Genomic DNA, 144,179 nt, shown 5'->3' with positions numbered 1-144,179 from the left:
GTCAGTAACAAAGGGCAAGGGAAACGAAGGCTGGATAGGAGAAAGCAGACTGAAGGTAGAAGAGGAGGTTTTTGTCCTCTCACCTTCAACACCCGATCTGTTTTCTCCTTTCCCACCTTCGTTTTCCTCGCTCTTTGATCTTGATTTATCACTGAGTGTATGTCAGTCTGGTTAGTGCACGCACATTGTAAAATTCAGTAGCTAAAATTGAAAGAATGAAAGCACGAAAGATGTATACAGACAGCTGAGAGCTGTCAGTTAGCAACATTTAATTCTGGATGGAAAATTTTGTGCAGTGCCCGAAACAACCAACAGTGGTTCAGCCTTGAGCGAGCCTCCCCTCTGAGCAACATGGAACTGTCCGAATCATGTACTGCGCCCCTTTCGGCCACAGCCTCGGCCATGCGCTCCGAGTGGGTATTTCATATTGCTGCAGACTGTACCACATCAGTTAGAATTGCTTGTCCTTGAAACCTTGAGAGCCAGTCCCCTAGTTATCCTAGTTACACGTACACTTTCAACTATCGTTGAGTCTACGACATTTATCGGCCTCAACTTTGACTGAACTCAACTCAACTCTCTAGAACCCAGTTAAAGCTAGCACGAAACTGGTTATTGTGCCGTGTGATCAGTCTAATTTTTATAGTAATTTACTCGGAGAGACACGTTTTATTTATTTTAAGTAGATCATACTATATGTTTGATACCTTGTTGCTTTTTAGCGGCGTTTACACGAGTACCAAAGCAGATTCAGGGCTAGGTTGCACATATTTTAGGCTAGGTGGTGCAAGCTACTGCCCGCTATGATGGGTGCCCCACTACTATTTGTCTATTTATGCAGCAGGTTCCTCCGCCATTTTTGCTCGTTTGGAATTTCGCCGGCTAGCCGAGATGCTATTATTGGCAGCTCGGACGCCTAAATTTATTCCTTCCCGGGAATTTTGCTGCTACGATTCTTTCTAGACGCCTCCCCCTGCATTTCGAAACAGTAAGTGCCTCACAAACAATGGTTGCTGGCAGCGGTCCCGCGAACAGGTGCCAATTTACCTCCGTTGGGGAAGTCCGTTCGGTTGAACTGAGGTGGGAGAGCTCAGTCGAACTCAACTGTCATTAGCGGCTCAATGACGGTTGGCGCTGCCGTGTAACTTTGGCTTATCGCGATGGACTCGACTGTCGTTGGACTCAATGGCAGCTGAGAGCGCCCGTGTAACTAGGGTACTAGTGCACTAGCTTTCCAACGAAGCTTCCAGACAAAAATGTCCCCAGCCTGCGACCAGGGTAGTTTTCTCAGCCATGAAGTGAACAGGTGTTGACCATGGGGTCCCCAAGAAATGCCAGTAGTCTATAATGCGTTGTTGGTGGTCTTTGATTTCTGACTTTGTTGGGCTCAATCTTTCATACTTTCAAATATTATATGCATAATCTATTTTCACTTACGTGGTACAATCAACACGGCGAGGACTCGAATCCAATCACGAAGCCTGTGATTGGATCCGAGTCCTCGGCGAACTCTGACAGAGCGCTCATTTGCAATATGACCTAAGTTCACGCCGAACGCTGACGCAACTGCCGTGTCCATTACATGATCAGAGTATGTGAGCAAGCAATGGTGGCCGGGTGTTGGTACAAACTTTTGAAAAGGCTCTAAAAACAAATTTATGAAAGCTTTTATTTCAGACGACCATGCAATTGAGCTTTTTGTTCGCTGTTCTAGATAGCTTGGAAAATGGCACTCTGAAATAAGAAATAAAAAAAGTGCCTTAGTTGTTCACCATACCTCTAACACAAGAACATTTGGGAACATGGTGCTTAGATATGCTCTAGCTTTGGGTTAAGCAATATGGCCTATTCTAGGCTCTAGGTGTGAGGCCACAGATGTGGCCTCAATCCAAACATTTTTGTCATCAGAGTTGTGCATTCTTGCGGTAGTATATTACAAAAGCAGTTTGCATGAATTGAGCGTCAGTCCTGCATTCCTTTTAATGGATTGCCAGAGAAGTGTCAGAAATGTGGGTAAGAGTTCAAAAGTCCTACCTTTGTTTCAGGGAACCATTGCAAAGGCTACACTGCAAAAAGCACTGCTTACATACCTATAGATTTTGTAGCATTGTTTTCTGTATCTACAAAACAGTTTCACTCTTTCTGATTCGGTCTAAGCATCTCTTTTTTTGTCGTGTTTGAATGTCTTCTACTTCAGTTTCAGTCCTGCCAGCTTATCATGTATCAGGTCAGTTCGGGCTCATTATGAAATATCTCAAGCCAATATAGCTGGTCCCACTTTCAGAACACATTCAATTTTGCTCTTGGTGTTATCTCTTGTGCACTCCTGCTTACTTGAGGCCGTCTTTTTTCTCTGCTCCCTACAGGGATGAAGAGAGCCGCGTCTACCACAACCTGGATGCAGGGAACTTCTCCGAAGGGGTGAGAACATTTATGACATCTTGGATTGTTAAAGAGCACGTAAACAGAGGATCGGGATTGGCTGAAGTGTGATGTCGTTGCTTGCTTTTTAATAATTTCTGCAACTCTGCATGCACCACCAAAGATAGGTAATTTTGTAATTTCACGGCATTCAGTCCACAGATAGCAGTCGATGCGGAATGCCAGCCGTGGCTAGCTACTAGTTCAAACTTTTCTTGGAGGAAGCAACATTAGTAACCTCATATTAATGCCTTGCAATTTCAGCAGGATGCCCATGGTGCTATCGTTTTATCTATGCATGGTTGATAAACAACTTTTTCATCAGTGCACATTTTATCAACACTCGTTACGCAACCATTACTGTTGCGATGTTTGATTGGCACCGTGACAGCAAGCTACAATTCCAAACAGGCCGCGCTTTGTGCAGTCACCCCTTGCTTTGCAAGGGGAACATAAATATATTCTTTGGCTTGATCTTGCAGTGAGCCTTTTTAGAAAGCTATGCTAGCAATCAAAAGGGCGGATATGGGGCGCTGTTGGCCGAGCTTTGATCCTAAAGAGGTCTAGCGATATTCATGTTAACAAAAATCAATTTCAAGGCTGTCATGAAAAGGAAGCTATCTATGAAATGTGGCAAGATGTGTTGCTGAAACAGACAGTCTTCATCGACAAAGCAATTTGTCGGTGAGACATTCTTTGATGAACTGATTGCCACCAGGGGGTCTGGACAACATCTGAAATCTCAAGGCCTGCATGCTTCAAATTCGACAGCGCATAGGTAGGCCAGTGCAGTGCACAAATTGAACACGAGTGCCGCATCTGCATTCGGCAGGGTCCTTGGTAGAGTTAGAAAGGGTTGCAAAGTGAACAACTTTCGAACATTGCCGTGGTTTGAATTTACAAAGTTGCGTTCGATGTTGATAAAAGTGAAGTTCAACAGTTTCCTCTTTCTTTTTTGCAATTTTGTTTCGAAAAATATTTGAAGATTTGAGATTTCTTGGTTTCAGTTAGAATCATTCGAAGATTAAGAATTTTGTTCCAAGTATAAGTTTGTAAAGTTAGAAGTCTTCAAATCGCACGAGGGTCCCAGTTTCAGTTTCGAGTGATTTCTTAATTTTCTGATGTGTGAGCTCTGTTTAACTGAGTTTAAACAAAACTTGCGGAAAACAGAGATGGGTACAGCTGTTGCAACCACCAGATAGCTTGCTGCATTTGCTGGGCAGGTCGGCACTCGGCCACTTAGCTTGCCTCTTTGAGCTGTGAGTCAGTCTCCTGCGACAGCAATCGTTATCTGCACAGTTCAAGCGTGGTTCAAGCGTTGAAGCAGTTGCTATGTGTTCTGAACATGTAGGTACCGATTGAATCCTGTTTCGTTAGAAGTTCCTCAGATCAAAAGTTTAAGCTTCGTCAAACTTTTGGAATTCACGGGTTCGAAGTTCGACAAATCTGTAGAGAAATAATGACTAAAATAGTCGAATTTTTTGACATGATAGGTTCAGTGTTATATTTTTTAGTGCCAAAGATAGAAAGGCTTAACATCTTTGAACTCTTCAGACCTCAGGTTTGGAAAATGTTTGCTTCATCTCTAGTTCTTGGTCTGATCAGTGAGAACACGAGCCCCAGCCGAATGCTGATGCAGCACTCGTGGTCTGTCTGCTTTGTGCTGGCCTATGTGTCAGCATATTGGAAGCAGGTCAAAATGCGTTAGGGCGGGGGGGAATAAGAGAGGAGGTGCCTGCAAAACTAGAATTTCTGAGTGAGTAATGACCTGGCAACTACTTAGTAACCAGTTTTCTGCATCTTATTCCCACAAGTGAAAAGCTAAGACTAATTGGTGTGTGGTAGAGTAGAACCGGATTGATACAGTCTTAATTGGGTTTTCCCTGAGCATACATTTCGTTTACCGCAGTCCCCTGAAAGACGCATTACTCATGTTCTTCTGTGCTGACCTGTAGACGATTGCAAGCAGGGTAAATCGCCGCCATTATTTCTTCGCTCCTACCAGCAAGCACGTGCAATTGCAAACCTGCCAAAGTCACCTTCATGTGTGTGGTGCTCGTGCTGGTGCCCTCTGCATGTGCAAGGGGCACCAGCCGGGTGCCATGCCACCATCTTGTATACATGCTTTCTTGGCGGAGGAAAATAACATTGTTTTCAAATGCTTTCTACCACACCATTATTGTGGGATATTTTGCACTTGTCCTTGGCTTATATGAAAAGCCACCAAATTTTACCTGTTTTAAAGCTGCCAAATGCAAGTGAACATCATTCCCTTCTGCCAAATAAGTGCATGTGTAAAAATGGTGGCATGTTTGTGGGCTCCACTTTAGTAATGCAATTGATTGATAACTATTTCTTTTTTTTACATCTTGGCAACTCAGTTGAGAAGTCAAAAGTAGCATTCCTTTGTGTTTGGAAACAGTGCAAGAAGCTATAAAAGGAAGGGAGATCAAATAGAACAGAGCCCTCTGTTCTATCCGGTCTGTCTCTTCCTTTTATATCTTCTTGCACTGTTTTATTTTATCATGCATAACCAAAATATATCCACATTTCTTTAAAATTTCACAGCCCTTAATATTTCTGACAAATTTATGCTAGTCCCATTCTATCAGCATGACTTTCAGAGCCTCGCCCCACTGTTAAGTGGCTTTGAAGATCGAGTTTCAGAAGTAACATCACACATTGCATGGTCATTGAACAGTATAAAAGTTAATACTGTATTGAACTCAGTCAAGGGTAGGCTCTTCTGAACGAGAGAGTTAATTTTCAGAAATCTAGAAATGATCAGAAATGTTCATTGACAGAGTTTCTTGCAGTTGATAATAACTGCAGATTTTGTTCAATTCTGGCTAACGAAATTGGGGTTGCGTATTAAATTTTTAATACAAGTGTTTAGAATTGTAATGCACGCCTATGAATGGTCACATGAACATTGCACATAACAATGGTCACCATTTCATTTTTTTACTTGCAATATATATCCAGCAAAGCGAAGCAACTTTAGCCTGTTTTTGTATCACATGATTGTCCATGACATTGTCTCTCACTACAGTCAAACTCGATTATATCAAACCCAGTTAATTCGAACTATCAGTTGTATCAAACTATTTCTGAACAGACTCGTAGCTGCAATGAAAATGCATAGCGAGAAATGCGGTTACATCGGGCGAAAATTGCGGTGTCTCCCAATACATGGGTTGCACTGACGTCACGTCGCATATTTTTGGCCTCCATGTATGAGAAGGAAAGGGAAGCTCTTTTTGTAAGAATCTTGAGTGACGGGCTAATCTTCTATAATCTTCTGGGGGGAGAATAGGAACGACTGGGCAAATTTGGGAGGCACAAAAGGGGGCCCTGATAAGAGGCGAGCTTCTTGTTGCCCTCCTCCCTGGTGGTCATCGTAGCGCTTTTTGAATGACGTCGCGTGCTACCCATGTGTAGATTGAACTACCCAGAGCGCCGTTTTGCTCTGCAAGCTGGCTTTCACTCAATGCAGAGAAGCCCTTCAGGAAAAGCCAGCTTGCAGAGCTGGCTTTCCCCCAGTGCGCCTGCTCGCAACGAGGCCGCTTGAAATAAAAAAAAGCCAGCTTGTAGAGCAAGCTGGCTTTTCTCTTTCAAGAGGCCGTGTCGACCACCCGGAAGAGAGGAAAAAATTCTCTTCTGTAAAGGGTGTGGCGAGAGGGTGAGCGGGTGAGACCTTGAAAAATGAAGAAACGGTCACTGACTATCCGCGTGACGCGTCCCTCATGACATACAGACGCTCCTTTGAGAGTAAACAACTTTCCTCAATGTGGCGTTCTTGTTTGTTGTCAAAATCATTAGAACTTTTATAGACACACATGTCTCCCTGACATCACGCAGCTGCGGTGGCGCTGTGGACGGCACTGCGCATGCGCAGGAGCCTCAGTTCACTCGAATTTGGTTGCTGCGCGTGCGCAGTGCCCACACCTGGTGTGGGCAAACGCGGGCTTGTTAGTAAACATCGTGTCGGTCTATATCGAATTACTGAGTATGTCAGACTGGTAGAGAGTTTTTGCGAGTTCAATAAACGTTGTTGACTGTAATTTTATGTCTAAACTCAATGCTTTTTATTTTCTCAGCTGCCAGCAAGGCGAAGTATACGGACTTGAGCTAGGCGACGGTTGAAGATATCGCAAAGAGATGGCTGTGGTCATTTGTCGACCGTGATGGTGGGCGAAGCAAGAAGCAGGATGAAGAAATGGAAAAGGTTAAATAAAAATAGTCCCTAAAATCCTCAGCCTTTTTTGTTTTAACAATACAAACCAGTTCTCAGTGAGTTTGTGCATCCCGACATTTGATCTCAAGTGGTTGATCGTAACTGATACAGCATCCACAGCTACCGCAAAGTGTCCAGGCAGAATGTCAGGCACAGGCTCATGTTCTGCAGTGCGTCCATGAGGTAATTGCAAGGCTAACACCTAAGTGCAAGTCGCTCACTAATGTGCGACCTCGGCTGTAGGGCCAGCACCCAATCGCAAAGGTACGGCCTATGATTAGTTGCGAGGGATCGGCCTGTGTCCAGCTGCATGTCATCGGCCTGTGCCCGGTCAAACTTCTTCGCCTAGCACCTGACATCTAATGTACGGCTAATGCCCCAGTTGCTTAACTCCGGCCAGCCTCTGATCACAGGACACCGGCCGATGCCCTGTTGCTAAGCTTCGGCTTGCTTTCGGCCACACGGCATTGGCCAGTGCCCAGATGCTAACCTTCAGCCTGTGTCCTGACACAAGTCTTCGGCCGGCCTCCATTTGCTAAACTCCGGCCAGCTTTCAATCGCAGGTGATTGGCCAATGTCCTGTTGCGCAACTTCGGCTTGCTTTCGGCTACATGGCATTAGCCAGTGCACGGATGCTAATTTTTGGCCTCTGTCCATACCAAAGTCTTTGGCCGGTCTTTATTTGCTAGCCTTCGGCTTGTGTCCTGCTACAGGTCATCGGCCAGCCTCCAACAGTCAGTCCCCTCAAGTCTTTGGCCAAGGCCCACAGCCATGTTCGGGCATAGTAGTTTGACCGGCCTTAGGCCGGAGGAAATGTGCATAGTAGGCATAGTAGTTTGACCGGCCCGGCCGTTCATTTTGTGCTTCCTGGGAAGTCACCGCGAGGTGACCTGAGAGCGTCGTGTTGATTACAGAGGAGAATCACCTCTCTCTGCTGTATCTTAGGGCACCGAGCTTTCAAGGTTTGTCTTGCTTAGTTTCAGTACGGCGGTCTCAGGACAGCCTGGATAGCACGGAGGGGAATTTAGTTGTCTTACTTCCAACACCTGCTGTTGCATACTTGGACGACCGGCAACACATATTTAATTATAATCTGTCAGACAAGGCAAGCATTTATATATTTACTTGGCAAATTTTAAGTACCGAAAGTTCGAATTATTATTTTTTGTACACATATGTTTATCTCGGTCGATGATGCTATTTCCAAGGAATGATTTAGTTATTTCTAATTACTGTTCTTTAGTATATTTGCTTGTTAAAAAAAGAAGCAACTTGTCAAAAACATTGGTATAATACAAACCCCTTTCTAAAATAAATGATACGGTTGATTTTAGCTCATCGATAGCGCGATATATATTTTGATAATCGTCTCCTTATTCCCCTAGCTTAACCGACATGGTCCCTCAAATACATGAAGACATAAATAACTAGAACGTTTGCTGCCATTGACAAAAAACAAAAGATTCACTACTTTTTTTTCCTTTCTGAAATTAGCAAAGAAGCCCCCTTGCGTGAAACGTGGAAACACATTGCACAATTCCGTTTGTCGATTGAATCAGAGAAAATAGTTTCTTTATTAGTGACGCTTTTGGGCGTATATTAAAAATGCAGGTCGAAAAGTATTACTATGGGCTGTAAAACAATGTATTTTTAGTAATTTCAAATATATTGTCTTCGATAAAAAACCTTTGCATGTTTTTTCTTAGTAATGGACGCGCATGGGCATAACATGAAGGCCCTTACGTGCAAGATAACTTCTCATATAAACATTGAAATTATAAAATAAAAGGAAAATTAGAAACCTCGCTAGTAGGCTGCTACATCGTGTGGGTGGGCTTCAATCACTCTTGTGCGTTTCGTAGCAGATATGTGTGAGTGAGCGTATCACTAATGTATCGACCAAATGTGTCTGGTCTTTTATCTTGTAACTGGCAGGGGAGTAGCCGTCAGTAGAGCATGCATAGCAAAAATGTATAATGAAGCACTGATACATCTCAAACAACGTCGACACTTTGCAATATTAACTCAAAATGAACTTACTGTACAAAATTTATACTTGTGAATATATTCTATTTTCAGGTGTTCAATGCTAGACGCTACGTATGCCAAACTCAATGACTTAATTAGTTTGTCAGTGACGCGTTACCTGCAGTCCGTTCATCTTTTGATTCGCCGTCTTCTCAGTCAAATGAAGATCGACAGGACGCCATAGCACCCATGACTCTCATGTCAGGTAGAGATGGGTTTACATGGGATGACACGTGCACGTTGCCACTCAAGTAGCACTTTTAATCTGCGGTGTGTATAGCTTAGTAAGAGACCGATAGCTAAGTGATGCATAATGAGAACCAGAGTGTTTGAGATCTCGCGCGCTCCTCGCCTTATCCCGGTCTCCCGTGCAAGAAGCGAGCATTTGAGTACAAGTTGCCAGGAGTCTCCCAATGCGGAGATCCCCTGCAGACTCCAAATCTCCCTCGGGCAACAGTCACCGAGTCCCTAAGACACTAATTTCTCTCCAGCCACGAATATTCAGGTTTAGACTTTGTTTTTTTTTATGTATATTTGGCCATCGGAGGATAGAGATGAGGCGCCAGAATAAATGCCGGGATACACGCTGATCGCTAGTATTTCGGTAAATATTTACTTAAGCCACTTTTGCAGTTCCTCGTTGAAGCAAATCGATGCTTCCTTAACAAACCTTATTAATTCATCTATGGCATCGATTTTATTTGTTGCTTCATCTACATTTGTTGCTTTCGGACAGTTTTGTTTGGGAAAAAAACGTTAAAATACCAAAAGAAAGTATTTTGAAATAGTTTGTATTGTTTCGTTTCTGGGACTGTGTTTAGTTTGTGCCTTGAATATATTTTTATAAGGTCTCGAATCTACGTTGGATGGCATTGAAAGAAGGCCCTTTATTCCTGTGACCAAGCATAGAATATAATTTGATTCGAAACATCTCGGAGCTCACTTTTGTTACTAATAATACTGTGAAATCAAAATTAAGTCTACATAAAGATTTGTCCAACACCACGCCAGATTTGCTTTCATAATATGCAAGTTTATTATAACCTACCGATTATTAAACTTTTAGATTTCAAATAGATTTATAGATTCCTTAACAACGTCTATTATTTTAATATTTTGTAGAATAGAAATGCTTCGTAAAGGTCACTACAATTTTAATGAAGATTCCATAAACAAGGGAAGTAATCATTGGGTGCCCCAATATTCGAATATCATAAATTTATTCTCAAGAAGTCCAGGCTCATAAGTGTAACTACAAACAACACACGGGATTGCGCACATTTCCTGGATAGACTGATCGAACTCCTGGTTAGGTTGGTAATGTTGAAACGCTATAAAAACTGTGTCTTCTAGCGCGTAGAAATCGCCTCGACCCAGCATAACAAAACATCGAAGTGTAAATGTCATCTCCACAGCTGCGAGTGAAAACATTACAAACTGTAAATGAACCATGTTTGAGACTTAAAAGAATATATTTTTCAATCTTTGTAGTTTTACATTCGCCTTGCAATTTTACGCTGATAATTTAAATCTGGTGAAAGTCGCTGCCAATATAAGCGGTCTTTCATTAGCATTTACTCGAAACTTCTGAAACACAATTACCAAAAAGGCACACGTTTAATTTCTTGAAGTAAACAAAAAACAACGTAAAAGCGTAAAAGGATAAAGGAAGAAACATTCTGTGTGCAAATGATTACAAAAAAGGACTGAGCTCGACTGTAATAAGGAAGGGTCAAACGTATTTTCTAGAGTGAACGTAACCGGCCTAACAGAAGAAGCGCTTCGTAGTTTTGTTATGCTCTTCACAGCTTGAGCTGTGCTATGTTTTTTCTTTCCTTTTTTGCCCGGATAATTAACAAAGAACACGCTCAGTGCGTGTTTTGTATTTGTTACCTTTTTATCAACTTAAAATATTGTAGTCTCCTCTATTACAACAATTCTACTTCAATTCTTTTGCAAGATGACGATTTTTCACTGCTGGTTGAGCTACTTCTGTAATAACGTCTATTACTTCTTCTTGGCATTCATTTTGTTATCTAGTATCGCGATTTAATGCCTTCATCTTCTTCACTCATACCTGTTTTCACAGTAAAAATTAAAAAAAAGACAAAAAAAGACACATCTTTTTTTTTTTTTTTTAAGAACAATGCGAATGAGAAAACTTCAAGTTCAGGTGAAGGCGCACCCCGTGTCAAAAAGGGCCACGTTAATTAAATGAAGTACGCAACTAACGCCGCAGCGCGTTGTCGCTGGAGCGCTCCGCGGCGTCAAGTGCCGGCCCCCGAAGCACTCGGTCGGTCATCTGCACATAAAGGTGCGTTCACGAGTCCGAGCGAAGAGCGCGTCCGGAACTTTTCTAATTAGCCTCGGTACGGTCGGACGAGGGCAGCCACCCCCGGCATTCCCTCGGCCCCGAGCGAAAGCGCGCGCTGAATCGAGCCAGAGAGGACGCCGACATTCTGCCGAGCGGGGATCGAGCCTGTAAATGGCGCTCCAGAGGCTCGATTAGGCTTCCGGCGGTTTCAACTGGGCAGCCGGTGTCGACACCGACACGGCCACCTTCGCTCCTGCACGACCTTCCGTTCCGTCGAGTTTTTGGAATTCATTTATCGGATTATAATGAGGTCTGTTGAGCCCATTTGGTTTAGCCCCCGTGGCTTAATATCGCACTTGTATTCACTCTTGCTTCTCTAATTGGCTCTTTGTATATATATATTCATATTCTCATGAGCGTAATTTTGCCTTATGTTGTTTATTTTGATTGTTTTTTTTAGCTACAAGTGCCAAACTTCCCGCTGGTTGTAAGTTTCCACCCTGTTATGTTATTTGCAACAACGTTCAATTCATTTACATTTGTTGACATCAAGAGACAACAGTAAAGGAAAACAAAAATAAAAATAGTTCTAGCCGCTAACTATTTTTCACTTGTGTGTGGCGGATTCGTCCACATGACTATCAAAATATATTTGTACAATTGCATAATTTCTAGATTTATGCAGTTTTTATGTTAATTGTAAAATGCATTCGTTCTTTCTATAGCGCCTTTTATTTTTACATCAGTTCTTTCTGATATTTTTGGACTATACAAATCTATTCGAGTGAAGGCATTTGCAGTAAATCCAGCATTATATTGCCGCGCGCGCAGCTGGCCAAGTAGGCAGCGCGCGCGTGGCCTGACGGTTATCGCGCTTGCTTTCCACGCTGAAAGCAAGGGTTCGATTCCTGGCCGCGGAGACGCATTTTTGTTGACACTGTAATGTGATGTCCTCGTGAATTCGAGAACCGTCTTGCTGATTCGAGGTTAGAATGTTCCACACGCCGAACCTTCCACGCCCAACGATCCAGAAAGCCACGAGGGTACATAAGGGATTCCGCAGGGTGAGCGGAGTCAGTTTCGCCCCAGCGTTCGACTCTGCTGCCACGCCGACTTCGACGCCCGTGACGCTCTATTATTATCTTTCGTACACTTTTATTTTTGGCACAAGTTCGCCACATTAAACATTTATTTCTTCCTGTTTATTTGTTATTTTTGGTCACCACCCGTGGCATTTTGGTGGAGGTGCGGGGTAACGCATGTCCCTGCAGCGTACCCCTCCCAGGGCCTGCAGTGCAAGTCCGAGAGCAAGCCCCCGAAGACCCGACGAAGACACTACCAAGACTCGATTAGGTCGCCGCATTCAAGGCCTACACCCGGAATTTGGACCTTTGCCACCCAGGACCGTGCAGTCAAACAGGACGACGATGAACAACCAATCGCCGCAGACCTCGACCGCTTCATCCGTCGTCTTCATGCCCGTCGCCCCACGCAACCCGACGCCGTTCCATGGTGAGGCCCATGAGGATGTGGAGGATTGGCTGCAGCATTACGAACGAGTGGCCCGCCATAACCAGTGGAATCCAGAGCAGTGCCTTCAGAACGTCTACTTCGCTCTGGAAGGTACGGCGCGCACCTGGTTCGGGAACCACAAAGCGTCGATTTCGACGTAGGAAGAGTTCCAGGCCGAGCTGCGACGCACCTTTGCCAACCAGCAGCGACGACAGCGTGCCGAAGAACTCCTCCAAGCAAGACACCAAGGACCAAAAGAGAGCCTCACAAGCTTCGTCGAAGACGTTCTCCGCCTGATGAACCGCGCCGACCCAAACCCTCCCGAAGAAAAAACGTTGCAGCTCCTAATGCGCGGCGTGAAAAAAAGCATCTTCGGGGGCCTCGTGCGGAGCCCGCCTACGACTGTCCAAGGTTTCATTACTGAGGCCACCATCATCGAACGTGCCCTTCACGCACGGGCCTCACACTACCAGAGACTTCCCGGCTTCGCTGCCCTCTCGCCGTCCAGCGGCAGCATCCCGGACATCCGCGACATGATCCGGGACGTCGTCCGGGAAGAACTCAGGAAGCTACTGCCTGCTGCCAACCAGCCGGCTTCGCTGTCAATAGCCGAAGTGGTACGCGAAGAAGTTCAGCGGGCAATTCAACCGGAGACTCCTGACAGCGTGGCCGCAGCCGATGAGCCGACGCTGACCTACGCCGCAGTGGCCCGACGACCGCCGCCAACTGTTCAACAATACCCGGTGGCGCCACGACGATACCCACCAACGCAGGCGTACCCCCGACGCAACGACGAAGTACGTCAGTACGACCGCCGAGAACAGCCGGCGGCAAGGAAAACCGACGTGTGGAGGACAGCGGATCGACGACCCATCTGCTACCGCTGCGGGGGGGCCGGCCATATCTACCGCCGTTGTCCCTACCGGCAAATGGGCCTGCGTGGGTTCCACCCGAACGACCCACGCCCGAGGTACGGTGAACGCCCTAGACATCGAGGAATACCTCCGACGCTCGCCCTCCCCAGTATCGTCTCTCCGCCGTGAAGCCCGCTCCCCATCGCCACGACGTTCAGCGTCGCCAGTGTCACGACCCCGCCGAGAAAGCGTGTCTCCCCTGCGTCGCCGGGAAAACTAAGTGCGGCAACGCCTGGAGGTGGCGTTGCCGAAGAGGACCGTAGTAAAGAGCCTCCAAGAACGACTGAGCGCTCCCACTCTTTCGACGCTACGGATCACAACGACGTCCCTGCATCGGTGTCCAACAACCTAAACGTTATAATCGACGGCCACGACGCATCGGCACTTGTGGACACCGGAACAGACTACTCAGTCTTGAGTGGAAGGCTCTCTCGCCGCCTGCGAAGCGTCATGACGCCGTGGGACGGACCCCAAATACGAACCGCCAGAGGCCATCTGATCACGCCAGTCGGGAGATGCACTGCTCGCGTCGAGATCCACGGTGAAGCGTGCCCTGTGAAGTTCGTCGTTCTGCAAGACTGTTGGAGGGACGTTATCCTCGGAATGGACTTTCTCTGCGAGTATGGCGCCGTCATTGACCTCGGGGCAAACCAGTTGACGCTGCGAAAACCAGTTTTACCGCCGGTGGAGACCAACACGACGTCAACCGCGATCCGAGTTATCGCCGACCATGTGAACCTACCGCCGCCGTCGAGTGTTTTCGTCACCGTTATAACCGACGCAGCCATGCACGGTGAAGCTCTTCTGGAAGGCAGCTTCAACTGCTCCTCGAAAAAGGAATTGGTGTCGCAAGACGCGTAACGGATCTCCAAAAAAGACGTACAACCGTTCTTGTGACGAACCTTCGAGAGGAGCCGCAGCACCTAACGAAGGGCACCACCGTGGGCCACGTCGAAAAGCTTCAGGCGCCAGCCGTGGTCACCGCAATCTCGGAGGAAACCTCGTCGCCACAGCAGAAGAGCACGACGCCGCCGCCGCTCGACATCGACCCCGAGCTGCTAGCTACGAAGCGCCGGCAACTGGTTGATCTCCTTGCCGAATACAGTGACTGTTTCACCACGACATCGAAGATTCGCCAAACACCAATGGCGAAACATCGGATTGTTACCGACGAAGACGCACTTCCTGTCCACCAGTCGCCGTATCGAGTCTCTTTAAAGGTAACAAAAGTGATTGAAGATCAAGTCCAGGAGATGCTCGACGACGACATCAGTCAACCCTCAAGAAGCCCATGGGCGTCCCAGTCGTCCTTGTAAAGAAGAAGGACGGAACCCTGCGGTTCTGCGTGGACTATCGTCGACTGAACGCGGTGACGAAGAAGGACGTCTATCCGCTCCCCCGCATTGACGATACGTTAGACCGACTGCGCCACTCTCGATATTTTTCGTCGATGGACCTGAAGAGCGGTTAACGGCAGATTGAAGTCGACGAAAGTGACCGGGAGAAAACTGCCTTCGTCACTCCCGACGGACTGTACGAATTCAATGTGATGCCGTTCGGACTTTGTACAGCACCAGCCACCTTCCAGCGCGTCATGGACACCGTGCTGGCAGGTCTGAAATGGCAGAGCTGCCTCGTCTACCTGGACGATGTCGTGGTATTCTCACGAGATTTCGACGAACACCTCAGACAACTTTCAGCCGTACTTCAAGCCATCATGACCGCCGGCCTGTCACTCAAGCCAACAAAGTGTCGGTTCGCCTATTGGGAACTAAAGTTCCTTGGCCACGTCGTGAACAACAAGGGTGTTCTACCTGACCCCGAGAAGACCCGCGCCGTTGCTGCATTTACGCCGCCGTCTGACAAGAAGGCCGTGAGAAGATTTCTCGGACTCTGTGCCTACTACAGGCGCTTTGTTCGACACTTCGCCAAGCAATCCGCACCGCTGACACACCTCACGAAGGACGCCGTAAAGTTCGAGTGGACAAAAGAACACCAGAGGTCATTCGACGAGCTAAAAAAAAGACTCCAGACGCCCCCAATTCTTGGCCATTTCGACCAGTTTGCTGAAACCGAGATCCACACCGACGCCAGTAACACCGGACTGGGTGCGGTACTAGTCCAAGTGCAGGACGGAGCAGAGCGAATTATCGCATACGCAAGTCGGACGCTGTCTAACGCGGAGAGGAACTATACAACGACTGAAAAGGAGTGCCTCGCTGTCGTATGGGCAATAACTAAGTTTCGCCCATATTTGTAGGGAAGTTCTTTTCGCGTGGTCACAGACCACCACTCGCTCTGCTGGCTGGCGAATCTGAAGGACCCCTCCGGACGCCTCGCTCGGTGGAGCCTACGACTGCAGGAGTTCGACATGACCGTGGTGTACAAGTCCGGACGGAAGCATAATGACGCCGACTGCCTGTCAAGGGCCCCAGTCGAGGCCGGTCCTGCCTGCACCAATGAGGACGACGATGAGTATTTCCTCGGCGCTCTGGATGTCAGCGACATTGCAGCACTCCAACGAGACGACCCTGAGCTGCGAGCACTCATCGAGCACCTAGAAGGACAATATCAAATAAAAGTCTTTCGTTACCGATGCATAAAAGAATACTACATGCAAGAAAGGTGCAAAATACAAAGTTAGAAAAGCTAACTTCTATTAAATTGAGCATGTTATACCTCACAAAAAAGCAACAAGAAATTTAATTTCCATCCGGATTTATTCTAGAAATTTCCGGGCATTTTGTTTTAGATATGACAGTCGGAATACGTCAACTATGAGGTCACCCTCGATGGTATTCCCTATTTCGACATGCCTAAGTCATCCACTAAAAAAGAACGCCAAAATTTGATGACGAAGCAAAAGGCCTGGACTATATAAGCCACACTTTAGATTTCTGAGGCAGCCAGTGACCCTGAAATAAACTAGGTATTCTCATTGCAATATAATTTTCCCTAAAACGTCAACATTCTACAACGACGCGAACTCGACGATTGGGACAAATTCTGCGCCAGACGTCCGGAGACCACCCATTCTATGCCCGTGCATGGTCCTCCCATGATGGCGTCGTAGCTTGTGGGCAGAATATTCTCTAGCATTAGGTGGTTTTCGTCGAGCAACTTTATCTTGATCACTATTTTATGCCTTTTTTTTTTACTCGGGGAATATTGCCATAGACACTTCATAAATTCTGAAACAGAATTACAATTGGTGCGCAGATATACTGCTTGCTTATAGCAATGCGGCGAAAAATTCACATATCTTCAAACCACAATGTAATTGAAAATTCTATTCACCAAAATAAAACTTGGAAGTATTCATATTGTATTGAGAAATTCCGCACTGTCCATGAGTGAAACAATTTATACCCTGCTGCATGCTAAGAAGAGCTGAGCAAGCCCCTCCTTCACACTTTCCACGTTTCGTGAGAGAAACGTGGAAACGTGGAAACTCCATTCCTCACTCTGCTAAGGTGGAAAATTAAGAACTAGCTTGTCTTTGTTTTTTTATGTGTGACAAGGTATAGAAAGTCCCCTGATGCATTTGTAATAACCATTAACCCTTGTTTCGTCAACAAATCCAAGAACACACAGATACGAAGCCTTTCATTACGCACAAATAGCCGAGGCTTTGAGGTGAATCACATTATTAAATGTAAACTTCGTAGTTATTCGCCACGTGTCCAGGAGACTAGCCGAATGCTCTATCACGCTCCGTTTCACATATTTGCATAACGCGTTAGAACAATGCACGCGGTATTTAAGCAACAGTAAAGCACGGATGTTAATAATGCTGGAAAAATTATTGGTGCCTGATATATTACTCTCAGTTTTAGTGGCTAATTTTTGCATAGAGTTACTTCTGTCACTCCGGTTTTGTTTCGTTCTTGTCTGTCAGCCAATGAACCGAGCAAGCTATGCCGTGCTTTCACTGCACTATTTATTTATGGTTAGTGGCGCTTTCACAGGAAGCTGTCCTCATGGGGCTATGCGACGTGATTCTGAGGGAGAAAACGAGACCGAAGCGCGCGGAGACGCTCTGACTGGAATGATTACTGGTTAGACGTAAACCTATTTTCCTTATCTCTATACAGTGTACGAAAGCGTTCAAACGCGAATGAGAAACGCCGGACGCTGGAATTGCTATTGTCGAGCGCGTTCGTAGAGTCAGTGAAGAGAAAGGCTGCTAGCTGTGCGCCCACCCGCTAATCATTGCAACCAGAGCTTGGCGTTCTGACGTCCCCACGCGCTTTGCTATCATAGTCTTCCTCAGTATGTTGTCACATTGGTAGCTGGAAGCGATAACCCCGGCTCTTTTTATGAGCCGGGCAATTATTGACTTTTTGTAACGCACAGTCGCCTTTTCATTGATATGTTCTAGCACGGATTAAAAGTGCTACAAACACGTAAGGTTTCTAAGAAAAGTGAGTTCGTATTGGAGGTCTCTCTAGGTGTAGTTTAGGAGTGAACGGAGTTTCCTGGAAGTTTAATATTGAGGTCTCAACAATTTTAGTTTTAGAGCGCAGCTCTTAGGGGCCCGTTCCCGACTTGAGCGGCGTCGGCGTCACCAAGGTCACCCCAAGGTCACGCGGCCCCCCAAGGTCATCACAAGGTCACCCCAAGGTCACGTGACCCCCAGAGGTCACGTGACCCCTCCCCCAGGGTCACGTGACCCCCAAGGTCGCGTGACACCCAAAGTCACGTGACCCCACCCCCCGAGGTCACGTGACCCCCCGAAGTCACGTGACACCACCGAGGTCACGTGACCACGCCCCAGGGTCACGTGACCCCCCGCCGAGGTCACGTGACCTCCCCGATTACGTCATCGTCACTGATGACGTCACCGGCATCCGCATCGTCATCGTCATCATCACTGATGACGTCATCAGTGACGTCACTGATGACCTCACCGGCATCCGCATCGTCATCATCACTAATGACGTCATCAGTGACGTCACTGATGACGTCACCGGCATCCGCAACGTCATCGTCATCATCGCGGATGACGTCATCAGTGATGTCACTGATGACGTTACGAACATCCGCATCGTCCTCAATGCGGCCAAATGCAACTTTGGCGTCGCCGAATTGGATTTTTTGGGACATCATGTGGACAAGCACGGCATCCGTCCCCTGCTGGAGAAGGTGAACATCATTCAACAGTTTCCCCAACCACAAACAACAAAGAAACTACGTCAGTTTTTAGGGCTCATAAACTTTTATCGACGATTCCTTCCAAACTGCTCTAGAACTCTCCAGCCACTCAACCGTTTTCTCACTGGAGATCCCAAGCAATCCATCCCACTCGAGTGGAACGAACCTGCACTCAACGCCTTCGAGACAATCAAGAAACAACTTGCCGAAGTCACAACATTGGCCCATCAGAAACCTAACACACCACTCTCCCTTGTGACCGATGCCTCCGATGGAGCGGTTGGTGCCGTACTTTAACAGTTTACTGACTCCGGGTGGCAACCACTTTCCTTTTTCTCAAAGCAAATGACACCCACCGAAACCCGGTATAGTACATTCGGGCGTGATTTTCTAGCAATCTACCTGGGCGTTAAACACTTCCGCCATTTTCTGGAAGGACGTCAATTTGTTATCCTGACATATCACAAACCCCTAACATATGCCCTAACATCAAACAGCGCCTCTTACACAGCAAGGGAAGTCCGACAGATGGCTTACATCTCGGAATACACCAGCGACATCCGTTTTATCAACGGCAAAGAAAACACCGTCGCAGACGCGCTATCCCGGATCGGTGTCAACACCTTTACAACTGAACAGACAGCTATCAATTTCCAGGAATTGGCCGCCGCGCAACAGCTCGACGAAGAACTTCAGCACCTTCGCTCTTCGTCAACAGCGCTGGTCCTCGAAGACACTGCAATTCCTGAGTGCAACAAAACACTTCTCTGCGACACTTCTACTGGCCATCCTCGACCGTATACGTGCCAACACCGTTTCGACGAGTCGTCTTTGACACCCTTCACTCACTCTCTCACCCAGGGATACGGGCTTCACAAAGCCTCATCTCAGCTCGATTCGTTTGGCCAAGGATGAAGTCAGACATTAGAAACTTCGCACGGGCATGCCAACAGTGCCAGCGAGCCAAAAATCCATCGCCACACAGTGACACCGGTAGGCACATTCCAACTTCCTGGTGCCCGATTCAACAACGTACACCTAGATATTGTGGGACCGCTGCCGCCGTCTCACGACTATCGTTACCTGCTGACGTGCGTGGACAGGTTCACTCGCTGGCCAGAGGCAATGCCTATGAAAGACATGACCGCGGAGACTGTCGCCCACACATTTATTACTATGTGGACCAGCCGTTTTGGTGTGCCGGCGACAATAACAACCGATAGAGGCAGACAGTTCGAAAGTCTTCTCTTCCATAAACTGTCAACTCTTCTCGGTGCACACCACATCCGAACAACAGCATACCATCCCTCCTCCAACGGGCTCGTGGAAAGGTTTCACCGACAGATGAAAGCGGCACTCAGAGCGCACACGTCAATAAACCCATGGACCGAAGTCCTACCAATGGTGCTGCTGGGCATCCGCACTGCCGTGCGAGACGAGCTTAAGTGCTCCTCCGCCGAAATGGTCTACGGCACTACCCTCCGACTACACGGTGAATTTTTTCAGACAACTGAAAAGAGCATTGACATTGACTGCGAGAACTACGCCAGCCGATTACGCTCGGTTCTCCAAAACATTCAACCAATCCAAACCAGGACTCAGTCACGCAAGGTCTTCATAAGTCCCGACCTTCACCACTGCAGTCACGTGTTTGTGCGAAACGACACGGTGCGACGTCCACTACAGTGTCCCTATGACGGACCCTATGCAGTGCTGCAACGAACTGGCAAAACATTCACGCTTTCAGTCAACCGCCGAGCAGAAGTAATTTCAATTGACCGCATTAAGCCTGCACATCTCACAAACAATGAGCTACAAGAAATTGATGCAACTTCGTTCACAAGCACATCGCACACATCGCTCGCATTACACACAACCTCGCTAGGGGTGGAACCATGTAGCGGCTCCCAGCAAAGCGCGAAAGAAGAGAAAGAAGTGCCCGCGCGATCACGGCCTCTCTCGGCGCTCGAGATAGCACAGACATCGAGGAACAACGGCACCCGCAAGATCGGCACGTCACGTCTCAGATTTAACCTAATGTAAATAGTGTAAATAAATTAGTTGAAGCTCAGTACGCTTCACAGCTATCGAACTTTTCCATTCACTTGACTGCAACATTGGTGTTCCCTCCAGAGAAACACATCATCTGTTCAGTCCACTGTTCTACATCCCCATAAAGAAACCAATTATCAGTTACAAAGTTGTCGTCAACTTGATTGTGATTCAAGGCAGATAAGAAATCAAAACGTTTTTTCGTGATACCTCCCCATCCGAAAAATCGAAAGCACGCGACCGTGTGTTGTAGTGTAAACGAGCTTTTAAATGAATGATGGAAGAAAACAATCTACTGGGAGGCTTCACCATCCCAGTAGATTGTTTTCACCCTCAGTAGAACAAATTACATTGCTCGCCACCGCGCCGACAATACGTGTCCGCAAAATCCACCAGAGACGCCGAGGGGCGCAAAGCGAACTGTTCTGGCTGGTTCGCGGTTATCTCGCTTCGTGGCGTCCGTTTTGCTTCAGTCGCGAATAGAGCTTATACCGCATTTGATTCGAACTACAAAATGTAGGCAACTATTTACCGGTTTTAATGAGAACAAATCTTTCATCGAATAATAATTAGCTTAATGTATTTTTCGTTGTTGAAGCCTTAAATAAAACCTTTTGTTTTCTTTTTTCACGTGTTTCCTTGTGTTACCTGAAATCATTCAACATTTTGTGGATTCTGGAGCAGCATATACCTCGAAACATTTTTTTTAGACAAATAAGTAATCATAAAATTCTCTTACTGTTACACTTAAAAAAACTTTAAACATCAACTAAAAATATCCCAAAGATGCATGCAGGCATCATAAGAATTCCTCATGGCTTTCAAAACAACGCTACCTACAAATTAATTTTCCCTTTTTTTTCAACCTAGGATTAAAATCTATGTTAAATTCGTAAGCAATTCATAGCTCAAGTCAGCCAGGTTGAATTAAGTTATTTCAATTCCGTTCATTATTTTCTCGCTCTCGGCTTTCACAGCTGGGATTCGTATTTTTATCAACATTATACAACGAAACGCGATGTCATCTACGGTAACTTGAAACAAGCGATTTTAAACTGGCTAAGTTTTTTTTTGGGAGGGAAGCGCAGTAAGCAATATTTCCTGGGCATGTTCTCTAATCTCCAGGGCCCTTCTATTTTTGGATCAATTTATTAACTACGATGCCCTATTTCGGTGTTCACAAAAACTTGATCTTCTGATGATTGATATCCGTCATATCGCTATATTTCAATCGTACCCCGTTTTGTTGAGCTTAATACAAATCCACTGAACTTAGAATTGCTATATGCAAAATTGCTCCGTCTTTTTCCCGTTACTATGAATGTTTTTAATTGCCTCCACGTGTCAGTGATTTTCAAAGGCATGTTGTGGCCCTAAGTTGAAGTGTAGATATCACTATGCTGAACTACTATTGCAGATTTTCTCTAAATATTGAACCGAGTGCGATGGCCCTAAAAAGGAGAGGAAGTGCACTCCACGCATTGTACACCACCATATATGATAAGGAAAAGCTACGCGAATGCCTATCTTGACAAAATTCATTGTTTAAGTAGCATTCATTCTGTGAATACCAGTGCTGGTAGCTTCTGTCCAAGCAAGATACGAGTTGAGGAATACTAAAGAAGCAAATGCAATTTAAAAATAATCTTTCCATCACCACAAAATATCTTGAATATTTAGAAAGAGTTAAACGCCTTCTTGATTTCACTTTACAAGGCAACCCAAGTAAAAAAAAAAAAAGCGCTATTTAGTTAAATCTAGAATAATATCACTCTGAATACAGGCGCTTAAAAAAGGTGAAAGACGTTCACAACTCCCTGTAACGCTGAATTAGAGCGCATCTCTTGAGAGGAGGAGAGGAAGGTACGGAGAGAGGCAACACCTCCTAGAAAATAAGGCCGTAGCGCTCTTCTCGTGACGTCGTAAAGGAAGGCCATCGTTGGCGCCCGTCGATGCGAAGGCAACGCGCGTGGATCGACTTTCGTAACGCCCTTTTAGTCGCATACGCGCGTCTTATTAGCTAAAATGAAAGCTGCACATAGCAAAGGGTCTAAGAAACGCTTTATTACACGTCCAAAATATTACAGCGCTAAATAAACGGTACGAAATGGTACGAGGTAGGCGTATGATAGAAAATATTGAGTCACGAAATGGTTGCTGTAGGAATGCATACTTTACACAGAAATACTTCTACAAAATGACGAGACACGCAGTGATTGGACACATCAAAACAGATCACAAGTAAAAATAAGGTAGACGTAGTCAACGCGGACACGGCTAGATAAGTGTCACTAACGATCGTGTAAGCGATGTTATCGCGTGCAGTCCCTGAATTCTTGCATGACACGCCAGCCACAGGGCAATACTAATGTAATTTTGCGCGACTGACATTATGGGGTTGACAAATCAGCTTGCGACGCTCGTATAATCACTCAAGACCGCGAGCTAATTAAGTCCCATATCATTTAATGAAAATATATTAGTTTTTCCTTGTGGCAGGGGTACTAAACTTACCATTTACAGTCAACTAATTTACTTTTCCCTATGGGCTAAAGCTGCCTCAGAACAGAATATCTTATTTTGTATAAAAATAATACTTTTACCTTAATACAGTTAAGATTCAATTATAAAAGCGATAAAGGCAATAAAATAACATTAGTATAAATAAATACATAAGCACAAACAACGCATTTTGTATAGTCACACAAACTTGTTTTTCACTTCCCAGTGAAATCTAGAATATTACCACGCATATTTGGACAAGTTGACGCAGCTGCACACGGATAACGACGAAAAAGATGCCATTCTATCACGAAAAAAAAAACAAAAAAAACGATTGCACACTTTATTCGCGTCCCACATGACCAAGAAATCTCGTAAATAAGTTGTTTTTGACCTGTCAATCGTATCCATATGTCCCAGAATATCCTTGACGAAAACATTTGGACACGAGCTTTAAGACTCTCTCTGTCGAAAGAGAGGTCTATCGATAATGAGCAGTGTCATCGTTGACTAGTTGCCACACATGTGACTCAAACCGTAGCAGGACTTGTTCCGCGAATCCACGTAAAGGCCGTAGTATCAAACGAACACACACACGCAAAAAAAAGAAAAACTACCCGAGAGCGGTGAGGACCAAGAAACGACGGCAAGGATCAAAATAATTACAAACATACACACGAGAGCGGCGGCAGCAGTGGGGAGGCTTAACGTCGTCGACCCATCTCTTGCTCGCGTGCGCTCCTTGCAGCAATGACTGTATTTTTTTCGGTTCCCTTCCCTTCTGAAAGTCTCAGCGTTCCTTTTTAGACAGTCAGCAGCTCACACATAACGGAAGTTAACCAGAATCGGAGGCCCTACGAGGAAAGAAAACGTCGAAGCGGACCGGTTCATCCGAAAAGTGTGGGGATCTGCGGAATTGCACGTAGTGCCGCGGTTACGGGGATAATCATAAATATAAAATTGGTACCTTCAACCTTGGTAGCGCGTTGTATATTATGTTTATATTATATGCATATGTATTAAATTGTAGAGTACTGCGCTTTTAAAACATATATTAATGTCGGACAAACGCTCACGACCACCCCGCCCCGCGTGCTGCTCGACAAAAAACGTTTTTTTCTTTTTTTTTCGTCTTACGTCGATGCCAGAAAAGTTTTCTCACGTAGTTGCGCTATGGACTTCCTTCTCCGACACTGTGACGTAGCCACTAGGAGTGCTACGGCCTTCTCTTCAAGGAGATATTGAGAGAGGGCTATGCCTCGCCTCCCCTCCTGCTCGGCCCCATTTAGGGAAAAATTTTCCGCTAAATCTGGAGAAAAACAATTTCCCGCCAAATTGCGTGCGTAAATTTTTCCGCTAAATTTGTGCGTGGAAATTTTACCGCTAGATTTAGCGGGAAAAATGTTCCGATAGATGGAGTGGGGATTTTTTTCTGCTAAATTTAGCGGGGAAAATTTTCCGCTACATTTAACGAAGAAAATGATACGCTAGATTTTGCGGGGAAAATTTTCCGCTAAATCTAGGGGATTTTTTTCAGCTAAATTTAGCCGGGAAAATTGTCTGCTAAATTTAGCGGAGAAAATCTTCCGCTAGATTTAGCGAGGAAACTTTTCCGCTAAATCTAGGGGGATTTTTTTGCTAAATTTAGTGGGAACAATTTTCCGCTAAAGTTAGTGGGAAAAGATTTCCGCTAAGCTTAGCGTAAAAAATATTCCGCTAAACTTAGCGGAAAATAAATTTCCGCTAGATATAGCGGGGAAAATTTTCCGCTAAATCTAGCGGTAGAGTGTTTTTGCTAAATTGAGTGGAGAAATTATTCCGCTAAAGTTAGCTGGGTTTCCGCTAAATTTGCCGCGGAAAATTTGCCGCTAAATTTAAGGGGGAAGTTTGCCGCTAAATTTAGCGGGGAAACTTGCCCATCATGCAGCGTGAGGTTACGCCGACGGCGACGCCGACGCCGCTCAAGCCGGAAACGGGCGCCTAAGAGCTGCGCTCTAAAAGAGAGCAGCTATTGAGGAGGAAGGGTGGTTACATAGGAGAGGGATGCCCCCCTCCTCGGTGCCATCTCTTCCTACCATCCTCTTCGTCCTTCTCCTCTTACCTCGTCCTCCATACACGCCCCTCCTGCCACAGTTTCCCTGCTAACTTTAGCTGAAAAGGCGACGCAACGGGATCCCAATATCAATTCAGATTACCCGCTGAATTTACCGGGCAAAATGATGTTACATGATTTGGTGTCAGGTCACCTAGTCACAAATTCACTTTTGGCGCTAGATTTAGCGGGAAAGTTAACGTCAGTGACCTCCAACACCAATTCAATTCCCTACTAAATTTAGCAGTTAATGGATTTTTGTTGAGGTCACGTGAGGTCAGTTTTCCGGCAAAATCTAGCAATCTGAATTGGTATGTTAAATCTAGCGGATAAACTGCATTTACCCTCTAAATTTAGCAGTTAGTTTAGTTGGAGTTAAGTCCACCTGATGTCAGTTTTCCCGCTCAATTTAGCGTGCTTAAACCGACGGCGACACCGACGGCAACCCCCGAAACACTGAAACCGGCGCCTAAGAGCTGGGCTCCGAAAATTAAATGCATTTTTAACAGAACCCCCAATTCCCAACGTTGTCTGCCAGTCCGTTCGTCCGTCCGTGCACTTCACCGCTAAATTTAGTGGTGAAACCGAATTGGTGTTTGAATCATCTTACGCTAATTGATAAAATTTGACTTTATATCACGTGTTCGTTACACCAATTAAGTTGCCCTTAGGATATTGAATTCTGAGGATATTGAATTCGTGTTAACTGACGTCGCGTGACTTATGCACCAATTTTGTTTTTTCGCTAAATCTAGCGTGAAAGTTTACGTAATATGACTAAATATTTGATGTCACGTTATCTGATGTCGGAAGACCTATACACCAATTTAATTTCCACGCTACATTTAGTGGAAAATGATCTTCGCGTGACACTCACACCAACGCTGTTTCCCCACTAAATTTGGCAAAGAAACCAATGTTAAGTCACCTAAACTGATTCAGGGTCCCCGTTCAATTTAGAAAGGAAATTGACTCCAGGCAACCTGATTCCCCTTAGCACATACATCAATCAAATTTCTCCCTCACTCTCGAAGGAAAACTGACGTAACCTGACCTATACACCAATTAAGCGTCCCCGTTAAACTTAGCGGGAAAATATATATCACGTGACCTATGCAAGAAGCTTCCGAGCTCAATGCAGCGGGAAAATTGGTAAAACAATAGAGGTTCTTCTTCACTAGCCGAAATGACGGTTTAATGTGTCTTAAATACTACTAAACAATCGCACCATAAATACAGCATTTCACGGAATATAGTACTTGTGAGCTAAAATTCGGTGCCGACTTTAATTTATAAAAAAAGCGCGTTAATCCAACGGATAAATTCAAATTTAGGAGGCATGCGTTATAGGTTTGGCGCATATACTATATGTGTGTTTGCGTTTTTGTTCCTTACATGTGTAAGTTTGTCAGCAAATACTCACGAACGCATGTGAGAGTTGAGCAATAAATTGTATTTTATAATCGCAATGATCATGTTGGAAGAGTATACTTGAAAACATAAATATAAAACATAAAGAGGACGACAAAGACGCATAATTCTTGCTAAGTCTATAGGTATAGTCGTGTCTTGCTTTTCCATAAGATAATGCATCAAAAGCCGGAACGAGTCGTGCACTTCTATAAAATATAAAAAAAGCAAAACTAAACACTAACATTCTTTTCCACGTTGCCAATGACCATTACTGGAGGCACACCGGTACGCATGGGAACTAGTGGGAAATTGCAGAAGACCGTTTCCGCAGCCCGCTAAGCACCCGGATAGCGCTCCGTAATCCGCCACAACACCTTGAACTATGCAGACAAGGCTGGCGGCGCGCATGCGCAGCTGCGGCGTTTTCTTTGGGGGTACCGTAGCGTAGGAGAAAAGCGGTCGGCTACATTTCCTTATTATGACGGGGAATAGAGTCCAGGAGCTGAGATTGAGACGCAATCACGAATGAGACGCACGGGCAATCATGCTGGGCCGAAATAATAACAAATACACTTATTTAGACTTGCAAAATATGCGAAGCACACGCGGACACTAATCGCCGAATTCAGAAACCTCACTCGAACTACACTCAAACTGAAGGGCCCCTCCACTTCCTCGAGGAAGGCGCGAGGGCCGGCGCTGGCCAATCGCGAGGACGGATCCGCCGTCGCGATTGGCCAGCGCGGACCCTCGCGCCTTGCTCGAGGAAGTGGAGGGGCCCTTCAGTTTGAGTGAGGTTTGAGTGAGGTTTCTGAATTCGGCGGTAAGCGTCATGAGCTCAGCTCAAAAAAAAAAAAAATATTTGGTGCAGCAGTCCTGCGGGAACGGATCTTTCCTCAGCCACTCGCTCTTCCCTGCGGCTCCCGCGACGCTGTTCAAACGAAACATGGTATGGGTGCAAGGAAATTGGCTCGGTGGCTGTGAGGGCCGCAGCGGTTGATGACATCCCCGCTGATGGATTGGCATTCTGACCGGCTGCGGCCGATAGTGGCGGGGAGGTCAACTTTCGTGTCAACAGAGCGTCGCCCGGAATTGTGACGACGTCGGGTGAAGTGCCTCGCGTCCGGGGTGGTGACAGGATCTGATTTTGAATCTCTTTTTGTTTTCCTAGAACGAGAATAACAGATGCGTCGCCTTACTGAGCTTGAATTAGCCGTTTTGGGCAGGTAGACACTTTATATATCTTATAATGTATTCTTATTGTCAGGGCTTGATGAACGCTAGATTCAGATGAGCCTGGGAAAATCGATTGAAAAGACAATAAATATTCATCCGTATAACTAATAGGGTTTATCTGTTTGTGACAAATGTACAAACTGTATGTGATTTAATTAACGATAGAACAAGCATGGTGCGTAAAAACCAATGACACAATGTATACGAACAAGGAACAATATAAATATGGGAAAGGAGATATTTAGTTTTTCTTTACGCGCGATATTCTGGCATGCTTTCGCAGTATTAATCGTCCGTATGAAAAAAATGAAAGACGTTTACAACTCCCTGTAATGCCAAATTAGAGCGCAATAAGAGAAGGAGGGGAAGGTACGAAAAAAAAGGTATACCCCTCATCCTCCTCCGTACCCTATCTTCCTCTCCTCCCTCCTCCTCTCCTCCACCCTCTTCCCTTCATCCACCCTCCTCCTCCCCTCCTCTTCTTTTTGCTCCGCTCCTCCTCCCCGCCCCTCCCTCCCGTCCCTCCCTCCTCCCTCGTGACGTCACTCGTGACCCTTGTAACGTCACACGTGAGGTCACGTGCGACGTTATTATGGGAAACGTTCCATAATGCAACGCGCGGTTACGCCGACGGAGACGGCGACAGCGACGCCGTTGAAGTCAGAAACGGGCGCCCATCATAGCTGCGCTCTAAAAAGAAAAAAAAAGAAAAAGATTAATAGATATATTCTTAAATTTGGATTTTATTGAAGTGTATTCATGCCATTTAAGAGCATCCAAATGTTTTTCGAGGCGCTGCTCTGGAAGAAAGCATAATTAGTTCCAGTTATATTACTTATTCACTTATCATAAGTGCAATTCGAATACGAAATTTTCGTTGACATCCAACTTTATGTATCTTTGCAGCAAACCCACCCTTCTGTGAGGAAGAACATGTTGTTTTAAAGAAGCGTTTGGTACACTATTTTTCAATAATTTTTAATGGGTCGAAATTGTGTGCAAAATTGTATCCTTCGAAGCAGGGTTGGGCAGTATCGCGATACAAATGTATCGCGATAGTATTTCAGAAATACATTTTGTATCAGTATTTCTGTATCGCGATACCTTTTTTTTTCACCAGTATCTGTATTTCTGTATCGAAATACATTTTGAATGTTTCTTTGTATCGCGACACAATCAGGGTGAAATGTATTTCGTTACATTTCTTGGGAAATACCACCCCCCCTCCCAAAAAAAAAAAAAAGCAGTGCAAATCCAAAAGAATTTTTTTTTTTTTTTTACTTCTGAGGACATAAGGGTTAAGGAGATGCTGGGCATTGTTACCACGCTGACCAAGGTTCCTTCCGATTCTCCAAACTATTTTTCTATGAGTCCTCTTCTGTCTTCTGAGAAGTGTTGTCGGGGGCTCAAACCAGGTGGCGTGCCAGGAGTGGAGTCAGAGCATCTTCTGCCGCAGGTCCTTAGGTAGGGGTTTTTGAGTCATTGTTTGCTGGCATCCAAAGCCCGCTGCTAGCCGTCTCTCTCGCCTTAGCGTACACAGTACACCCAGCCGGCAAAGGTGATTCACAGTCCGTTGTAGCGCGAGCCTGGCGGTGGTTGACTTGAAATAGTAGGGTGACTCACGTAGTGAATTTCAACACATATTCGAATGCGTCTGCGGCTGCGCCCGTAATATTCCACGGCTCAAGGGTACGTCATCAGCTGACGTGAAAGTGACCCGCTGCTCTGGTGATCCGAAACTCAGGACTGAGGTCACACGTGGCCTCGCTATGCCGACCCAGACTTCGTACACCTGCGACTCGTCTCGAGCGCGCTGTTTCTCGGACAGCTCGTACCTGCGCCGGCAATATCAGGTCGCAATCCACGATATCTCTATCTGGAGTATGCAAGACGAAACTTGAGGATTGCAATTCATGCGTCGGTGGCGGAGGTTCCGTAGAAAGGACCTTCACAACAGGGATGCCACCGTATCGTTTGTCAACCGTAACAGAAGTAAATTGGGTTACAAAAATGAATACAAAGAAAAAATACTGCAGGCCTACTAAAGCCCACTATTTGTTTTTTTGTGTTGTAAGTCTACCCTACAGAGAAAAAAAAGACTTTCCAAGTTCTATATCAGCAAATCTGTGCGCTTTCTGGAGAATATTAGGAGGGCTTTCCTTACTACACGTACGTTCCTTGTGTAATCGCGATTAATTTTCAGGTATATTACAACATTAAAGATAACACACAAAAACAACTTCAAAAGTTGGGAATAGGAATCGCGTTACAGATAGCAACCTTCCACTCAACTGAGGCGCTATGTGGCACGCCGAAATCCGATCAATTCGATCGATGAAAATAGCATAATGCACGAGTAATTTCGTTTAAAGATGTAGTTCCAGAGGCCGATAGCAGAGATCGAACTCCCTGTGGGGTCAATTAAATAAAAACGACCCTTTCTGCCTTTTGTCACGCAAGATTGTCGTCAATTTGAACCGCACTGCACCGCGTGTGGGAAAGATTATTATACTATCACATGTTTATTAAATTATATATCAGACTCCATTTAGGTTCAAAAGGCAGGTGATGTCGAATGAATTCTGTTTCCCTATGAAGGCGATAATCCAACTTCCCCATAAAAAAGCCGTAAATTCAGAAAGAGCATATTTGTTTTTCCACTGCGAACAACCCAATGAGCTCCCTTGTAGGCATGTGACAAATAACTTATGGTATTTTAGAAACTTTGTTTCGTTCCTTGTACAGCTAAAATATGGTTAAGCATTATATTTATTTCAGTTTTACACTCAAGGTAATATCAATTATATATGCCGCGGGATGGAACTAATTTATTTTCTCTCTTTCTGAGTTAGATCTGAGTATTTTAAGAGTATTTTCTTAACTTTCTGCGTTAGATCTGTTTTTTTTGGCAATACAGCAACACATATCCAACAATACTTATACAAATTAAACTCAACACCACGCAGCCTTGTCGTTATATATTTAATACAACTTAAAACATTTTATACAACTTAAAAATTACGGCGGAAACGTGATTTCCGGCGAAGATTGGGCTATGACTTTCAACGAATGTTTGATCAGTGTCTTTAGTGATCTCTTAAGTGCCATCCATACCATACTACCATCTTCAGATTTTTCGCCCATGTTACCAATTATGTTTGATCCACCCGGTATTGTTAAAATTATTGAAAAGCTCAAGCTGTCGTCGGCATCAGGTGTCGACGAGATAAATGCGAAATTTCTAAAAAATACCAAAATGTACTCCCCTATCATCTTGTCACCTTCGTTTCAACAATCACTTGATCATAGCGTCTTACCTGAGGACTGGAAAGTAGGGAAGGTTGTTCCATTTCACAAAGCTGGTGACCGTTTCTCCCCTTTAAAATACAGGCCAATATCTCTTACTAGCGTACCCTGCAAAATTATGGAGCACACAATTCCTTCATAGCTCTCGCGTTTCCTGGAATACTCCTTCTTTAGCCCTTTTCAACATGGATTCCGCAAATCTTTCACGTGCGATACTCAGCTCTTGGTTTTCGCCCACAACCTCCACTCGACTCCAAACCGTGGAACTCAGACTGACTGCATCTTTCTGGACTTTGCAAAGGCTTTCGATAAGGTAACGCATAATCAACTACTATACAAACTTGGCGTACTCAGTACTGATTCATATAACTTATCTTGGTTAGTGTGTTTCCTCACTAACAGATCGCGATTTGTAGCTCTCAATAACAAAAACTCGTCGTCGTCCATCGTTGAGTCCGGTGTACCACAGGGTTCCGTCCTAGGCCCCCTCTTATTCTTAGTATATATAAATGACCTACCTACTAGCATTTCCTCTTCCATAAGCGTATTTGCGGATGATTGCGTTGTTTACCGTGAAATTACTAATGGCTCTGACGTACGCATAATTCAATTTTATTTTAATGCAATTTCTTCCTGGTGTGATGCTTGGCAGATGAAACTAAACATTTTGAAATGTAAGATAATGAGGATTTCCCGCAAAGAAGCACTCTGTCCTAACTACTTCCTATCCAATAACCTCCTTGAAAACGTATCAACTTAGAAATATTTAGGTGTTCATATCTCTTCTGACCTATCACGGAAAACTCACACCGAATATATCGTTAATAACAGTAATCGCATGCTTGGACATTTAAGACATAACTTTTTTCTAGCTCCATCATCATTAAAATTAACACTGGTGTGACCAAAACTTGAATATGCATGCGCGGTCTGGGATGCCGGTGCAGAAAGTCACATATCAGCGCTTGAAGCCATCCGAAACAGGTCCAGCACGTTTTATATTGTCAAACTACCATCGTGCATCAAGCGTCACATCCATGAAAGCTAGCTAGTTCTCTCATTGCCCCTTCTTTCCACTCGTCGCACTATCTCCCGTCTCTGTTTATTTCATAAAATTTACTACGCCAATTCAATCTTGAAAGAGCAACTAATCAGTGCCCCCATCTACGTATCCTCTCGCCTCGATCACTGCTGCAAAGTTGGTGTACCCACTTCCCTCTCAAAATCTTTTTTCAAATCTTTCATCCCTAAAACATCTCGTGAATGGAACGGCCTTCCCTCACCAATTGCAACCATTGGCGATTATGTTCTCTTTAAAGAAGCACTAACAAGTTACTATTCATGATCTGTGCCTGACTAACCATTTCCAGCGTTTTTGTACTTCTGTTGCCCAACCCCTCTGTAATGCTTCGGCCCTGACGGTATAATAAATAAACAAATAAATAAATAAATATGTGTATATACATAAGTATCTATTAATTTCCTTTTCCCTTGTGACTTGGTTATCAATTATAAAATAATAGATTGATAGAGCTATGTAGAAGGAGTACACGATACTCCCTCCACGGTAAATGTGTTTTCAATGTTAAGAATTGTAGACGAGAAACTCGGCATGAAGGACAGTAATGCGAAGTGCACACTCTGAAAATCGCACTAACTTTGCAAGTGCGGCGGAGGTATAAGGAACTGGAGTCTCGGCTTAATATCAGCTGCCTCCGGTTATTGCTGATGAGCAAGGTCGGTTCTTAAACCATGCGGACTTAGTTATAAACATCACCTTTAGTCCTCACTGACGAAAGGTGCCATCAAATAAGAAATGTATTTTAGGAAAAGATGTTCCTGAAAGGGTTTCCCTATTGAAATGCAAATGAGCGCAAGAGGGGGAAGAGAATCTCATTCTGCAATACTTGTAATATATAACGCCGTATTTATTTGAACTTAACTATTATTAACTTAATTATTAAAGCTTAAACAAAAACGGGACTTCGCCCTCTCTTGTGAGAAACACCTTTAACACTTGTGTAAAAGCCTTCGCTTGGCGAAAAAGAAAAACCCCGCAAGAACAGAGCGTACGTTTCACCATTTAACACGTTCAAAATCAAGGTCATTTCAGGAGCGTCCGATATCTAGTGGAACACAAAGCATTACTGGCTTTTTATCGGATTTTATGTGCCAGTCGCTGTTCAATATTTTTCTCTTGTTGCCTTCTTTACATGTTTTTTGGAACAATATCTTGCAGTTTTGATCCAAAGACGTTCTGTTCTTTTCTGCGGTTGCTGCGCACCTAGATTTTTAGCGAAAGACAAGAAATGTCTTCGCTATCTTTTATTTTTTATCTAACCATTCACTTTTACATTGAGCGAAGCTGGCGTTGTCTGCAGCAGCGAAACGGCACTAAATTCCCATTAGATGTGGCGCGTCATGTGGCTCCATAGCAACGGCGTCATAGTTGCTAAGGGGCCAGCCGAACTGTTGGTGGCGCAGCGGGAAGTGGGTGGAGGGGGGATGGGGAGCGCGTATGCGCTGGCCTGACGTTAACCCTTACCTCACGCTTATCGTTCCGCTTTGAGGTATAACGTCGTCGACCGGTACGCGCAGCTGTTTGACGTAAGGCGGACACGGGTATGCGCTGACCAGACGTTAGGCCTAACGTTAGTTTTAAAGTTACGCTTTGTGGTTTAACGTCGTCAACCGGTACACGCGGCTCGGGCGATGATGATGAGAGGACACGTAATTTCAGCATGCGCAGCACAGAGTTTCACGCTCCCGCCGCTGCCTCACCCAGCGGAACAGCAGTCACCCGCGAGCCAGGGCGGTTTGTGCGGCGCACCGCCGCACTCCCTGCCGGCGCTGCGGCCGCTTCTGCTCCTCTCGGCGCCGAGAATGCTTTCGCATTTGCAACTCATAAGGAGTGCAAAGGTGTCCTCTCTTTTGTTCGCGTTGGTCAAAGCTTTTATAGTAACACTTAAAGAATCTGACCACGCTGGCTTTTAGCTTTCAATGCGCAAGGCTGTAATTTTGCTCCTATTTTGGAATGAAACAGTTGATCTGTATTAAAGGGATACTTCAACGAAATTTGAAATATTCCCGTCATGTTTAAACATGTTCCACAATATCCATAAATGACAATCGCACGTTTGTATTTTGAGCCTGGTGGCTGTATTTTTCGTTATAAACGGCCCACTCTGGCAAGCGCTCGGAGAAGGCCCAGCTGAGACCACGTGACATCTAACGCAATCGTGACGTAGGTCGTCTCAAGACGAGCAACGCTACGGCGAGGCTGGCGTCGAGAGGATGGCCTAGTCGTTCCAGCCACCAAAGCGGCTGCTTTTGTATGAATTTTGAGTGACGGGTTAATCTTCTGTAATCTTGTAGGGGGACAATAGCGACTTCTGCGACACACAAAAGGCATTCTCGAGAAGAGGGGAGTTCCTCCTGCCCCTCTTCTCTCGTCGTGGCCGGATTTGAGACAACCTCCGTCACTAGCTGTCAAGGTTCCTAGACGGGTATTAAAAACGAGGCGTTAGCGACATCCACCAGGTGCTCTTTGCTAATCGTTTATTTCGTTTTAAATTTCCTTTTCGAGACTTTTTAAACAAGATATTGGTATGTTCGATGTGATACTGCTCCTTTGAACACATATAGACCAAAAAATGAGCGCCGAAATTTCGTTGTAGTATCCCTTTAAAGGACCCATGAAACGAATTTTGGGCTGGAGTAAATCAATTTATATTGGGATTTTACTAATAGCACATCGTTCAGTGGGCCAAAAGAACAAAGGTAGAAAGTCAGAAGTCTGACTTTCGCTACGAAAATTTGCAAAACATAGCGGACTATTTCGTACCTCGTTCCCTTCGTAAACTCTCCGCCTTTTCACTGTGATACATCTGCGGGCCCCGCAGCGCGTCACCGGGCTACTAGCCACCATAACCGGGCCCCCGCAGCGCGTCACCAGGGCCCAAGCGCACGTCACACGACACCGGACCTCACTTAATCCCTTTACCCTGTCATGGATGAAGAAAGAATAAACAATTAAAACAGGGACAACACAACTACATCTTTCAACTAGCAACAGACGAGTAAATATTCAACAGCGAGCAGCCGACTATACCCAGTAGGAGTAGGGGAGAGAAGGAAAGATAAAACACGCGAAGTGCAAGTCAGGGTGGTAGGGTTATCTCGGATTTTAAAAATTCAACCTCAGTTTTCGTCAGCAGGAGGGAAGGGTTTGACACGTTGTTTTTTGCTGTGGTCATGGCGAATGATTCTATGATTTCCCTGCCGAATCTGCTGTCATGCCCCCCAAGGATTTTTGTGCCATCAAAGAGGGGGTGACAACGCAAACACGAACGGGCATGTATGACTATGGGATGATAAGAATCTGGAGAGGCCTTGGAAACTTCGTTGTGATGTTCGCGGAGTCTGTGATTGGTGCATCTGCCGGTCTGTCCTATGTATTGATGGCCACAGCTCAAGGGGATGGAGTAAACTTTCTTCTCTTTGCATGGAATGAATTTCTTTTCGTGCTTGACAGTGCATCCAATCGGAATCTGGTTGTTGTTTACCCGTTGACAGAGTTGTTTAAGACGCATGCGGCACGAGAAGACAACATTCGTGTCAAACTTTGAGGCAATGGTGTAGTTGTGTTGTCCCTGTTTTAATTGTTTATTCTTTCTTCATCCATGACTTCAACCAACACGCTCTTCTACCAAGCATACCCTTTACCCCTAAGCTGACATTGCGGTGGAAGCTACGCGCTTGCCGGACCAATCAGCCGTCTCCCTTTCATCACCTGACCTTATTCTCTGCGGGTCGGTATGCGCGAGAGGGCATGATCACGTGGAAATAGTGTGGCGGGCCCAAGGAGCACGTAGCTTCCACAGCACTGTCAGCTTCAGGGTGAACGGGGTGGGGAAAGCATTTAGTCGGAATTTTGAGCGACGGGCTAATCTTCTAGGGGGACAATGGCTGTGTCCGCCTATACAAGCCAGATTCCGAGCAAGAGGGGACTCCCCCTTTACCGACTTCTTGAACTGCTTGGCACAATGCGCGATTTATGAGTTGAGGAGGAAAGCTAAACAGAAAAAAGTTGAAAAAGCGTTTCATGACTCCTTTAAAGGGGCACTGACACATCAAAATCATATTTTTTTTTATTATCCGAAACGATTGAAAACGATGCCGGGACATTACCCTCAAAATTTGAGATTTGGGAATTCAGTATTCGTGAAGTAAAAAAACAATTTCCAAATGCCGAATTCGAAGTTCCCGCGCGATCGGCGCCGGTGCCTTGACGTCAAAAATTGAGGAGACCTGAGAGTCCACTTTCCTGTCACCACTCCCTGCTGTTGCCATGGCGACCCAAAGCGAGGAGGATAGGAGCGAGCGCCGGCTGGCGCCGGCGTTGCGGCGGACCGGTTTTGAGCGGTGTCGCCTGTTTTCCGTTGGAGGATACAAATCCAGGAGACGGCACAACAACGAACTCCCGATTTTAAGGTATTTCAAAAAGAAGGGCCGTAGTGCGTTCGCAATTGCGTTAAAAAAGATGTTTTAAGATTGCCGTAATTAAATGTTATAGAGATGTCGCCTACAAAGCTTCTAAATTTCCTGATTTTTGACGTCACCGATCAAAAGAAGCGAGGAGGCGAGAGGCGGGAAAATCAAACGCCAAAAATAAAAAGGCGCGCGCGCGCGCGGGAAAATTTTTTTTCGCGATGCGTTTTTTTTGCGTGTCTATGACTACAACTTGCATCGTTTTAGACAATAAAAATAAATACGACCTTTGGGGTGTCAGTGCCCCTTTAAGCAACAATACAGTGACTTTAACATAGTCAAAGCACATGATTATGGTAATGAGATATTGTGTAAAATAAGAAGCAAAAACAAACGATGAAGTAAGTGAAATAAAAAGTGAGACCTTTTTGTGTCGTACTTGAAAGAGAAGGACCGCGGACAGCGATACGAACTTCGATTTAAAATAGGGGAGAGAGAGATAGAGAGGATATACAAAGATCTGTTGCTCGGAAAATTTCAGCAGTAGGGTGTCAGACATATCGAACAAAAAGTTGAGGAAATTTTTAAATAACATATTGGTTTCTGCGAGGCACACAAGAATATAGTATCACTGAGTTAACTCAGAGCAATAAAACGCACAGAAAACTAAATTCCACACCATCGCGAATGAAAAAAAGGAAACAAAATAAGTGATAAAGCAGACGGTTTTCTTGTAGGATATATGAAGACGGCCATGCACACGATATAGCTGTAAAAAATCTACGTGTCTTGAATTATAAATGGATAGTCAAGGCGTGTGGACTACAAAGGCTTTGGAAGGCGCTGCCACATGTTTATTTATAGACGTACGGCTCCAGTGTGAACCTAAAGAAATAAGCCGCTCGGTGCATCTTGTCATTCGTGAGTTGCTCGCGCTGGTCGTTGACACCACCGGCAGCTTTATTAAAATATACGACATGCGCGACTGTGGATACAAACACCGGATTTGAAAGGTTCGCCCGGAATTTGGGACAGCTTGTGGCCCACGGGTCGTCTTCGGCGCTGTCCAGACTTCATTCCCGAGAATTTAGAAGAATAGTCAGGTCGAGGCAGCACTCCAAATGGACAAGGTCCCTGCTGCAATGTCGGTGCCTTCGGAGGCTTATGCGTGAAATGGTACTTAAGATGTGGTTATCGTCTAACTAACGCATTTTACGGCTCTCAGGTGGAACTGACCAGGAGAAGTATGTGTGAGACCGTGGAAGTTTTCAGCGGTGTTTGCTTTGGTAATTTGAATTAATAAAAAAATAAACGTTTAAGGACAAAGTAATCTTATGGAGACATCGAGCACGACCGCGACGGCCTAAATTTAAAACTAAAGATCCTCCACACCACCTAGACTCGGGAATGACGGAATTCCAATAACAGATCAGAACATCCGTGGAGTTTCCTCCACACCTATTGGACGGAGCTCGCAACTGCATCAGAAAAAGCTTGGGCACTCGAAAAAGTAGCCGAAACTTTCTTTGCTTTTTCGAGGAGGAGCTTACGCATTGCATAGGCATGCTCAATGAGGTTTTGGGTAGGCAGAAGTTGAGCCGGCAGCTATCCAGGCAGGCACAATCGACTTCGACAAAAGCAACAACGTTCGTCCTTAGCCGATTTCTACGCCCACCGCCGCTGGTGCCGCTTTATACGTGAAACATCAACAAAAAAATCGCCCAATCCCCCCAGACTATTTCGGCACTAGTGTTGTGAAGGACATCTACTTAAGGAAATGCCACACCGAATATTTGTCTAAATCAGGCAGAGGTGCGGACTTCTTTTACTGTATTGATTTTATCATAATTAAAAATATAATTGTGAAGCCCGCAGAATATATGTAACACTTTGTGAGCAAAAAGAGGTAGAGTAGACAGTTGGGCGAGTTGGTAGTTATTGAGTTACGCATTGCGTGTGGGTAATTTTAACAGTACTCCTCGAGCCCTCGGGCCTCTGGTCCCTCGTGCCTGTGTGGCCAACGCTCGAGCGGATTCCGCGTTCTGTACCACTTTCTTTTCTTCTTTCGTTAATACATGAGTTGTGAGTGTGCGCTTGTCTGTCGTCTACGTGTTCCTCTTCTCTGTCCTTGTCCCTGTGTGCGCAACTTTCACTATGTTCAAAAAGAGGTAGTTCACAAGGCTCCACAGGAATGCGCATTTCTTTCTTTCACTTCTTTTTTTTTTTTAGCAAGATTGATTTTAAGGGACTAACTATAGAATTAATTCCACAAAGTTTGTTTCTCTTTTTATATGCATTTTTAATGAAAAAACTGAACCGTCATCAAGAAGTTCCTTTGCACTCCATAAATTATAGTATAAAAGAGGGCCAAATTCACAGCTGCCGCTACGCTGATTCCCGAAGGAGTATGTGAGCACTTCAATCAGCGGTTATATATTACAAATAAGCGCGAATGTAGCCTCCCAGCACTATTACGCGGGTGAACATTTCCGAAACTCCTCTTATCTCTAATGCAAGCAGATCAGGTCACTTAGATTGTGCATGAATCAGGTAGAACGTGCGCTTGATACACAGAAAACGACAGTGCGATTTCGTTGTTGTGCTTACATGTTGTGCATACTGAGGTGGCGACACCGCGCGCTTACTGCTCGGTGACATGGTAGGACGACTGGGCGTCAAGAACGGCGTCGAAGGCCGAAGAACGGAACCGCAGCCCGAGTGCGTCCACAAATTTCCGAATCCGGAGGCAGCAGCTTCTGATGGCGTCCAAGGCGCGCACCAGCACGCCGGGCGCTTATTTCGGGAGGCTACGCAATTGAACTCATAGAAACGGCGGCCGCACAAGACTGGATACTTATAGAGAGCAACAGCGTGACGAAACACTCAGCGACCGAGGTGTAGTGGGAGACAGCGTGGCTAGGGCGTACTTGGGCACTCTTGAGCCGCCGGCGGGATACCGCAGTGTGTACGGGTTGGTCAAGGTGGGTTAATATTTTGTAATGAGCCATCCGAAGATTGTCGACGCGAATTGGCATGAATGGTGGCGTCAAGGTGTATTGACACACGGCCGAGTGATAAACCCACCGTCTCCCATTGTGCAGCGCCGAAACTGGCGAAGGGGGACGTCACCGGTGATTTTCGGTTGCACGGTGTTACCAAAGGGCGTCTGTCCCTATAACCGGCCAGTCCAGTGCGGCCTCCGTTACTACGCGTTCTATCACCTAGCCTCTCGAAATATGCACCCCGTGACTATATGTTGGCTTTTGCAGTAGGTGTTTTGTAACCAGTTCCCATAACCAGTGGTGCTGTGGCGCTATCCACTGGCGAGGTTGCGAACTTTGAATACTCCACATGTTCCAAGCCGTCCAAGGTCAGCGTATGTACCAGGGCGCTAAGGCTAACGCATTAAAATTCTGTTTGGCTTTTAAAGTTATGGCAGTGTGTGACGCGACTTTGCTTCAACCACGTGACCATTACATAACGTACCGCCGCCATTTGGGCTCGCGAGGACCATTGCGGGCATCGCTTTTTTGTAATGCTTTTGACGCCCTTTGGTACCTCAGCTTAGATTTGAAGCTTAGATTTGCCACCAAATTATGAGATGGAGAATTAGAACACAATTAAATTGTCCTAACTGATATAATTGATATTGCATGTTTTAACCGATGACGTGCTGTGTTGTACAAAAGGGAACGAAAGTTCGTTCCTTGTTCCTCCAGATTTTCGGAACGCGTCCCCGTTACAAGTTTCATATGTGAGAAAGGAACTCGTTCCCGTTGCAGTTTAAAAATAGAACGTATCGTCACATATGAGTTACACTTGTATTTTCCTGATTGCCATATTTAGTTAGATAGCGCAAGTTTTTTTGGCCTTCTTGAAATTTATCTCATCAAATGGCAACATACGAATTTGAATGCCGTGATGGAAGGGCACCAGTAGAAGATAGCAAGCGAAACAGGGTTTCATTTGTTGATATATTCACCTTTAAAATATTAGCCTGTAAGCATATTTATGTTTGTGGTGGGAGAATTTAGACGAGCAAAATATACTTTTACCAGAGCTTGCACGAGCGTTTTACAACAACCTAACGCGTTTTAATCTAACAAAGTTCCTATTTTGAACTTAACAACAGTTGCTTCTTGATGTTGCTGTCAGCAAAACGATCAAGTGAAGAAGAGGGTAGCACTTTTGAAAGGTCTGTCTTGAAAACTACAAGTCATTTTTCATGGAGGTTGGATTAGTTGTTCAGTATGAAGGTGGGGAACTAGGGGAAAAGGAATAAAGGTCAATTTTTCTGCATCTTCTAAGTGACCAATGTTCGAGATACGAGGGTGCGTTCGATGTCTGGTAACGAGTTCTTTTGTTGTAACTCTAGGTCTCTTTGAAAGTTCAGTAATGGCTGTAGTCGGCCTTATATTTCTAGGTTATGAGGATTCGTGGAAGCAAAGGAATTAGCCGAGTTTGAAACGTCCCTCTATCTGTGTCCTTTTCCTTTCACTAAGAGTTTTGCTTTGTGTACCGCAGTCCCGGGCACTGTAAAAAAAATCATTGTCCACTAGCTTTCCTACACCCGACTGTTACTAAAGGAGGACCACACAAAAAAAAAAAAAAACCTTAAGACAATTAACCATTACGTTAACGAGATTCTGCTCTTCGTAAAGGTATTCTTTTTATACTTTTAAGAGTTGCCTCGTATAAATGAAAAAAAGAACACTGGACGAAAAAGTGGGACAGCGTTCTTTTTTCCGTTCTAATAAAAATGTAACGAGTTCCCGTTTCACTTTCACTGATGCAAAATCAAACGACAGTGTTCCTTGCTTTCTTCTAAAAAGAACGTGTTCCAGGAACTTTGTTCCTTGGAACGCCGTTCCCCACAACGCTGGTTGTAACAACAGATAGCAAACCCCCTAATCAGTCCTGTAAGCTAACAAGGTGTCGACCTGCGCAGTTGGTTGACGCTATTTATTACGGGGAAAGCAGCTAAAAAAACACGGACTACGAAAAAGAAAAAAAAACAACAACAGAGCATTGTCCTGTGTTGTTTATTCGTCTCCGTAGTTCGTGTTTTCTGAGCTGTTTCCCCATCATGTAGAGCTAACAGGTGTTTCTAAAAATAAGTTAGTGGAGTATATCAGCCATTTAATTAATAGTAACTATACTATGGCGGCACTTGGACGTCCGGCATTAGCTATGACGCATTTCCCAAATCAATCATGCATTTCTAGATAGGGTTTTATTTTCCTAAAATTCTTTCCCACTTATTGTAGACAGCCCATACTCCGAAAAGCATCTTAGTGGCTGGGATAGGCGAACGGTTTATTGACCAAGCTTAACTCGTTTTCAATCAACACATACGCCTTTCTCACGCTTAAGTTTAAAACCAAGCGTAAGAAAAACAATTAAGATGAAGTAAACGATTCGTATGAAAATACGTCCTTCAGTTTTTAGAGCGCAGCTCTTAGGCACCGTTTCCGGCTTGAGCGGCGTCGCCGTCGGTGTCGACGTATCCGGGCGGTGCATCATTGGACGCTTCCATGATGACGTCACACGTGACGTTATGTATTGGCGTCACGAGATTTACCACTGACGTCATAGATGGCGTCACCACGTGTTGCATTATGAGTAAATTTTCCAGCTAAATTTATCGTAAAAAGTTTTCCGCTAAATTTAGCCGAACATTTTCCTGATAAACTTATCGGGTTAGTTTTTCCGCTAAATTTAGCGAACAAATTTCGCCGCGAAATTTAGCGGAAAACATTTCCAGCTAAATTTCGCGAAAAACCTCCCCCGTTAAATTTAGCGGAAAATATTTCCCCTCTATATTTAGTGGGAAGATTTTCCCGCTAAATTTAGCTTAAAACTTTTCCCTAAATTTAGCGGGAAAAAGTTGCCCTTATATTTAGCGGAAATTTCCCCCGCTACATTTAGCGGAAAAATGATCCACTAAATGGAAGGCGAGCAAGAGAGGAGGTGGGGGAGGGTACGGATGAAGAGGAAAGGCATTATCTCCTCTCCTTAATCTCCGCCCCTCCTCCTCAAAAACTGCGCTTTAATTCGGCGTTATAGGGGACTGTAAACGTCTTTCATTTTTTTTACTCTATTTTTTGTCAAAGCAAGCTCAATCCTATGCTTTGAGGGCGATGCCGTTATTTGCGTGAATGTCGAAGCACTGTTCTCAGACACACCTATCGAATGTGGGAAGATAATCCAACACTAAATTTCTGCGCCAGTATAACTTACAGAGGGCAGGACAAGTACTCCTGTAAATTGCTTCAGCCTCCGACTGCTCTATCTAAGAAGATACACTGCAAAGCGAACATGGAAGAATGTCCCGTGAGTAGAAGGAACATCAGGCACCTTTAATATTTACTGTATTGGGGCTGTGCGGCACATCACAATAGTTATTTTCTCCTGGTAAAAAATGTAAAACAATATTTTTAATTTGCGAAGAAAACTATGTCTTAAGATATGCTAAATTATTCACATAATTATACTCGGCGTTTATTCCTTAATAAATGCGCCTGCGACTTTTCGTCTAAAATGTGGTGTTCACAGAACCAATTCAATAAAAGACTAAGTCACGAAAACGAATGAAACTGATGCCTCGTTTCTTGCTGATAGAATGCCGCCAGTGTTTATAACAAATAAGCACTCTGTTATTAAATGCACAGAGACTTATCTGTGCTACATTGGTACATAGATTTTGGTGAAGCATAGAAGATCGGCGGGACAGTTCACCGAAAAGTGGGGAGATAAAAAGAACCGAAATATTTCAGCTTTTCACGCTATGGCAAAGGAGCGGCTGCTAGCAGAACCAAACCTTTTTTTTTTTTTTCTTCTTCTAGTCACATTTCTCATGTGCCCTTTCATAACGTAACCGTCAGATAAATTCAAGTTTTGTTCATTCCCCTCAGTTGTACATTTCCCGGCGGTAGATTTTGTTTTAGAAAATGCATGCTCTCGCGGCATGCTTGAAAAGGGCACGACCCTCATTGACTGTATGACCCTTTTGTGTCTTCTAAGTTGCCAAATATTTTTTTTTTCTCTAAAGGCAAGGTTTTATATATTCTTCACATATAGGAGACTATGATTTGGCTCTTTTCGTCATCACAGCAACTAGGCGCATTTTCTAACCTCAATGTTCGCAGAGGCATTTCTTAGAGCTGAGCCCAATGAAGTCCGCAACGCAGTCATTGGGTGCCATCTACGAGTCAGATTTGATTATCGCCACCCCGGGATAATTACCACGGCTACATCAACGCAATAATAAGGAGGACTATGCTAGCAAGTTTTGAAACACAACATGATGAAGCATCGGGTTGATTTTCTTATTGTGTATATTCCTGCGAGGCACCTGTGTGAGTTAGGTGCATTGAAACGCGTAGCAACCGAGGCGGAACCCAGTATACTTTACTTTCGTATTAAAGAAGCTATAAAGATATATTAAATTCAAAGTTGTTTTTTTCAACAACATATGGTTTAATTTGGCAAAATAAAATTATCACGAGAGTGCGGAAAGCCAAATATATCTATTTTTCTACTAATATTTCAAGACCCTTAGTGGCTCCGAGGCAAAGCACCGGCCTACGGTGGCGGATTCGAATCTCCGCCGAGGTTCTCACAATCTCACGGAGGCTTATTGCGGAGACGCCGCCATGTAACCGAGATTTCGGTTTCACGTCAAACGATCTCCAGCTCGGCGAAAATAATCCTCAGTCTTTAAGTACTTTTCGATAACAATAAACTGTGCACTAATATTCTGGTTCATGTTCGCGGTCAACTAGCGCAGGGAAACAAACAACTGCCCTATATCTATGTCAGTTCAGATAACGTGTTCTAAGCATCGCCAACACCAGGCGCGTGACTTCGACGAACACTGGTGACACGAGCCGGTGAAAGATATATGTGCAGTTTGTTCTTACAACTCGCCAGTAGAGAGGTCGGCAAATCGCTTCTTGGCACCAAACTGTCACATCACCACGTGACCGCTCGTTTTGTTAGCAACACGCGAAGAAAAGTCGACTCAGGTTTCTTTTACTTTTGTGTGCCTCTTTATTAATGAACTGAACCGAAGAACAAATTTCTGTTTTGGATTCCATCAATGTGCAGGATTTATTACGACTACTGCACATACAACGTTAAAAACAATTCGGAAATCCCTGACGTATAAAATAAAATTCGCAAAAGACGAGCAATCATGTTTCCCCGTACCTAAGAGGGGGAAAGAAACTTGGTAGATAAATTAGAAGGAATAGCAGAATAAAGGTGACAGGCAAGCGTCTCAAACTCAACTGACCGAATTGATTTTTACGACGCTTTAATATACCTCTCTAAAGGTGATTCATAACGTAAAAAAAAGACACAAACAAAAAAAGGCTAATTTGTTTCTAAGCCAGCTGTTGCTAAAACTTCCCTTTCGAACAAACATTTGAGCAAGCTGTCACTATATCCTGGATGGAGCTGCGCGCCTCGCTTGATTCAGTGCGGTATGTAATGCGAGTATAATTCTGTTTTGATGGGGCGTCCACGAATAGAGGACACTATTCAAAAGAGTGCATCTTTTTACGTTCACCCGCTTAGATGAGAGTTTGATAGTCTTGATGAAAAAACAACGACTTCTCCACTGATGGTTTTTCGAGTGTTATGCAGATCGAATTCAGCTTTAAACATTTTCTAAAGTTTGAAATAGACACGTACGTCACGGTAGTCGTGATATTTTTGTTTAGATGCTTGTGCTGACACGCGCGAAAGAGGGGAGGCGTGTCCGTGACCGAACGGTTATCGTGCTTGGTTCTCGCGTAAAGCACCGCAGGTCTATTCCTGGAAGCGGAAGTAGCATTGTGCTATTCCTGTAAGTCGCGTTCTGGTACATTCGAGAACCGTCTTGCTTACTTGATGTCAGAATGTTCTACGCGCCGAACCATCTATGCCAAGTGTTCCATAGGCACTCGCGTGTACAAAGGGGGCTCCGCGTAGCCAGACGCACTACGTCTCGCCCCAGCGCTCGATCCTGCTTTTTCCCCGACATTGACGCCTGCAACGCTAAGCTTATTTTATTTTGTTTGCGCACAAGTTCGCCCCATTAAACTTCTAGTTTCTCCAGTTGTTCGCCGCCTCAAAATGTGTCATTGGTAACATTTTGGTGGTGGTGCGGTGTAACGCATGTCCGTGCAGCAAATCCGTCCTTGGGCCCGCAGTACAAGTACGACCCCAAGCCTAAATGGATCCGGCGAACACACTACTGAGCCCGATTAAGTCGCCGCACCCAAGCCCTACACCCGAAATTCGAACTTTTGCCACAAAGACAAAGCAGCCAACGAGGCCGACGATAGACAACCAGCCGTCGTAGACCTCGGCCACAGCCGCCGTCATATACCAGAACGTCACACCCAGGGCTCCACCGCCTTTTCACCTGTTTTGCCTCCAAAGAAACCCAAAAAAACGTCAGTCGCCATCCAAGTCCTCGCCGACCATGCAAGTCTGCCGCCACGATTGTCTGTTTTGTACCCGTCGGGGCCGATGAAGCTCCCTGCCTCGAAGTTCTACTTCAGGGCCAGCGTCCCGTTGCTTCTAGGACAAGGAATCAGCGTCGCAAGAGGTATCCCCGAGTAAAAAAGGCATCAGGCCGAGGGCTGGTGTGACATCAGTCATATATATATATATATGTATATATATATATATATATATATATATATATATATATATATATATATATATATATACAGGGTGTCACAAAAGAAAATTCACACGGTCTTTTTTACCGCAAAAATAAACTAGGCATCGCCGAACGCTCATTCTCCGTCCAAAGGTAGAGCTAGAGGTCACAACCAGATGCCAAAGTTTCAGCCCAATCCGATAACTTAATCAAAAGTTATTAGTGATTTTCTGAAAATTTCAATGGGAAAATGGTGGCCGACGGAGTGTTCAAACACATGGGGCTCTAAGGCACCAGAAACCGAAAACGGGCAAAAATGGGCTCCATTTTCCCATTGAAATTTTCAGAAAATAACTTATAACTTTTGATTAACTTATCGGATCGGGCTGAAAGTTTGGCATCTGGTTGTGACCTCTAGCTCTACCTTTGGGCGAAGAATGAGCGTTCGGCGATGCCTAGTTTATTTTTGCGGTAAAAAAGACCGTGTAAAATTTCTTTTGTGACACCATATATATATATATATATATATATATATATATATATGTATATATATATATATATATATATATATATATATATATATATATATATATATATATATATATATATATATATATATAGATATATACATTCTGCGAACATTGACGTTTTTTCTTTTTCTGACTCGCTCGAGAGCCCGCTTCCTTTCTCGTCTTCTTGTCTTGCTTACTGCTACACTCGGCCTCCCCGTCCCCTAGTAAACTGAGGGTATTGTCACGGGTCGAGCGTTTGTGTCTGAAATTCCGATGAACGAGGAATGCAGTGCGTAAGGTGGACACGATGCACCGTGAATGTGGCCTTTGCACGATTAGAACTGCGACTGCAGTCTCGTACACGAAATGTCACAGGACCCAGTTGCTGAAGGACTTCACAAGGCCCTATAAAGTGTGGTAAAAACTTCTCTGCGCGACCTTTCTTTCTAAGCCGTCGGCGCACCCAGTCTACAGACTGTATACGAGTTGGTGGGGAGGCTGGGACAGTGCGTTCTTGAGTTTGATGCTGAGCCGGCAACAATGCGTCTCGGGCTTGCCTTCTCACGTCTCGCAAATCGTGCTCAGAGCTGCTCGAGAATTCTTCGGCTCTCAGCCGCCAAGCAGCATCGAAACCAGCTTCGCCTGGAAGAATTGGTGTGCGTCTGTACACCATTTTAAAAGGAGTGAACGCGCTCGTTGACTGCTCCGCAGTGTTCATGGCAAAGGCAGCGCCAGGCACAAGTTGGTCCCAGTTATTGCGTTGGTTGTTGACGTAGCATGAAAGTATGCCGCTGATAGTGCAGTTGGCACGTTCAACGAGACCATTTGTTTGCGGATGACACGAAGCTGCCCGAGCGTGATGGCTATACTGTGAAGTTCTGTTTCCTTCACAAATTGACGAGAAGGAAGCACGATGCGCGCTCGCTTGCGAGGACCCGAGGAACTCCGTGTCGAAGAATAACTTGTTGTCGCAGGAATCGCACAACATTGTCGACAGCGGTATTTGGAACTGGTCGTAACTCTACCCATTTGCTAAGTTAGTCAATGGCGACCAGAACGTATGCGGAGGGCAAGTTCGTCTGCTTTTTGCGCAGGGGGTAGCGGTGACGTCAGAACGCCGAGCCCTGATTGGCTGATCCCGACCCCCCTATCTGAGCGTCGTCTGCTCCTTTGCAACGTCGTCTGCGTCTGTCTTACCTTTCCTGCGACTTTCGGAAGTGCAGAGGCCAGATTCACGAAACGATCTTACGGCAAAAATGTGCGTAAGACAAAACTTAAGAACAAATTCGTATTCACGAAACGAAATTTTCGTATGTTTTGCGCAGGTTACGCCGAAATCTTACGACAGCTCCGAAGCTGTCTTATGCACTTCTTACGATCAAATCAGCATGACCGACAGCGTCGCGGTCGAGACGACCCACGGACGTTTATTTTTCTACGTGCGCTTCTCACGCGTCTCGACTTCAAGCAGCAAGAAAAAAGTAAAAAGTACTTGAAACAGACCACGGCGAACAAGAACGCTGAATCCACAAACACCCGGCAAAAGCCCCAACGGCCACGATTCTACCAAACGCGACCAAGCGAACACGGCAGTTAGGCCTAGCAGGCACCCCGCGACTCGGCGACCGTCTGCCCACGACCGGCTGGCGTGCTGGATGGAATATGCCCGCGCGACCCTTGTGAACCCTTCCCGTATTATACTTTGATCGCTGAGCTCAATTTTAGATTAAAAGGTCAATTTCTTCCTCTTGTTATCCCCTTGTTTCCCGAGGCAACGGTGAATCTCGCCGGTGAAAAAGCGGTGAATCATCGACAAACGCAGGAAGGGTAAAGCCATTGCTTTGACTAGCAGACGTAAAGCAGACGACGTTAACTGCGCCAACCCGCCGACGCCGTTAAAGAATGAGGGGTCTCGCCACACACGAGAGGAGGGAAAAAGTATTTGGGAGGGAACTTGCGGACACTAACTAGCTCACGCTCGGTTCTTAGCAAACAAACCTCGGCGCCTCGGGACACCTCGTCAGTGAGTTCTTTGACTTCCCTCCTTGATGCGCGTCTGCTAGTTGTTAGACAAAAACAACGTAACGCTCGAGTTATTTCATCTGCCCTCTCTGAAAGGCGAAGTCGAGCTCGCTTGTAAAGACCTGCACTTCCGAAAGTCGCAGGAAAGCTAAGACAGACGCAGACGACGTTGCGAGCAGACGACGTTGCAAAGGAGCAGACGACGCTCAGATAAGAGGTCGCGATCAGCCAATCAGGGCTCGGCGTTCTGACGTCACCGCTACTTCCTTTCTCATGCGCAGAAGACGAAAACGAGCCCACTTGCGAGGCGTATTTGTTGCCATCTGGCGAACAAGGTAATGGACCCAGGTGGTCAATGCCAATAACTTCGAATGGTGTTTCGGGAAGTGGCACAGTCTGGAAGCCACAGTTGATGTTGGGGTACGTAGTTTTTCGAGACTGACATTTGACGCAGGACGTGGTGCACTTGGTGACGTCCGTGCAAACTCTTGGCCACCAGCAACGCTCTAAGATCTTCTTAGCAGTTTTATCTCTTCCAAGGCGTCCAGCGGTCAGGTCGTTGTGACAAAGCGGGACGTAATTTTACGGGTACAAAGGGCACTTAACCTTAAGATCCACGATGGAACAGTAGACCGTGGTGGATACGATAGGCACGGTGTAGTCGTCGCTCTGGTGTATGCGATGAAGGTGACCTAAGTCGCGACACAATTCCTTAAACTTTTGAGTTTTGTCTTTGGCTTTCGGTAAGGTTAAACACAGGAGTGAAAAGTTGAACATCTTCTTTGTTTACCTCTTCGGCCGGGGCTACTGGGTTACGAGAAAGTAAATCGGCATCTGTGTGGTCCTTCCTGCTACAGTGACGGATTTCGAACTGATATTCTTGAAGTAGTGGAGCCCAGCGAGCGAGTTTAGGAGTATGGTCACGTTTCCTTTGAAGCCACAGTAACGCTGAATTATCTGTAATGGCCGTGAAATGATGACAATATAAATAAGGCCGAAAGTGTTGGACAGCCCATATGATGCAAGGCATCCCAGTTCTGACGAATGATACCGTTGTTCCGTACCTGTGAGACGACGACTGGCGTACGCGATGACTCGCTGAGTTGTTGTCGAGGAGGGCTCTAAGTAGCACAGCTCCCAGACCATTTCCGCTAGCGTCAATATGCAGGAAAATGGTACTTCCGGATCAAAATGGGCGAAGATTGGTGCCTGAAGAAGACTTTCTTTGAGATCGTTGAAAGGTCGTTCCTCACTTATGGTCCATTGTCAAGGGCAATTTTTACTAGGAAGACGTGTAAGGGGTGCTGCGCGACTAGCGAATTCTGGAATGAACCGCCGAAAGTAAGACGCAAAGCCGAAGAAGGTTTTTCCTTCGGAGAGGCGGGTCGGCTTTGGGTACTTTGATACCGCTTGTAGCTTCACGGGGTCGGGTTTGATGCCGTCTTTGCTGATGACATGACCAACGTAAAAAAACCTCTTCAAATTAAAACAAAAAAAAAAACACTTCGAAGGTTTTATCTGCAAGTTCGCTTGATGGAGTGCGTCGAGAACAAGTTCAAGCCTCCGGTTGTGTTCTCGGAGCGTTCTCCCACAGACAATAATGTCGTCAAGGTAAACTAAAACTAGTGCCATGGTCCATTTGAGGTGACCTAAAACCTTATCCATAGGCCGTTGGAATTTAGCTGGAGCGTTACAAAGGCCGAATGGCAATCGTGTGCATTGATAAAGTCCAGCGGGAGTTACAAATACAGACTTTTCTGCATCCTCTGGGTTTAACGAAACTGGCCAGTACCTGGATAGCAGGTCAAGAGTCGTAAAGTATCTGGCGCCTTGTAATCTGTCGAGCGAATCATCAAGACGGGGTAAAGGGTACTCGCCTTGTTTTGTGATACTGCTGATCTTTCTATAATCAACACGAAAACGGATAGATCCATCTTTTTTTTCGCGCCAGGACAACCTGTGACGACCAGGGGCGGTTGGATGGTGTGACAACCCCTTGACTAAGCATGTCAGTGACTTGTGTTCGAATAACTTCGTATTCGATGGGAGTCACTCGGCATAAGGGCTAGTGAATAGGGCGTATTCACTAGACGCCACATTTGTGGGTGCTGTTTAGACCGCATGCTGAGAACGAGCTCAGATGAATAGGCCGCTAAGACCGGCACTTTTGATGGCGCGGAATGCACGTTGCAAAATAACTGTGGAAGCTCGCCATCAGCACGTGCTCCATATTCGCACACACAGCTATGGCCGCCAGTGAATACTCCCTATAGGAGCATGCTCACCAGTGTCAATGTTGTGTTGCACAAGATGCGTGCATCCCAGTTCGTCGGGAGTAAGGGCCACACATGTGCAGTAAGTCGTATTGAGTCTCCTGAGTAAGTCAACCTGATGTTTGTCGAGGGATGACCAAAAATTGAACACCTCCCAAGGTCCTGGTCACTCTGATTTGAGCTGGTGCTGGTGGTCCTGCTTGAGCGACCGTTGCTGTCAAAGATTCTGCCGAACGAAAGAGAAGCGACTCGCCGACGCGGTGTCCTTGTTTAAGCATGGCAGGGGTACGCCCGTGATTCATCATCAGGATGCTGAAACAACCATCAGTACACGTAGTCAACATTCCAGGTGCTGCAACTTCGCAATCAGGCCTCTAAAGCCGCGATGCCTCATAGACAATGTCTCCGTTAAGATGAGTTGAGTTTGCGCTCACATTGACCCATATGGCTGTTTCTGTCTGTATCACCGTCGTAGCAGCAATGCGTACATCCCGAGCCTCTTTTTCAAGGCCCGAAGTAGATTGTTGAAAGACATGCAGTAAGCTTTTTATTCTATCTTCCGCACAAGACGTACATGACCTCCAAAGGTTCATGGGGTTGCGACAAATCCGCCTAAGAGAAAAAAAATGCCCAAAGGCTTATAAAATAATTCTAAAACAAGCGAAATGGCGCAAAGCTATGACAGGCACCATGAGCATGAGGTTCCCAAGTCGTAAGCGGGCTCTCCTGAATACCGGCAGAATCGTTTAAAGATAACAAGCCGGCTTTAGCACACCAACCGTACCCAAGAATCACGGGAAAGACACAATTTGGGATTACGACAAACTCTTCAACGGATGTGCGACGGAATACTGTGATGCTCAATCGAACTTTTCCCGCAGTTGGTATGGTAGTACCAAGGGCAGTGAATAGTGCTGGGCAGTCAGAAGAGAACTCAACGTTTGAAGGAAGTAAAGACTTATCGACAGTATTGACAGCTGCCCCAGTGTCAAAAAGTGCGTTCACAATCCCCAAGTGCTCGCCCAGTACAGGATGCAAAGGAACTTATGTTAGATGGCGTGCAACTGACACAATGGGTCTTTGAGCATTTACATCAGGCCGTGCCCCAGGGGACCGGGCGTGCCGTTTCCCGACGAGGTAGAAGCAGTAGCGCATTCGGATGCAAAAGGGCCGCGACTTCCGCATCGGTAGCACGACCCATTGGCATTTCACCGTGAATGGGCAGACACAGCATGCGGGCGTGTCCCTTCTGGGATTGACCATGCTTGTACTTTGATTCCATGGGGTGTTGACGGCTGCGTGCAATTGGTGGCCCACTGAGCAGCACTCATTTCCATGGCGTGGCCGAGAGCTACGCGTATTGTGTCCGGTCTTGCCAGGCGAACAAGCTTTTGAATCTCGGGGTCACTTTAGCATCCACGAACGCGGACGTGCCGACACGGGTATCGGGCGTTGCTCCCGGAAATGATTTGTAGGTTAGGCGTTGTTCACCTGACGCAAGTTCCGGTAAACTCTCACTTGATTGTTGACGTCGTGACCGGAGCTCTGCGTAGTATGCTTGTTGTAGGTGGTCATCACCAAAACGATCACGTAGGGTTGCGACTAATGCTGTGTACGTGAGCCGGGTGCCTTGAAGTGCATGAAGTACGTATAGTGCTGGACCATCAAGTTGGGTGATGACAGCGCGTGCCTTGTCATATTCGGCAAATTGGTTTTCATCGGCAATTATGTCGACCTGTTCTAGGTAAAGACCGAAGGGGGTTTCCCCATCGAACGGCTTCAACTTGAAACGGTGCTGTGCAGATAGGGGAATGACAGTCTGGTTTGGGGAAGGAGTCTGCTTAATAGCGGCGACTGTTGGTTGTGGTGGTTGCCCAAGTGCTTCCAGAGCAGCTACTCGTTGACAGATGTCGGCACATTTTTCAATCAAATCGTCTGACCGTTGCTGCGTAGCAGCCATGATTGCTTAGGTTTGTCGCTCCAGTAGTCCTTCCAGAACCCCGAGTGTCAAAACTGTCGTCTGAGTATCTATTGGTGCTACACTCGACTGCGAATCGGTGTCATCTCGTAGCTGGCTCGAGGGAGACAGGCTCGCCGGAAAGTTCTCCTTTTGACGGCAGAAGTGCTTGACGTTGTTTCAGTCGGCATCCCACCACTGCCACCAACTTGTAACGGTTTATTCTGCGACCGATCGACGTTTTTTTCTTTTTCTGACTCTCTCGAGAGCCCGCTTCCATTCTCCTCTTCTTCTTGTCTTGTATACTGCTACAATATATATATATATATATATATATATATATATATATATATATATATATATAAACACACAAACTCACCCTGCGCCCCCTCTCAACGAGCTACAACCGTCAACTCGCCGTCCTTGAAACTTGGCCCCGACCGTCAAGCTTCTTCACCCCGATAAGAACTGCACCACGCTTCTCTCTCACGAAAGCTCCAACCGGCAACTCGCCGAAATTTGGACTCGACCGTAGCATTGTATAAGTACCACCCGCGTTTATCTGTAAACGTTCTTCCTGACGAAGGCCGGACTCCGCCCAAGCGTCGAAGACTAAATCGTCCGTTGCTGTTTTCACTAAGGGTTTTTCTTCTCGGTTATATACATATATATACTGGCTTTCGAGTCACGTGTGAAGTTATTTGAGCACGGGAAACAGATTGCTTCCTGCTGGTGTCTGGAACACGCTCGCGAACACCCTACCGATGGTCCTAAGTTTGCGCCTTGGATATAATACCTTTTTAGTCTACGGTTCTATAACGCAAAAATGCTCCAATCGGTTGGTATCTCTCATTGCCGTACCGGTATCCGATTTCAGACGAGCGAAATAATAACAAAAAAAGTAAGGCTTAGAAGGTGTTTTCGTCATTTCGCTAAGAAAGCAGAAAAAAGGAGATGATTTTGTTTACCTGGGTAAATGGCTCCATAGACGCTCCAGCTGATACTTATGTTCGCTACGATAAATGGGTTTTGACACATATGTTCATTTTTATGTGCCGTGGCTTAAAAGGTGGGCTTAAAACTGAATATCTTTTTATTTATTTTAGAATACCGCCGGCCAACTTTTGACGGCCAAGGCATGGTGGTGGAAAGGTAACGTAAGGGCATGCTAGTGCGCGTACATACAGGCATGTAAATAAAAGAAACAGGTAACTTATTCATTGGCAACAAAAAAAAAAAAAAAGATCCTTGATCGCACTAGCAAACGAAGCAGCAGAAACAATAGCTGTCACGCCCTGTGGGGCAACGCATTCCACTCTCACACGGTTTGAGGAAAAAATGAATATTTAAAAACATCTTTCTTGCAACGGAATTCATTGAGTAGTTTTTCATATTTCTGCCTTGTATCACGGCTATCATTATACTACAGATACTTATCAAACTTCAAACCAACTTTATCATATATTTTTTTTATGTAAAAATTTCAAACGTTTTAATTTCCTTCTACGTGATAACTCGGCTAGGCCGGATGCTGCATACAACGGTGTCACATGTGAATCTTTGCCGTATGAATTATAAAAAAATCTAAGAGATTTGTCTTTAATGCTTTCTAACTCATCAACATTAGGTTGTAAATAAGGGTCCCATAATATATCACCATATTCCAACAGAGGCCGGATTAGAGATTTGTACGCCGTGAGCTTCGTCTCAGAAATACACTGGGTCATAGTCCTTCGTAGCGACCACAATTTACTAGACGCTTTTGTAATAACCTGCCCAATGCGATGAGCCCAACTAAAGTTTGAAGTGATTGTAACACCTAGGTACTTATACTCCTTAACCACTTCTAAAGCGTTTGAGGAAAAGAAAAGGGGAACCTTTTTCAGCGTTATAGGCATTTGCACACACTTCTTAACGTTCAAATTCATTTGCCACTTCTGACACCATGAAAAAAATATTTTAACGCTGTCATCTAAACATTTTTGATCGGACACGCTAGATATCTGGGAAAATAATACGCAATCATCAGCGAAAAAGCGACACTGTATAGAGGGCTTACCTACTCGCAGGTCGTTTGCAAAAACCAAAAACAGCAGTGGACCGAGCACCGAGCCTTGAGGCACTCCAGAAAGAACAGGTATCTCCGTGGATTCAGCATTGCCAACACAAACAAACTGTTTACAGTTTGTGAGGTAAGAATCCAGCCACTTCAGGAGACATTCATTGCGAAGTACTTGCTTCAGCTTATGTAATCACTCCCTATACTAAACTCTGTCAAACGCCTTAGCGAAATGTAGAAAAATATTGCCATCTGACCGTCATTGTCGATGGCTGAGGCAAAGTTGTGGATCGTGTGAAGAAGTTGAGTCACTGTCGAGTATCCTCGTCGAAACCCGTGCTGTTCATCAACTAAGAACCTTTCTGATTCTAGGAAAGTTATAATATGCTTAAAAATAAAATGTTCGAGAACTTTGCTACACGTACTTAAAAGCGACACTGGCCTATAGTTGCAAACACTGTTTTTCTCGCCACTCTTATATATGGGCACTACCTTAGCTACTTTCTAGTGTAGTGGCACCTCAACCGTTTTTAAACTGCAAAAGTAAATTATAAAAATAAAATTGGAACACCATTCAACATACTTATGTATGTTGAATGGCATTAGGAATTTCGTCCAAGCCGCACGACTTCCTAATGTCTAATCGGAAAAGACTGTCAAAAATACCTTCTACTGAGACCAATAAGTCACCGATCCCACAATTGTTAGAAGTAAATGACGGCAAAACAGAGTTGTTGACTGTGTTCACAGAAGAAAAAAAGTAATTCAAATCGCTTGCGATGCTCTCTTCATCGACAATCGCCCTTCCGCTATGACTAAGCTCCTTAATCGTCACACACTTTTTTGTCAAGTTCGCCCAAAACTTTCTTGGGTTTTCCTTTAGGAAGTTGTGCATTGGGATTAAAAAAATAACGATATTTAAATGTGCGCACTAAGGTTTGTAACTCTTGACGTAGATGTGGAAGCTTAAATTTTAAACTTGGTTGGAACCTTTCTAATCGATTTATTTTTTGTTTTAGATGCAAGATATCTCGCGTCACCCATGGGCTGTCCTTTCTTTTTGTTGAAAGCTCTGGAACAAACTTCTGAATACATGTAACGACAACCTGCTTGAAAGAGAGCCAAAACTTACCCACCGGCTCCTCGTTTTCCTCGTAAAAAACAGTCAATCTGACAAAAGCAACTTCCAAGAAGTCGAGAATATCGACATCGCTTGCCAGGGTGAAATCACGATAACGTTTAACTTCGGGCACTTTGTACGAATAATGCGGAGCACATAAGTCCCACAAAAATATTGCGTGGTCAGATATGTCATCCGCGAATAATATATCAAGAATACTTCTGGCAACGACTTCAGATAAAAGCACAAGATCAAGTAATGACTCGGAACCGTTTGACAAGCGCGTGGAACGTTTGACCACCTGGCTTAAATTATTGATAAGAGCAACATCAACAAGCAGTCTTGAATGTTCATAGCTCGCTTTGGGCACCACGCTGTCCCAGTCTACGTCTGGCAAGTTGAAATCGCCGGCCAATACTACTCGTCAAACTTGCTTGGTTTTGAAATGAAGAAACTCAAATAAACTAGGTAAAACATCGATACTAGCTTGGGGATATCTGTACATTCCTCCTACAAGCATTAACTGGCTACCAAAGCATATAGTAGCCCAAACCATTTCACAGACATAGTTATGTTCAATGGACGTGCACTAAAGTGTCTCCTTGACCAAAAAGCGACCCTTCCCCCTCTCGAATCGCGGTCACGTCCGAAAACGTTAAAACCAGCAGGGAAAACACTACTATCAGTTATTTCACTATCCAACCAAATGTCTGTTATAATTACAACATCAGGATCAAATGCCAATAGAGCACCTTCCAGCTCCACCGCCTTATTGGCAGCACTTCCTGCATTAAGATTTAGCAGTCTAAAGGGGCGATAAGATCTTCTTGCTTTGGTTTAAGCTTCGGAGCGCTACGCGCATCGTCCAGCCTAAGTCTGCCTAAGAACGGCCGAAAAAGGCGGCCCTCTGGCCACAGGTCAGGACAGACCAGCTTTTCGAAATCTTCATCGTTAACAGGCACATGAAACGAAGCGTAGGTTTCGTACCTTGAGGCCAGCTTCGTATATTCGAAACCTTTGCTGTCCAACACAATTCCCACGATTTCCGAGACTTCTTCACAAGTTGTCTCGGGGTGCGGCCCAGGCTTGGACGGGGTTCAACTACTCTACTCAAACTACTGCAGTTTAACTACTTCTCGGAGTAATTTGGTAACTCTCAATTACAAATTTATTTAGGTAATTAGTATTTTAATTTAACTCCGTTTTTCAGTTAACTTCTACTCAAGTTACTAAATACTTTCGAAATCTACCGGGTGAAACAAGGAGACGGTAGGCTCTTTAAATCGGCCGGAAAATTCGGTTTCTTAACCTATCGCGCTACGACTTTGTGCAGCGTCGCCCACAGATGGTGCTTTTTTTTTGTAAAATTTGCAAAGAGCGAACTTACCTGAGGAAAAAGTAAAGAAAGAAAAAGGCTTAGCTCCTATGGAAACCCAGCGACGCCACCGGTCTGCAATCAACACGGCGCCGTTTTGCACGGTAGACAAGAGATGGCGCAACGAACGCCGCCAACGAATGAGCATACGGCGCCGAGAGCCAGCGTTTTTAGCAGACGATCTTTTCGAATCAAAAGCGGCGCGCGTTCCGCAAACGGCGACAGTTGCAGAAACGAAAACAGGCGCGGTAACAACAAGCAACTGCAGTTCCTTGTCTGCTAAAAACGCCGGTTCTCGGCGTCGTCTGCTCGTTCGTTGGCAGCAGTTGGCGTCGCGACCGCTTGCGCCATCTCTTGTCTACCGTGCGAAACGGCGCCGTGTTGATTGCAGACCGGTGGCGTCGCTGCGTTTCCATAGGAGCTAAGCCTTTTTCTTTCTTTACTTTTTCCTCAGGTAAGTTCGCTCTTTGCAAATTTTACGAAAAAAATGCACCATTTGTGGGCAACGCTGCACAAAGTCGTAGCGCGATAGGTTAAGAAACCGAATTTTCCGGTCGATTTAAAGAGCCTACCGTCTCCTTGTTTCACCCGGTAGTACTAATTTTCCTCATCACAGGGGTTTGAGCGCAGAAATAAATAACACGCCGGCAGATGAAGTCGTCTTCCCGAACAAGGGGCCCCTTCACATTCCCTTCTCACGCACTTATACTCGGCAGCCCTAGAAACTGGATCACAGGAGTCCTTGAGCCAAGGTGGCGACGAGCAGCCAAAGCATGACACCAGCGCGAACGAACGCAGGCAAAGATGCTTAAGAAGCTTTGCTCGGGTATCCATCCAACCCGGTAATGCACGCAGGCGCTGCGCCTCCGGCTGCAACCGTGACAGACGGTGATACTCCGAGGGTTGTTGCTGATTTCATGATGTCTGCCTTTAGTGAGTTCTGACTCAAGCGGTTTGGGGGCTCCACGAAAGGCCCCACTGGAATGACCTCGCAGCTGGGCGCCTTTTACCGTCGTCGTCAGCGCATACTCCCTTGCAAAGCCGGACTCCCCCGAACACATACGCAGACACGAATAATCCTTTGATGAGAGCATGTTCCCCCTTCCAGGTGCTACTGCACGAGCGGCGATACTTGTTTGCGTACCCTTCGCGTCCTTTCGACCTTCCACGCCAGGGAGAGCTCATCTTTGTTGAAAACGATTTACTTGTCAGGCGTGTAAGGCGCGTCAGGATAGCATAGTCGTCAGCGAGGATTGCGAGTCACCTTTGGGAGATTCTTTTGTTGGACCCGGCGTCAGCGGCGAAGTATACTTCGTTTCATATTCTAATAAACCAAAACTTTTTTTTTTTAGTAGCGTAGCACTAGCACTTTAACGAGACGCGCAGTCGTCCGGATGACCTCATCGTCGTGGCGCGAGACTTGAACCCTTGACAGTCAGGTCCACTCGCTCAGCGTACTCTAAGAGGGGCCAGTCATAACAATCTCAACTTGCCGAAGAAAAAAAGAGCAGTTATAAAAGACCCTCTAGCCGAGGCAAACCTCACATGTTTCGTCATGAACACCTAAGATGCCGACACTCGCTTACCCGACCCCGCACAACCTGTTTCTCAAATTCAACGCTACCGTTCCCTCCAGCGAGTCGGTGGAACATCTTTTTAGCTTGGCTTTTAAGTCTTTAGGAGGAAAAGGGGAAAACTCTACTATTAAGAACTTGGAAAGTCAATTGCTTCTTTGCGCGAATAGACTATTTTGGTGAAAGCGCAATCCATGAAATGACTGGATTTATTTTAGGCTCGCAGGGCTTTTCACGCATCAAAACTACAGTTAATTTTTCTGACACAAACAAAGTAACTACGAAAGCAGCTTCAAAGTAACTCGCTACTTTTTAGAGTAGTTAGTAGTTTACTCAATTACTATTAAAATTCGTAATTTCTACTCTACTCCAATTAATATTGCCGTTGATACTTAGTAACTTAACGTAACTAATATTTTTGAGTAATTTGTACATGTCTGGTGTAGCCGAGAGACGAAAAGAGCCTTCTTCCTTGGAGGCCTAGCCACAACACGTAACATGCAATATATAACTGCGAACCTTGCTAAAACAATACAGTGAATTTGTGACAACGTCACGTCGTGGTTCCAATTGCAGTCATATACAACTGCGAGCCGGGAAATAGTCATTTTTTTGCTTGGCGATCAAATGGCGGTATCAAAATGTTCCGGTATAAACCGACGTGTCTTTGTTTAGTTGTGCGGAATGAAAATAACACGATGCGGATTTGATCAACCTTAATATTGTTGCGCCACTCCTCTATTAAAAAAAAAGCTTCCGTAAGTGGTATCTTTGTAAAAGTCGTGTCACGCATCTGTAACGATTATATGCGGACGTGCTCTATAGTATAAAGGCTTCCACCAGCATACCGGTAGTTGGTAAATCAACCAGGCGTGTTCTATAATTTTTACCTCGTACTTGCATCCCTCGGTGTGCTTGCCGTTTGTCTAAAACAAAGCGCTGTCTTATTCGCTACTTTGGAGGACAAATCCCAAAGCCAATAGAAGTCACTCGTGATGAGTTGACTTTTTTTCTCACTTTGCCCATTTGGTGATGTTAAATATTATGATCAACATATCATAAGCCTACTTTTTGTTTTCGCGTTCAAAACATATATCTAAACCCTCTTTTTTAAATATGTATCTTATTATACTTTTTCAATCTCCGCCTTCTATTATTTTTACACGTTTGAACCTTGCTTTCAGTTAGTGTTGTGAACAAGTCGCCCAGAAACATTTCCAATAAGGCATGGTACACTTTATATACTCGTCTCTAGCCGATAAGTACGTAAAAAAATTCTTTCGGTATGACAAACTCCCCTTTTTTCCCCAAACCGACCCGACCCAACCTATCTCTTTCATCATCAAAACAAAAATATTTCTGCAGAGGTCCGACCGTCATGGCCTTCGAGCGGGGCAGTAAAACGAAATAACGCCACAAATATCTAGGTCCTGACCGCACGAACGGAACGTCTAGAGGTTATTTTATGTTTATATTTTTGCTGACGTGCCTGGTGCCTTGGACATGTAGCGAGGCGATATGCAGCGGCACGAACGTCTAATGCATGCCCCATTAGCTAATGGCTACCGAGGGGAGAGACATGAGTGGCAAACAAACGTTACACACGTGGAGCTTTTTTTTTTATAAGATTTCGCTTTGTTGTGGTCTAGGGCTTTGGCGGTTGCTTCCGACGAGATTAGGTCAGAGCACACGTCACATATATGGTCCTTGAGTCCCGAATGTTACTTTAACTGTTAGTTCGTACCATGCACCAACGTGCACTAACGTGCAAATAGAGAACAAAAAAATTGCATTCAATTGTCTGAAGTGCGTTATTCTTAGACATGTAAAATATATCCCCCCAAAAATAACTAAATGTCGTCACTCGCTACTCCCTCAAAAACAACTAAATAATTTAATCATTACCGATTCTCAAGAAGAACGCGTTTATTTACTCCAGAAGTATGGTGTTATTTTTCTCTTTGACGACAAAATACACAAGTTTTTTTTTTTTTTTTTTTGTACTATTTTTTTTTCAGTAGCCGTTGCGCTTAAGCAGTATCTGCCTCTCGAAGGTTTTATCAGCTACGTTTCCCCGGTTCTTATGGAATATATGTTCGGCGAGGCTGATGAGTCGTTCTACTCACGTCCTCGAGGGAACTGCGGTGTTGTGCTTCAGAAAGAGTTTGTGAATCTGGGACTTCCTCTCGCAATTGTTATTTCTGCTTCTAGAGTTCGAACTTGACAATGGGCGCGTTACGTCCGCGCTCCTTTACTCCTACTCCGACGTTCTGAGTTTCATACTCCGAGCGCAGCAACTAAATTGATCATGGCGTTCAGGATCGCGACACACCGATACTATCGACGAGCCACACGAGCTCCTTCCGACCGCAGGGTTATGAGGAACCCGACATCTCCTGGATACGGGTGGCAGAAGCCGAAATTATTTCGAAGGTAAATTAATTAGGCCTTTGTGTAACGGCAGGGTGTAAAGTAAAATAGACGGCGACGTTATGAAGCTTTTGCCAACGTTTCAGTATTTCTGAAGATTTTGGCGACTTGCTTCGAGTACAAATCGGGAAAGTTACCTTTGCCGAGCTATTTATTGGCCATGCATGGTGTTCAGAATTAAATAAAAGACGACATTCTTGTTCCCGCTTGTCGACGTAGGAAACCATCAATCTTGTCAGATATTTCCTGGTTCCGTCTTGCAGGGCGAGACGGAAGCTCTGAAGATACCGGCACGCCGTCGTTCAATAATTAGCACGTCAATTCGTATTCAGGCAATATGCATGAACGAAGCTTTTCCGCATCGCGAACTGATATGTTTCTGCTTTTCAATCAAAGTGTATTGATTCGCAGGGCTAAGCATTCTAAAAAGGGCAGCGATCGAGTGTCTTCTCATCTCAAAGTGTCTGTCGCAGTGGCTGTGCTGTCAGCACGCTACCGTTAAATAGATGAATTCGTTTTCATGTGAGATGCATGAACAAACCTTTATTGCAAGACTAACTGGTGTTTTGGGCTATCCAATATAAGCATTTGTTTTCGCTGCGGCTGGGCTAAGCATTCTAAAAACGTCCGCGGTCTGTCTTTTCATCGTGACAACATTGCCGTCGCCGAGTTATCGGCATGCTTGTGCGATAGATCTATTCGTTTTCAGGCAAGACGCACGAACAAACATTTTCCTCAACACTAACTGATGTTTGGACCTTTAAATAAAAAAAAATATTTATTCGCTGGGCCAAGCATTATAAAAGTATAAAAGGGGCAGCGGCCCGAACGCCTCCTAAAGTTGACCATTCTTCTGTCGTTGTAGTACCGGCACGATACCGTTTGATACATGAATTCGTTTTCAGTCGAGATGCACGAACAAACTTTTTTCGGAAAGCTTATTGCTGCCTTGATTTCAAATTAAATTGTTTTTACCTGCTTGTTTAAGCACTAATCAACTGAAAACAGGGTCTCGACAACAGCGTAGTCATCTTGTTTATGGACGTGACGTCACGGAGCGCGAAGAAGTCACTCGCGCTCCTAGGGATACCATGTGCTCGAAGAGCGCGCTCGAGTGTGTCTCCGGTGGCATTTCTGTCCGTTTAGTAAAAGGACCGCCAAACTCTAGTGCTCCGGAGCACAGACTTAACACGCCCAATGGGTTCTGTGCATTCCCCTGCTGGCACTCTCTAGGTTTACATTCGGTCTGCCCACGATTCTAGAAGTGTGTTCGCAAGGTGCAGGTCATTGTCAGCTGTAGAGTTCCACTGAAGTGTACAGTGACAAATGTCTCCATACTCTAATACTGTTTTTTTTTTTCGAGTTGCCTTTGTGCTGTAGTCACACAATAGGCGCATACTCAGTTTAGAACTTAAACGCGTCTGTTGAAATAAGTTGTTTAAATATCGCCAATGAGTTGCGTACTCGTGATAATTCATTTGCGGAAAAAGTTGTTGTGAAGGAACAAGACCCCACATACTTTCTTAAGGCAAAGGTAGTGGGCACAAATGGATACTTATACTTCTGGAATACTAAATCAAAATCGTGTTTGATATGAGTTCCTGCAGTCTATGATAAAAAATTTCCAAGAGTCAAATATATATTATGAAAAATGCAAGTTATATTTTTGCCACACTAGTAAATGTGTGGAAACAATTTCGAGGCGAAAAGGCAGATACAACATGAGACGAATTCTTCGGCACTGCCACGTGCGATGTGGATTTTCGCCTTGCAATGAACGTCAATAATAGGCGTTACGCGGTTGTGAGAATTGTGTTTGTGTGTGTGTGTGCGAGTGTGTCTGTGTAGGGGGGGCAATTTAAATCACTTTGCTTCTCTGCCATAGTCGTTAGCTCCCTGACGTCGCAGTTCATTCGGTGGTATCGAAAGGATAGGAAATAATTTAAAAGCTCTTTCGCGCACTCAGGTATTCATAAGAAATGCGTTTTCGCCCGACATTATGTCAGAGCAATGTACGTGTACAGTGTACAGCAGTGTACAGAGCAATGCTGATTATCCCCTGATATACGTATACAAACGAAGTTTCGCGCAAAGCAAGAACAAACTATATTTATTAAAAAAAAATTCATACATGTGAAGTTTTGATGTTAAACCATTGCAGCTGGTGTGAGTTTCTTAACGGTTTAGTTAGAACTTTGTAACAAAGGAGGTCTGTTGTGAACACACTATAAAGATTTCCACTGCAGTCGGTGCCCCTTGCCTTCGTGACTTCTACGTTTCTTTTCCATTAGAAAATGGGACCTTAGTATTATGTGGATAAACAGTTTGAATTGGTATCAGTATGCGAAATTATCGCTGATATTTGATTGGACCTCGTTTTTACATCGCTTCGTGTCTTGCTGTTGCACAGTTTAGTGTATCTGTTGGGCTCGTGCGAGCCATACATTATTCATTAATATTATGTATGGCTCCTCCCGGTAGAGAAGGACGCGCCAAGAAGTTGTAGCAAATATCACTAATGTTCTTTGCCTTCTTCTCTTCCTCCACCAAGGCGGTTCCTCTAACCGAACTGAGCCTAAAATAGGCTCTACTCCAGAGTTTTTTTTTGCGCAGACCCCGCGGTGGACGACCGATTGCGCTGAGTGTTGGTGCCCCATCCATCTTACGCCTGGTGCCCTGTCATCTTTTCAGTGGATTTGGGACACGGCCACCTCGCACAAAGGCGACTGAGGGGGCTGAGGCACTGGAGAAGGAACACTCAACTTTAGAGTCGCCCAAGCACGCTTTGTTTGGAATCCGCAGAAAAGGATTCAACCCTCGGCTTGGATTGGGACGACGGCCAGTCCTGGAGGCGTCTCCCCAGCGGCGTCGACCTCCTGCCGTCAACATACAGGATCAGCCGCTGACCTTAACTTTTTCAGGCTGCTCGATAAGCCTCCTTCACTCCGCTCCCTTCTCACGGGATTCCTAAGGAGACGGGCATCTCACAGGCGGATGCCTTATCTGAACTTTCCAGACAGACCCGTGCACGTTTCTTGGGGTTCGCGCCTCTAGTTTGGAGTGGTAATACAAGAAATCATAAGGCCTCGTCCTATGAGCTGTGCTGCTCATTGGTCTGTACTGGTCTACGTTATGTTTGTTTTATCATTTACGAATATACCATATTGAGCTCGCCTGGCAAGAGAGTCACCGTCGCCACCGCGCCCAAATTATCTCGCGAAACTGAAGGACGTTGGGTCTCCTTTATGTACACACTCATGCCTAAAATGGAACTGAATAGTTTTTTTTTATCTCTCTCTCTCAGGAGCGAAGCAGGTTTATTTCTTTTTAGTCTTTTCATGGTGGGATTTCTTGGCGACGACCGCTGCAGTTGGTAGATGTAATATTAAAAACAAGAAAAAACAAAAATTGGTTCACTCTGACCGGAGAAATTTCTGGACAACATGTAGTGACAAGTTACATCGAGTGAGTAGAAAACAGCAAAGACACTATGAGAATTGGGAAAAAATCAACGTAATTTTTATCTCAGTTGTCGGTAATACAAAGCATTACATTAGGTGGTAGAAAATTTGAAAAAAAGAAAGAGAAAAAACGTTTGTTAGCATCGCCGTAGAGATAGAACTTGAGAGTGAAACTTATCCGGCAGAGTCATTTGGAGCTAAAGAAACCGAAAATCAAGGCCAATAACAAAAGCCATGCAGCGCCACACAATCGAGCGAGGTCTACTTAAGAACAATAAAAACAAACGTATATAAAAATCACCCATTCGAAAAAAAAAAAAAAACTCTTCACAAACTTAATTCTTCTCAGGTATACAGTTTTGCAACCACTATCCAAGAACCGGAGTAAGATGCAAAAGCGAGAGCTTCGTATTAATTTTATCGATGTTCACCAAATATATAAACAGAAATAAGATGGGACGACGACGTTGATCGTATACGGAGCTGTACGTATCCTTAACCTTATAATTAAAAGTAGGGTTCCACGATTTCGGGGTTACTTTTCTTTAAACTTAAGGTGTTTTTTTTTATTTTTCTATTTGCTGTGTGATGGGTGGGGGGGGGGGGGGGGGTTGAGGGGCGAAGGGGATATTTCTGTATATTTCTTCGGTGTAAAATTTTGAAGGCAAAAAAGGCAACTGGTGTATCTCAAATCTTATCTTATAAAAAAAAAAAAAAAAAAAAAAACACCGGAATGGAATTTTCTAAACTCCAAGAAGCCTGAGTGTAGAACGAATCTTTGGAGAATGTCCGGGTGCCGATTAGAGAAGGAAGCAAGACACAGCCTGTGGTTCCCAACGAAGGAAGTAGACGCGGTCAATTCAGTCTGTTCTGTGTTCGGGGCGAATAGCGAATATAGCAGCAGAACAAAATTTCTTCAATCAAAGCTCGAGTTTTTCTCACTCGAGGACAACTCGAATTCGGCGTTTTTCGTTGTTATAAAACGGGCTTGGCGATTGAGTTTCGGGATTAATCAGTATTTACTGAAAACACAAAACCCCACAACACTTAAATCATCACGAATGATATAAGCTTACCGCAGTTTTGTTTGACATAGCCTACTCAGATTCAAGTTTCAATGTACCTAACGTCCTATTTTAAATTCATCAGGCTAGAATGCCCTCACAGTGGCAAAACCAAGTCGTGAACCAAAGAAAATATTTCTGTAACTTTTAAAGACCTGATTTGCCGATCGAAAACCTTTTTTTTTTATTGATACAACAATAGCTGAACACGCTCTCAAGAATGTAAAGTAAGTCGTGGTTCCCTGCAGTTTAGGTGAAGTCCATGACCGTTACGTCATGGGTCTAATACTGTGTTGTTAGTAAAAAAACTACGAAGTTGTGTTTCATCCTCTACTATTTCTACCACACTGCTGCGGAAAGCGTCCCTGCGCAGGCGTGTTTTGTTCGTAAAACAACTAAAAACTTTTCTTAAAATCAACAATGAGAAAGGAAGGGAGAGTTAATAATAAAGAAGTCTTTTACTCGTTTTCACCTAAAGAAAACAGAAAGGTTTCCGCATTTTTTACAGGTTGCAGAAACTAGTTCATTCAAGTTTTGTTTGTCGGACGAAAAATCCATGCTTCGGCATTTAAAACTTGTACGTCTTGATAAGAGAACAAATTAATAATGTAAAGTGCAGGTACATATATCTTAATTATCTTCAAAAAGGGGGAAATTAGTAAGGCTTCACAAAGAGCCGAACTTTTTTTGTTTACTACGGCTGTTGATGTGAAAACGTACCACACACCATGTAAACTAACGCTTCTATGACTTTTAGACGACCGCTGAAATCGGTTTATAAATGTTTCATGCTGCAACTTACAACACAGGAGCAACCACGTGATGAAGGCATGGGATGCAAATATCAATACAAAAAAAAAATGTAGAAAGAAAAAGTGTTTCTGGTTATCTCCCGCGGCATTCGCAGACGACGGTAAAGTCGCCAAGCTAAGCAGACGATCTTCGGAAACGTTTTACTATGCCGGCGCGCTCAACGCATCCGACATCTGTCGGTGGCAGATTTAGTTAGGCAAGCGCGGCTCTGACGTTGTCTGCAAATTCCGCAACACATAACACCCCCCCCCCCCCCTCCCTTCATTTTTTTATTAAGATGGTAAGCTTATTTGTTGATATTGTCACCCTATGCTTTCAACATGTGGTTGTACCTCTGTAGTAACTCTCAGCGCGGTAGGAACCGATTTCTGCGGGCCCCTAAAGTGCATTTAAAGTGTTAGTTAATATTCTGTTAATAAGAGCGGAAAGATTTACTATATCAGAATACAGAGAAAACGAACACCCCCAAGAAGTCCAAAGTTGGAATAAAGTTCTGGGGTTCGAATGTATATTTGTAGCGTGTTAATTAGGACACAATAGCGAAAACAATAATCTTGCGCAGACCTGTTGCCAGTGTACACGCGCACGAGTCTCGTAGTACCTCTCAGGAAGCATGCACCAAAATATGAAAGAAAGCTGAAAAGCTGGTCCGTGAGATGTATATTCCAAGGTGGTTCATGTACGTGTGCGGCACAAAAAAAGTAAAAAAACAAAAGAAAACAAAAACAAAGAAAAAAAAACATGCACATAACTTAAAGGGACACTGACACCCCTCAAAAAAAATTTTTTATTTTTTGCCAGACGCTTCATTATGGTGTCGGAGGACTACCCAATTAATATTTTGCAACAGAGTAGCGTATTTTTTTAATAAAGCCAAAACACGCAACTGCTCGAAACCGAAACCGAAACCCGACGGAGGTCGGTGAAGTGGAGAGAAGAGAGTGAGTGGCGGAAGTCACGTGGCTACACCCGACCGTGCGTGGTTTTTCTTTTCTTTTTCTCCTCTCCGTAGCAGACGACACGATATGCGGCGTGCGGGAACTGCTCGCCGTGCGATACTTTTGCAGTTATGTTTGTTGCGCTCGTTGTTCTGTACTCCAAGATGAGTTGTTTTGTACATTGAGGAGTTGGAGATGAGTAGTGAGTGCGCGTGGTGAATTTCCATGATCGGCTCCGAAAAGAATAAACCCAAGATGTTGCGTGAAGAGCTGGCTCACATGTCCTGCATCCGAAAAAAAGTGGCATTGTGCGACAGAGTTTCCGAAAGATCTACGGGATCGGGATCAATGGCTGGCTGCAATTCCTGTAGAACATATACGGGCACCTCGGAAAGCGGACGCTACCTGATTTATATGCTCCTTGCATTTTGTGGAAAGTGATTACATTGAGTTCGCAGGTGTCAAAACGGAAATCCCATACCATTCAATTCAGCGAAGTATCGTCCACAACATTTGTTTGTTATTTTTTGTTTGTTTCTTCAGTGATGATTGTAAAAATAATAAAAAGATATGTAAACATCAGAAATGTTTGAAAAAAAAAAAAAGCTTCACGGGGGATCGATCCCGGACCTACCGCATGTGAACCGGACGTTTTGTGAACCGGACGTCTTTCCCACTGAGCTACTGGGGCATTGCTTTTGTGGTGGACCTCTTTTCTTAGTAATAATCAGCCGGTAAACTGTAAGTTGGAAAGTTTGCTGTCGATTTTTCTCTACCAAAGGCACTCCAGGGTCGAAGACGGGAAGCACCACGCTTTGGGGACATTCGCACCTAGTAAAGAAATCGTACGCGTGCATATTCAACTCGAAGTAGACACGTCGTGCTTGACGTTTGCGCGAGCGATGTCTTCAGCCACGAGAAGGGAGCGACGGCTCGGCGACGTCTTCGTGCAAATCGGCTTGGTGGTCGGGCGTGTCGTACAGGATGAATACCAATTCTTTTGATCAGTCCCAAATTTCTTTTTAACGGTAGACAGAATTCGCTGGTACCGCGAGCGACAGTTCTGAAATAGAGGTCCCACGTCCGTCGTCCGCTGCCATCGCCGTCCCCGCGAGTCCCACGATACGCGAAACGACGAACGCACAGAATGCTTCCGGTTGTATGTGGAACTTTTTTTTTCATTCAACGTATTTACAGCTTTTTAGAAGCCACAAAAAATGGGTTTCATAATTTTTTCTATTTTTAATAGTGAGTGTGTGCCTTCAGTGACCCACGACTTTGATTAAATTTGGTGGTCGCATCGATACCTTAGAAAACGGTCCGTGACCGCGAAAAAGAGAGTGAGCGAGACTCGAACCGGCCAGTTCTTGATCGGCGGTTTTCGGGCGGAAAGAAACCGAATTTCGAGCCGCAAATTCTGTTCTGGGTAGTTGAGCTCTCATATGTCACGTACAACTAAAAACCTCGGCGAGCATAAATACCCCGTCAGTGTCCCTTTAAGGTTTTTCGGTGATTTGTTCAGCAAGCTCGAACGGATTTCAAGAGCAACTATGAATAAGCTTGAAAAGAGCAACTAAGTATTACTTTTTTTAATTTTCAGTATTGTGGTGAACAAACATAAATATAATCTCGAAAGGTTTTTACCACGCGAATTTACTCGAGCTGAATTGCTGTGACTGGTAGAGAGTTTCGTTATGCTGAACCAGGTTTATACGCACTTTCTTCACTAATTCATTTTAGTTTTTTTTAGTTTTAGTAATTTGTTCGTAATTTTGTATACATAATCCATCCCTGCTCTTTTACATTTATTTTGTTTTGATTTTTTCAAGCCTTTCATCAGATTGCACTCTGAATTGTGCGCCCAGTGCGCTTTTATGAGTTGTATTATCACCGAAGTTGTGAATTCGAGAATATCGGAGCGGCGGACATGGCGGGTTTGGGACGAAAGATAGATAACATACACACACGCATACGCAGAAGCAACCGATAAGAAAACACGACAAGAAATTGAGCCCCGTGCACAAATGCTTTCCAAAATAATCGAGCGCGAAAATGCCAAGCCATGAAATAGACCGATCTCGCCAAGTTGTCGGTGCATGAGTGACGCCATTATAAATTTAGATGCAAGGAGGAAGGCGGTAGTTCTCGAGATGCCTGGTGGCCGTGTCGTGCTCGTCACGTGTAATGTTTTAGCGAGGTTGTCCCACTTGCAAAAAGAGTAAATTTCACACGATGCACTATGGCAGCGGCGGTCTAACGGAACTGTCTGGTCAGTTTATTGGAGCCGTGTCCGTTGAGAGCGGAATATAAAATAATAAAGAAGAAATGGATTGTTGGTTTGTTGTTTGTTTTTCCTTTTTTTTTTACAAAGGGCACATATATTTTGCTTTGTTCTTGGTGTGGAGATAATAAACTTTACAAAAAAATGTGAAAAAAAAATTTCTAGCACAAAAAAACAACAACAAAAAAGCTCAAATGTCATAGCTGAGCGTAGGTACGAGTACTCACTGTATTGTTCAGGGACGCTGTGCTTTGTTCTTCAGCAACATCGTCAGAAAGGGAGCTACATATAAACACATGAATTATCATTGAGAGGACTTACATAAGTATCTTGGTGTTGTTCATATTGGTGGTTTGCGTCTGTTTGTCTTCCACGAAGTTAAATTCCTATTATTTTCCAGTTCTTTCTTTGTTCTGAAAAAGATACTTTTTTCTTCTGTTATACAATTGTTGTGTATAATTTCGTTTTATTTTTTACAATTACCTACTTTGCTATACGTTGAACACTACAAGAGAAGACGACTAGCGATTCAGTTTGTTGCTTGCGATAAGAGGTTGATCTAGGAATTATAGAATACTACTTGTTGTAATATGCCTCTTGTTTTTAAGATTAGTTTGTTAAATATGAAAACAAGCTAAGCGCTAAACTATGGCACAAATAAAATAGAAATAAAATAATATAAAGCTTGAAGTCTTACGACAGGGCGTAAGACTGTTGTCGTAGTTCCTCCTCGGGGAAAGCTCTACGAAATTGGAGTCCATCAGAACAAAAGGTTCCTTTCTGAACTGCATACACCAGTCTTTCTCGAGCGAAGTATAGGGTATTAATTAAGTTCGTCGTTGTTACCGGTTTTTACTGATCGCCCGTGACAATTTTATCGTTTTACTTGTGTATCTTTAACTGATCATATCACGTCTGTTCAATATGCATATTTCCATGTTTCGTCTTCATACTCTTTAATTTATATTGTCTGAACTCTTCAGGTTTACTGAAGACTATAGATTTCAAAGAAGACGAGTATTTGACAAACCCGCCAGACCATTAGTATTTTTTAGCTAAATGCATCATCCCTTTTTAGACGTGGCACATACCAGACGCGGAATCCTTTACGATAAAGTTTAAGGTATCAATCCCCCATTCTTTCACTTTTACTCAATTTAAAGACTTCCCGACATTGTCACAAAACGTCCAATTTCGAACCGTATCTTGCCTAGCAAAACGCGTGAATATCGGTCCTCCGCCGAGGCCGTACCATTTAGTGTTTTATGTGAAGTGCCATGCTGCAACGCTAAAACGGAAGGAGGCCCACACATGTCGCTTCGCTTCTTCTCAGGAACAATAGACCGATTTCACCAGCCAGTCTGACTACGCCACCACTGCAGCAGTGCATCGAGGGAGTTCTTTCTGCACGTGCGAAAACCCCGCTGGAAGAATGCGCGTGTAATGCACGAGACGGCACGAGCTTTTGCATGCACGGCCCTCTGCCTCCTGTGAACTAAAGTTTTGGCGGCGTCACGCATGCGCTGAATGCTTCGTGAGATCGGTCTATTAACTTCTCGGTCCACACCTTCACGTATGCGATCAATCCACACAGTGAGGAAATTGCCAACCTCGAATAATGTGCGTGAAAGAGTTCGTGCTCTGAACATTGCTATCCTGAGCTGCATGGCAGTTATGAACATTTCAAACCATGCCACTATGTGTTCGGACCTTTATCTTTTTCCTCCGCTGTGCCGTGCACGTGAAACTTAACCGCAACACGGGTGTTTTATGTTCAAAATAGCATGGATTATTGCAGCCAGACTTAAGCCGAGTGTGGAAAATTTGTATAGTAATGTACATTATATCCTGGCAATATTGCATACACCTGAGTATGCATGATTTGATAAGAGTTCTTTTTTTTAATACAGGTGAACGCACTTATCAATCTGTCGCACGGTGATGAATATAAGATACTTTAACAAATATGTCAGAAACAGTCTCCTACACATGAAAAACTAAAAAAAGAAATAACTGTTTCGTTCGCACTATTTCTGATCGAGAACAAGATGGCTAATATTTGTGTGTTTTTTTTTGTTTTTTTGTTTTTTTGTTTTTTTAGACATTTTTTGCGTCACGGCACATGACTAAGTTCGAATGTTTCAAGAAGTTTTGTAATGTGATTAGTTTAAAAAAAAGTAAACGTTTCCTCTGTGCAAAATATTGCTGTTGAATATTGAATCAACGTAAAATAACACAAAATTAACAGAGCGACAGCAGCTAGCAAGCCAATAGATTTATCTATTAAATTATTCAACCTTAGTCCCGCTTTTATACAAGCTCCACAGTCGACTTGTTCTGATACATTTGCCATTATTTAAAATCAACACACATGTTAGAAGCAGACGTAAGACACACAAACTTCTTCGCTAGTTTTCATATCTTTGCTCAGTGGTTTATGAATTTTTTTTAATCAAAAAGTGGTTTTCTGCAGTTTATTCTCTTTTTTTACTTCGGCTATACACAAAATAACCAAAGTGTCGTCTTAACAATACGTCTCGTCTCGTGAAAACGTTTTAGTAAATATTTTAAAAGAATAGCTTTTTTTGTGAATGCGAAGTTATGCGATCAAACTAATAAATTCACATTGCCCCTCACCATATTTAATGCATCATGACCACAAAGTGTGTGTCACGACCAACATAGAGATTATTAGCATCGCGCATGCGGCGAATACGTAATTTCGTAAGTGTTTGCGTATGTATTTTAAAAAAATGCAAAAAACACTCTTATGCAATTTCTTTAATATGGATATCGTGTGGTTCTTCTACTAAGGACTACACTGAAAGCTATTCCACTCAAATGCTTACGTCGCGGCAAGGGTTCTGCAGCTGTGTAGAAAAACATGACATCACGGAACCGACATTTCTGCTTTTAACTCCCAATTAATATGTTAGATTGACACTCCTGCTTCTTCTCGCCGTCACGTGTTGCACCAGCGTTCATTCGGTGCATTTTAAACGCTATCGGTATCTAAAAATATCTATCGATTTATCCCTCTTCCTCTTTCTATACCTCAGCTCATGAGTTTTAGAACTACGCTGATGACACACACGAAAGAAGCAACCGTGTGCAACTAAGCATTTGTAATGGAAGAGGTTTCAACATGGCCAGCCTATCACGCTGTCGAAGAGACGCACATGGCAAAGGAAACCACCGGCGTCTATTCCCACTGCCGATAACTGTTATGTACTTCTCTCTAATGCTACAAATGGCTCAACGTAGTCGTAGCATTTGAGGTTTTACTACTTATGGGGGAATAAAACACTGGTCTATCTAAAGTAATATCCCGTCTCCATACTTTTGAACAAGACATGTATAACTAACCCCCGAACTTCGACACTCGCGGTACCGACTCGGGCATAAGCACAAGCCTTCCGCTGAATACATAATCGTTGCCTCGGCACATGGAACCCATGTGTAAGCAAAAAAAGGTCCATTAATCATACAGCGTCTTCGAATTTCATCGGAAGTTCCCCGATCCCCTTCGTGCCGAGTCGGGGTGCCGAGTAGGGGAGCTTGAACTCCGCTGGTAAATGCTTGGTATCTGTGGGGTTTCAAAACCCGCGCCAGATCACTGTATAATTCTCCAAAACACGACCAAATGTTTGTTTGTTTTTTCAGAGAGGTGAAAGGGGGGGGGGGGGGGGGGGGGGCGACGGTGCAGCATTTGATGGGTTTCATTCTGAGTGCATTGTGTGGCTTCCTCTAGGCCATCGTGGCGTCTCCAGTTTCAATCCGAGAGGGGGCGAAATTGGATGGCTCAATCGATCGGAATTCGCAGGCACTGACGAAGCGACTTCGCTTCCCTCAAAGCGACTGGGAATTGCTCAACGCGCGAGCAGCACCACAACCAGACGCCGCCTTGCCTACGCGATCCAAGAGGGGTCTTATATATTGGTGGACACTATGCATCTAGGACCGAGAGGGTTACAACCATTCCGCGATGGGTATATGTATGTCTCTTTTAATATTTTGCAATTGAACCCTCGAATTTGATTGGCGTCAATTTGTCGTATGGCAATCCTGCCAGCTGTCAGAACTTGAAAGTTGATTCCACATTACCCAACAAAGCACGCAAAAATTTCCAGAACTCTATAGTTACGTGCAACATCACAAACCAATTCAATATCTCGAATGTTTGATTCATCTTACTCCCATTTGTGTCAATATTTTCGGGTCATATTTCGTGTGAAACTAAACAATCTGCGCTTTAACACTCGGAATGTGAATCATTCAGCTCCGTACCAAGGACAGATTTAAATTTATAAGTTAAAACAATACACTCAGTTAGTCCTACAGATTTCCTGGTGTTTGGCTACGGCTAAATACATGACATCAAACGCCCAATATACACTCAGCGAAAGCCTGCTGCAATTAATAAACTATTTCGGTGCGTTATAAACCAAACTTATATCTATGAGTTAAAGAAAAAGAAAGGTAATAGTCGCCGTAGATACAAGAGTCTGGTTATTAGAATGTCACTTCTGCGGTACAAGCGCGGTTATTTGGCAAGGCAACCCACTATGCGATGCATTGCTCCACACCACAGCTAGCGGCGGCCAAACCCTTTTTAAGGTATTTGAACGGCTTGCAGCTACCCCCTTGCCACGTCCTTTGCAGAGACTTTGGTTGTCTGGGTTTCACGCTTTAGTTTCGAAAAGTAAAATTCCCATTGCTCCGGACTGGGGATAAAAAGCAGAAGAGCACCGCGTCAGATAATCGTTTCCAAATGAGGCATCTCAGATTGCCTCTGGAATCAAATGATCGTTTTTGAAGTGTCGCTATGCACGTTCCTCTCGAGGGGGAGGGTGTTAAACGGGACGAGCATACAGTGCAAAGGGTCAGGTAGCAAGCCTTCATGATGGGAGCCTTTTTGAATTCAACGAGTGGCCTAAAGATACGTTAATTATTTCCATGAGCTAGATTAAAACTCTTATTCCTAAAAAAAAAAAAAAAAGTATTCTTTCACCCGAGAAGTAAGAACACTTTGGACGCTGACTGTTTTCAGCTTGGTATTGTGAAGTGTTATACTCGGGATCATGGCCAACAAAGCAACTGCATCACACCAATTGATAGGGGCTTGCCTGAACGTGAAAATATTGCTGAAAATAATTTTTACATAACACTCGTGCCGTTAGAACTTCGAATCCTGCTTGTTGCTTTCTAGTAACGTTGGGACATACTGTACTCAAGTTTCATACTTTAAATATATTTTATATCAGCCGTATTCGCAGCTCCCGTAAGCTTTCTCAGGCATGGACGCCACTTGTTTTGGTCTATAAGCAATGGGTGACAATCATATCAAAATGGTATACGTGTAAAACTGCATATAAATTGCAGAACAACAGGTTTCGTTGTCATCATGACGCAGCACGAGAGGTAAAGACGGCGCAGGTGACGCGCTTAAGCCTCGCGTCCCAAATACCGGGTTTTTCCGCATCCGCCATGCCCACATCGTGTGCGTACAAAATGCACCTTTTCCTAAACAGCGCCTTGGTGTATAAATTATTTTGGCGAAATTTTATTAATCTTCCTATTACACATCCTTTTAAAATATCTTGTTCTCTAATACTTTATTCAATAGTATCAAATGTATAAATGTATATTTTCGTTTGTTTTCCTGGACAGCTGATTATTGGCCAAGTATGACGTCATTCGAAAAAAATTCATTGATACCAATGACAATTTGGCGTCATGAACCGTCATTTTCTTTTATCCACCGTGTTATGTTACACCCTTTCGCCTTAAGTGTATTGACCCAAACAACAAACACGAAACAAAAGTTCGCTGTTGGGGGTAAAAAGAAATTTTAGATCAAGCTAAATGATTCAACCCAGTTCTTTAATTTAATGGTTCATGGCGTGGTTATTCGGGGATATTTAGATTCAAAGAGTGACTTTGATTAGTAGTTTATTCAAAGCCGCCATAACCGCTCCTCAAAATGGCTTTTAGGCTCTGTACAAAAAATCATTTGTAGTTATAATAAGCTACAAAGCATAAAATATGTTTGTCTCTTTTGGTATATTATATCAATATTTATTTTATATTTTGTTTATTATTGCCATAATCTCAAGTTATCGCATTTTAGTCACACTCCAGTTCAGCTGAAACATATGTCGCACACATTTTGTGGCCTACATCCTTGCCCTTTAACGCCCCTTTATTTATTCGCCTTAAGTTGTTTAATATGACGAAAAAAAGTTGTAGCAGTGAAAAGAACAATAAAAGAAAACGTTAACAATAAAACCGGTAACAAAAATTAAAATAGTCTAGGACGATATTAATTCGATGAAGTTTACTATTTCTGAAAAAACAAAATCACAAACTACTTTTAAAGCAAGCGCCGAAATAAAAGAGAGATAAAATGCCGGCGGGACGTGACGACAAACTTCTCATTTCTAATTCCAAATATAAGAAACTACGGAGAAAACGCACAGGAAAACGGTTCAAAGAAGGCTAACCCTAGAACGAAGATCGGGCTTCTACGGAGCAAAGTGACACGCGTTGTAAATGTTCGATCCCCGGCGTTGGTAATCCGGGCAGGGGCTCAGACGGCGGCAGGTGCTAAAACCGCCAAACGACACGCAGTAAAACAGAAGCTGACTCGAAGGAGTGGAGACCCCTCACTCACGAGATCGAGAGAAATGGTCTGGGCCGTCGAAACGCCGGTCGCAGCCCATGCAGTGCTACGAGGGTCGCGTAAAGGAACAGGAAGATGCCAACCCTAGAAACGAAAAAAAGATTGCCGTCTTTTCCCTGCAGGCCACGTCGAACGTCTCCTCCGCTCCATATCTCCGCTGCATGGAGCCGTCGTTGCTTCCAGAGTGGCCCTCTTTGTCCGGCGAAACAGCGACGGGAAATATCGGTTTGAAGGCTGCGCCTTAACAACAAGCAAATGTCCTGTTTGAGCGATCATACACTATTCTTGTGTGTCCGTGTGCGTTTTTTTTTGTATTTGCTTGCGTTTTTTGCTCGTTCTTTGTTGAAGACTAGAAACTGCTCTAGAGGGAGTTTTGCGCAGTCTTTTTTTTTCATATTGCATGTTCATGCGGTGAGACGTTCGGAGGGGAACCTAATTCAGGATCGATGAAGCGAACTGTACAGGGGAAATTCCTTTCCACTTCTGCGGGCTCCTTTTCTGAACGTCCTTTATGAATTTTGGTGAAGAGAGGGAACTTCACGGAAAATGCACGCTTACAACCAAGCACGCTGACAGATACTGCCGGTCTTTCCTCGTGGGAAGTTGAAGCGTGGCCCCGTAAGCTAGAATTGCCAGCAGTATGCTTGCCATGTACTGCTTCGCTTTAATTTGTACAGTGTGTAAATTTAGCTGTACGAGTGTCTGTATTGACAAGTAAACGCAGGTAATTTTATAAACACACGCGTTGTACCTTTTCTTTTCTCCTGAACTTGCGGTTTTGTATACTTTGATGTACTCATTTTATAATGTTCCAAGAAAAAAATAAATGTAAGGGATAGTGCTTGTCATATGTATAATGACCGGAGAACGTGGTTCTAACTTTCTTACATCGTATTTTTTCCTTGTTTATATTAGTGAACGTCGAACGTGCATTGTATATAATTATCAAGTCGGGTGTTGCTTCATCTTGGTATTTAAGCAACTACCTCCATTCAGCGTTATGAAGGCGTGATGACATCATGATTGTCTAATTTCTTATTATATTGCTACTACTGTAAATATAGGCAATATAACCGGGTTGCAAACATCGAACTTTATGGTGGAAATTACATGCAGCAAATCTTGTATACAAAAAAAAGAGAAAAAAAAAACGGAGAGCCTTTAGGGGCACACCACCTGCGGCGTCCATGCGCGATAGTGTGGGGCCAGGAAGCGTACAGTCGCCCATAAAGAAACCATTTTAATGTGATGTTGTGGAGTCGGTGTCAGTCGCCGGGCTCCTTTTCATGTTAGAAATGTTAATTCTACCTCGTTTTAGCAAAGTCTGATCACTTTAGTGGCCTACGGCGATTTATTTCATGTGAACGCCGCAATGTGATGCACGGCGATTTATTTCATGCGAACGCCGCAGCATAGACGCTAAGGCCTGATTCACATCCGAAGAGTCCGCTCGCTCTATACAGTCGCGACGTGGCTCGTGTTCCGAAAGCGTGGATGGTAGCTTCAATGGTCGACATCGATACTTAAAATCGCAGCCAGCATCGGTCCATGCGTATCAGACAGAAACAGTCAGTGATAGCAACCGGTAACAACGATAGATAGGCCCGTGTAAGCACAGTTTACATCGATCCTACTTACCAACAAACCTTCTTCAAATTAAAATCTTTGGATACCTGCCGTTACTTTTTTTTACAATTATTCGTCAAGGTGTGGTCTGTGGGCCGTTGTCGTTTGAACGGAAAGTCACTTTTTAGAAAAGCAGACAACTTTGAAAGAGCGGTCGACAGTTCGAACGATAGCATGCCACTTTGAACGAGATGACGCACTGAACGTGCTCCGCTGGTGGCCCTAACAACTTGACATTTTTTTCCGCGTTCATGTTCGAAAAAACAAAAAGTAAATCTGATGACCATAACTATCTGTGAATCTGATGTAAACAAAAAGTAAATCTGATGACCAAAACAACCGTGTCCTATCCGAGAGTGAGATTAGTCATTTGGAACCTTAATAAGTGCTGAGGTAGTCACCCGCCAATTAATTACCTTCAATATGTAGGCTTTGTATGGCGCTGGAGCAGTTAAGAACTTCGATTCTGATGTATGTGTTTGTGCTCTTGTCTAACGTGTATTTGTGGGATGTGTATTTACCACGGGACACTATTTCCTAACATCCAAAATACGCTCTGTCCTGTCTGGTGTGTCTCTTCCTATCTCTATCTTCGCGCTGTTTTATTCCATTATGTATATCTTAAAAACATTCGAGTTACTTTTTAGAGCGCAGCTTTTAGGCGCCCGTGTCCAGCTTGAGCGGCGTCGACGTCGGCGCAATCGCGGCGACGTTTCGGCACCGTGCCGAAACGTCCTCACGGGGGTCACGAGGGTCACGTGACCTCACGGTTACGCCGAAGGCCACGGCGACGCCGACGCCGTTGGGAGGGAAGAGCAGCAGGCAGGATGAGGAGGTGAGGAGGAGGGAGGAGGGGATATACTTTTCCCTCAGTACCCTTCCCTCCTCCTCCTCAAGAGCTGCGCTCTAACTCGGCGTTACAGGGTGTTGTAAGCGGCTTTCATTCTTTTTTGAACGTTAATCCGCGGTTCCGTCAAAAAGAGTTCAACAAACATTTATGTAAAAGGGAATTTTAAAAAACCTAAGTACCCAATTTTAGCTAGGACTTTAAAATCCCTAAAAAAAGTTTCAAAAATTTCAATACAATTCCAGATATTTTTACCCGAGATTCCAAAGAATTTAACTACAGATTTTTGTAGTGGCCGTCGTGCGCCGGCGAGCTGTGAGCGCTGGTGCCGAATTTTGGCGCTGAATTGGCTTTCGCCGTCGGCGCTTCTTGTGCAACATATTGAGCAGAGAATACACATAATTTTAAGTTAATACTTGAAAAAAACGTGCCGGTAAATAAAAAAAGTTAGACTGAAGCAAAACAACACAGAAAACGAACATAACCGCTGCCATAAACATGTTGCCATCCTTTTTTTTTTAGCGGCACACGTGATATACCTTTTATCTTTCTTGTGCTTAACTAAGAAAACTGGAGCAGCGGTAAATCAACTGAAGCAAGTTCGAAGTACAAGTTAAAAGCTTTGAACGTCGGTATCTCTCAAAATGAGTATAGCGATATTCAATATTTCATGAGATTGTAATTGATTTGATCGTCTACGCCTCCTGTTATGAAATGATGGTGCATGAAACCTAACTCCATTGTCTACATAGGGTGGCAGTGACGCAATATATACGTTCAGAATTATTTCTTGGTGACACTTCGAACGGCTATGGCCCAAGGTAGGCTAAGAAAGTTAGTACGGTGCTTATTATGTTCAAGTGTTGTTTATTCCTTATAATTCCTTCTTGGGCGTTCTTATGGGATGACGCCGTAATCTAATTGTCTGCAGAGCGTTAATACGATGATAGCGGCTTTAAGTAACGCCCCAAGTTTCTTAACCTGTCACACCATATAGATGCAGCAGGGCCCCAAGATTTTTTTTTTTTTTTTATTTGACATGGGAGGGGTTTTTGGCGTCACCAGTCTTTGTGGACTTCCCAGCGTCAGTTGAAACCGTTGTCTCGGATTTCTCGTTCCACCTGGTGTCTCAGTGTGCCGGTGGTAGCATTTTCCCCGAGAGCGCGAAAAGCGCGATTATCCTACGTTCTTTTCGAACTCGAGAAGTGCATACTGTTAGGGGAAGGTTTTTTTTTTTTTTTTAATATTTATTTAGATAATACTAGAGTATATTTCCTAATTGAATTGAGAGGGTAAAATATGGAAAATATCACAAACGTAATGTACAGAAAATATACATGGCTATACCGTCTAAGTTGAAGGAAGATGAAAATGTAAGAAAATCTGTAATAAGGCAGTTCACAATAAAAAAAGTGAAAGCGGTTTACAACTCCCTGTAGCAACGAATTAGAGCGCAGCTCTTGAGGAGGAGGAGGGAAGAGTATTGAGGGTCACGTGTTCTTGGGGGGGGGGGTCACGTGGCGTCGGGGAGAGGGTCACGTGACCTGGGAAGGGATCGCATGACGTTGGGGAGTCACGTGACCTTGGTGAGGTCCCGTGACCTCGGGGTAGGGGGGGGGGGTCATGTAGGGGGTCACGCCACCCCCCCCCCTCGAGGTCACGTAGCCTCCATGTCATCTTGGGGAGCGGGGTCACGTGATCCCACATAGAAATTTCCCCTCTAGATTTAGCGGGGAAGTTTTTGCGCTCGACTTAGCAGCAAAAATTTTCCGCTAGACTTAGCGGGGAATTTTTCTCTAGATTTATCGGGGAAATTTTTCCCCTAGATTTAGCGGGGCATTTTTCCGCTAGATTTAGCAGGGAAATATTTACGCTAGATATAGCGGGGAAATGTTTCCACTAGATTCAGCGGGGCAACGTTTCTGCTAAATTTAGCGGGATAATTTCCCCATAATGCACCACGGGGTTACGCCGACGGCGACGCCCACGCCAATGGTGACGGCGACGGCGACGCCGCTCAAGCCGGAAACGGGCACCTCAGAGCTGCGCTCTTATATATAGGAAATTATGTCCACCATAATTCAGTACAAGCTAGCGTCAAACATATAAAAACATATTATATAAACAGATAGAGTATTTCGAGTACCTCAATGTGTTTGAGGGGTAGTATAAACGCGATAAATAAAAAAAAAAAAAATGAAGGCGCTCCGGGGGGCAGCAAAACCGTCAAGGCCTTGAACGAAGTAAGTTCCAGTGACGGTTTCGAGGCATAATAAGTGCCACTCATTACTACTTTAAGAAAAAAATTTAACTAAACAAAACGGTCATTTATGCGGCACAACATGCGCGTCGGTTTACTCAACTGAGCGGATAGAAATGTATTCTCCCTAGTAACAATAGAGTTACTAGGGACGAACTATAGAGTTCGTCCCACAACGCGCAGGGCTTAGCCTGACTCGCCTTTACGAACTAAGGAAATGCTCCCACTCTTCTTCCAGTTAATTTGACTAAATATTTCACTTTTGTAATTGCTCTTTTCCTTCTTGGTACTTCATCACTAATCAATTGTGTCACCACGCCCCCAACTCGCCCCTCCCTCAGTAAACAAAAATGAAAACAGAAACACGGCCACAAATGAAAGTTGATTCATAATATTAGTATTTATTTTGCCATTGAATATCCTTAACCGGGATCAAGGTGTTGCGCAAATCTGCCTTCTATGTAACACCGAGACAAACAGAAAAAGCCTCAGATGTAGTGCTTTGCATTTTTCTAATATAACACTAAATCTTTGGCCGAGTATATATAACAATAATAACAACGACCACAACAACAAACTAGTGGCCTGCGTGAGTCTCGTCCGGCAAATTTATACTTGTTCTGCTTAGTTCCCCGAGAGATTCGACGTCGACAATGACAGTGACGGGGAAGGCGATTGTAACGGGGACGGAAACAGGCGTTTATTTCATATCGTGGCCAGGAACGAAAAATAGGAGCGACACTTGTTGGCTCGTTTGCCGCCTGACATTCGCCCGGGGACGGTAAGAGGCAGGGAAGAGCGAACGGGTAGAAAATTCATCCTGTCTACCAACCAGTGTTGCGGAATGGGCACCCCCATTCCATTCCAATTCCATTCCGGGAAATTAGAGTTTTCGTTAATTCCATTCCTTTCAACTCCGAAGAATGGGGGCACGTGGCCTATTCCCACTCCTGGAATGGCTGAATCGTTCCTTTCCATTCCTCTAATTCCTAAACTTAAAAATGGGCTCTTGACCGCTGCATTACGTTGCAGGGCTGGGCAGAAATATTCAAAAATGTATTTGGAAACACAAGTATTGGGATAGATGAAAAAAGTTGCTAAGATACTGATACTCAAGTCTCAAATATGTCGGTAAAAATCTATCGGGATACGTATCGGAAATACACTTTAAAAAGAGGCAAATTGTCTTTGGAAATACAAATACAAGAATATATTTAAGGGAGGGAACAAATAAAAATACTGATAACGCAATACATTTTTCGAATTTCTTTGAGACGCCAACTGAAATGAGGCTTTAAGTTTGAAGTGGAAGTTTCTTTTTTTTTGGCCCCGAAATTACTTTCCCGCCACTTTTCCTTGAAGGTAGTGGTTCCGGACGAAGAGTCCTCAATGGGCTTAAAAAACGTTCCATCAAGGATTGACCGCAGTCCCTTCCCTGGTATCCTGTCTGACTGACCAGTGATGCGAAAAGACTTTAACCTCTAAATAAATTCCGTCAAAAGATCACCACTTCCCTGTCCAATAAGGGCGCCCCTGTCAGGACTGATCACATGACGTCACGGTGGGATGAACTAGTATTCTTGAATCTGTAGGTGTTGCCTCGAACATGAAACTTTACCACGCTGCTGTATGAAAGCACAGTACGTACTTTCGTTGTAGGTGACCTCGTTGAAGACCATGCAGGCAGTTGCATTTGGAATTTTCGAGAAAAGTGTACCACCTGGAGCATCCTAAAGCACATGTCTCATCTTCTGTTACGGTTGAAAAATCGAAACGGTGGAATCCCTGTTGCGACGGTCCTTCCTGCCGACTCTCCGCCTTCAACGCATGAATGGCAGTCTTCAAGTTTCGCCTAGCATCATTCAAACAGACCTCGTGAATTGCAACCTCAGATGGCGGCACTGGTGCGAGCTCTCCGAGAAACAGCGCGCTCGAGACGAGTCGCAGGTGTATGAAGTCTGGGTTCGCACAGCGAGGCCACGTCTGGACTTCTTCTTGGGTATCGGATCACCAGAACAGCGGGTCACGTTCATGTCGGCGATGACGTACCCTTGAGCCGTGGAATATCACAGGCGCAGACGCATGCGGGTATCTGTTGAACTTCACTGGCAAAAGGTGCACCCGCCGCCCCCCCCCCCCCCCCCCCCCCCCTCCGCCCTCTGTTCGTTGCTTTGACGCTTGTTTTTTGTATTGCCTTTTTTTGTGTATAAGTCTGTTAGGGCCTTACGCGGGTTTGCAGTTTCCCGCTCCTTTTATTTCTGAACAACCGACTCTCTCACTGGCTCGGCATAGCTGAAAAAAAAAAAATTGAAAAAATATAAAGAACTCGGCCCATTCGATTCCGGGCAAAAGGCCATCTAATTCCATTCCCATTCCATTCCTCTGAACGTTGCCGCCTTTCCATTCCCATTCCATTCCGGGGTCGCGAAAATGCGGAATGATTCCGGAATCATTCCAACCCCGGAGTGCAGACTCCGCAACACTGCTCCCAACCACCTTTTCCCGCCAGTTGTCTTTGTGTACCCGATTGATTATTGCGGCAACAACGGCTGGACGAAGGAACTGCTCACCGTATGAGCTTGGGGGATCGGGTTGTTTGCTTCTATCCGGCTTCGGTTGTTCCTCCCATTTATTTAGAACACCCAACTTTCAAAGAATTCTAGCCGCTAGGAAAAGTGTACCGAGTATTTTCTGATTATTAAGTTAGTGGTTTTTGTGAAGTAGGGCAGGTTTGTACCGGAAAACGTGATGCCATTAAAGATGCCTCCCTTTTGTGAACACCAACAGTCATTGTGGTGCATTCAGGGAGGATAGCAGAAGCGGTTGACTGACCGACACCGTAATTCTCGTTTGCGTGTCCCGACGGCTATTGTTCGCCGGCGATATTCCTGCTTAGTCCCCAGTGTTTATTTTATATGCCAAGCTGCTGAATTAGTCTTCTCGCCCATGCAATTTTTTCCCACTAATCCGTTAACTTCGTGGTTCTTTTTTTTTTGGAAAGTCGCACGAAATTTCATTTAGTTTAGAACAAAATAAAGATATATAAGTATTCATCAACATGAAACGCGCAGGGCCCTACAACGCCAACGCTTAAAGCGCGATCCAAACCAACGCTTCTTTTTGCGCCTGTAGGTCGTGCGGCTGCGGATATGACGTATTTTCGTGACGTCGCGCCGCTTCTTCGCTCCTTCCGGGCGCGCACAAGAAAGTTGGTTGATTTCAACTTCTTTCTCAACGCGCACAAAAACGCGCGGTGACGTAGTAGGGCGCTCCTGTGTCCCGGCCAATCGGTGGAGGGCAAGCTAGTTCCGGCTCCGCGTTTCTCGCCGTCTGGCTGCCCTCTCCTCCCCCCCCCCCCCCTTTTATTCTCTTCCAACATGACAACGCGATCTCTCTCTCTCTCTTTCTCTCGCCGTCTGGCGCAGTTGCACTTTGGCTTTGCTTGTGCGCTCGTGCCGAAGTTTCGCCCGTCCAAACCAAAGCGCACGGTTCTGACTCAGAAAGCGCGCCCGGAAACAGCAAAAACGCCACGAAATGCGTCACATCCGCAGCCGCACGACCTACAGGCGCAAAAAGAAGCGTTGGTTTGGATCGCGCTTAACGTCTGGGTAGTGAGCGGGCACGGCCAAAGTAAAATATAAATTTGGCATGTGGTGGATCAGAAAGCAAGAAGATGCCCCGCCTTGAATTCGCTCTGGTGTCTCCGCTGCAGAAGTGAAAAATATTGTGACGGGTGATGACCAAAATAACAAGAATTAAACAGGAAGGTATAAACGTTTAATGGGGCGAACTTGTGCCCAAAAGAAAAGTAAAGCAACAGAGTGTCGCGGGGGTCAAAGTTGGCGTAGAAACAAGATCGATTGCTGGCGAAGAACTAACTACGGATTGCCACGCAGCGTCCCTTATGTACATGCGCGGGCTTCCGGAACAATCGGCGTAGAAGGTTATGTGCATAAAACATCCGGACCTCGAATGCACAACAATTTTCTCGAGTTTATTAGAGCCCGAAATTTACAGAAAAAGCAAAAAAAGGGCGTCTGCTGCCAGGCAGCGAACCTCGAGCCCTTTGCGTAGGAGTCAAGTACGGTAAAGATACGCCCACCTGGGGGTTTGGTCACAGACCCGCGTGGCATGGCTGCCCTTTATAAAGAGCATCGTCTCACTTTAACGCGCGAGAAAACCAAATAGAGCAGAACAATCAAAGGAATGGAAAAATACGCAGGTTGGTAAAATCAGTCATGTCAAGCGCAGTATGGGATCACAGTAAACAGTTTTATCGTGCGGTGTATGGCTTGAGGCGCACGACGTGGACGACTTCGGGTCGTGATGGGCGACGTGATGATGTTCTTGTCCCGTCGAGCATCACCTTGATGTGAAGATTCCAGAGTCAACGGAGTACCTTGTAGGTTCGATGTAGCGCTTAGAAGTTTCTCGCTTAGACCACGTCTTATTGGGGTCCAGACCCACACACGGTCCACGGTGTTGAACCGAACGACGATACGACGAAAATTGTACGGAGTAGCGTCGGCACGCTGTTAATCTTGAATCTGGAGTCGGGTGAGCTTTGCGAACTTCGGCTAGTAGAGCAAATACCCGGGCATGGTGGCTCCCATCGCGTCGAGCATGGTCGCTACTTTCCGGCCATTCACCAGCTGAAACCGTTTTCCTCCTGTGGCTTCTTGCACCGCCATGTTGGAAGCAAACGTGACATAAGGTAACATCTCTTCGAATGTCTTGTGCTCTACACCGACATACATGAATATTATGTCGCCGATAGTTTTCTTTAGCCCTTTTGTTAGTCATTTGTCAGCGGACGGTACGTAGTTGTTCGACGGTGGTTGGTGCTACTGGCACTAAAGATTTCTTCCGTCAGCTGGGCCGTGAATGATGATCAACGGTCTGTAGTAAGGACTTCTGGGGAGCCGTGCCGGAGAACGATGGAATTCATGAAAAACTTGGCGACTTCAGCAGTCGTACATCATGAAATGCTTTCGCCCCGGCGTACCGCGTCACATAATCGGTCTCGACGATTATCCATCGGTTTCCATGCGTCGATGGTGGAAACGGCCCCAGTGAACCCATTACGATTTGGCGGTGCAATAGGCTGAAGAAGTTCTGTCATTCTCGACTGTGGTCTCTTCTGTCGCTGACACTCGTGGCAAGATCAGGTGTAGTGATAGACTGTCTTCGCAAGCCTGGGCCAGTAGTTCTCGCGCATCCTGGCAAGAGTGTTGCTGTAGCTAAGGTTTCCCGCCGTCGGGAAACCATGGGAAGCTTGAAATATCTCCGCAGTGACTGGTATAGATCACCAACAGCCACGCCCTGTGGTTGTCGCTAAATTCCTTCTTGTAGAAACACCTTGACGGATGGAAAAGTTTCACATTGTTTATATGAAAACGCATGGAAATGCACTTTCTTGTCCTTTGCGGTTGTCGTTGAGTCCTTCCAGTTTAGAATTATCTCTTTGCAGTTCTTCCATGTAACTGAAGACACTTTACATCACTGTGCTTTCGTTTGGACTTGCACACCACAGTCAGGTCAAACTTTAGCACTCCTCGACTCTACCGGCCGAGGCCTCCTCAGGGGTCCTTTAGGTTCGCGAGCCAGCATAGCGAGAGGTGGTCCGTAATCACTCGGAACGTACTTCCATACAAGTACGGACTAAACTTGGTGATGGCCCAGGTGATGGCAAGCCATTCCTTCTCTTTCGTAGAGTGATTACCCTCCACCTTGGACAGTGTACGGCTTGGAAGGGCGATTACCCGCTCTGCTCCCTCGTGTATTTAAAACAGCACCGTCCCAAGCGCCGCGGTTTTGTGTCTGTGCGAATCTCTGTTTGTACATGCTGGTCGAAATGGAAAAGTACGAGAGCCGTTTGAAGTCTTCGTTTAACCTTCTCAAACACCCGCCGGTGCTCTTATATCAACTGAAACTTTACGGCGTCTTTTGTAAAGTGTGTGAGTGGCGCAAAAGCTTCGCAAATTTTTGAACGAAACACTTCTATTAGGAACAGAGGCCTAAAAATCACTTACCGCCATTTTGTCCGACGGCGGAGAAAATGCCGCTACGGCGCCCGTCATCTCGGGGTATACTCGCTGCTCAAGACGTGGTCTAAAGACCTCAGCTCCCAATAAGCGGACCGACAATTCGTTGGCTAGAAAGTTAGTCAAGCGGCCTTGCTGGCTTGAAGTACCGCAGGGAGTCGCCGTAGATGCTCTCCGAATTCGCTGGAAAATATGGCAATGCCATCCAGGAGTACCAGACAGCTCTGATATTTTAAGTCTCCTAGTACGGTGTCCATGACACACTGGAAAGTCGCCGGCGCAGTACATATCCCCAAAGGGCATCATTTTAAATTTGTACAGTTCGTCGGGCTTAACAAAGGCAGTTTTCTCCCGCTCCAGTTCGTCAACTTCGATCTGCCAGTATCTACATTTTAAGCCCATCGACGTGAGTTATTGGGTGGGACAAAGACGGTCTAGAGTATAGTCTATGCGGGTGAGCAGTTAGACACCTTGTTTTGGTCAAAGCATTCAGGCGACGATAGTCAACACAAAAGTCCTAAGCGTTCCCAGGATTCAACAACAGTTGAATTTCATGGTCTGCATGAGTGCTGGATGATGTCATCATCGAGCATTTCCTTAACTTGTTCTTAATTGACTTACCACTCTCTCAAAGACTCGTTATGATGACTGGTGCACTGGGTCAAAGTCGTCGTTGGTAACACGTCATGTTTCACCAATGGTGTTTGGCGAACTTTCGACGACGTGGTATAACTCTCACTTTATTCAGCTAGGAGATCACCCATTTGACGGCGCTTTGGAGCTGGGAGCTCAGCGCCGATGTCGACCTGCGGCGGCGACGTGCCCTTGTGCTGTGATGACGAGGTTTGCTCATAGATTTATCGGTTATCATATGGCTGGCGCTTGAAGCTTGTCGACGCGGCCCACGGTAGTACACTTCGTCAGCTGCTGCGGTTTCTCTCGAAAGTTCGTCACGAGAACAGTTGTACGTCCTTCTTGAAGACCCGTTACGGATCGTGCGACGCCAATTCCTTTTTCAATGAGCTGTTGTACGCTGACTTCTAGAAGAGCTTCAAGGCACATGGCTGCGTTGCTTATGACTGCTATGAAAACAGTCGAACGCTGCGGCATGTGCACATGGTTGGCATTAACCCGGATCGCTGCTTACGTCGTGTCGGGATCCACCGGCAGCAAAACAGGCTTTCGCAGCGTCAACTGGTTTGACCCGAGGTGGATGATGGCGCCATATTCCCCGATAGAGCCGATTCTGAGAATAATGTCCCTCGCAGAGTCTTACAAAACGACGAAGTTCACGGGGCACGTCTCATCGGGGATTTCGACGCGAGCAGCACATCTCCGAACTGGTGTAATGAGGTGCCCTTCCGCGGTTTTTGTTTGAGATCCATGCTACGGCGTCGTCAGTTTTTGCAGGCAGCGAGAGAGCCTCTCACTCACAACTGAGTAGTCTGCTCCGGTGTCCACAAGTGCTAATGCGTTGTCGCTGTATATAACAAATGTTTAGGTTGTTGGGAACTGTTGCAGGAGCGTTAAAGCGCTGAGTGGCGTCGCAAAAGTGGGAGCACTCCGGCGTTCTCGGAGGCTCTTTACTGCTGTCGACTCCGGCGGCGCAACCTCCAGGCGTTGCCGTACTTAGTTTTCCCCACGAGATAGAATGGACAAGCTATCATGGGGCGACCGGCGGAAAAGCGATGTGTTACGTCAGGGCAATAGAGAAAGGGAACCCCGTGGTCCTGCCGGCGCTATTGACGGAGGGCGACGGAGGTATTCCTCGATGTCGTCAGGGCGTAAACCGTACCTTGGCCGGGGGTCGTTCGCCGTAAACCCTTGTGGGCTCACTTGCGGTATGGGCACCTCCGGTAGAGGTGGTCAGCCTCACCGCAGTGGTAGCACTGCGGTCGTCGGTTAGCAGTGCGTCAGACGTCGTTCTTACTTGGCACTGCTTTTTGGGGGCGGCTGTACTGGGTCCGGCATTCCCGGCGTCGGCAATACGGAGGCGTTTGAAACTCTCGACTATGTGGGGACGCGCATTGGCGGGCAGAAGGGAGCGGATGGTGCGTCATTGAAGCGCTGGTTACCACCGGTTCTTCGAGTTCAGCGACGTCGACAGGAGTCTCAGGTTGAAAGGTTCGCTACTTTTTTTATTGACGAGCTCTATGAGCAAGAGCGCACCTGGTCGAACTGCTGCCGGCACCAGATTCCCAAGCTCCTTACGGTCAATGTCTGTGATGATCTCACGGATCGCAGAGAGGTCAGAGCTATCTGAACCGATACTGCAGTTCGACGGTGCAATCACGGTGGCCCCAATAAAGCGCTGGTCATGGTTTACCCACAGGAAGAGCGCCCTTTCAAGGTTAGTTGCCTCTGAGACGTAGCTTTCGACTGAAAAGGTAGGATTGCAAACTGGGCCGCCGAAAATGTCATTCCTGACGCCTCGCATGAGCACTCGCCACTTCTTTACATCGGTGACCTGCGGATAGACGTAGACAAACAGGCGGAGGACATCTTCAGCGAAGCTGGTGACACTTTCCTTAGGGACCTGGTTCCTCCCTCGAAGTAGGTCTTCGGCCCGCTCCCGTCGGGGCTGAGTGACAAATGTTTTTTTCAGCAGGTTCTTACAAACACCCCACCTGGTCAAGGCGACTTCGTGATTTTGGAACCATTGCGTTGAAGCTCCTTCAATCGAGAAGTAGAGGCTCTGAAGTTGTTGCTCATCAGTCCATCCGTGGAGGCAAGCAACCCGAAAGTACTGCTAGAGCCAGTCTTCTAGTTCCTCCTAGATTTCACCGCAGAATGGCGTTGGCAGACAGGGAACTAGAGGCATAGGAACACTTAGGACGACGCTCTGGAGTGTTTTTCGTCTGCTTGGCTGTGGAGCTCATCGTAGGCTTCGATGGCTTCTTTGTCTTTTCCGGCAGTTGTCCGAACTCAGGGTGTTGACCTCGGAGACGCTGGCTTGCCCGGGGCTCTGTCTTTTCTGCAAATGGTCGACTTGAAGCGTGACTTGCCGAACGGGCACTCGTAGAGGGACGGTTAAGAAACATAGGGTGCGTACTCTGCATCGCTACTAGAATGTCATGGCTGGTGACCAAAATAACAATATATAAACAGAAATAAATAAACGTTTAAGAAGGATCACTTGCGGCCAAAAAAAATGAAACAGACGATAAAAACAAAGCGTTGCGGCGTCGAATATGGCGTAGGGGCAGGATCGTGCGCTGGTGAAGAACTGACTGCGGATCACCACATGGGCTTTCGGAACAATTGGTGTAGAAGGCTTTTTGCGTAGAACATTTGGACCTCGAATAAGCAACAATGTGTTCGAATTTACTAGAACGCGACATTTGCAAAAATAACAAAAAGGCGCGTCCGCTCCAAAGCATCGAACCTCGAGCCTTTTTTTTTAGGAGCCAAAGACGATAATCATTCGGCCACGGGTGGGTTTGGTCACAGATGCGCTTGGCAATATATGGTAGAGTACCGCGCCCACACTGCGGTTTGAAAACACACCAGACAGTACTGATTATTCCTCCGCTTACAGTCACAAGCTCATCGATTAGCTCTCTCTCACTGATATGTTATAATAAACGAATAATCAATCTTTTTTTTAATGATTGCGTAGGACTGCGTTTTGTATTGCATCAAAAAACCCTAAACAATTTTGCAGCCTACCGTAAGAGATCGTGAAACGATTTTGTGAATGCTATTTTGCGAATGGCTTAGTGTGTAGGAAGTAGCGAGAAGTAAAAAATAACGTGTCTGCTTGATTTACTACGTCCTACACTCGTGCATAAATCTGAGTGCTACGCAGTCAACTCTTTGTTTCAGGCGGAAAAAGGATATTGGATATATTGTTGTTGTACATGGATAGGGTGTCCTAGAAATAAAATATTCGAAAGCGCCCTAGGCTCGCTCTATGTCGAAACCGCCGCCCGGTAGAACAAGGAGCTTGGGTAAATAATTATTAGCGATGGCATTATCTGTCATCAGCACGTTACTAAATCTATCATACATTCTCCAACTTCGCCAGCTTTGAGAATCTATTGAGAAAAGCGCAATGGGTTCAGATATAACATAAAAATATATAATATAAAGATTCTAATATTCGCGAGCCTTTAAATTTTTGCGAATTTCAAGACTTGTGAAATTCGGAAATTGTAGTGGGAGCAAACATTTTTTTTATTTTCTGTAAAGGCTAATTAGAGACATCAGAATTCGCGAAATTTAATGATTCCTAATATAACCCGGCTGCTGAATCCGCAATAAATCAAGGCCGAAAACTAAATGGTTTTACAGTATATTTATTGCTTTGTCCAGGATTCATCAAAGTAAATCAATTAAAATCACTTAGAAAAGCAGTAAAAATATCCCTTGCGTCTTCGAAAATGACGCCAAGACGGTAATCGCTCTTGAGTTAGTGCTGCAGTCGAAAGCATGAGTCAGATTAACTTGCCATTGAGGCTGACGCTGTGACCCTCGTCTGTTGAACTTTTACTGATAATCGGGACTGTGCGAATTTCGTTGTACATAGTACCAAAGAAGCTGTATAATTTCAATATTTTACACCGCAGCATATCTGAGCTTTTTCTCCAGCAGTTTAGTTTGCGCACTAGGACCTTTCACATAAATTATTTGACGTTTAGAAAAAAAAAAGAATATTAAATATTGTCGCGGATGAAAGAGGCTCGACGAGCGTAAACTTAAAATGAAGATTTAATCGCCGAACTTGCGCCAGAAACAAAACAAAGAAGGAGCGCCGGGAAGGCAGCAGCGAGCGGCGACGGCCGCAGCTGCGAGCGACAATGCGTCGGCATGACAGCTCGTCAGCCCGAGAGTGAATAAGTCGGCAAGACTGTCCTCGGTTTCTTATCTACCATTTTTGGTATCCAAGAAAGATCAGACGAAAAATCACAATAATGAATGATACATATCCAGTGCAATTCTGAGTGGAGTTTGTGGATGATGAGACAGGGTGATGCTTGCCAGCCATCAAAGAGGCGACATATTTCCAACTTGCAGATTAGCAATTTAACTGGAACGGTGCGAGTTTTGTACTCTGCCTCAATTTAAGATTGACCTTAGAGGACGCGACGATCCAGCGCAAACGATCCTGCGCCGACAGTATGTCAGGTGACCGTTCTTTTCGGCACGGTGACGCGTGGAGCGAGATGTAACATGACGCTCTCCAAGTATAGCTTCTAGCATCAGCTGGTTCATCTTTAGGTGAAGCGGACTGTAGCCTGGAGCCTTTACCTGCACCAGCAGTAGTTATTACACGAACGGACAACGATGTTCGCTCTAAATACAGCATGGTGTCAGTTAGCAGTCATACTGCACTGCCCATATCGGTAATATACTGCGGATAGGTATGTTGGACATCCGGATGACTGACAAACATTACGCTGTCCAAATCATCCGCATAGCCCAAAGTTTTCTGCCAGTTGAGCCCACGCTGCGTATGTGCACCTGGTAAACAAGTGACCCACTTACTGGTCGTTGGTTTCTAAATTCAAGAAAAAACCTCCGTCCCCGCGACCGTACCGCGCGCACAACTCTTGATAAATTTCGCCCTTTGTCAAGCAAACCCGAGGCCACTATCCTCTTCTCCCATATCAAGTTTGTTTGTTGCTTTGTTTTTATTTGCGGGATCTCACCCCGTTGTACTGCGGTGACCGTCACGCTCCTCCTTGCCAGCTGGAAGTCTTCATTCATGGGGTTTTTGTCTTTCTTTGTTATATCTTCCCCTTCCCGTTTCCCACTTTCTTCGAAGCGTTCGCCCCCCCTTCCCATCCTCTTCCGGTGATATTACAGGAATTCAAGAGGTCCATCGAGAATCAATGTCCAGTAATGGATATCTTGACGTGTAGGAACTCCTTATTCGGCACGGACGAGTCAGAAGATCCAATGTGGATTAAGAGGCGCAAAGCTTCAAGAGACTCAACGTGTCAAACGATTCATGGCGAATCACGAAGTCTAACGCGTAAAGAGGTCCAACGAGTCGGAAGGTGCAATTATGAATCTTTTGACGCGTTGGATCTCTTGACTCAATCGACCTCTTTACTCATAATAATCTTTTTTTTTTTTTTTTTGTGAAAGGAAAAACAAGCAATATATTAAAATATAATAGTGTTATATCTACTACTAAACCTAATGCTAGGTGGTGTAGCTCGGCCTAGTTCGCTCCTATACACTTTTATCGCGCGATTGAACAGCACTTACACGGTCTTGTCCTTCCAACAGGCGCTGATGAACCATGGTTGCGCCAACATACATTCCTTAACGCTTCTTCTTTCTTCTCATCATCTTCGTGCTCCTGGCGTCATTCTGTTTTTATTCATGTCAATCTTATTACGAGTTTTTGCTTTTTGTTGTTTAGCTCTAGACGTTTTTCTCGTCTTACAAGGTAAAAAGAGACAAACACCCCGCACAGACTCGCAATCGCTTCGGCGTGAGAGCCATTTTACTGCCGAAAGGTGACTGCATTAGCTCTTCCCTCATTACGAACACGGCCCCCGTACAGCGGCCGTGTCGTTATGCCTTGCTCCTCATGAGATGGGCCCCATCGCCACAATGCTCTTTTCCAGGCCATTTGCCGCCACGTCCCCCGTAATGCCCGTTCTCCCCGCAGAACTGCCTTGCCTTCCGCGGTCTGCAGAAGCGCCGCCGTTTTCATGACCTGACACAAAAGAAGGCACTAAAAACGGGGCAGCAGGATCTGAGTTACGATTATGGCGCCTCAGACACTTCCATTTTTTTTTTCTTTATAGCTTTTTTTCTTTATTTTGGATGATTTCTTGGTGATGCTAGGGAACAAATTCTTCCAACAGCAGACACTCCAAAGGATGCGTTCCTCTCCCCTATCTCTCAAGGTGTGGCTTTTCTTGAGTTGCCTGAGGAGATGTTTACCTGGCGCGTTCCTCTTTTCTTATAAGACCGGTTTCCTGATCAATGCGGGTAGCTCTCCAGGCGGATAGCTCACCCGTAATAGGGATTCTGTTGTCTCGTAACAGTCTTCGTGTGGAGAAAGTACATAGCGTTCCAGCACATTTTACTTTGCGGAATCTTTGTCTGGTGCTTACTTTAATTCCCGATTAACATATCCTTAGCCATGAAAAACTTTAGATGCCTGTTTTCATCTACACGAATGCGGTTAATTTTATTTACGCCTGAATCGTCTTCGAAATTTCGAAGCGAGGACGGACTTACAGCAGCCTTTTGGATGCAACATTATGCATGTTTAGTTTCTAGCCCTTATGGAAACCCCAGAAAACCTGGAGATTCCTCCGGCGGGTGAGTTAAGCGCCGAGAGAACTACCCTCATCGGTTAGCAAACTCGCCAGGGTGCCTTGTAGTAACTCGCTCAGGGGGCCTCCCATTGAAAGTTTAGAAAAGCGCGTGTTCCATGTCGGCGATTTGGTCGCTTTTGTCTAAGAGCACCAACGCGATAAAATATCCATCGAGTCAAAAGGTCAGATATAAATGTCTTGACATGTTTGACCTTCTGACTCGCCAGGCACGAGTCAAAGATCTAATGTGGGTCAGTCAATATTACCGCATCTCCACGTGGTAAATGATGTTGATTGGGGCGAAGCTCGGATGGTGCTGATGATACTGATTTTGGTCATTGGTAGTGATGATGGTGCGATTTTCATTTATGCCAGTAGAAGAATGTGTGGTTTTCTTCTTTTTCTTTTTGTAAGAAGACAGATGGGATGGCAACTCAGAGCCCCCTACTCTTTTTTTTCTTCTTTTTCTTGATACTGATTTTGGTCATAGGCAGAGTGTCGAACCGAAATTTTTATCGGTTCGGTTCCGGTTCGGGTTCACGGCTTTCGGTTCGGTTCCGGTTCAGTTCCGGGGAGCAAAAAATAACGGTTCAAACCGGTTCGAACCGGTTTGAACCGGATTGAACCGCTAAATCAAAAATATATTTTCCGCGTTCTTCTATCAATAGACAATATTTACGCAGTGAAACGATCAACTATATAGTTTCTTCGGTTGTCCGTGCAATTTACTTTTGTTTTTAGGTACCAAAATATGAAATTCAGTTATTTAATTTTGACGCAAAAGTAGAAGAAAATCTACATTAGCGTACATAAAGTCGTGTTCATACGACTCAACATCCTTTTGTTTACCAGTAACATATATTTTACCTGAATCAAAATGTTTAAGTACAAGAACGAATGGTTGACCTTGTTGGTACATACCTGTAAACCGATCAGCTTGAAATTAAAGGCCCGTTCACACTCTTGCGACCGAGTACGACTGAGAGAGACAAGATCTCTTACTACTTCTTAAATGTTTTTAGAATGAGGGAACACACTGACATTGTGGCGCCATCTATGCGGTGACCCTGGAACTGCATTACACAAGAGCGAAGGTTTTGCGGGATTTTCCAGGTCAAATGTGCGTAATACCCATAGAAAGGCTCGTTTATCGCATTGTCAAAAGTTTTTCGAGCCAAGAAAGAAAGGATAATGCTCGATAACTAAAAAAAAATATGCCGGACCGCCGAGTTTACACTGCTTCCCAATAGATGGCGCCAGTGTGTTTTCTGGTTTAACAAGTTTTAAGGAACCCAGGTTTAAGAGGTCGCAAGCAGTCGCAAGAGTGTGAACGGGCCTTTAGAACTATACTGTATTTTCTTGTCCTTCCTTCGTGTTTAAGTAAAATTCTTAAGTTCAATCTGATTTATTTACACGGTATAACATATTGTCGCGAAGTGTGGTAGGTCGCCTAAAGTACCCGTGATTGGTACAACTAGGGTGCCTTCATGTGCGCTTCGCATAGGGTGATGCCAACTGCCTGTTTCGCTTGCCCACACCCTCGTCCACCGCCATTTTGTTCCTCTCATTGTTTTCCCTAGCGCCGGAAAGTAGCCTTTGTGTCCATCGGTAATCCCATCCGAGGGGGAAAATGCTAATCCTCCCTCCATGGGTTCAACAACGCTGCTCCGAACTTCTGAGACAAGGTGCTTGTTTTCCCGGAGGGTTATAAGCCCCACGGATTATCGCTGAGGAACAAAATGGCTGCTGGTTTGTCGGCGAGTGGTATTACAAAGGAAGGCATCACCTTAGCAAAGCGCACATAAAGGCTCCCTAGGTACAACTTTGTGTCGCAGTATTAAAAGTGAAACCGTGATCGTGTCTTTGAACCAAGAGAATTAAATACATCGCATAAAATTAAAAATTAGCACCTCGTGGCCATACATATTACGAGATATGGTTTACGAAATAAGCTTTACACTATATACGTATAAGATGACGACACAACTAAGCTAAAAGCAATGAAATTTTCAAAATGTCACAAAAGTTTTAGAATAATTCCTTTCAGACTATTTTTTATAGAAACACCGAGCGGCAATCAAAATGCTTGGTGTTCTAACCAAACATTGTTTACACTCAGCACCGCATGCATACGACTAGTCATGCATTAAGGAGTGATCGCAATTGTTCACTCTAATCTTTACGCACCTTCGCACATAGGTCGAATCTGGCCCGAAATAGCGCTTGTCAAAGTGAACATTTTCTTATAGTACAGGAGAAGCTGGCATGCCTGGCTGTTGAGGTTTGTTCTTGACAAGATGCCGATCAATTTAATTTGCAAATGAGCATCACCCTTGCTAATTGATGACTAACGCGATAGCGTTAAGGAGCTCATGTCGCAGAAAGCCCGATGTCGGTGGCGTGACTAGAAAAATTTGATTGGTCGATAAGGTGATGACGTCAGAGCTACATGCCCTCGCGCAAAAATTTCAAACAACCCACAATGCTCATGTGAAACGTGATATCACGCGTGGAATGAGAGCGATTAAAACATGACATGTAATGAGAATTAAAGGTCACCATATGTCTCACGTGATATCACTTCCTAAAGTAATTCCTTTGCCTTAAAAAGAAATTAAAAATTTTAGGCGGGATTTGAACCCACGACCTTTCGGTTGCGAGTCAGACGCTTTTGACTAGGCCCGCGAGGCACGCTTTCGTGGCAAATGAGAATGCAATGCAAACGAGGCCCGCTAAGGCTATCGAGTTCCACTTTTAAAGGCGAAGCTTAAGCGTCCTCCAAGATTATTTTTTGTTAAGTTAAACGCAGCAGTATTTCACGTTCTACACGACATGGCAGCTAGTTAATTGGACACTTTCTGACGGTTTGTGTGCGTAATCGTCATAGTTCCGCCGCGCGCCCTTGTTTACTTTGTTTTTGTCCAGCCCACAGGCACATAAAAGTAATGTTCCCCACATAAAAGAGGAAATAAGAGACTTCTATATGTTTGAGAAGTTATATGTGTGAGGAACGCATAGTTGTTTAAATTAGGTTCAAAATCAGGAATGTGTGTAAGGCTGTCCCATATCACTTCCAACGTGCCTGTCGAGGACAAAAACGCCGGAAAAGATTGGCAGAACTTTTCTCAGAAAATTTGGGGTGCATTGGTTTAGGGTGGTCGGCCACTTATTTATGTTGTCAAATATTCAGTAAGTAATTAAATATATGTTTTTAACTAACAATAAATTTTACTTTATAAAGTTCACATCCAAGCTTGAGACCGACGCGGAAGGACAATACTTGAAAGTTGAAACTACGCGAGCTGTGGAGTCTGCGTAAACTTGTCTTTCTGTTTGCGAATCGGCAGTGTGAGATATCGGGTTGCAGAGTACGCCATAAAGGTCTCTGTGCTTACATGATAGATTGGAAGTCAAATACATAAAATGTTCAAAAAAGATAGAGAATTAATGTTATTTTTCTAAATATACCCTTACAGAACACCTCACCTCGAAAAGAGATGCGTAAAGATGCACGCAATGAAATTTATAATTTTACATAAATAGGGCATGGACAGGCAAAGATTTTAAAATCTTAGTATAAATCACATTTCATCACCTTCCATGAGATCGAAAATCCGCGAAATACTGACTCGGGAGGCTCATTTTATATTCGGTTTTACCCGCACTTGTTTTGGGCCCTCACTTTAGAACCCTATGCTTGAATAGTCATGCGCTCTAACATTTCTCTAGGCGGCCATATATCATCGCGAGACTGTTTTAAAAACTGCACAACTTTACAATTAGGACATTTATTAGTAGTGTTGCAAACATCACATTTCACCAGAGAACTGAACTGTTTAACATGGTATGCACGTGACGTCATCACACAATAGGCTGGTGGTCATTGTGATTTCTTCTTGCTGAGAAAATCCAATTCGATGGTGCAAAATGCACGCTGCAGGATTTTGAAGCTCAGTGAAAGCCAAGTATTTTAAAGGCACGTATCACTACTGTTCTTAGTGCATCGTCGTGAGGAACGGCGCGAGCGTCTAGAACGACAAAAATGTGCTTTTTGCCAAGAGCGTTTTTGCACACAAAGTAGTTTCCATGGTTACGATTTTCGGTCTGCGCCAAAGACGCGGGGAAGAGGAATCTTTACAACACAGTGGGTTTTAAAAATTAACCTCCCTCACCCCCCCCCCCACACATACACGCACGCACACACACAAACTTCTTTTTAGAGCGGAGCTGTTAGGGGCCAGTTTAGCCAGTATCGTGCCCGTCAGCAAACAAATGATGACACTAAACTCTGGACAGCTACTGTCCAGAGTTTAGTGTCATCTATAAGTGACGACGGGAACCACACAACCGGCTTGCTGGTTGCTTGGTTACCACCGTCACGCATAGATGGTAGCAACCTCTACAGCCTTTCCACTCTGGCTTGTCAAATTGCGGCCGGCCATTACTTCATTTACACCATAGTACAGCTTCGCTGGTCTTCCTTCTTCATCAAAGTGGAAAGGCTGAAAGTATTCCTGAGAAATTGCCTCCTCCGTTCATGTGTGCTAATTCGACAATTTTAGTTGTTACTTGTTAAGAGCAACCCTTCACTGCTTTTAGTTTTCACCCCGTGAAGTTTAAAGGGTTCATAAGACGATATCGGGTTGGAATGTTCATGATTTTTCCGAGGCGTACTGGTCCTAGTTTGGCCCAAGTATACTCGCACAGGCCGCCACTGATTCAGAAGCTTCTTTGTCGCGGTGAAATCGCGAGGCTAAAATCAGACTATTTCTTTTAATCTTGCGTTCGCAAAGATCGATGACGTAATTGTGGGACCACGCCCACCCGCCTGACGACAGTCGAGCGCGGCTCATGGATTGGACAGGAGAACTGCGTAAGCAGCGTACATCGGCTCGTAAGAATCAATGCCTCGGCGGACACTTGGGTAGTGGCTCGTGTCCAACCACTGCGGTGATGAAAATAGCCGAACTCTAACAATGCCTGGAGCTCCAGCACGCATTTTCTTCCTTTCAATCCCCAGCGCGGGGGTATGATTAACCTTGGCGGCATAAGACAGGCACCAGGCCACGTGGCCGCTTCTGGCTCCGAGTTGAGGGAATGAACGATGCTCATATTTCTCTCATTTTTCGGCGACTGCCATTCCCCAGAAAAAAGAGCGAAGCCAAGTTCAATCAGTTATTAATGTTAGGGAGTGATCCTGAGTAGAATTTAGAGATGTATAGAAATCTTTTTTTAAGCTTCTTTAAGCAGAATACAGAGGGGGTCGAAATTTTGGCAATAACTTGAGAACCACGCTCGTGTGAGACTTACAGCGACTGCCAACGTTCGGCTGTCCCTCTGAGGTCACTAAATTTCTTTTGGGGGTATTCCTTCCGCACACGCATGTAGTTCTATGTAATGTCATGTTAATAAGTCGCATTTATTCATTTCAATACCTCTATTCTCGAAGACATCTTTCGGTGCAGTTCAGCAACAAGAAACACATTTTTGGGTGCCTCAACGATGTAAAATTAGTCTTGCAACATTTTTTTGTACTTTCAATAAATACTGTTAAGAAGTAACCACTGACGTTGAGAGCTTGCGAAAACATCCATTAGTTTTCCCCTCCGCGCAATAGCAGATGCCAAAAAATTAAAGGAAAGAGACAGCTTTCGATAACCTCCTCAACTCGCCATTTGAACAAGCAACTACGTGATCTGACACTAATTATATACCGTCAGTGTTCATCATAATGATGCCCTAGGCGGCTATGGTTTGGAAAGCAAAGGCTTGGGCTGAGCTTCAGACATTGTTAGAGTTGGGCTATTAATTATCATATTTATTTGACATGAGCCGTTACCCGAATATTTGCCGATGCTGATTGTCATGAACCCGAGCACTCGACTAGGGTTATGAAAATCGTTTACGTCATGATGTCACGTGACTCTCGGTGAGAAATCGTGATGTCATGTTACGTCATGCTGTTAACAAGGCTAATACATCTAGTGACTTCCTCAAATTAAATCGAGTTGACGCAGTGAGTCACGTGACGTCACGAGGTCACGTGACAATATTTGAAAATATGTATTGACACCATGACGTCACGTCATGGTGTAAATACATATGGTTAATGGTCCAGACACATGGTTCATCATAGCGCCAATACGAAAGCACCACGAGAACCCACAATTTACCCTACGTTGCAATTCTGTATAAGACAATTTCATCAATAGAAATACAGCCGCCAATTTTTATTCTCATATGTTCATTTTGTGATACTAACAAAACATAAAAAAATAAATTACCTTGAACCGTTTTGAACCGGTTACCGTTATATTTTTTTGTGGTTCCGTACCGGTTCAGTTCCAAGATGGCGCCGAAGCTTTCGGTTCGGTTCAGTTCTGGTTCGGCTAAAAATAACGGTTCTGTTCCGGCTTTCGGTTCGGTTTGGTTCCGGTTCGACACCCTGGTCATAGGTAGTGCTGATGGTGCTCTTTTCATTCATGTCAGTTGAAGAATGTGTGGTTTTCTTCTTTTTCTTTTTGTAAGAAGACAGATGGGATGGCGACTAGGAACCCCCTGCTCTTTTTTTTCTTTTTTTTTTCTTGATACTGATTTTGGTCATAGGTAGTGCTGATTGCGCCGTTTTCATTCATGTCAATAGAAGAATGTGTGGTTTTCTTCTTTTTCTTTTTTTAAGAAGACAGATGGGATGGCATCTCAGAGCCCTCAATTTTTTTTTCTTCTTTTTCTTTTTTTATTTTTTTTTCATATTTTCTCTTTTTTTTTTCTGCTCTCGCTGCTGAACTCACGAGCAGGGGCACGCTTGGCGGCGGACGGACATACGGACATGGGTAGCCCCTAAGGAGCTTCGCCCCTAATATGTCTAACGCGCCAAGAGATTCACCGAGTGAGAAGATTCATGGTGAGTTAAGAAGTTCAAGGAGCCAAAATGTTCAACAAGTCAGGAGGCCCAATAATGGATATCTTAACGAGTTTGATCTCTTCACTCTCATGTGCAAAGTCAAGAGATCATATGCGGGTCAAGTGTTTCAATAACTCAAGAACTACCGTATCATATTGCGAGAGGTTCACGGAAAACCCCTCACCCATCCTCTTCTAGTCGCAGGGGAGCACATTTAAAACAAAGCAATTTTGGTTTAATAGTGGTCACTATTACGTTCTTTATTAAAAAGGTCATAAAACGATTTTCGGACTTCGGCAAAACAAGTGTGGCAGTTACTCTTTCTGAGTTGTACAATAATGCTTTATTTTGCAAGGCCAACAAAAACGTTGCGGTTTACTTGTGGTGCACAAACATGGATGAAGTATATTGCGTATAAGAGAAAAATACAAATTTTAAAGAAGAGCTGAAATCAAACACAAGCAAAAAAAAAAATCAAGGGCTAAGCAAAGGCGCGTAGTTGTTGCGTAAAATCCTGATGTGCAATAAAATATCAAAGTTATTATGATGGGCAATATTGAAATCAATTTGAACCCTAAAAAGATGTGAGACAAATGACGCAAAGGAGCGGTAATATCTTTATTTGTTCCTAATGATTACGAGTGGAACATGAAAGTCTACAGACGGCAATAGGTCTGTGGAGTTCTTCACCAAGAATAACTGTGCAGAAAACATAAAATATGGGTAGTCTCTTCTCACGGGTAGTTTATGCTATAGAAATCAGTAAAGCAATGAGTTGTAATGATAGTAACACCCCCTTCCAATATACCTATCACAGACAATATTATTCATTCGCTTCTGTACATTTTCAATCGCGATCGCTTGCAAAAAATCAGTGAATCCCAAACCACAGAGCCGAATTCCCAGGTAGCACAGTTGCTTGGTTTAGCTGGGGCCAAGGTTGGCACTTAGTTGTGATAGCTTGGCCACGACTGTTCAGCCATTTACGTCTGTATGCAAGCCTGGCGTTTCACAGTCTTTCCTTGCCCCAGAAAGCCACAGAACTGCCAGGGAACGTCTTCCCTTGTTGACCAATAAATTTCCTTGGTCATTGATGGCGGTTCGCAGGAATTCCCTGGTCCGCTCAACACAAGCACCAGCCAATATTCGGGCATGTTGCCAGATTGAAGATAGGGTGAGCCAAGGAATGTCAGGGAATTGCCGCTATGCAATGTTCTGTGGCTAAAGCTCGTATTTTATCGGACCCAGAATGCCCGCTGAAAACCACTGTTACTCTATAGTTCGTTTGACTTTTTCCATATTTCTTTTTTTAAATTCGTATGAGCGTTCTCTTAACATATTTTTGGCGCTTTGTTGCACGAGTCCTCGCACTAGAAGGCGACATTTGAGTGCAAGAAGTCTGTTTTAGCTAGAGACATAAAAAAAAAAAAAACTCGCTTTCCCCATTGAAAAAAAAAAAAAATCTATTTGAAAAGAGTTTGGATACGAACGGGCCAAACCCGAATTTAACTGGTTGTAGTGGAATTGTACCGGACAAATCGGAAATCAAACTGTCGAAATTTGTCTAACTCCACCTTTATAACTTTCCCGCTTTTTACCGCGGCCTTTATCCACCCTGTCTTGCACCGAGAAGCCGCTTCCAGCGCAAGTGTCCGAGGCAGGGAGCCTCCCACGTGATGCTGGAAAAGCGCTGGCAACATCCGGCACCCGCAGGTGCAATGCGCCGGTGACTCAGACGCCTGGAATGCGCCAGTGCCCCGGGACCGGAGATGATGCAGTGTCCCCGCGCGCAGCGCGGATGCCTTGAAAGGGGAGAGCTGTTCACTTACCTGGACAGGTACGTGCGTGGACAGCGGGCGCGTCCCTCGCGCCCGCTCGAAGCACCAGTTTTGAGACGGCAGCAACGCAATTCCGAAAACCAAAATAAAGAAAAAGAAAGAAAACCGGATTTGGCGTTAGTGTGGCGAGTGGCGCGAACTACGGTCTGTGTTCGCGCTGCTCTTTTGCTTGGGGAGGTTACAAGTTGCTGTGTTTGAATAAGGTAGTTTGCCTGTTCGTTGAGTGCTGCCTCTGGCGGTGGTTCCTGTGGCTGATGACGACCTCCGCCTGAGTTCCACTCGCTCGTGGGCGAAATGGCTGCATCTCAGAACGGCGTGTTCGGAATTTGCTCCGTCCTCATTGCAGCGCGGGCAATGGCTGTCTCTCTCTCCACGCCAGCGAGCCAGGTAAGCAGGCTCGACCATTTGGATTGGTTTCCATGATCAGGATCATGGGAAACTGAACTTATCTGCAACCCAATTTGGAACAGCCATGCTAGTAATAGAGCCGTCAGTGTATACATTCAGCTTCAGAGATCCTCTACACAGTGGTTAACCACTGTGGTAGAGGATCTTGCAGTTGTTACCCCTTTCTTGCCTTTTTAGTCTGTCGTCCGCTATTCAACTCGCAATTGTGAGTTGCATAGCGGACGACAGACTGGGGAGGCAGGAAGGGGGTGACAACAGCAGGATCTTCTCATTCCTAGGAGTTGCTCTGCGTAAAAACTGAACCGCATGTAAGCGATTAAGCGAGCGAAGAGAATCGGCGTCGAGCGGCGGAGATTTCCCACGGTCGCTTGCCGTCCCCCTCGGTTTTTAGATTTCTAGAAATCGTCGCTCATCACCTTAAACGCTTGCTCCACTCACTTTCATGCGGTTTGCCGCGTCACGCGAGCGACCGAACGACAGTGAAGCGGATCGTCGCCGCTTGTCTTTTCGCTCGTCAAATCGCTTACATGCGGTTTATTCTTAATTGCCGCGAGACTGGCACCGCATGTACGATTGGCACACTCTTCCATATTCCCTCTCATACTGTTTATGATAGTGCATATTTTTATTCGTGGCATTAGTTACCCACCGTTTTAGAACAGACGGGTGCAAATAAATTTGCCGTGGTTCTAATTACTGATGTTTATTCTTATTTCAGATGCCTTGGGGTGCTATGTAAGCCACCACAGGAACCCCGACACTCCAGAAGATGTGGAGAATCTCGCAAACCAGCTGGGACACATGAATACTATCATGCCATTTGTTTTGCATTGTACATATGTTTTTATGTTTAGTTTTGCGGTCTGCAGTATCTATTTTTTTGTGGAAATAAATTGAACTTTATTAATTTGCGAAGTGTGTTGTCAATATGACCAGTTAAACTGGTTTAACTGCACGGTGAATTTCTATAGTCTAGCCAAGCTTGGCTAACCACCCGGCCACTAACCTGGCCCATGCTGTATATACAATAAAGAGCCAAGCTTGGGGTACCACTGAGCTTCCCGCCTGGCCCATGCCATAATTCCAGTGGTGAGGCAGTCCATGGCTACACAGGGAACTGCCGGTGGTCGCCAGACTGGCATACCAGGATGGGGCTGCCTAGCGCCATGGTGCAAAGCAATCTAGGCCCATTAAAACTTCCCCGTTTACCCAGTCTGGCTCAAGCTTGAGCCGGTCGTAATGTGCTGCTTGGGTTCTTACTGTGACCTAACCAAAAACTTATACAAATCCAGCGAACATGATAGTGCAGAAAATTGGCAACATAACTATGAAATCATACCTAATACTCTTAGCTCTTCCTTGACGGTTGCCACAATATGATTATAAAAAGAAAGTGCGGTGTCAATTCAGACGCCACATCTCTGATAAATGATACGGGGCAAACTGGGGCGCCACCAACAATGTACGCAAAAAAAATTCTCTCACGCTTTCTAGATAGCAGAATAGATATCGTTTTTGTGGGTTCAGTTGCATACAGTTTTCCGCACAGAATTAAAAAAAAGGATCTTCATCATCTTGAAGACTCAAACAATCAGACACTGACTGGACTCTTATGAAAAGCGTAACGTCATCAAAAGAGAAGGATGTTGACATCCTTAACTACAAAAAAAATGTCATTTATAAACAAAAGAGATAACATAGGTCCTGAAATTAAGCCCTGTGGCGTACTGGAACACGAAATAATTTCATCGGAGTAGCTACCGGAAACATAAGCGGCATTGCAGCGATGACCGAGATAGTTTGAAAACCGCGCGCATAGGTGCGGGCTGAAAGCATGCAGGGCAAGCTTGTGTAACAATTATGTGTGATCAACCCAGTAGAAGGCTTTTGCCATGTCTAAGAGAATCGCGTTAACCTGACCTCTTCCGGAAACTACTGAAGCGCATTAATTCAAGAATAAGAATAAATTTGATTTTACGGGAGCTGCACTTAAACAAAAACGTCCTGTAAATCAGGTATATATCTGTTCAAATAAAAGAAAATTCGCTTATGCACTACCTTTTCGAAAGCCTTCGTGAAGCCGCATAACAACGAAAAATAACGGTAATTATTAACTAAAATAGAATCACCGGCTTTAAAAAGAGGACCAACTACTGATTATTTCCAGAGCACAGGAAAGATAGCCTGAGTTAGTGACAAGTTAAGAATATGTTTTAACAAAGGTACAGAAAGAGAGCAGCAACCTTTAAAAATAAAACTAGGTATGCTATGAATAACGCTAGATAATTTATGTTTCAGTTTACTTAAGATTTCTAAAATGTCGTCATCGTCAACCGTAAAGCTAGGCAGAAGGTCCCAAGACTGGATACCGACGTCACTTAAAGCGCCACTTTGTTGTTCCGGCGCCTAACAAGAACTAAAATATTAGCAAAACATTTGGCAATTTCTTCTGGTTAACAGTGATAACCAACATCATCACGAAGAGAAATAATTGGCCGATTTTCCCGCAAGCGTTGTTTACTGAAGAGCTAGAAGTTCTTGGGATTTTCTGTCGGACAATGTTAAATGCCGTTTAAGTGCAAGCTATTAACTTGTTCGTAAAGTATTTTGACCAGAGTGCGATATATATTGAACTTTCGATACCATACATGCCATCCTGATTGTTTAAGCATGCGATAATAGCGTAGTTTCATTCGGGCTGCCATTTTAAATCTCTTGAAAAGCAGCTCGGATAATGAGGGGAGCGTGCCACTTGTTTGGGAATAAATTTCTTGAGTGCGCCTTTGACAGATGAGGTCATTTTATTGGTAGCCGAGTCAACTTTTTTTTCTTGAAAGACATCCAACCAGTCATATCGCTCCTTGGTACAGTCCAAGATGACTCCAACGAGAATGTGAGTATTCAACCGAAGTATTGTTTACGCGTTGCCTGCACGATATGCAGAATTTCGTGAAAAAAGGAGGATGCTAAGTATTAAAAACCACTAAAACGTTTAAAGTGGGGGATGCAATCTCAAGCGGGGCGTTCAATAAACATATGACAAGTAAATTCCCGCAAGAATTCAAACGTGCCTTGCATTAAAAAAAAATCCAGAAAGTTTAAAATGAAAGCAGTCAGTAACCCTTTTTTGAAGTCACGCTCGCCGTAAAAGAAACGGTACCCGCTGCCCAGTCAATTCTTGGCAAGTTAAAGTCCTCATATATCTGTATGCGATATCTACTAAACTCTAACGTTTTATGAAGTGACTCAAACTGTTCAATGAACGCCGCATCATCATACATAGGGAGGAAATACTAATTGTTAACTACATAGTTGTAACCATCACTAGCCGGAATCTCAACCCAGACACACTCCGCATAAGATTCCAAATCCCTCTTCTTGTGGAATTGAACTAGAGACAACACTGCAATAAGCACACCAACCCCAAATTTCATGCCCGTTCTATTGTAGTCTCTATCCTGATTATACACAAAATTACCTGAGGGAAAATAACTATTAGAAATGCCCGCGCAGAGCCGAATCTCCGTTAAACAAACTAGATCAAAGCAGCTCGGCAGAATATTACAAATAATCTTGGAAGACTTGGAACGCAAACCACGCATATTCTGGTAATACACTTCGAGTGTCTTAAGCCTTTTCAACTGCTAAATGGTCATCCACAAAGACTTGAGAGCTGTCAAGCTTGCCGAATAACTGGTGAAAAATAGAGCCTTCTGACCGTAACTCCGGTTTGTACGAAACGTTAAACACTGACTGCACTGTTAGCAAGTCCCGTGTATCTGGCGAATATATGGGGTGAAAAACAAGCTATTTACACAAATTACCATAAATTTACACGATGAGTAACGCATTATTCGTTCAGAAATCATGCTAGGTTGTAAAAAACGTGTTTTGGTTCGGTCATACACGCATAGCCGTGTAGCCGACCTCGATAACATGCATCGCCCCCGGCGACGACGGCGGCATTGCCGGCTATCGAAGCACCGGAATGCTTGGGGACACACTTACAAAAGGACCGTCGAGACAAATGCCACGGAAAGAAACATGTCTCGGAGACAGATATGCACCAAAAGCAATTGCGCCATGTCGCAGGACGTTGGCGAAACCCGCGCTTACCGTGCTCGCCGCCATCTTCTGGTCGATGGCAATGCGGCTTCCCTCATGTCGCCCATGTTTGTATTTAGTTTAGGGGTCCTGATAACAGTTTTTTAGACACCACAAATAAAGTCATGGGTCTAATTATTCGTTCCAAACAGTTAAAATGGATATAAAAACCGTGTCCTCGATGTGAACACGTGACATTGCAGTTGGTTTCGTTTTTGCTTCAACCTTCAACTGCAAGCGGTCTGGCCACGGCGCAAGCGCAACGCCGATGTACGCTGGAAGCAAGCGCCGGTTAGCTTTCGTTGTTTTTGTTTGACCGGAGAAAATCTGGCAAGTACGCATGGCGCCGCTACTGTTTTGGTTTGACGGGACGCGAGAAGCTTCGCTTAGAGCTTCGGAGTTTGCGAGCACATAGTGAAGACGTGACCGCAGAAGTGCCCCTGTGATGTTCCTGGAAGACGGAAAGTAGCATTCGTAATGGGCGTGTGTGCTTTGAAAGCGAAGGGAGTCACAGGGTCCACAAGTTCGCAACCACAAGCCAAGGTTCACGACAGCGCGGCGTTGACTTCGGCGATCTCGCTCTGTTTGGTGCAACCCGGCGATGCGAAAAAGAGCTGAAACATTCGTCGTGTGTGGTGCGGTGCTTTGTATTCCGGGTCTGTTTGAACCACGCTTTTAACACGGAGCGCACATTGTTTGTTGCGTGGTGGAGGTTCAACGGGTACAGTCCCGTCGTCGTCAGCTGATCCGGTCCAGCTGGTCCGGGAGGACGCAGCGAGCGTTTTTAAAAGTAAATCTTCCTTCGTTCCGTTTCAAACTGTGGAAGTATCCCGACACATACCGTGAGTAAGAAGCCGCGGGCGTTTTCAACAAAATTGCGTTGTTTTAATTGAATAATGGACTCCGGATTGTTGTCTTAAATCTGCCGTTTTTTATGCTTCGTGTTGGACTGCGTTTGCATAGCGACGCACACCGCTCGAGTAGATGATTCGGTCCTGCAACGAGTTTGTTGCGCCAATCATGCGGCGTGAATAAATTAGGGCAAGGTTTCCTACCTGCCGACAGATGCATGTACTGAGACCATTTTTTATGTCGTGAACGTAGTGCTCTTTCTTTATTTTGGAAGACGCGTTGGTACATTTATTATGGTACAGTCACTTGAGGGTTGAGAAATTGGAGAGCGAGCAAGCTTTCTCAACTGTCTCTTTCCCTCTGGCACTGCCCTGTTTCAGTTTCAGTAGGCATATCTACTAGCAGGTACAAACTGCTCTAAAGCAGGTAAAAAACGGGAAGCTTAGGACGGTGCGGACTCCGTGTTTCGCGCTTTTCGCAAGGTGACAGGGTAAATGCTTTTGTGAGATATGCGGAATATGCAAGTGATTTTGTTATGCATGCCCGTCGTTTGCGTCTCTCCAGCAAAACGAATAAGATGATCTACTACAAAGGCGCAATCACAAGCCAAGATTTAAGATAGCAGTCGTTTGCTTCGGTGATCCGTGTAGCTGTATTTTATCCTGCTCTCTGCAGCACCGTGTCATGACGAAGAGCTGGAACGGTCACGGTTTGTGCTGGCCTCTCGGTTGACAGAAACCCGCGTAGCCCGCATCGGCACCGAGTGCGCTTGGGCTGTTGATGCTCAAGCCTTTCATCCGCGGCTTGTCGCCAGCTCATCCTGCTGCTCAACGGTGAGGAAGTGGCGAGAGTAACCTCGGAAGTGAATGTAAATCCTCGTTCATTCAGTTATCCGGTGTCAAAGTGTGGAAGATGTCCAACCTGTACTGAGGGCGGGAACTACGAGTGTTTTGCCTTGCTTTTATAACCGAAACCAGACCAACGAGATAACTGCCTTGCGTACTCTAAGATGACGGAAGCAATACGTTTCAACAGGTCGAGTACGTCACCGGGGATGTATGCGAGACGGTGCACACTGTTTAAACACTTGCAGTATCCACGAGTGGTACCAGGAAAGCGACGTCAACAGAGGAGGAGCTCGCGATTCAGCATAATGCACTGCTACGGGCCCGTGTGTCTTCAAAGTTCGGGGTGGTGGCAGTATAAAAAAAAGACGCATCAGCGACCCACACCAATGTTCACGAATAACACCGGTCACAAACTCTCAAGCCCCACCGCTCTTCTCGACACCGACACGACATACGACAACAAACTGCGTCAAAACGCCCCAAAAGTGAAGGCGCATGCTCCCGTACTGCAACTGCTGCAACTAGCGGAAGTGAAGTGTTGGGCGGATGTCCGGATGTCCTTCACAAAAATATATAAAAAAATGCTTTCCGCAAAGATCATTTTCATTTATTATTGTATACGTAATGACAAAATCCCAATAATTTGTTTTCCTATCTGATTCAAACTAGTCGGGCTGCTCATAACACTGGTCAAGCAAGAAAATAACAAAAATTTGAACTTTTTCATTACCGGTTTAAGATTTATTGTTAACATATAGTTATATATAGCAACGGACTAACATTATAGATTTTGCCTCCATACTTTTTAAATGCAAACAGTTCTAATACACGGCTGTCCATTGCGCCGTGTTTTCTGTATTCTTCTATAAATCTGTAATGGTCAGCGAGCAAAGAGCTCACCCGCACATGTCAAGCTTATATGCGCCGCGGGGAGAAATGGATACCGAGTAGGAAGTGTCGGGCGTAGTGTCGGTTGTTGTGTTTGTGTACATGTCGGTGCTGTGTAGCTGTGTGATGTGTTGCGTGCGTTGTATGTAGGGTTGCTTTGTAGTCGTGGTCGTTCGCAGTGTTAACAGACTCGTTTTTTTTTAGAAACAGGCTGCTAGAAATCTCGATAGGTGGCGCAAGTTACCGCCCGATTCTAAATAGTTTGCTCAAGTTATTTATCCATGTGAATTCGGCATTCGTTTTTCTTTTTTTTTTTTTGTCTAGCGGCTCGTTGAAGCAGTTGAAGCTACCGACGCCGCCGACCGCCGACAACGCACGTACATACGTACCTTTGCAAGTAGCTACGTCCGCCGCTTGGAGACTTTACTGTGTATAAAAGACATCGAACGAGAACTAACGCGCCCTGTGTGCTTTCGCTGGGCTCGTCTCTCGCCTGTTCACGGCCGCTGGCCGCCATGTTTCAGAAGGAACACGCTCGAAACGGTTTTGCGGAAGGCAGACACGGTGTAGCTTGTTAAGTTTACACAGCACCTCATGTGTAGACGAAAAACACAGATGGCCTCGTGCAAAACGAACACGTTTCGACGTGTCCGCTATGGGACAACGGTTTACACGTCTGGGCGTGTTATTTTTGCCAACAGTGTGGTCATCAGGGAAGTGAAACGACACGAACGAGTCAAATGTAGGCTCTAATTTGGTAACAATCACCGATTTTCTGGCTAAAAAAGGGGTCACAACACTCTCATTGTCTACCACAGACGTACGAAGGTCCAGCTTGGTCAAAAAAGTGCCTTTGTGACCTGTTTGAGAGGGGCAGCAACTACCTTGTCGAACTTCGCCGTTCCAGTTGACGCTGGAGTACGCCGTTTCCGCTGCACCGGTGTGAGGCTGTAGTTGTCAATCCAAAGACCAGCCGGACGAGCTTCACGTGTTTCCCCAGCTGTCCCTGAAGAAGCAGAAGCAAAATCGCAAACATATTTAAACTATTAATGAAGATAAATAGGTAGAAATTTTACCGGCCCTGGTGGTGCTGGTCACCATTAAATTTGAATAGAATTTTTCAATTGTGGTGTCTTGGAGAATTATGTTTTAAATGTTTTGGTAATTGAAAAATACCATGTTAAATAATTTTAACAGTAGTAAGGGATGTTGCTCGCCTCAAAATATCATGGCTACGGTGATAAGCAATCTGACATGTTACTGGTCAATGGAATTTGACCTTGATTTGTATAAGGAAACAAATAATTGCGTGCAATATAAATACAATAAAATGTTAGAGCCTCCCCTTCCCCCCCCCACTCTCTTCCCTTAGTCAACGTCAGGAAGACACCGTTATTTCGATTCCTGAACAATAAAAATTTAATCGACGCATTCTAATTTGCTCGGACTCAGTATCCAGCCGCTGCTGCGATGCTTTTGAAAATATTTCTTTGCGTGGAACGGTACTCTCGTCTGAAGTTGCGATTTATTATACTAGGGTTATCATGTAGGTATTCATCTCAAAATTTTTTATTTTAATTTTACCTTGTTTCTCTGTCATACTTAAATTTCTAAATGCTCTATTAAAATTGCGGTGCTTAACGTATTTATCTCTCTATCCAATGGGTCCCCACAAATACAAAATTGGAGTCGCCATCTCTAAGAAGGGACAACTTAGCGCTCGCTGAGCTTTTTGTTCCGGCAAACCAAAATAGGTGAGATTTTGTCCGTGGGTTTGCGAAAAACCTCTGAGCTTATGTCCGAAAAGATTGTATCGAGCGTGTTTTTTTTTTCTTTTTTTTTTTCTGGAGAGTTTTTGGTTGGCAATAGAATGCTCGTGTTCTATAAACGAAATAAATACGCGGAAAACTGAAAAGCACGGGTTAAAAGTGTCCTACCAATTATAAAAGTCCTATTGTCTTCCCAAACCAGTCAGACGCAATAAAAAAACACAATCGGAACTGACAAGAGTGCGGGTTAAATGACCTCTTTAATAACTTCCCTCCTAAGAGTCAGTACAGCTATGCTAATGAGCACCAACTTGGTCATAAGGGAAAATTGAGTGAGAAGCGTAATTTACCAGACACGCGAACGTGTAAATCCAAATATATGGTTTCAAGTTTTCGGTGAAGCACAATGATGTTACAAATGTGCCTGATAGCAGCAGTAAGTTCATCTGAGTTTCACATTATTCGTGCCTTCAGAAACACCGCAGTGAGGTTCAAACCGTACAAAAATGTGTTGAGTGAGATATAGGCTAAACCGAATTTGGGAAGATGTCGCTAAAAATTTCAGCTGAAAGGTAAGGAAAAACTAGGTGAAATTCTTCATTCATCGTTGCTTTGCTTTGCTTTTTTCCTTTTCATCCTCTTCTTGTTCCATCTTCCTTCGAATTCCTTTCCCTCCTTGCCCGGTAATTGGAGATAGAGTTAAGAGGTCTGTGTAGTCAAAAGGTCGAATAATAAATGTCGCCAAGCGTCAGACCTTCTGACTCGTGAAACATGAGTCAGGAGGTCCAATGTGGGCTAAGAGGTACAACGCAACAATAGATCCAACGTTTCAAGAGACCCAAGGCCATTCAAGAGGTCTAACATGTCTAGAGGTCTAACAAGTCAGGAGGCCCGATAATAATTATTTTGACGCATTGGGTATTTTGACTCGCTGGACATCTTGACGCGGAATCGGATTAAGACATCGGTAGCAGGGTACGCGGAGATGTGCACGAACGGAGGTACGTCTAACTACGGGACGCTACGAAAAAGGGAGGTTGTAGTTTAATGCATGTGTTGTCTATGATATTTATCAATATTCAACATTTAATTAGAACTTTCTACTTATCCAACTATTTTTTTTGTAGTTGTATCGCTTAAAATGCTACATAATGAAGAAAAAGAGCGTAATCCCTAACATGCGTGCCTCATCAGACACGTTTTCTGAGTAGAGCCATGTATGTACACGAAATGCAATATCACTATCGTTACTTGTTACTCAGCTAAAAGTAACGAACATCGTTTATTTTACTGATCGTCAAAGTTAACGCATTCTTTTTACTCAGTTCTGATTTGCTCCTTGAGCCAAAAAATAAACAAATTTGAAGCTCGTGTTTGTTGAGCGTAAAGTCGATTGGCCCGCCTTTGAGGTGCGGCGACACTAGTTAGCGCTGTAGGTTAGAAAACCTTCTTAAGCCATCTTTGTGAAGCCGTGTGTATATTAGTTTAAAAAAAAATTCCAGCCCTCTTGCCCTCTCTCGTGAAGGCTTCTCTAAACTTGTCCCCCCCTGTTCGATCACATTCCGCAGAGCCGCGCAATTGTAGCCGTCGATTTCGGCGCCCTGATGCAATGCCTAAGCGAGCCATCGGCGTGTAGGCACTCTGATAGCCTGCTGCGACTCTAATCATAAGTTTGACTCTCAGGTTATGTTCAAAACTGTAGTGTTTTACTCACAACTGTAAGTCCTTGTCGATAGTTTGCCTTGCTTACGCTTGTTCTAAAGATGGTTTCGGCAAATTCGAACTGCTTCAAATGCAGGACCCACCACAACTTCAAACGAAATAAAACTGTTTTTACCAACTGGTGCTCGCCCACATATTTTCTTTTTCCGTTTTTGCAAGAGTTTATATTTCAGTTGTTTATGGGAGCTTCGACTATAAAACTTACCTTTCAAATTATAGTAAAAAGTTTTATATTATAATAAATACTTTGTAACCTAAGATTATTGTTTATGTATGTTACTTATGTAAGCGAATTTTTTTTCTTCCTTTAAACGTTGTTCCTCTTCTATAATACAGCTCTAAATTATTTTACTTTATGTTAAGTTTATCCGTATAACAATATAAAAGTAAGTATAAAAATATCTATTGAGGAAAAAGCAGCGCAACCGGACAAGGACGAAGAACAGGGACAGACGGGACTTAGCGAGGCTTTGTACGTGGTCTTCGTCGTTGTCCAGTTGCGCTGTTTTTCATTCAAGATATCAAATAACCAACTAGCCCTCACCAAAATATTAGCATCAAAACCTTTTATACATTCTAAAACAATATATAGATATTGTGTTTGATTTAATTATGACAGATTTAAAAATGTTTGACAGCTAGACTTCACCATGCATTTTTCAATCTCAGTGGAACTTAGATTACGGGATAATCATCATAGCAAGTTGACTGATTATATCAAATATGTTAGTTAACTTTTTAATAATTTTTTTCAGATGTCAAGTTTCAATTGCAGTACTGATGACCATTACAATTAGAGGCGAGACGAGTTGAAATGTTAAAAAAAAAGCTTTTAGATATTGTTTGACATAATTTGAAATTTTTTAGCAGAATTAAAAAAATTGCGCGCCGAAAGCGCGCCAAAAGCACTGCCCACAATGGCGCTTCAAAAAGTGACGTCATCTTTCTAGTCACATCGCCACTTGCGTGGTTCGCGTAACCACCAAGTACTCGCTGTTTAGATAAAAATGATTCGCTTCAAACGGCTACATCACCCTTCTAAGCGTCAATCTGAGAAGACCTTGCGACGCAGTTTTCGCGCACGAATTTTAAATCAAGTTAAAGAAAGTTAAAATGTAATTATTCAAATCTAAAAAAGAAGAATACTCTTTTAAATTACTTTCATTGCTCCTACCTTTAACAGTAATTACCGTGAATACTTCAAATAGAGACCCAAACAACGAGCAATTAAAAAGCTGAGCAGATTTTAGTTAATTAGCTTCCCTACCATAAAGATGATTCCCTCACCTAGTGTCTGCCAATCATGAGAAGAAATAGGACAAGGCGATTGATCGAATAGATTTTCGATCAATCACTTCATTATTTAATCTTGATTAACCATTATTAACAGGTTATTCGCTTAAGCTTGAAACCAGGTAAACCATAGAAAATGACTTTGCTTTTCTTCTTTAAGTAGCGGGCTTTTATGGCATTCGGAGAAACTGAAAGCGACGGTTAGAAACAAATTTTTCATAATACCTGGTAGTAGTCGCTCTAGCGACGTTATCCGTCCTTTCGAAGCAGTCGACGTGCGCAATGGTCCAGTCCCGCTTGTGCGCTCAGTGGCGACGGGAAACGATGTCCACTGGCTAGCGTAAAAGACTGGTTGTGTCTCGTTAGCGCTTCAAAAGTCGGCAAACCCAGGGCTTCTTCAAATCTGAAATAGAGTCGGTCGTTAAAAAAATACATATATATATATATATATATATATATATTACTCTCTTTGTGAAATGGCTTTCCTGTACTTGTATAATGCCGCAAGAATTATTGTAAAGAACCTAGAAACTTGGACGCGCGTGATCATGTCGAAGAAAACCCGAAAATTTGTTCTGCTATGACTTCGCCGCAGGAATAATTATCTGTGAGTTTCTTTACACTGTACTTTTCTGCACATATCTATCGCCTACCAAAATTGCGCATTGCAATATTCCTTAAAAAGGAAATGGTATCTTTGCTTTTTGGAAGTTTTTACGCTAGTGAATACTATAAGTTATTTGATTAAAGGGTACATATTAATTGGAGTGCAATTTTTAACGATGTCTTTCTGAAATAAATACATGCTGAAAGATTAAAGACACACCCTGAATATTTTTTTAATAGGCCTCAAAGTGCACTGTTGGGGCATTGTCCGAGGAGAGTATACAAACATGATTGTGGGAAAGGCGACAGCAAGCCTGACATATCGCATAAATGGTTTTTCCTTGTACGCAGTTTTGGCTCCTGCTACTACTGTTGCACCACAGTTCATTGCCAACGGAGGACACGCGCGGACACAATCAACTGGGGACCATCAGCCTGCAGGACTACGCGGCAACTAAAGTAGTCGTCCCCCAGATTAAAGCACCACCTCATCACCGAGTGCACAATGACAAGGACTACAGTCACGTGTTTGATCGGCAAATGAAAATCCTGGGAGGGACTTCAACGTCGGCCTTCGGGGCTATAAAGGCACAGCTGCACGGATCAGCGATCAGTGGGCAAGGCGACAGCAAGCCAGACATGTCGCATAAATGTTTTTCCTTGTACGCAGTTTTGGCTGCTGCTACTGCTGTCGCACCACAGTTCATCGCCAACGGAGGACACGCGCGGACACAATCAACTGGGGACCATCAGCCCGCAGGACTACGCGGCAACTAAAGTGGTCGTCCCTCAGATTAAAGCATCACCTCGTCACCGGGTGCACAATGACAAGGACTACAGTCACGTGGTTGATCGGCAAATCAAAATCCTGGGAGGGACTTCAACGTCGGCCTTCGGGGTTATAAACGCACAGCTGCACGGATCAGCGATCAGTGGGCAAGGCGACAGCAAGTCAGACATGTCGCATAAATGTTTTTTCCTTGTACGCAGTTTTGGCTCCTGCTACCGCTGTCGCACCACAGTTCATCGCCAACGGAGGACACGCGCAGACACAATCAACTGGGGACCATCAGCCTGCAGGACTACGCGGCAACTAAAGTGGTCGTCCCCCAGATTAACGCATCACCTCGTCACCGAGTGCACAATGACAAGGACTACAGTAATGTGTTTGATCGGCAAATCAAAAACCTGGGAGGGACTTCAACGTCGGCCTTCGGGGCTATAAAGGAACAGCTGCACGAATCAGCGATCAGTGGGCAAGGCAACAGCAAGCCTGACATGTCGCATAAATGGTTTTTTCCTTCTACGCAGGTATGTGGCAAATTTGATGATTCCTCGTACCACTCAGATGACCGTTGTTTATTGCTGTTACTTTGCCCAAGGCGCGTGAAACTGCTCCTTGTTGCCACAGCTGATTGTCGCTAAAGAGCACTCGTGCTTTTAAGGGGAGGATATGTTGAAGAAAATCCTGGCCCAGATAGAGATACAATGCGGGAAATACTGGAAAGTCAGAAAGAGATGGCGGCTAACATATCACCATCGGTACAGGGTCAGAAAAGCTTTAAAAAAACGATTAGAGGCAATTGAAGCGTCTACTTCCAAGATGAAGGATCTCAGTAGGGAGCTAAATGACACACAAGGGAAACTAGTGCACTTAGAAGCGACCGTAGTAAAGCTCAAGTCAAAGATCGATGACTTGGAAAATAGCATTTGGTGGAAAAAGTGGTGGAAGGCTTCTTTAAATCAAAAATGGGTGTTGAAGTTAAATCTCTCGAAAGAATTCACCGTCTCGGAAGGGTGGCTAGGGGTAAACAGAGACCAGTAATCTTGCGCTTTGGAAACTACAATGAAAGGCAAAATATTCTCAGAGATGCTAAAAATTAAAAGGAACGCCCTATTTATTAACGAGGACATTTCGAAAGATGTTAGAATGTAAAGGAAAAAACTGTGGGACAGTGCGAAAGAAGACAGGGAAAGGGGAGAGAAGGTATATTTATCGTATGATAAATTGAAGATTAATGAAGTAACTTACGCATGGGAAGTGGATACAAACCAGAGAGTTGAACTTTACTCAGCCAGAGAAGTACCTTCACCCGAGCATGATGATTGACAGGCATCCGCTTTCCCACAGGCAAAAAGTGTCCTATTCATTAACCCTAATGCAAGAAGTATCGTAAATAAAACCCTCGAGCTAGAACATATTTTAATAGAGCATGACCCCGATGTAGTAGCTATCACTGAAACCTGGTTAGACTCGTATGTGACAGATGATACAATAATACCTCCCTGTTACGTGCTCTATCGAAAGGACAGAGAAAGTAGAGGAGTGGGTGTTGCTCTAGTAGTCAAATCTTTTTTAAATTCTTCAGAAGTCGAAAGAGCTCCAGGCATAGAAAATGTATGGTGCAGCATCAAAATGAAAAAAGTGAGTTAGTTGTGGGAGTACTGTATCGACCCCCGAAAATGCCAGGTGGATATTTGCAAGAGCTAAGTGAGTTCCTTTTTAAACTGAAAGTAAGTTCCAAGAAGGTTGTTTTAATGGGTGAATTTAATCTCAGTGGAATTGACTGGGTAACGTTAGAATCTGGGGACCACGAAGTATCATATGCTGAAGAACTTTTAGATATAGTTTTCTCACATTATTTAACTGAAATTGTTAAGGGACATACCAGAATACAAGGGAAATGAGAAGCTTTTTTGGATTTAATGTTTATAAATGAGAACCTTAGAAACCACGCGTATGATTGCAAGATTAGCCCGGGAGTTTTGGACCAAAGCACTGTACATTTTACGTTGTCCTTAAAGCCTATGCTCAGGAGAATTGAAATTTCTTCGTATAAAAACTTTGAAAAAGCCAATGACGAGTCCGTTATTAATCAACTTAGCCTGAACTATGGTAACTTTGAGCACCTAGCTGGCAACCCGTTGATAGAAGTGAATGACCTATGGCTCAATTTTAAGGAAATGATACTTGAATGCACTCGTAACTTTGTCCCAGTGGAAATAAGAAAGAAAAACTTGAACAGTCCTTGGATTAGAAGGGACATAATCCACCTCAAAAGACGATTATCAAGGTGTAGAGCAAGAGCACGCAAAAAACACGACGGGTTCCAGTAGGAAAAAATACAGTCACTGAGCAAAGAGCTGAAAGCAAAAATAAAAACTTCGAAAACGATTTTCTTTAATGTAAAAATGCAAAACTTTTTGAGATATTCGCCACAGATGTTTTTGGCGACAATTAAAACCAAGTAAAAAAGTAATTACCAAAGTGATAGTAGAAGAAGAAGTGATTGAGGACAAGACTGAAATTGCGAATTGCTTTAACTAATATTTTGTCAGTGTTTTTTCCGCTGATAATAATATTTTACCAACATTTTGTTTGCTTGAGAATGTGCCCCCTATCGAAGACGTGGAGGTCTCAGAGGAAGGAATTTTTTCACAGCTACTTCTTATCGATCCAAACAAAGCCGCCGGACCCGATGACATTCATAATCAATATTTAAGGCGTTAGAGCGAATGGTGTTCAAAATACCTCACGATCATTTTTAATAAATCGCTTTCAGATGGGTCCGTTCCCAATGACTGGAAGCTGGCCAAAATAATACCTATTCTTTAGACTGGAAATGCTTGTAAGGTCACGAATTATAGACCCATATCATTAATATCTACTTGTAATATACTTGAGCATGTGGTTTCGAAGCATAAAAGGATGTTTTTAGATACCTACTCTGTACTTGATGAAAAACAGCATGGATTTCGAAAAGGCCTGTCTACCACAACTCAATTACCAGAATTAATTCACGATTTTTCTTCGACCCTTGACAGAAGAGGTCAAATTGATGTAATTTCTTTATACTTTCACATAGCATTCGATAAGATAAACCATAATAAATTACTTTTAAAGCTCAGGCATTTACTAAAATACACGAAAATTCTGCGATGAATAGAAATGTTTTTGTTTTGTAGTAGGCAATTTGTGAGCATTGATGGTCACGCTTCTATGCCTCGCGGGTTCGACTCGGGAGTCCCCCAGGGTTCTGTACTTGGGCCCCTGTTATTCTTGGTTTTTATCAATGACGTTCTTCGCCATATTACAGTAAAGGCACGACTTTTTGCTGATGATGTATAATGTATACATACATAAACGATGATTCTGACCATGTTGAACTAAACGACTGTTTGCAGAAAATTAGCAAATGGTGCGAGATCTGGCAAATGTCTTTGAATACTGAAAAAACAGTTTGCATGTCAATAACACATCGGAGAGTTCCTTCTGTGTATAACTACTACTTGAAGAGTGAACCAGAGATTTAAGTTGGAACAAACATGTTTTAATATGATAAAAAAGCCACAGCTAAACTCTGGTCACTAAGATCATTAAAATTGGCAACCACTGAAACTAAATTGCTAGCTTATAAAATGCTAATAAGACCTAGATTGGAGTATGCTAGCGAAGTTTTGGATCCTCACACAAAAGGTTTAATATTGAAATTAGCAAAAGTTCAAAGAATGGCACTGCGTTTCATTTTTTCGAAGTACTAAAGACTGGATTCACCAACTGAGCTCTATTCTAAGGCAAGTACCTCCTTATTAGAAGAGAGGAGAAAAAATAAGCGTTTAAAAATGCTTTTCATGATTTTAGATGGCACACTGCAGAATGATAAACATAGACTCATCAAACTCCATTTATCTAGAATCACACGTAATAAGCATACTAGGACAGTCGAAGAGTAGAGATTCAATAAAGAATGTTTCAAGAATTCGTATTTCCCTCAGCGATAATGGAATGGAATAAACTTCCTGAAAGCGTTGTTAAATCCAAAACGGTTTTGGATTTTCTAAAGTGTCTCCCATGTAACTAATATACCTCATGTTACCATTTTTGCTGTACTTTGTGCTTTTGATATGAGTATTAGGTGTCGTATAGCCCTTAATTTTTTGTCATTGTGTTCTGCATGTGTATTACATTGTCTACTGGTTTTGTACTCACTCCTATCATAGTCCCCACTGGGGGACTGATAGTATTATGAAATATATAAATAAATAAAAAAGCATAGAAGAAAGCACGCGATGACCGTGCTCTGTTTTGTGCCTTTTACCCTTATGTATAGATACACAGGGTGTTCCATTTTAATTGAAACATATTCATTACAAACCATTCGTAAATGGATCCACTAATACGGTTTGTGCAGGTGATTTAGACGGCCAGCAGGACGTGATGTGGGTGGCTAATATTCGAGATAAGTCGGATAATACTGAAATTCATTAATAACTTTTGAATTAGCAAAACCCAGACTGAGCACGTTACTGAAAAAAGTAACCGTTTATAATTACAATTACTTCAATCTAAAAAGTAACCGATTACAATTACAATTACTTCAATCTGAAAAGTAACCGATTACAATTACAATTACCGCCTTAAAAAAGTTATCAAAAAATTACTGGAAAAGTAATCTATTACTTCACACCAGGGTTGTAAAGTACCTAGGTACAAGTAACTGGAAATCGGTATCTAGGTACTTTTGTTGTACCTGAGGTACAAACCTAGGTACTTTAATTTCTCAGTATCTATATTTGTATCTTAGATACATTTTCCATTAACTTGTAACTAAGTGGAGCTACTATCTACAGGCATTTTTATAGTCATTTCGTCAAAATGGGAGAAACTATAAACTTTGAAGTATTAACCCACTACCATGTGCTGTGGCTAACATTGAGTTGGGTACGGCATTGGAGGCACTGACTTGATCGAACGACGTTTTAGCGAACGAAGCCCCGCCAAGGATGTTTCATCGAACGACACACTTTAGTGAAAGTAGGTGTTCATTTGAGCGAACGGTGAATTAGTGATACCGTTCTAGCGTCACCAATTTATTTAATCGCTTCGGAAGTCCGTTTAGGAAAAATAGCGACCTCCTTCCTTCATCTTAAACTGAAATCGACTTCATTGCGTGTTTGAAGTTCCTCTGACAGCTGTACAAGAAAGAAGATAACTTGAACGATGTGCGCAGTTTTTGTTTGCCCGTATCTTGTTCTCTTGGTGGCACCGTTCTGCCATAAATACAATATAAATTATAATTACAAATAGATTATAATTACAATTCTAAAGCAATGTAACTTTTCATATATAATACAATTTCCACTCAATCGATCGGACTTTAATTTTGCAGTTATGAAAACTGAGAAAGTTCCGAAAGAAAAAAAAAACAACAACTTATTTTTCTACTGACTAACGAAAGAAAAAATAAAACGACGAAGCTTTAAGCCTTTCACTCGTCGTCGCGAAGGTTAGGTGCATATGCACTCGACTCGTGCGTTTATTCATGTGGCCAACGTCTTCTGGTCCCGTCGGCGTCTGCACCGGCTCTGAGGGCAGGAACGTCAATAAGCGAGTTTCAGCGGTTTCGGTGTGACATGGTAAACAGTGGAAGGTGTGGCCTCGGTGAACCAATTGGAGCATGGGGACAAGGCACGTGAGGACTCAACACCGATGTGGACAATGCATTGACACCGATAAAGCACATTTATCGAACTCGTTCTTTGGTGTATCCTCAGTATAAAAAGCTCTACTTCCTATATATTTTACAAATTTGGGGAAGATAAATAAAGACAGTATCTTTAAAGTAAGTGTACCTGTACCTAGGTACATCTTTAAGCAAGTACCTAGGTGCGTACCTAAGTACCTCTCGTATGAGCAGCTGTAACTGTATCTTATGTACATTTTTAAAGTAACTATTACAACCCTGCTTCCCACGTTACTCTTTATACTTTATTTATTAGGGTAGCACATATACACATCTACATAGGTGTTCCGCATTTATACATTTGTTCTTTTTTTTTTGTCCTCTGCAATTTGTTCAGTTTCAGCCGCAGTTGTATTCGAAGTTTGCGTCGGTCATCCGCGAACGAATTATGGTGTCATGGCACAGTTGATGGCACGGTTGATGGAGGGATATTATTCGGGAACTAATATCAGGAACAAAGACATAATTTTGACAAACCCAATGAAATGTACTAAACAAAAACTAAGAATATAAATGCTCGAAAGTGATACACCCTAAACCAGTCAAAACCTCGTAGGAGCATGCTCCTGAATTTTGAATATAAACTGTTTCCTGGTTAAAATACGAAAACAGTCCAAAGACGCGGACAGAAATCAGAAGCTAGACGAACAAAAAGCGCTGCTGGAAGTATTTCTGGGAAATGGAGTGGCCAGTAGAAAACTAGAGGTTTTGACCTAAAACTCCCGAGCAAAACTTTCTAAGCATCGCAGAAATTAAGGGCAATATAATTAAACATTTTAAAATTGCGCAGTAAAATGATCAACCTAACAAAAAAGCACGCTACCTTTATGTGCGTACGCAATTTGGAGTTTGTCGCCCTTCAATATGAAATAATCTTGAGTAGTGGCCGACAAAGCAAACAATCGAACGTCACGTTGATTTTATATTTCATTTTTATAACAAGGGCACGTTACCTCCGCCGTGTACAAAAAAAAGTATTGTTATTTGGACACATCAATTTCCTGCAAAGAGAAGTTGTAAGCAGGGATGGGCAGTATTTCAAATACAAGTATTTGAATTACGTATTTGTATTGATTACAATCGTAAATACAATTGTAATTAAACACAATTTTGTGGGCGAAAATACATCCCTCAAATTTATTGTCACTGTCCAGATCAGGAAAAAAAACGTTCTGAACTAAATGCAGTGTCTCTCAATCAAGCACAAGCGTTTAGTGGCTTTTTGATTACGGTGCTAGTCCAGGGCAAGAATGGTGATGAAAACGACGTTCACAGGCAGACTGGCTAAATAAGTGCCTGTGACAACTTGATATGTTTTCCAGCCTAATTTCCATCCATATTTTTGCCTGGAACATTCTAAATGTGCGGGTCGTCCAGATTTTCGTAACTGGTGCGGGTTGCAACAATAAAAAGTTATCTACCTAGCGCTGCGCATCATAGTCGTCTCGGTTCTTTGTTGGTCTATACCAAAATGTAATCGACAAAAAAAGCTTCTTGAAGCTCTGTACTTTTTTATCTATTACTTCCAATCTAATTACTTTTTTGTGATTATATTTCTATTACGTTACTAGAGCCTATCACACTAACTCCCGAAAGTGCGATGCAAAATTAAAATTAGATACCCAGAAACCCGTTGCAGGTGACCTGAAGTCGCTGATGCAAATTTTGAGGAATGTATTTGGAAAAGTATTTGGAGGAGATCAAATACATTTGGTTGTATTTGTATCTTGTACTTAAATGCGTTTTTGGAAATGTAATTAGATTTGTAATTAAATACATTTTTAACGAAGCATTTTGTATTTGTATTTGATACATATTTGAATGTATTTTGCCCATCCCTGGTTGAAACCAACAAGATACGAAAAAGAAAAAGACAAAAAAAAATAAAAAAAGGACAGCGGACCAACAGCGGATGCTACGAGCATAGAGTTATTATAATGTACGCTAGAGGTTCAAGTGGCGCTAGTGTGCTGACGCGAATTGAAGCAGACAGCAACCAGTCGAAAATTGACTTCCGGTAATGCATTTCTATGGGAAAAAGTGAGTGTATTTTCTCCCTGAGCTCGATCATAAGAGCAAATATCCCAAATAATTCGTACGTACTAGGTAGTTTGGGACATTTCTCAGCCAGGCCGACGAAAGAATTGGTCAGTTACGGTGTTTTTCTTTCGAATTCATCGCATTAAAAACGGTGCTAAAACGGCTTCGTACGTGTATTTATGTGCACTGTCGGACACTGTTAGCGCGAACGCGGCGTCGGCGATTTCCAGCATGGGGGATATACATGCCAAACGAACGGAGGACATCTGGCAAATCAAGAGCGGCGGCAAGAACTGCGCAGTAACACTGGATCAGTACCTCGCAGTGCATGCACGATCAAAATCAATTGAAGGTCACGTAATCTATTCCAACTTTATATACGTAAGCACCGCTTTATCCTTTCTGCCCTGAGCGAAGCTGCTTGTTCTACGTTCAAAATATCACCCACGCGCTCGATATCAATGAGAACAAGTGCGCGATAAGAGCTGCCCGGCAGAGAAAACAATACGAAGAGACACCTTTCATAGCCCACGGGCTTTATTATCTACGTTTTGAAGGTTTTTATCCACTCATGCACGACGGGATCATTTTTATATAGTGACAGGACTGGCATATTATCAATATACAATCGTCACCGGAATGCTGGCGAGCCTTGAACTCACGCTATATTCGTTTCGATTGTAATTTTGCTTTGAATCGTCGCTTGTTTTTACACACCTGCTGCGGAACACACGTTTGGGACTGAAATGTAGCGAAGTTAAACATCGTTCATTGATGAAGAAAAATGCGCCAACTAAAAGATTTTCACTTTCACAGTGTTAATCAAGGTACATACTATTCGGTACGACCCAAATAACCAAAGTGTTCCGTGTTATTTTCCGGCGAAGAGAAAAAATGCATGCGCGTTTTCCCATAGAAATGCACAGGAGCACCGCAAAAGTAGACTGGTTGCTGTCTGCTTCAATTTGCGTCACGGAAGTCGCATAGACACTAGCGCCAGTTGAACCTCTAGCGTACATTATAATAACTCTATGGCTACGAGCACTCAGAGCCAATCCAAGGTCGCGTGAATATCACGTGACCTTGAATAGGAAGCACAGCGACGCGCGGAAAGCGTATCACGGACTACCTCCACAGAGTGGGATTGGCTAGGATAGCTTGTAGCGTCCGCTTCGTCCGGACGTAGGCGAAGCGGAGTATAGAAATATTCTAGGTGGCAAATCTCCTATAAGAAAATGAATTAAAAAAAAATCAATGACAGGTTAAGAAAAGTTTACAAAGAAGAGAGAAGAAAGCAAACGCAAGCTTGGATTGGAGAGGGAGTCTCTCCTCTCTGTTTTGCTTTAGGTCATTTTGGCGAACAGGAGGCAAAAACAACCTTTCGTGCCGGAGTCAGGCTGAAGACTGAGCTCTCGGTTATTAAAGATCGAATGAAACAAAAGAAGAGGCGCCCCGTGTACGAGGCGCTCAGATTACGCGAAGGGGGGATGGCTCCGCGCGAAAGGCGGCTCTCGTTCGCTCTTAGGGACTTTGGAGCTCGCGAGCGTCGGCGACTCCATCAGCTCCATCTCCCAAGCTTTCGTCTGCTTCCTCCTCTCCAGCTCGCAGATATTTCTTAACCTGTCGACCGGCTTCGCCCAGAACTGAGTGACCTCAGCACTTCTAAACCCTCTCGCAAATAAATAAATATGTAAAATAAATAAATTGAGAAAAATTGTAATGGGTAATTGGGTGATCGATTACAGCAAGAAAGTAATCAAATTACAAGGATCGTTACTCGCTAAAAAAGTAATTGAAGCGTTACAAAATTACAATAAAATGCAATCGATTACAAGTAATCCATTACTTGTAACGCGTCACGCACAAGTCTGGCTAAAACCAGACATATGGCTCCAAATAGAAACTTACTGCACGTCCTAGAAAACCACAAAGCAAAGTCTTTTGAGAACGATTTGAAGCTCGTGGGAGACTCGAGGGTGCACCAAAGTTCCCACTCGTGTAGTAGGCGCAAAGCTAGCAGTGGCAGAGCGCGGGTGATTAGACTATCACCGCCTTCTGCCAATGCTAGCTTTGCACTTGCTGCACGAGTAATAACTTTGGCGCCCCCCCAAATTGCCCACGAGCTTCAAGCCGTTCTAAGAAGACTTGACCCAGTGGTTTTCGATGACGCTCAGTAAGTTTCTAATTGGAACAATATGTCTGCTTTCACGAGTTAAACAGTTAATTAACGATGTTTAATTAATTAGCTGACTTATCGCAAAGATTAGCCACCCACATAATGTCCCCCCGGCCGTTTATTTCACGTATACAAGCCATATTAGCACCCTTTTACGAGTGTTTTGTAATACATCTGTTCGTATTAAAATGGAACACCCGGCACTTATATCTATAAAAATTGAACACTGAACAAGAATCATGCCAGAGCGCACGCACCTTTCTCTGTAAGTAAGGGTGTCTTGAAAGTCTGGAGTGTACGTTTCAAGGTACACTTGATTCTTTACAGTTTAAACCATTACATCGCGGTTACAAAAATATTCATGCAAGGCAATAAAAAATAGATAAAACGTTCGTTCTTTTCAGAGTTGTGGTTCGGTATAGCTCCAACTTGCGCCTGACAAAAACTCGCCAGGCAGAACAATGTTCAGTGGGGATTGTCGTTTCAAAGATTAGCCCGACATGCGTAAAGTAGATATCTTTTGTACCTTGTCGGGCCGGTCTTGTCGTATTTTAACCAAACCTCACGTTAACAACACCTGCAAAATATGCACCAGGCGCTCGCCGTAGACACGACTATTTCTCCCTTGTGGAATGTGGAGGGTAGAGCTGCAAGACTCGTGTAGATTAAGGGGACGCGTCAGCCTTTGGAAATCTGCTTCAATATACACCAACTCAACTCTCCTACGTCACGCCGCGGTGGTGGCGCGCCGGACGCACTTCCGGTATGGGGCGGTGGGCAGAAGTCGCCGTGCCAGACATGCATTCCTGTGTTCCTTTGGAAGAAACGAGACAAAAAACCTGCCTTCTCGTCAAAATGCTGCGACGGGGACTTTACCAAGAGAGTCTGGAAAGGTTTGAAGATCAGTTTTCATGTGTTTTTGCACCCTCCGTTCGTCCGAGAACGTGGATAGTAGCCGTGAAAAGGGCGATTCCAGACGCTGTCGAACTACGATTGCGTGTGCGGGCCACAATTTGTGGTCGCCAGATGTATTTGCTTTGTTCCAACATGAACGAGAGAAAACCCCCAAGTCGTCCGGGCCAACCACGGGTTCAGTGCGTCTTCAAATTCCCACGGCCGCCTGATCGTTCGAACTTTCGTCTGCTCTTTCAAAGTTGTCTGCTTTTTGTCGTCTGCTCGTTCAAACAAAAGTGGCCCGTTGACCAAACTTTGACCCGGTGATTGCGATAAGAAGTAATTGCAGGCCTCAAAAGGCTTAAGTAGACTCGGTGTAGACAGTAGACACAAGATGTTAATTATTGGTACTGGTGGCCATCACCTACTTGTTACGCTTGGTCTGTTCCCGCTTCCAATTTTCAGTATCGACGTCGATCATCGCCGCTACCTTTTACACTTTTGCAGCACGAGCGACGTCGCGACCGAAAATAGCTACAAGAATCTCATCATGGTTTTGGCGTCCATTCTGCAGCCTTCATGCGAATGAATCGCCGCACGTCAAATTATTTACGGAAAGTTTAGCGGCGTAACGAGCCTTGATAATTTCGCTCAGGCGATTCAAGTGGTAAGACATTGCGATGAGGACGTAGAATCGACAACTCCAACGCGAAAAAGAGTATGCAGACTCAAACAGACGCCGACAACGTGACATTCGAATGGTTTGTTGACGCGGGACGCGTTGCTTCTTGCCCGTACTCCATTGGGCGTGCGTTCGAACTGTCGTCTGCTCTTTCAAACTTGGCTGCTTTCTGTCGTCAGCTCGTTCAAACGACAGCGGCCCGTAAACCAAACGTTGACCCGGTAATTGCGATAAAAACTAAGCGCAGGCCTCAAAACACTTTTGAAGGTTGGTTGGGGTAAGTAGGCTAAGTGTAAACAGATACAAGAAGTTGTTGATCATTGTTACCAGTGGCCATCACCGACTTGTAATGCCCGATTCTACTTGCGGTTTTCAGTATCGATGTCCACCATCTCAGCTACGGTCCACACTTTTGCAGTCCGAGCGACGTCGCGACTGAATATAGCGAGCAGAACCTCATCGTGGGAGTCAGGCTTTAGCGCCCATTTTGCGGCGTCCGCGTGAAATGAATCGCCGCACGTCATATTATTCACGCAAAGTTTTGCCTCGATAGTTTTGCTGAAGCCGCTCAAGTAGTCAGACATTGTTAGGAGGACGTAGAATCAACAATTCCAACGCGAAAGAGAGCACGGAGACTCCCACCGACGCCGACAACAACGCAATTCAATAGTTTGTTTATGGGCGACGGCGGGCTTCTTGCCCACCATCCACCGCGCATGCGCGGCGCCGGTGGCGTCCGCTAGGGGCGCTCCGGTTTGTTTGTAAACATGAGTTGGTGTATAAAGACTAAGTTTGTTTTTTAGGTGTTTCCAACATTTCCGTTATACTTTTGTATTCGAAACAGTTAAGTCCGATCAAGCGCATATGAGTGTAGTAAAACAACTCCCTCCCACAGACAACAATAAGAAAAGAGCTCCACTTGTTGTAAAAAACGAAAATTAAACTTTCAGGCAGAAACTAAGAAAATAATAATGTGCACAATTTTTGCAATGATACGTATAAACTCCCTGCATACCAGTGTATCTTCAGGTACAGGCCCTAGCCCTTCATAATGCTTTATTTAATTTCCAAAATTAGTGCAGTTAGAGTGCGAAATCCACCGGCGCATTGATGGTGTGATTGTTGTGCCTGGAAACCACGCCGAACGCCTTAAATATATTCGATACTAAAATTTGTGAATGGCAGCAGTAAAAGGGTTTCGGGAGCATTTGATGAGGCGCTTGTTCAACAATTATTTATCTATAAATAATACGCAGCCCATTGTGCGATATTGTTGGATCATGAACTTCTTCTATAGCGAAATAACGGCAGCTCTTTATTAATGCGGCTCAAGGGATACATAGCTTATGTTTCTTCACACCCTCTTCATCAATACCTTCTCACTGCTATCTACACTGTGTCTGCTCGTACATTACAATAAATTCAGCCTGTTGGGGTGAACACAATTATTTTAGAAGAGGTTAATGGGACTTTGACCATCTGTAATAATCGTCGCTTTTAAAGTTAAATTTAAAGGGAGAATATATTAAATTGGTGTGGGTTAATAAATATCAAACTAAATTCCGTACAACGTAAGGCCACGAATGAAAACATCATAAAACTTCTTAACACTACACTGCCAGCCCTTAAAAAAATGAACATAACAAAGCCAGATCTAGATTTTTGTTGCAGTTTTTAGTAGGCGATTTTGCATGTATGAGGTTTGAAAGAATGGACCTCGACACGACCAAGCCGAAATTACGAAATACCGCGTTTGGTTTCTTTAACTCGAATTGCTTCTTTTCGGCCTTTGTTACCTGCATTATGTCGAAGTTCCACTCCTCCCCGCAATGCTTAGGGAAAAAAAAACAAAAAAAAAAGCAGTTTGCGAATTTGAGCGTCATAATCTGTTTAACAACTTCATATGGCAAATCGAAGTTCATATATTTTTTTATATTTTAAGATAGCGTTTCTTATGGATTCATATGCCAAAAATGGCTTTTTTTCCACTGGAAGTGCATACCGTTAAATCAAGTTAGAAGAAAGAATTTTTCGCAACGCGACCGCCACAAAATTGCCTCAAGTAGTGCACACTGTGCATATAAATTTACTAAAACCTGCTTGAGTTCGGGCGGACTGTATGAAAGTTTTCTGGGTAATAATTACAAAGTCTCGAGAGCAGGGAAGAGAGCCGCCTTCGTGGAGCTTTGCTAGAGTAGTTTCTTAAAAACAAATATCATTAGGAAGTTTCATCGTTGCAGCAGAAGCCATCCGTGTTTCTGCAAACGCCGCTTTCTCAAGCAACGTCGAACGTTTAGTCAACATTAATTCTGACGCACCGTCGTGCAAGCTGTATGCGTCGCCGTTGTTGATGACACTTCTCCTTTAGTCTGGTTAAGTAAGAAAGGTCCTCCCTCTGCTTGCTTTGTACCGTTGTAAATGCAGCTCAGAAGCCTATTGGCGCAAAATAACGAAACACTCGATGGATTTACGCGATCGGTTTTTTTTTTTTTTTTTTGCTCCAATATGTTTTGTTAACTATGAATCCAGGAAAAGTAGGTTTCCATTTGTATATTTTTTGGCGATGCTTTGTTACCTTCGTTGCCTTCCACGCTCAAATAGTAGATGTGGCTTATACCGCTTACATTTTTCAAAATGAAAGTTTCTGGCTAATATAAAATGTGTACACTTATTACTCTCCCACAGAAAATGTTTGGTCTTTCTCAAGACCAAACATTTTGGAAACGCTTGAGCTGGGTGGTTTTGCCCGTTAAAAGTTTTTTGTTCTTCTGTGATGTCGCGATGTCGTGGCTCTGAGGTGAGAGTGGGTGGAAAGGAAAGAAGTAGTCGGAGTTCGATTTGTAGAAAGTTTTAGAATTGTCTTCTTGTTTTTAGAAAATAAGGACCGGCTATAACGTTTACTGCTAGGTCAAGTGTTGTTCGAAAAATATACTACAATGTGTTCAATTAAGTAATTCATTTCACCTAAGTAAATATACAGATGTCACGCAGACGAATAACTACCTGACGCTCTATTTTTTACATTCCCAATGAAATATGAGTCGACAGCTGCGTGCATTGGAATATTCTGAATTTTATGTCAAATTTTACGAACCGCAGTTACCAATCGTATTTAACTAGCCAGATTATTCTCCGCAGTGGGTTCACACACAGGCAATTCCTTAAGGGAGACGAATTTCGTCAGTATACAATTATCCAAGCAAAAATATTTTAAAAATGAGAACCAAGAAACCTTTTCAGTACATGCATTTGTTCCATTTTGTTAAGAGCGTTTATCGATGCAGAAGGTAACGTTAGTAGACAGGTCTGATGTTCCTGTGTATTCATTAATGAAGACCCACGCCTTGGAAACTATAATCAGCAATACGAGGAGATGGATTCGCAAATTCACCCAGCATTTGCAGACTGCTAATAAAGAACAGTAAACGGCGAGTTAGCCACTAAAATAATTAGTAATTTTACCACATTACTTTTATTTATTAATATGAATTCAAAATATTCCCACTTAGGTTGGTATCCCATAGGTTAGACTGTTGAATTACAAGCTTGGCCACGACCTTCGAGCCATAAAAATAGTAACTTAAAACAAGCGATCACTCGTTTTCACCAACTGTGTCGAATTTTGCACATAATACTCGGTAGTGTATTGTTTCACTTCGTTTATAAAATTATAAGATTGCTGAAATAGTTTTATAAAGTAGATAGACTTCGATACTGAAGGGTTATCGTTTCCTCGCGACATGTTCACTTAGAGGATAATTCTATATATATGTATATATATATATATATATATATATATATATATATATATATATATATATATATATATATATATATATATATATATATATATATATACTGGGTGTTTTTTTTTGTCATTCTTACAGATTTGTTTAAAAAAATAACATGAAAGCTACATTTATGCGGTTCGTGCGAGTGAGTTATACGCCTAGGGGGAGATTATGTGGGTGGCAAATCTTTGCGATAAGTCAGCCAATTAATTAAAATTTGTGAATTAACTTTTTATTTAGTGAAAATAGGCAAATGGTTTCAATTAAAAACGTGTTCAGCGATACTGAAAACCACTAAGTCAGTCATTTCCAGGAAGACTATCAGCGTGCGAGAAGCGTAGTAGTGCTCTAAAGTTACCACTCGTGGAGCACGTACAATGCTAGCGCCTGCGCTCAGGCGCCCGCGCAATTTTTCCGTCTCTTTCTAGACCTAGCCTTGTACCTGCCCCACAAGTGGTAACTTTAGCGCGCTACTGCGCTTTCCACGCGCTCAATGTCTTTCTGAAAATAACTGCTTTAGGGGTTTTGGATGACGCTCAGCAAATTCCTAATTGAAACCATATGACTATTTTCACTACTTAAGAAGTGAATTGAAAATTTTATACAATTAGCCGACTGATCGCAAAGATTAGCTACCCCCATAGTGTGGCCCGCCCCAGGCGTATAACTAACTCACTTGCACAAACCGTATAAGTGTGGCTTTCATGGCTTTTTTTCAAACAAATCTGTAAAAATAAAAAAGCACGCAATCTATCTATCTATCTATCTATCTATCTATCTATCTATCTATCTATCTATCTATCTATCTATCTATCTATCTATCTTTCTATCTAACTATCTATCTTATCTATCTATCTATCTATCTATCTTATCTATCTATCTATCTTTCTTTCTATCTATCTATCTATCTATCTATCTATCTAATCTATCTATCTTATCTTATCTATCTTATCTTATCTACCTATCTAATCTATCTATTTGTAAGAAAGACAAAGTAGAGACAAAAAACACCGGCTTTACTGGCCGAGCCCTGGAGCAATTCTGCCCCGCGAGCTCTAGCATGAGACACACTCTGCCCGTGCAGGCGGTGCGCTGTTGTGGATGGTAATGATACTGTGGATGTTGATGGTGATGAAGTTGCGCTGTTACAATATCCTCCCCGTAGAGGAAGATGGAGGCCTCCTGGCCGACCTTTAGGTTGGCGATGAAGTTGCGCCATGGTCGAAGCGCTAGACGAATGGCTTCATCCGGGATACATGAACGTTTTGTAGCGCCCGGCAGCGCCGATCGGTTGACGGCGTTAGCGGGGTCACGGAGTAATTGACTGGAAATGTTTGATGAAGGACAGTATATGGTCCGAGATATTTGTGGAGAAGTTTCTCGCAGAGCCCTGGCGTGCGTGCGGGTGTCCAAACCAAGACAAGGTCACCTGGATGGTATATTACGGAAGTGCGATCTTGGTCGTAACGCTGCTTTTGTTGTTGTCGGTTGTCATTGGTGCGAAGGCGAGCAAGTTGACGGCATTCTTCGGTTCGGCAAACTGTTTCTGCTACGAAGGAGTTTTGAAAGTTGCGGTCAGTTTACGGAAAAAGGCTGCTATGGTGCAGGACATTTCCCGACCGTAAACGAGAAAGAACGGAGAGAATCCCGTTGTCGATTGGATAGAAGTGTTGTAGGCGAAGCTGAGGAAGGGAAGAATGAAGTGCCAAGTCTTATGGCCGTTGGAGATATACATGCTAAGCATTTGCGATAGGGTTCGATTGAACCGTTCGGTAAGACAGTTCGTTTGCGGGTGGTACGTGGATGTGAATTGGTGAATAACCCTAGAAGCAGCAAGAATATTTTTTACGAGAGCGGACAAAAACGCGGTTCCACGGTCGCTGAGGAGATATCGTAACGCACCATGGCGTAAAACTATGTTGGTAAGAAAAAACTGTGCAATTTCTTGTGCAGTACCTGAGATGAGAGGAACCATCTCGACATACCTGGTAAGGTGGTCTGCGGCTACCACGATCCACCGGTGGCCAGCCGAACTCTTCGGTAGTGGTCCGTAAAGGTCGATACCGACTCGGTCGAAAGGCCTCTCGGGACAAGGTAGGGGCATCCACTGTCCATTTGACGCGTGTCGCGACGGTTTGCGGTGTTGGCAAGGAACGCACGATTGCACATACTTCTCGGTCGTCCGATACATGCCTGGCCAGAAGTAACGGGACCGGAGGCGGGCGTAGTTCTGTAAGTGCCCAGGTGACCCGCTGTGGGATGGTCATGGAAAGTTGCGAGGACGGTATCTCGTAACTGTTTCGGGATTACAAGTCGATGCGCGCGACATCAGGGAGGTAACTGCGTTTGTAGAGGAGACCATTGAGGAGGACGAAGTTGCGTATTTTTTGGAGGAACTTGGTGTCTTGAACTGGGCTAGTGAGGGTACGAATTATCTTAGTACTCCAAGGATCTTCTGTTTGGGCAGAGATGAGATTTGTTGGTGTTAGGGATCTGACGCTAGGCAAATCGTCGTCGATGTCGTCGGTACGGGAACTCAGTGGAAGAGGGCAACGAGACAGTCCGTCGGCATCCAAGTGTTTCTTTCCACTTTTGTGAACGATAGTGAACTGATATTCTTGTAGGCGGAGGATCCACCTGGCTAGACGTCCAGATAAGTTTTTCATTGAAGATAGCCAACATAGTTCATGATGGTCCGTGACAATCGTGAACAGACGACCGTAAAAATAGGGTCTGAATCGTCCGATGGCCCATACTATTGCCAAGCACTCTTGTTCAGTCACAATGTAATTTCTTTCAGGTCTGGTTAGGGTACGACTCGCGTAAGCGATAACGTGAGAGTCACGGCTGGAGGGATGTTTTTGGAGGAGTACAGCACCCAACCCAGTTCCACTGGCATCCGTGTGAAGTTCAGTTGCTGCGTTATTGTCGAAGTGACTCAGTACCGGATCAGAAGTCAACGCGTTTCGATGGGCGTTGAAGGATAATTCGTAATCGGTAGTCCATGTATATGGGACACGGGGAGAAAGAAGATTATGTAATGGAGAAGCAATATGTGCAAGGCCACGGATAAAACGACGGAAAGAAGAACATAGACCCAAAAAGCTTTTAAGCTGCTTTGTGTTTGCAGGGTGGGGAAACGAAGAAACAGCTCTAATTTTTGCAGGGTCGGGTTTTATGCCTTCGTGGGAAATAAGATATTCTAAAACTTTGATTTGAGTCGCTGCAAAATTGCATTTCTTTGCATTGAGTTGTAAGCCCGCCTTGGTGATACAAGATAAAGCTTCTGACAACCGGACGAGGTGTTCTTCAAATGTGGGCGAAAAAATAATAACATCATCAAGATAACAAAGACAAGTACGCCATTTTAAGCCACGTAGGATGGAGTCGATTGTTTTTTCAAAGGTCGCCGGCGCGTTACAGAGGCCAAATGGCATGACGTTAAACTCAAATAGACAGTCGGGTGTCACGAAGGCTGTTTTTTGTTTGTCTGATACAGACATCGGGATCTGCCAGTATCCGGATCTTAGGTCCAACGAGGAATAATATTTTGCTCCCTGCAGAGTGTCTAGGGCGTCATCAATACGGGGCATTGGATGGCTGTCCTTTCGAGTGACGATAGTGTGGATGTTGATGGTGATGAAGTTGCGCTGTTACAATATCTATATATCTATATACCTATATATCTATCTATCTATCTATATATTTATATATCTATCTATATACCTATATATCTATCAATATATATATATATATATATATATATATATATATATATATATATTCCTTTAAACGAATATGAACAAGGGAATATTGCATTTGGTTGCGTGCTTAAATTGCATATGTTAACCTTTAACATTCTGGAGACATGTCGACATGTGTGATTTAAACTTCTTAGAGTATTCTACATATATGACGAAACATCGCGCGCGGAATGTCCTTCGTGTTCTATAAAAACGTCTTTGCAATCACGTATATCAATGATAAAGAGATTGATCCACTCAGTGAACTTTTGTTTTCCCGTATATGAATGCGGGGTGGAAGCTTCAAGCAGACACAAAATATACGCTTGAATTTGAATTGACAGTGTATGATTTGGGTTCATGGGTCAATGAAAACTATGAGAAATATTATTTCCGCTTCATGTAATTTTGAGAACTGTAACTGAATACTCTTAGCTAGACTGAAAAATCTGAGTTTCTTTTTTTTAAATATGGAACACAACAATATCTACTGGTGATTCTCACACCACCTGTGAATATGTATAAACTTGAAAGAAAAAAGAGCTGTTGGTTACTGTAGTTTTTCACTAAAAGAAAAAAAAATATCGGAAATTAACAGTACATCCTAGATTGTAGTTATAAATAATCTACTTACGAAGTGACGCTATTAAACCAACTATTCAATTTTTACTTAAGAAAGACGGCATGCTTTCTAACCCTGAAACAAGTTTTGCAAAATAATAAATGCGAGCGAGTCTCTGTCATCGAAATATTGGTATCTCTCAGTGCCAGGGCTCACAAGCGCATGGGCACAAGGTACCACATTTCTAACTTTGTATTTGGGGAGGAGGGGGGGGAGTCATTCTTAAAATAACAATGATGACGATTGTACCCATCTTTTCGTAACTTCAGGAACACGACGCGTCCCTGCAGAGTGGGGTAGCGACACCGATCGAACTTCCAAAGCGAAATACTCCCCTGATATTTGTTAAACTTATAATAGGTACCTCCTGAGGTTTTTAATATGCGATTTTAGAATTTTTTTATTAATAGCATGCTACAATAATATTTGTATATAAGTCCTCATAATATTACAAACACTTGGAAATTATTTTACAATATTTACGTCCTGAATATCACAAAAACACCTTAGATATCTTGCGGTCAGTTTTGAAGATGTCCTTACACCTTCGAATTGAATGGTCTTAATTTCCACATATCAACACCCATGGTACTTTCTGAAATCAAGGGGAGAGGGTTACGTTTCATACCAACGACGGGCATCTGGCACGTGCCAGCGGAGGACTGAGGATTAATTTGGACCACCTGGGGATCCTTTGACGTGCAACCGAAAGCTCTGTTATGGCGCGTTCACACTGGAAGCGGATCCACGCGTTCTGAACCGCAAAGCGCCTAGGGTCGAGCGGTTCGAGCGCGTTTTCGTCAACCGCTTCGGGACCGATTTCTCCCAACTGCTTTCACGAACCGTAAAGCGGCAACCAATCGCAACGCGACATTGACGTGACGTCAGTAACTTTCAAAACAAGACAGCGCCCGTCGCTGGTGAGGCGTCAAAGGCGCTGTAGGCTGGTCCTAGCGTTACCGCAGACAAATCAATGGAGAAACGTGATGCTCACGTCTGTCACCTGAATTTGCCGCAAAAGGAATTGACTAGTAATCTTAACGGGCTTCGCACCAGTGATTTGGTTCGCGTAAGAGTTTGTTTATTATTCCGGGAGCCACACCCCGAAGCTCCCTGTCTTGTTAGTATCTGCCCGTAGAACGTCGGAACCCGCCCCTCATTGACAGGAATGTCACCTTTTGTACACACTAAGATAGTCGCTTGAACTATTGAAAGCCTTCAACACCGTGCATGACTACCACAAGTGCCGATGAGGACGTCATGAATCTGATTGCATCCCCAACGCACTACCGCGGAGTAGGCGAGGTAACTGCGCAAGCTCGATTTGTAACGTTTATTACTAACAAAAGAAATAAAGGGAACATTAAAACGTTTTGTTGGCCTAGTTGGTTCATGATGCATTCTAGAGGTTTTTTGCGCGACACAAGGGACAATCACAAGTGAGTAGACACGGACAAGCGCAAGCGCTCGTCCGTGTCTACTCGCTTGTGATTGCCCCTTGTGTCGAGCAAAAAACTTCTAGACTAAAGGGAACATACTCAAGGAATAAAGCGTACGTACCAGACGATGCAGAGGAAATCCATATGGCGTTTATTTGAGCTTAATGTCAAACAAACAGTACACTCGATCGCCGTGCGAGTGACGAGAGGAGAGTCCGCCACCAACGAAGCCACGACCGGCTAGCATCGAACACATTCCCGCACCACGGTCCACTCCACCGCTCACAACTTCGTAAATGATAAGAGCAAACGAGGGATAAAAACTGATAATTTATCCCGAAAACAAGGCCAGCTGTTCATGCGGGAAGGGTCCATTTCAAAGAAAAGGTCGAGAGCGTCCCGTTCTGGGTCAGCAAGGCGCGCCTTGCTGGGCTTTGCTTGTGGGCAAAGTCGAGAGTACCACAAGGGAGTTTCGCTGGTGCGGGTTCATGCCCCCTTTTTCGCTGCCTGAACTCGTGATGCGTGCGAACTCCCAAAGAAAAATCTTCGGAGTGCCAAAATAGCAAACTTTTAGCTTTGGGTCGGGGATTAAAGTAGATTTTGTATAATAAAACAGGGTTGCCAAAAGCAAGTCTCAAAAGATCACTCGTGATCACCCAGAAGCCGCCAACCGCCTCTGGGTGCGTCTGAACGGGGTTGCTCGCGAACCGCATCCGCAACCGCTTCGCGAACGCGGATACCCTTCCAATGTGAATGCACCATTACACGGCGCCTTCTCCGCAGTAAGCCTCCGTCGGATTGCGGCCACCTCGGCCCGGATTTGAACATTCCACTTGGAGATCCGTAGGCCGGCGCTTTGCCTCGGAGCAACCGAGACGTTTGTGTTGCTCTCTAGATTTCTACGTCATAACATCAAAAACTAGACTCAGATTTCATTTTTTCATTTACCGCGTGTACCGTAACTAGTTCGATAGATCTTGTGATAAATTTGTTGAGTAGCAACTATTTAATCCTGTCTATTACACATATTTTTGCGAAACCCTCTGTCACACACTTTGTAACATGCAAAAGAATTACTTGTGTTCTCTTAAATTCCAAATGAAAGTTAACCTTAATATTCGTTTGTCTCTTATCTTTTCACGTTGCTACTATTCTGAAAAATTACATGCGTACACGATCTTCAGGATAATTATCTGTCGCTAACTTTTATTCGAACCGACGTGCGTGTAAAACTCGAAGCCGGTGTTCAGCACCTTCACCTCCGTGCGACCCACTGCGAGTGGCAGATAACATAGGCGCTCCAAAATATTATCCTCCTTCTCTATGTGATCGTATGATTCATGTCCGTACAGCGGCACAACGGTATTACATACTGCACGGACGTTGTTATATTATTGCGCAAGGCTGCTATAAAAACCCTGTTTATGCCCCAACTAGTACAACTTCGTAAATGATAAGAGCAAACAAGTGTCTCAAAATGATGTGAACATGTACAAAACGACAACAGGCAACTACAGCGTCACTACAAAATATTGCAACAGGAGGAAACATTATCTGTTCTTTTCTATTTCATTTCCTGTAAGCCGGTAAAACTCGTAAAGAAGTCGTAAAGGGCTGATATTGCTTGTAAGGACGCGGTGGCGGATATATTTTATTCAGAACACCAGTTATATATTGCGAGCGCGCGTTTTGGCATACTTATCGCTGCGTAAAAGTGAAAGGAAAATAAGGCTATCAGATGTTTAAGATGGTCATCAGAAGAAATCCGTCCAAGATACGGAGAGCGACATACTTTGTAAATGCAGGCAGTTGTCGGTGTTTTAACATTACATGACTGGCACCTAGTACCGTCCCGTAATGTAGATTCTTGTCAAGAAGACTTCTTTACCCATTATCCTTGTACTGCGAATTCCGGTATTGCACACACCCTTAACGCACGTTCTTGTAAAAACAAACAAACAACAGAGTTATGATCTAACACTTGTTTAAACCTAATTCATAAAAAGCTCTCCTGTTACACATTCCATGGTCTCTAAACTCGTTAAACACAAAGTTGGGGCCAAAGTTCACGGAGCGCACCGATTGGATTATCTCGACGATGACTTTGCGCTTTTGTCGCCTGCGTCCCATTGGCGCGCTCTTCAAACTTTCGCCTCCAACTTTGTGTATGCCGAGTTTAGGGCCCCTGTAATGCACAAGCGCTACATAAAAAAAAAAATCACATTTGTAAGAGAGGACCAGAAAAAGCATGGGAATACTTGCTTTCGTGATACCGGCGCTAAGCGAACTTTGCAGAAGAGCTGACCAGAAGTGAAAATTCAAATGTTGACGGCGATCGCACATAAGATCGGAGTGTGCGAAAAAGGTGAGAAAGCAGAAAACACTTTGTACTTTGGAGTAAACGGGGAGGTGCACGAATGAATGGCCAAAACGACGTGCGAAGGCAAGAGACGTGAACGACGCGCTCCACTCTCGCTGGAACGCCGCATTAGGCTGGGATTTTTATCTGCGACAATATGAACGACGATGTTGGTGCCGTATCTCTTCGAAGATTCACGGGATTTATTCTCTGTTACGATTGTATTTGTCTCGATTTCCTAATACAGTGGAAGAAACAAAATGCCGCTTGTCAAGCCTGGAGTAAAAAAAAAAAGAAACTCTGCAAAAATAGTTATATTTTATATGTTTGTTACGCTTTATGAATATGTATTACGTTATTACTTCTTTACCGAATAAACCTTAAGGAATAAAAGCGGTATACTAAGCCCTAAGTTGTACACTGTGCAAGATCGTAAACGCAAAGCGCTTAGCTCTTTAATCTTTTTCTTGATGTTCGAAGTCTTATCAAAACTGCTAGTTTATTGGAAAGAGCTAATTTGGAGAACTATGTCTAAGTATTATAATTGTGGCGCTTGGCAATACCCCATCGATGCAAAACTAGTAAAAGCATCGATCGCATGTCCGTGCAAACATTGTCGCGAAATGTACTTTATTTGATTCATATTTCTTTATTTGAAAATCCCAAGTATCTCCGGCTTGATTGTGTCCATTTTCAATTTCCATACACTATGCCAGGGCCTTTGTAGAGATTGCACCGGTTCGTCGAGGCGCTTGCGGGGAACCACGGAAGACGAAGACGAAGCGCATGCCGACGGCACGGGATACACTCCTAATCTGGAATAATTTGGTTATTGACGCACTCGTGTAAAAAACAAAAACAAAAAAAAACACGTAACATTCGTCGTCAGAAGTGTGATTCCCATGACTCATCCCGGCCCAAGAAACCATTTTACAAAAAAGATCATTCTGTGGGGAGTGTGAGCAAAATTTGGGGTCGCGTGGCTGTGACTGGATTACCACCGATCAGACCAGCGTCCTTCGCCATGTTCCAGCACCTAACCTACGCTTACCGATTTCACATCGGTATCCCGGGAGCCGAGGTCATGGAAGCGTGTAAGTGTGCGCTAAGCTTGAATGGTTTTCGGACCCGTTTGTGTAATTTTTGCTGTTGAGAGCAATCACCAAAATTTTACCATGTCTCCTTTATTGGGAAATGGCGTTCCATAACGTGTTCGGCGTTAACTCCTAAAAATGCGAAAATGTGGTGTGAACAATGGCATTCGCATAATCTTTCCCGGTATGAAATTCGTTCTCCGACATGTCGCCAGGGGTGATAATAAGGTAACCGTCTGACAACCTGGTATTAGGACTCTGCGTTTAAATCTTCCGAAAGCGCGAACATGCTGGACTTTGGTTCCGCTGGCAGACTGTGATGTCGGCCTAAACATGAGAGTGTGCGCAAACGAGAACACACTTTCACGTCAAGAATCATCGTGTTAAAAGTATTTTAACCAGAAGAAACTCTCCCCGCCCCCCCCCCCCCCCCCCAAAAAAAAAAGAAAAGAAGGAGAGTGCTTTTTTTACCACAGTAATGGGGCGAGGTTGTGTAGCAGAAAAATGCTCTCATTACTAGACGCATCCCTTAAAAAACACGACCTTAAGGGTGATAATGTAGCAGTATGTTGCGTTGCGTGCCGGAAACCACGGAAGACGATGCGCGTGCAGACGCCACGTCTGCACACCCTTCGTCACGTGCCGTCCGCATGCAATTTTTTTTCCGTGGTTTCCGGCACTTCAAATCTGGTCTAACGAGGTGGTTGCCGCCAACTTGTAGATAAAACAACGTAACAATATTATACATGTAATATGTAGTCAGGTATGTTCGAACTGATATCCTTTTTTTTTAATGTCTGTTGTTGAAATTTGAATTTTACAATCTAGCATATGAATAAAATTGTTTTTTAGCTAATAAAATATTTTACATTTGGAATTTTCGTACTAAAATGATTTTGCGAGGATTTTCTAAGAGCGTGCCATTTGTAACTCCAGCTGAACGCCTCAGTTCAACATATAAATTCAGTTATTAGTTTTCAAACTCCAGTTTAATTGTATCGATGGATATTGGTCTCGTTCGCGAAGATCCCATGCTCTAATTCACGTAAAAGGATCCATTGCCGGAAACTTGGCACTTCATAATGCCGGTGCGCCTACTTTCCTCTTGCGCACTTGGTAATTGCCAAACATTGCACTTTCAAATAAAAGTTTGGAAAATGTTGACGACCAAGTTATGTTGTGGTTCCAAAATAAAGTCCACTCTTGGGCTATGTGGTGACATTTCACATGTGAGCGTTATCATATGTGTCGCGTTACAATTTTTGACTCCTCAGCTTCCAGCCTTTAATAGCATATTACAATCATTGGCGCATTAAGCTCTGCGGCAGCGTTCATATACGCTGTCAAAATTTCATGGTCAGGTGAAACAACGTCTAGAAATTGTCCGTACAAAAAAGGGAACCTGAAAAAAAAACCTAAACAAAAATGCCGATTGAAATGCACGTAAGAAAGAGCCTTCTAGACGAAGTCGGGGTAAAATGAATCCTCTATAGCAGGACGGATAAAATGCCGACTATAGCCGAGGCATGTTACTCATGCCATGAATATACCCAGTCTAACAGTCAGTCCTAGATTAAGACTGCATGGTACAGTCGTTGTCTACCACCATTCTCGCAACAGGGGCCTTTTCCAGACCTGCTCGCTGCGCCACGGTAGTTTCAAAAACGCGGTGCGCAACACAAAACTATGTCCCATGCGCGACGTTTTGCAGTTTACAAACTGCTTTCACAAACTGTGGTTGCTCCAAAGAAGTCACGTCAGAAGACGAAAATTTGTGGTCTGATTAGCAGCTGAGCGGCACCCGAGCGCTGGCGCAACACTGGAGTCCAACCCGTGGTCCATTCAGCACTTGTTTTATGGCTTTGTCACGTTCTTGCGGTGACAAAAGGGTGAAGAAGAAGAAAAGGAGAAGCGCGAGCTGAAGACAAGCGGAGGGCACGAGGTGTGTGTGTCTCGTGGGGTAAAAAAGGGAAAGGCTGTGGGGGACAGCGCTCCCGGCAGCTGAGGCTGCGCTCCTGAGAGATCCTGGCCCCGTCCCAGGAAGGGCAACACTGTCGAACCGGAGCGACATCCGATCCCTGACCACCATCCCTAGCCGCACTCCTCAGAAACCCTGCCCCTCGCCCCAGAAAAGACAACACCATCTACCCTGAGAGACGGCATGTTGCTGTTCGTGCATCGCAAGCTTGCCGGGATCAAGGATTTTACCCTGGAAACCGTGGCTCCGGCACAAGCGAAAAAGGGTCGGCTTCGAATCCATAAATTAGTCCGAAACTGTGAGTGAACTTCAGGCCTCGATTAGACCTTGAAAGGGCGTTAAGCTGAACGTGCTTCCAGACACCTATCTGATTTAATTTCAACATTTGTTTATTTATATTTGATATTCTTTACGCTCATATTTTTGGTGTGTCAGATTAAATTGATTTCTTCTTTCTATTTTCGTACCTCACTTTATTCTATATTACGCCCTCGCCTTCTTGAATGAACGTGACAGGCTTAAAGCCTCTAATAAGCACGCCTTTTCTAGCCAGGTTAGTTATGAATATTATCAATCCCATGTTTTGAGAGAGTAAATACAATGTGCGCCCGAAACAAATCTGCAATATTTTTACACCGCAAATAAAAACCACGCTCTG

The 144,179-nt window shown here is 44.1% G+C and overlaps 2 pseudogenes; one reads left to right on the top strand and one right to left on the bottom strand.

Moving 5' to 3' along the window:
* Positions 1 to 49,664: 49,664 nt before the first annotated feature.
* On the bottom strand, positions 49,665 to 112,389 carry LOC115318763 (annotated as a pseudogene).
* A 4,120-nt stretch (positions 112,390 to 116,509) lies between these two features.
* LOC120841755 lies at positions 116,510 to 118,289 on the top strand (annotated as a pseudogene).
* Positions 118,290 to 144,179: the final 25,890 nt, after the last annotated feature.

This window comes from Ixodes scapularis, unplaced genomic scaffold (genome assembly GCF_016920785.2).
Source record: "Ixodes scapularis isolate PalLabHiFi unplaced genomic scaffold, ASM1692078v2 PGA_scaffold0__279_contigs__length_252992795, whole genome shotgun sequence".
NCBI classification, from domain to species: domain Eukaryota; kingdom Metazoa; phylum Arthropoda; class Arachnida; order Ixodida; family Ixodidae; genus Ixodes; species Ixodes scapularis.
The sequence above is the reverse complement of the archived record's forward strand: the minus strand, read 5'-3'. Positions and strand labels throughout refer to the sequence as shown.